Here is a 144,179-nt window from a genome sequence, read left to right on the forward strand (position 1 = left end):
TAATTGTCATTCTTCAAAACCTTGTTTCTGTGATTATAATTTATTATTATTTAAATTGTATTTTTTGAATTTTGAATGTATAAATAAATTTAATAAATTTATAGAACAATATAAATGTTTATTTAATTAAATAAATTTAAATAATTTTTTTAAATTTATTTTAATGAATGAATAAATTTATGGAATAATATGATTGTTTATCTAATTACGATTTTCTATTATTTAAATTGTATTTGTGAATGTATAAATGGATTTAACCGATTTAACACTGGAAAATTTCTTAAGTCTAGAACTACTATTTAGCCCACTATGGTAGCAATGTTATAATGTCAACATAAACATTTAAACTTGGTAAAAAAATAAAATAAGATTAATAAAGATATAAAACAAAAGTGTAAATCTCCTCATAATTAAAATTACTAAAATAGGAAATAAAATTAATAATTATAAATCTAAAATACCAACTTAGATCCATATTAGCTCCGCACTTATTTCTCCAGGCATTTAATAGATCCCAGGTTAAAATAAATAAAAGTGAGTAATTATAATTTGAAATATATATATATTAAGTGTGGCATTATTATATTAAGTTAAATATATGTGCCAAGATATGTAAAATTTAATATTTTGTAAATCAAATCAAATTTAAATAAATTTGAAATATATATTTTATGGAAATATTAAAAGACCAAATTTCATGTCAAATATAAATAATATAAATACAAGTGTAATATGCAACTTTGTTGTTTAATACCTGCCTCTTATGCAAAAAATAATTGAATGTTGGAACAAATTTATAAATCTAATAATGAAACATTAGCCCCAACATCATGTTTGCTACAAAACCTAAATTTTATTGAAATGTGTTTGTGCACATTTTATTCCATTTTTAGCTGATGGGAACCAATAAAGAGGATAAGGATAAAATTACAATGTCTAGTATTTTTATTTTGAATTATATATATATATATATATATATATATATATATATATATAATTAAAAAAAAAACTAATTATTATAACAAATAATTTATTTAACTTTAAATTTATTATAGTTTTAGCAAAGAAATAATCTACTGTAGAATCTCTATGTTGAAAAAATCAAATTGATATAAAGTATTTGAATTTATATGTAATAAAATATCTAATATAAAAAATTACAATGTCTAGTATATTAAAATAAAAAATTTGGTTATACAAAGAGTTAAGTGCGAGTGCAAAATATTACTAAATTATTTTATTATTTACAAAAAAAATCTTATTTATTGTAGTGTCTACTTAAATTTTATTTTTTATATTGCATTATGATTTAAAATTGAATTGTGAAAATATATAATATATGTAAGGTTTATTAAGGAAAATGATTGAACCACGTCCATTCAATAATAAAAAATAGCAAGGTAAAAATGTGAAGAAAATATGCAATTCCATGGTTAGTAAATGGAAATTGTTTTTTTCTAGAAAATAAAATATTAATTGTGGAAATATCTATAAATTTGGAAGGAAAAAATGGATAATTCATTTATGGGGACACTTATATTAGAGTTCGTTTTTTGTTTTTTGTTTTTTTTTTGTTTTTCCTCAAATTTGATTTTAAACCACTCATCCACAAATCAAAAAATAGATATTCTAATTTTAAAAATTCAAAAAATAATTTTTCAATTTCTAAAAAATAAGTTTTTAATTTTATCAAAACTTTAATAAAGTTTGGAAATAGTTTTAAAAATTTATAACTTAATTAAGAGTCAAAGCATTTTGACCCAGATTGATTACAATATACTCTCCATGTATAAAGTAAGATGATTATACTTTAATAAAATTTAATACATCAATTACACTTCATGTTCTATCTTTTTAACAACTTTTTCATGTAGATACCTCATCCATGCAGCTTGTGGTTTGTATGGCTTTCTTATGTGTGTGTGTGTATATATATATATATATTGATTATGTATATTTTGCTAGATGAGGAGGTTTGCTTTCCACAAGCCTCCTAGTCCAATCCCGGACACGATTATGTATGGCTGAAAGCTACTCCAAGGGTGATTTATTCAGTTAAAAAAAAACTATGGTTTATATAGTGGTTCTCTTGAGTGTATATATATTTTTTCAAATTTTTTATGGATAGTAAGTTAAAAGCAGATAAACCTGCTGAATCAAAAAATAAGAAACCTAACGACAAAAACAATGGTGGTCAACACTTGTTCCCAGTTTAAGCAAGGCTAGCATCAGGAGGTGCGATGTGTGATGAAGAAAATGAAGGCTTCAGGAAAGAGCAACGGTAAGGGTAAACAATAGCGGCACCAAAAAACCGGGAGTGTGTTGCGAGTTAGAAAAATTCATCCTTCAATTTTCCAGCTTTCAATTAAAATGAAAAAAATGGACATTTAAAGGCTGTAGGAATTTCAAATCTCAAGCACTTGTTAAATTCGAGGGGTCGTGTATAAAGGGAAAATCACTCCATGCAATTTCCCTTCAAATTCCATCCCTAAGTATACCACTGCAAATCACTCCATGCAATTTCCTATCAATTTCCATCCCGAAGTATACCATAAATTCCATCCCTAAGTATATCACCAAATCTTGTTAGATCATTTTGTTTGAGCATTTACATGAGTTATTTCCACAAAACTAGTGGGATCAAAGATAATGTAACATCCCGTCCACATGGGGTAGCTCAAGCGGCAAGGGCCGTGGAAATGAAGTCTCACCGAACCGGAAGTCTTGGGTTCAAATCTTGGGCTACCCCTCCCCGTAGAGGGGTACATAATGGACATGTAAATCAGAGAGTCCCGCCCCAGCTTACAAAAAAAAAAAAAGATAATGTAACATCCCCCAAGTATTGTAAATATTCATAATTACTTTCACTGTGCAAACTTAGTGGATAATGTCTTAGAGGAAAATCTTAGTAGTTACGATTTTTTTTTGCATAAAACTTTTTATTTTTATTTTTGTTAAATAAAAATGACAAGTCCTGGAAATTCACGAGAAGAGACCTAAGATGAGATTGTCGGATGCCAGCCAATTAAGACAATTACTCTCTCTCCCTAGAGATAAAACATCTCAGAGAGAAAAGGATGCCAAGAAGGAAAGGAGAAAATTGGTTGGAGGCATTGGAAGAAAGAGAGAGATCAAAATATCAGGCACGACATTGTTGAAGGTACTCTTGAGCCGACTTGCAAACTAGTGGAGGCCTTGATCTGATTGGAAAAATTCTTGGTTGGACAGGAAGTCTTGATGCCAAGGACTTGGTCTTGGGGGGACACAATATAAGTATTGTTATGGAGAGTGAAGCTCAAGGGGAGAATCAGACGTAATTTCCATTCTCACGGCTTGGAGGAGTGGTCTCTCAGTGGAATTCCTTCACTGTGTAGACAACAAGATAACTACTTATCATGTGTAGATTTATTGTATAAGAAAAGTGTCAATTATGAATGGTTGAATGGAAATAAAAATTGTCTATATACATAGGTCTGAAGAAGTTGTTAAAGGTGTTAATGTGTCCCCCAAAAAAAATTATTAAGTGTATAATGTTCAGTGTTCCTTTCCTGTGTGAAGGTAGTAAGAAACTGTCAGGTAGTAAGAAACTGTCAACTCGGTCAGAGCGGTCATAGGAACCATTATGAGAAAATAGTAAGCCATTGAACCTAACTGTGTTAACTTGTTCGAGTGAGGGGAACCAAGACTGGTGCTCTCGGATTCCTGTGACAGAAAGGAGCACATGGCCGGAAGGTTACAAGATTTCATTGGATAGACCATAACCCTCAAATAAGGGACCTTTCCTAGCTATAACGACAAGGAGGGAAAGCATAATTTGGCAAGAACGATTTAACCATTCGAGGGTTTAGACTGCAAACAATCCTGATAAAAAATATTAATTCATGTTCTGAAGACTAACCAAAATTACCACAAGATATAGGGTTTGATCAAAAGTGTATTTATTACTTTAAAAGTTGGAAAGGTTAATGTAAAGAGTATGACCTATGGTAAGGAACTAGTTTAGTCCTAAGACAAGTCGGATAAGCCAACAACCCGGGTTTGTTCCAGTTTCCAACCTCTAAAGGAGGAAAAGTCCAATACTTTTGCATGTAGGGTTTCAACAAGAACAGAGTATTGAGCAAGAGAAAAAATATTAACACAATAATTTCATGGTCTGATAATAATATGAAAGGCATAATAATTTGCAAATGGAACAAGAAGTTGGTCATAATATATCAAAACCCATAATTTGTGCCATTAAATTTCAAAACAAATAATCCATAGCAACGGATGACGAAGAAAAGTCGGTTGTTGCTCCACCACAATTAAAATTCATAAAAATTAAGGTTAACAATAAACCCCAACAAGGGTTGAGAAGAGATAAACTTCTTGTAATTACATGACCTCTACGGGTATTAAAATAACTCAGAGTCAAAATTTGTGCAAGACAATTATAACCCTCGACTTCACAGTCGGGTTTGTAGCCATTAAATATCTGCGGACAACCTTAAAGAAAACATAGGAAGCAGTCAATAAAACATGGAAGCAAGGACCCAAGTAAATTAGGTGCCACCGGCAAGAAACTCCACAAACCATTTTATCAGTCTATGACATGGGAGGAACAAAGCCACACACCTACAACAACCACCAACAGAGTAGTAATAAAGAAAAATCTTTATTTATCCATTGTGGATCTGTAAAAGACTTAAAATGGAGATCATAGACCTGGACAAGTGATTACTTGAAAAGGACATTTCATAGTACTATAAGAGGAAAATGCAAATCCGTGCCAAGTAAATTGTGAGCAGATAAAAAATAAAAAGGAAAGCGAGTAAAGCTAAAAGTTAATACGCATAAATTCTTACAACTTGTCCAAACACCATAAGGTAGACAAAAATTACCGGAGTATGCTGACAGCTCCAAAAAAAGATTAAAAAAGAAACCCTCGCCTTGAAAAGAACTTCCTGTAAAAAAGAAACAGAGTAAATACTGGACCACTAAGACATGTAACAAAGCCAAAGATCTATGTATACCACCTGTGGCTTATGAAGAGTCGGATCATGCCATGAAAGGTACATAGCAAGGGCACATTTCTTCCCATAACCCGACCCTGTGTCAACCAAAGGGAAAAAACAGGACAATGGTGGAAGTATGGAGTCAAAGAGGAGTGAAGGTTGCGCTAAGATTAGCCACATACCTGGACCAAAAAAAAAAAAAAAAACTAGAGCAAAGCCTTCCGGTAAGCAGAGTCTTCTCGATCCAACAACGGCACAAGAATGATGGAAAACCGACGAGCAAAATTGGGTAGTTACCCAAATGCAACGGCTAAGTAGCTAGATAGTCGGATCCCAAACCCGAAGTGATCAAGGGCTAGAATGACACCAACTATCAACCCTTTAGTTCGAGATTATTCAGTGGTACAGGTGGCATCAAAAGAATAACTGTGATATTAATGTGAAACTGTAGCACTATCCGATTCATAAAACCCAATAGTTTAAAATCAATATCATGGCTAGCATTAATTGATGTGAATCATAGTTGATATGTGTACTTTGTACCCGACATACATAACATATGAAATCAATGGTAAAAATTCCTCATATTACCCAAAATGAAGGAAACAATTAAGGGTTAGTGTGTGTCTAGACATATTGTAGTATATTTTTATGAAATTGCGAATTATCACATATATGAATGACAATGTAAAATACCTAAGTGCAAGAGCATGTAACTTGAAGCATCATTTTGACATAAAGGTAAAGTAATTTTTTATTTTATTTTTACTGGTATTGTTAGATATTACAGGTCGTATTAGAGCACCATGGTTTCAACACTGTGGCTTGTTGGGGTGAATTGTGAATAAAAAATGTGTAATGTTGCACATATAGGAGACAAGATGAGGAGAGGAGCGAGATATACACAATTGACTGCGGGAGATGGAACTATATCTATGACTAAGGGAAACCTAAAAATGTGGGTTTAGCTAGGAGAGGAATCTCGTAATACTAATGCAATGTTGTTAGAAATTGTTCAACAGTGGCGAACAAATATGGAAATTTTGAGAGAAGATAATGAGAGACTAAGGTTTAAACAAGAAAGAATTTTGAAAAGCCTCTCAGATAGACATAATCCAAGGAATCTTGATCCTAGCCCTGACAATGAAAATAGAATAGGAGTACATCGATAAAGAGAGGAAAATCTTGAATCTGAGGGAGGTCGGAATATTTCTAAGAGTCTAATAACATTTTTGGCAGTAAGGGAACCAAAAGGAAAGAGGTTGAACTTCAAGGGGAATTTAAAAAAATCAAACCCCTGACCTTTGACAGGGAGGTGGATGAAAACACAAAAAGTTGTTTAATAAACATGAATAAATACTTCTAGATCTACGAATATGGAGATAACTTGAAGGTTAGCTTAGCCATTTATCAGTGGCAATGTAAGTCCACCTTATGGTGGGAAAAAATTAAGACGGTTCAGGGAATCAATGAGCAAGACGTAACATGGGATAGATTTCAAAAACATTTAAAAGATAAATACCCAACAGAGTGATTTTATGATGAAAAAGCTAAGGATTTTCATGATTTAAAGTTGAGACAACTGACCATGGACGAGTTCGTAACTAAATTTACCTCCTTACTGCAGTACGTTCCCTATATCAAGGAGGAGAAGGAAAAATTTCAGTGTTTTATTAGTAGTTTACCAGTGTTGATGAAGGAAAGGTTGGAATTCGACAATCCCAAAACTATGGATGAGGAAATTCATAAATCCAAAAATTTGTTATTAGTAGATGAAGCAGATGGGGGAAGGTGGAAAGAGTTGGTTGAATAAGAAGGGTCAGAAGAACTTTTAGAGTGCCAGAAATGAAAAAAATACCAGTACTAAAAATATGCATAAGGGACAGAAAAATAAGTAGAATGGAAAAAACCAACATAGGTTTAGGCTGCAAAATGAATCTAAGCAAGCTGAAGTTTCCAATAAACTGGAACCAAGTCAAACACAAAAGCCTCCCTTATAGTGCTGGGGTTTCGGAGAACCCAATTATTATAACAATTGTCTGCATTGCACCATACTAGAACCATCTGCAAACATACAAGAAGCTTCTACAATTGGAGAGGTGGCGAAGAATATACCAAGGATTAACGTTGCTTTGGAGGACCATCAGGCTGAGTACCAACCTACCATGATAGAACTTGAAGGTAAAATAACTAGTTGTACTGTTTCTATTTTGATAAACCTAGGGGGGCATTTTGAGCTATACCAATATAAAGGTAGTTGAAACCTACCAGTTACAAACCAAAAAATTTAAAAATCCATGGTTATTTCAATTGGCCACTGGATCCAAAAGAAGAGCGACCGCTAAGGTGGAGGATTGCTCCATTAAAATAGCAAAGCAATTAATTAGGGAGAATTTGAATGCATTGCCTTTAGGATCATATGATGTGCTAATCAGGATGGATTGGTTAGAAGGACACTGGTCCTTAATGAATTGTAAAGAAAATACTATAAGCTTCCTTACAAAGGAAGGTTGTAGGCAAGAGCTTCAGGGCATTAAAATACCTATTAAGTTATGGCCTATCTCAACTACCCAACCAGGAAAATGCTTGAGGAAAGGTTGCCAGATCTATGCAGTGCAGGTTGGGTACTCTAATACTAAGGATAAAATAATCACTTTAGAGAGCATACTAGTCATCTGAGATTTTGTGGATGTGTTCCTAGAAGAGATTCCGGGATTGCCACTAAAGTGAAATATTGATTTTACGATAGAATTAGTCCTAGGAGCAACCCCAATGTCCAAAACTCGTTACCACATGAGCATACCTGAGTTAACAGAGCTTAAAATGTAGTTGCAAGAATTATTGGACAATGGGTACATCCGCCCAAGTGTGTCACCATGGGGGGGCCTTGTGATGTTTGTGAGAAAGAAGGATGGAACTTTACAAGTATGCATTGATTATAGGTAACTAAATAAATTAACTATTAAAAATAAATACTCGTTGCCGAGAATCAACGATTTGTTTGATCAAGTTAAAGGTGTCACTGTGTTCTCTAAGATCAATTTGTGGTAAGGATACCCTTATATAAGAATCAAAGAGGAATATATCTACAAAACAACATTTAGGACTCGATACAAACATTATGAATTTGCGGTCCTTGTTGAAAATGCAAGAAGAAATTCCTAATTTAATTTTCCCTTGAAATAAATTAGGAGAAAATTGTAATTCCACATCACAAGACAACTTGAATGAGTTAACTAAGTTAGTATCACTTATTTAGCTTAGTTTATTTGATTTGAGGGCCTAACTTGAGTCGTGTATAGTGGTTCCTAAATTCTAGGAGCCTATTTTAGTTGTAACAATTTAATTCGGTTAAATTGAGTTAAAGTTGGTTAAATTAGTTCCAATTATTGGAGGAGCTAGTAGGAGGTATAACAATGGGGTGCAACTTTAGTGTTCAACCAGTTAACTAATAAATCAACCATAATTAACTCATGCATGCATGAAATTAAAGTTACCCAGTTGATATTGGAGTTCAAGGGCAGTGTACTATTAGTTGGATAATTATTCAAGTTGTATAGGTGGTGCATGTAGTTAGAGAAGGGCCTATAGGGATTATGAAGTTCTCGATGGGGATTTCCCTAATTAATAGGGGGATAATTCCTTGAGAAACAATGTAAGGAAATATGAGCTTGGAAGGTAGAAAAATTGGCTAAGTGTTCGATAGAGTCAGTCTGTGAGGCAGTGGGATAGATTATACTTGTGCAGAGGTTGCTCAAGCTTGAGCAAGCATTGTATTTATTCTCTATTTTGTGATTAATTCAATACAGATAGGAAGGGGTTTTAAGTAGTTGCTTTCCTCTATATATATCCTCATGTATGTGTATTGATTCATGTTGCATGTTTTTTGTAAATGCTCTTAATCATGAATTGCTTTCTGCAGATGAGTAGAGTAGATTTGAGTCTTATGTTTTAGAACATTACATGAGCAATATTGAATATACAATTAATTTCTACATGGTATCAGAGCTAGATTCAAAGTGGAGAAGAAAATTAAATGTTATTTCAGGAGGTTCAAATTTTGATATCAGTGTTGCAAGTTTTCTCCAGGACTAAGAAGATGACTTCCACCGAACTCAGGCTCAATTATGCTATGGAAGGAATCAAAAATTTCGTGGCATGGAAGATCCACATGGAGGTGGTATTAGATGACAATAGGTTACTAGATTAAATCAAGACAAATGTAATAAAACCCCCAACATATGATGCCCATGATCTCGCTCAGTGGAAGAAGGATGTGGCTAAAGCGAGGAGAATCGTATTGGAGAGAGTCTAAGATCATATTGTCTCAAAACTCCATGGGAAAGAAACTCCATTCGCAATGTGGAAATCACTAACAGACTTGTTTGAGAATAATAGTGACCACATGAAGCTGGCACTCAAGGACAATCTTCAAAGCATCAAAATGCAGAAGGTTGAATCAATTCCACAGTACCTAAGAAAGTTTACACAATGTCGTGATGAACTTGTTGGGGTCTGTGTGATGGCCACTGAAGAATATTTAGTATCTCTAGCTCTACTGGGCCTTCCCAAGAGCTGACATAATTATCAAGATTCTACGAATGGAAGAGACAAAATACCAAATTGGGAGTGGTTATGGTCCAATCTAGTATAGGAAGAAATAATATGGAGAAACAGAGATGGGACTTCATCCAGGGTTGAGGATGAGGAAAATCACACCTTGGATGGAAAGGAAAATAAAGAGAAAGGGAAGAAATCCCAGTCCAAAGAAGAATCTAGTAAGGAGGGCAAGAATAAAGACTTGTCAAAAATCAAGTACTTTCACTATCATGATCTAGGACACTATTACATGAAGTGTCTGCACAAGAAGGCCGGCAAGAAGCTCTCAGGAGGAGTGGAAAGTGAGGCTCTAGCTTCACAATTTGATTTGGATTTCACCTTCATTGCATGCATGGCGACATCGTTGATGGGCAGTGTGTGGTATCTGGATAGTGGAGCCTCATTAAATATGATAGGAAACAAATATTTTTCAGTGACTTAGAGGAGAAGGACCTCCAGATGCACATCGATATGCGAGATGATGGAAAGTATAGCGTGTCTGGTAGTGGTACAATTACGTTTTAGAGGGAGTATAGCTCCGCTCTCAAATTAAAATATGTCATGTATGTTTCGAGTCTGAAGAAGAATTTAGTTTTAGTTACTTTGTTGGAAGATCATGGCTATGATGTGATATTTAGAAAAGGGAAGGCTTTCCTCAGACACATCGCCACGGGACAATTGAAGAAGATTGGGGTTCGAGTGAAGAACCTCTACAAATTGGATGAAGAATATTTTGCAATATTGAGCACAAAATAAAAGAAGGTGCAGAGCCGAGACATCAGTGAATTATGCCATAAGAGACTTGGCCATTTGCACCATGGAGCCTTGAATATCATGCAATAAATTTCTATAAGACTTCCCAAAGGTGCACTAGAGCAACAAGATACATGCAAAGGGTGTACACTAGGGAAGTACGCCAAAGCCACCTTTCATGATCGGGACAGTAAAGCACAAGAGGTCCTTGAAAGAGTTCACTTAGATGTGTGTGGATCTTTCTCGACAGCCTCCATGACCAAGAACAAGTATTATGTTATGTTTTTAGATGATTTCTCACGTAAGTGATGGATTTTCTTCATGCAAAATAAAGACCAAACATTCTTCAAATTTGTTGAATTTAAATCTCTTGTTGAGAAAGAAACTAGCTGGAAAGTGAAGGCTCTCAAAAGCGATAATGGTGGTGAATATGTGTTGAAAGAGTTTAAGGACTTCTGTGACAAGGAAGGCATTCGACGGGATTTGACAACACCCCATAACCCACAATAGAATGGGGTGGCTGAGAAGAAGAACATGAGTAATGTGGGAGCTGCATGAGCGACATTGCATCAAGGCCTACCTCTACACTTGTGGGCTGAAGCATGCAACACAATGGCATATGTGCAGAACATGAGTCCTCTTCAGATTCTCAGGATGAGTACACCAGAAGAAGAATTTTTAGTGAGAAACCAGATGTGTCACACTTCAAGATATTTTGTTCATCAGTTTACTGTTATGCTTCCAAGGAATCAAGGAAAAAGTTAGAGTTGACAACAGATTTGGAAATTTTTGTGGGGTACACTGATACACCTCACAACTATCGGGTGTACCTTACATCTATCAAGATGAAAATTGTTCATAGACATTTGAAGTTCGATGAAGAGAAGGAAATGAGGTGTTACCTTGAGAGGGGGCTTCATTTGCCCACAGATGAGGAGCTTTTGGCTCCAAAGGAAGAACCTTAGGATGTTTTGGAGCAACCACAAGCAGAGGAGCTTAGAGTGGAGGCACTCACTCATGCAAAGACATCAAGATATGGAAGGAAGTGCACCAAGGAAGCTGACAAATTATTGCATGATGCTAGAGAGAATGTGGGAGCACCCACATCACAGCGCAAGCAGAGGAGGTCACCGTATTAGTACACTGGGTACATAGCTTTGATGAGTGAGCTAGTTGAGACAGAACCATCCTCATTCGAGGAATCAGTGCATAAGCTCGTATGGGTTGATGATATGGTAGAGGAAAATGATTCCATAGTCAGAAACAATGTTTGGGAAGTGGTCCTAAGACTAGAGAACAAGTCAGTGGTGGGTTCAAGTTGGATCTACAAATTGAAGCATGGAGTAGATGAGAGAATGGAGAAACACAAGGCCAAATTTGTGGCCAAGGGGTTCTCTCAGGTGGAGGGAATTGATTACGAGGAGACATTTTCTCCAGTAGCAAGGTACTTTTCTATCAGAACAATTTTAGCACTTGCAGCATAGATGATCCGGATCTTGGGAGGAGGCCCCCAAGATCTAAAAGATTGAAATGGATCTTGGGGAAAAGACCCCAAGATCTGAAAAAAATTGAAATGCCAGTAGAAGAAAAAAAAATGAGAATGCCCAATAAACAAAACCACAAAGAAAATTTTTATTAAAACCGATAATAACTGTAAAGGCTACATTGTGGCGGACAATCTGTCCTTTTACAAAATGTGACTTGTTACTTATAGTATTTTTCAGTTACAATACCACGGGTCAATTCCATGGGTGAATGAATACCATGGGTGGATTTTACAATACCACGGGCGGATGTCATTTACAATACCATGGGTAAATTCCATGGGTGAATGAATATCATGGGTGGATTTTACAATACCACGGGCGGATGCCATTTACAATACCATGGGTAAATTCCATGGGTCGATGAATAATATGGGTGGATGAGTACCATGGGTTGATGCCATTTTCCATTCGGATCATTCCTCCCTCCTTAAGAAGCAATGGTCCCCATTGCGTAAAGTTCCCTCCTGTGAAGCCTTTGTGGAATATGAAGAGCCACTGAAGATAACGGTTTTATGTGGTTAACCCAAAACCCTGATAAACGAAGATCCGAGGATAGAGATACCCTGTAATTCTTGTGACCAACTGTGATTCTGACAGTGTGCGGCCTAGCAAATGGACTTTGATGACAAAGATTTTATGCGGTTGACCCATAACCATGATGTTGGTTGTTGATGAAGTAGCAAGTGCCTACATATCCTGGGGTGGGAGGGCACGTCTCCAATGGAAACCCACTTCGAATGCTGCTCCAAAGTTAAAATGGACATAACTCGGCCAATATAACTCAGAATATATATTATAACCTATTTTTAGAAGCATAAGGATCATTTTGCATCTTCCCATGAGTTGGAAATCCTTATCTGGACACTCTGAGATCTCATATTCGCGCTGCAACAGTTCCGCCATCACAAAAATTCTGATAAAATAGCTGATTTTAAATCAGCGATATCTCCCACATCCAAACTCCGATTCGACCATTTTTTTTTTAGAAATTGGGTGATTTTTCGAGAGGAATCTAGATATGGTATTTGTTTTTGTAAATTTTGTACCAAATGTTTCATATCTGATCTGAAAAGTCGCTGCCCAAAAAAATTTCTGCAAAAAAATTGAGACTGAAATATGCATGAAACCCTCATTCCCATGGAATCTGTTAGCGCTTGAAATTTCACCTCAGGCTGAGAAAGGTAAACCTCAAGGCTACATCAAACCATTTAGCCTCGTAGCTAGCCCTACGGGGCAGGAGAAGGCTCTCTCCGGTCTATCTCGGTAAAATCTTCAATAGATGAGATGACCAACAAGGTAACACTGATTTTAGGCTAGTAAACTGATCAAAAGGTTGTTTTGGGATTTTTTTTGGGTTTTTGGTGGCAAATTGAGGAGAGGGCAATTTTGGGTGCGGGGTTTGGACACAGTTTCTGTAGGGGGTTCCTTGGGGCGAGGTAGGAGACAGTATTGATGCCTTTAATTGAGGTGGATGGTCAGGAATGAAAGATGAGGAGCTAAAGAGAGCAAACAATAACTTTGAATTATCTTTAGACAGTAGAAAACATTGAAATTAAAAAAATTTAAAAGCAGAGCATGGCAGGCATGAATTCTTACTTTAACACTTCATTTGTTTAATGTGAAGAAGGAAAAGAAAGGAAATGATACACATAACACACTTACAAGTACATTGAGAAAACACACCATCAACACATGAGTCCACAAGAATCCCAAAGAGGACTGCAAAACCCTGGTCTTCCTTAGCCAAAAATTGCAGAGATACAGTGAATAATACAATGATAGCTTCTCCCTCAAGAGTCCAACCATGAAAATGAGCAAGAAAGTACATAATATAGATGATCTAACCTCTTTCCCTGCCTCCATGGGTCGAGCTCACTATCCTAGGAGCTGTTTCAACCACTTCTAAACTAAGCACTACAATCTAGGCAGTCAAAACAACTTGCCTCTATAAGCTAGGAAACCAATCCATTCATTAAATATTTACCCTTTACATGAATGAATCTTCTAGAAGTGTTAAACAAGAGTAAAAGTGTCATAGAGTTACAATAATTACATCAAAGATAATCATATTCCACCCCAAAAAGTCAAACTGGGTCAAAACTGCGTTTTCTGGGCTGTACAATGCAATCTGGCAAAAACTGCCTGACGGGTCGCGCGCCCTGCCTGACGGGTCGTGCGCCTTTGGAGTGATGTTTGAGGCACTTGCAGGTGTCAAAATTGAGCAAAAGTGGGCTTGTTGGAAAGGTCTGTGAGTCTACTTTCCAACCCAACTAGAATTTTTGAATTTGGAGGTCATTTGCCCTGTCAAAACTTAATTCTCCCAAGACTAGTTTCTGCAACTCAAAAAAGGGCCAGAAAGTCATTTTTTGGTAGTATTTTGACCTTTTGGAGGCCCAAAACTTCATAAAAACTCAAGTCCATTCACAGGCATGTGTAACTTTGCATGAAAAATCTAGAAATGCTGAGTTTTTGCCAAACTGAGTTGCCATGATGTAGGGTCGCGCGGGGGATGAGACCTGTTAATGGGAAAAACCTGCAAATTGCCAAAAATTGCCAAAATTCACAAAATTTTTTGGGATTTGTGCTGTGGTTGGGCTAATTAGTGCCTTGATCTTTGAGGGAAGCCTCAGCCAAGATATGGAGTGGATTGGTCTTCTTTTTCCGTTTTAGGGCCTCAAACAACTGCCTTTGAAACATTTTCATCTTTGCCTTGCACACATGCATTCTTGCCCAGTAATGGTTTTTCATGTTCCTCAGCAACTTTTTATCTTGGTTGGCCTTAGCCAACAGCCTCTCTAAGTTTGAATTCTCCTGGATGAGCATGGACTCTCGGTCAGCGGGCAATGGATCACCGGGTCTTCTTCGGTTCAAGATTCGGTCTCTGCTGAACTCTATGCTGTTTCAAGGGGACAATGACATGATGGAAATGTTAGGGAAGGGACATTTTTGAAAGGAAAATGGGAATACATGTATATAACAAGGAATTTAGGGAAAACATTGCAAAAAATCATTGCATATGCATCATCAAGTTCATGTGTTTACATGGGCATATGGAGAGGTAGGGTTAGGGTTTGAGTTTTAGTGTTTAGGGAGAGGGGTAGGGTTTGTATTTCTTTTACAAATTAGCAGGGGAAATTACATGGAAATACAAGGAAAGTGAAAAGGGGAAAGAGGAAAATAATTACAAGGGAAAAACCATGAAACAACAATAAACCCTAGCACACTTTTACAATGTAACATACAGCCATATGGAGGTCTTGCTCTTGCACAATTTGATCTTCAAAAACAAATGCATAATGTCCCTCTAATATAATCAACAACCATTTCAAAGTTTGGAGAACCTACCTCAAGCAAATTGATGATTTGGAGGGTGCTTGAGCGAAGTTGCAATTAGTTTGAAAGGGAGGTCGCTGACGGGTCGCGCGCACTGCCCAACGGGTCGCGCCTGTGTAATTTTTACACTGCTGGAGGTGCCCTGACGGGTCGCGCGCCCTCAACAGGTCGCGTTTTGCAGGAGGCTTTTGGAGGCCTTCCCGATGTCGGAATCGGGTGCAGGATAGCTCGTTGGAAAGGTCGTTGAGTCTACTTTCCAACCCAACTAGAATTTTTCAATTTGGAGTTCATTTGACCTGTCAATTTACAAGCAGAAACAGCAGTACATGTTGTCCACTCTGCTCCTTAAACAATGTCAGAAACCGAAACATATGAGCAGAGTGATGACCAAGCATCCGTTTCCGAGATTGAGGTACAGAGGAGGCCACATAAGGGTGGAAAAGGTGGCCATCACAGCAGTATAGGAGCCTTTTCCATTATGGTTTGATTCAGCTTGTAGTATTACATCAGTTGGCTCAGCAGGGCATCTCATGGGAGGAGTTCATCTCTCGTGAGTTTTTCACAGTACCACCCCCGCCACATCCTGAGGTTGTTCACTAGGAGGGAGGACCATCTCAGCAGCATGACATCCCTATCACTAAACATGTCAGCTCCTCACCTTTGATCACTTATCAGAGAGGCCAGAGGGTCTTATTTGCAGCAGCTCGGCGAGTACTTTCTCCACATCAGGTGGAAGGGGTCTCGCCTTCATCATCAGCTCAGCGAGTGCTATCTCCACATCAGGTGGAAGGGGCCTCGTTTTCTTCACCAGCACAGGCAGAACAGAGGGGCAAGCAGCCCATGGTCGAGGAGGAGATGACTGGTGACCCCGACATCGACATTATTGATCTTGATACCCGCTCTCCTACCTCAGAGCTTCAGGAGGCTATTCAGCAGAAAGAGGCGGAGAACCGCTTGTTGCAGCTGAAGCTAGACTTGGCTCAGTGGACCATAAATTATCTTGAGCAGCGCAACAAGCAGTTGGAGGATGAGAAAGTCCTTGATGAGCTATGGAGGATTCGAGGAGACTGAATCTTGAACTGAAGAAGACCCGGTGATCCATTGCCCGCTGACCGAGAGTCCATGCTCATCCAGGAGAATTCACACTTAGAGAGGCTATTGGCTAAGGCCAACCAAGATAAAAAGTTGCTGAGGAACATGAAAAACCATTACTGGGCAAGAATGCATGTGTGCAAGGCAAAGATGAAAATGTTTCAAAGGCAGTTGTCCGAGGCCCTAAAACGGAAAAAGAATACCAATCCACTCTGTATCTTGGCTGAGGCTTCCCTCAAAGATCAAGGCACTAATTAGCCTAACCACAACACAAATCCCAAAATTTTTTGTGAATTTTGGGTGAATTTTGGCAATTTTTGGCAATTTGCAGGTTTTTCCCATTAACGGGTCTCACCCCCCGCGCGACCCTACATCATGGCAACTCAGTTTGGAAAAAACTCAGCATTTCTAGATTTTTCATGCAAAGTTACACATGCCTGTGAATGGACTTGAGTTTTTATGAAGTTTTGGGCCTCCAAAAGGTCAAAATACTACCAAAAAATGACTTTCTGGCCCTTTTTTGAGTTGCAGAAACCAGTCTTGGGAGAATTAAGTTTTGACAGGGAAAATGACCTCCAAATTCAAAAATTCTAGTTGGGTTGGAAAGTAGACTCATAGACCTTTCCAACAAGCCCACTTTTGCTCAATTTGGACACCTAAAAGTGCCTCAAACATCGCTCCAAAGGCGCGTGACCCGTCAGGCAGGGGCGCGCGACCCGTCAGGCAGTTTTTGCCAGATTGCATTGTACAGCCCAGAAAACGCAGTTTTGACCCAGTTTGACTTTTTGGGGTGGAAGATGATTATCTCTGATGTAATTATTGTAACTCTAGGACACTTTTACTCTTGTTTAACACTTCTAGAAGATTCATTCATGTAAAGGGTAAATATTTAATGAATGGATTGGTTTCCTAGCTTATAGAGGCAAGTTGTTTTGACTGCCTAGATTGTAGTGCTTAGTTTAGAAGTGGTTGAAAAAGCTCCTAGGATAGTGAGCTCGACCCATGGAGGCAGGGAAAGAGGTTATATCATCTATATTATGTACTTTCTTGCTCATTTTCATGGTTGGACTCTTGAGGGAGAAGCTATCATTGTATTATTCACTGTATCTCTGCAATTTTTGGCTAAGGAAGACTAGGGTTTTGCAGTCCTCTTTGGGATTCTTGTGGACTCATGTGTTGATGGTGTGTTTTCTCAATGTACTTGTAAGTGTGTTATGTGTATCATTTCCTTTCTTTTCCTTCTGCACATTAAACAAATGAAGTGTTAAAGTAAGAATTCATGCCTGCCATGCTCTGCTTTTAAATTTGTTTAATTTCAATGTTTTCTACTATCTAAAGAGAATTCAAAGTTATTGTTTGCTCTCTTTAGCTCCTCATCTTTCATTCCTGACCATACACCTCAATTAAAGGCATCAATACTGTCTCCTACCTCGCCCCAAGGAACCCCCTGCAGAAACTGTGTCCAAACCCCGCACCCAAAATTGCCCTCTCCTCAATTTGCCACCAAAAACCCAAAAAAAATCCCAAAACAACCTTTTGATCCGTTTACTAGCCTAAAATCAGTGTTACCTTGTTGGTCATCTCATCTATTGAAGATTTTACCGAGATAGACCGGAGAGAGCCTTCTCCTGCCCCGTGGGGCTAGCTACGAGGCTAAATGGTTTGATGTAGCCTTGAGGTTTACCTTTCTCAGCCTGAGGTGAAATTTCAAGGGTTAACAGAATCATAACCTGATCTGATACCACTGATCCAGATCTTGGGAGGAGGCCCCATAGATCTAAAAGATTGAAATGGATCTTGGGGGAAGGACCCCAAGATCTGAAAAAAATTGAAATGCCAGAAGAAGAAAAAAAAAAGAGAATGCCGAATAAACAAAACCACAAAGAAACTTTTTATTAAAACTGATAATAACTGTACAGGCTACATTGTGGCGGACAGTATGTCCTTTTACAAAATGTGACTTGTTAATTATAGTATTTTTTAGTTACAATACCACGGGTCAATTCCATGGGTGAATGAATACCATGGGTGGATTTTACAATACCACGGGCATATGCCATTTACAATACCATGGGTAAATTCCATGGGTGAATGAATATCATGGGTGGATTTTACAATACCACGGGCAGATGCCATTTACAATACCATGGGTAAATTCCATGGGTCGATGAATAATATGGGTGGATGAGTACCATCAGTGGATTTTACAATACCACGGGCGGATGCCATTTACAATACCATGGGTAAATTCCATGGGTCGATGAATAATATGGGTGGATGAGTACCATGGGTTGATGCCATTTTCCATTCAAATCAATAGATGGGATGGAATCCACCAGATGGATGTGAGGACAACATTCCTCAATGGAGTGATTGAGGAGGAGGTGTACATTGAAAAACTAGAAGGATTTGAGACCTTCGACAGAGAGTTGCATGTGTGCAAACTCTAGCGAGCATTGTATGGATTGAAACAAGAACCCCATGCTTGGTACACCAGGATCAAAAATTATTTCACTAGGTTGATCTTCACCAAAAGTGAAGCAGATGCAAACCTTTACCATGTTTTTTTTTAAGGTAAATTGTTGATTATAGTATTATATGTCGATGATTTGATTTTGACTGATGATGAGAAGTTGATAAAATCTTGCAAAGAGGATATTGCAAGAGATTTCGAGATGAAGAACATGGGACTCATGCATTATTTCCTTGGTTTGGAAGTATGGCAAGGAGATGGGGAAATGTTTTTTCTATGAAGGAAAGTATGCCAACAAGATACTAAGAAGTTCCACATTGAGATTAGCAAACCCATGGACACTCCTATAACATGCAATTGGAGGAAAGAGGATGCCGCTTCAGGTTTGGAGGTGGAGGCCACTATTTACATGCAACTTGTGGGTTCACTTATGTACTTGGTGAACACATGACCACATGTGTTATGCATCTAACCATCTTAGTCAAGCAATGGTTAAGCCAACCAAATTGTATTGGAAGGTAGTCAAACATGTGTTGAGATACCTCAAAGGAACTACTCAGTATGGTCTTTGGTACAAATAGACAGAGGGAGTGAAGCCTTGAGGCTTCATAGATACATATTGGGTGGGTAGTCCATCAGATCAGAAGATCACTTCAGGAGGAATTTTCAAGATTGGGTCAACAACAATTTCTTGGTAAAGCAGGAAGCAGATATCTGTTACACTTAGTTCAACAGAAGTAGAGTACATGGATTCTAATCAATCATCTTGTGAGGCCATCTAGATGAGGAAGATTCTTGTTGGGTTATTTATTTAGATGATGGATCCTACTATTATTTACTATGATAATAAAGTTTGTATCAAACTCTCTGAAAATCCAATTTTTCATGATTGATCCAAGTGTATTTACATCCGGTATCACCATCTACGAGATTGTGTTTAGAGGCGAATCATTTTGTTGGAATACATTCCTACAGAAGAACATGATGTAGATATTTTGACAAAGACTTTTTCAAATGGAAAATTCGAGTTCCATAGAGGCAAGATTGGGGTATCTGATAATCCCTTTCTTGTTGAGAGGGAGTGTTAAAAATGCAACAAGAAATTCCTAATTTAATTTTCCCTTGAATTAAATTAGGAGAAAATTATAGTTCCACATCAAAAGACAAATTGAATGAGTTAATTGAGTTAGTATCACTTAGTTAGCTTAGTTAATTCAAGTTGAGGGCCTAACTTGAGTTGAGAGGTATTCCACCTAAGATTTGGAATTGAATGCAGTAGTTCATGCCTTAAAAATGCGGCGACACTATCTTCTAGGTAATAAATTCATTCTAATGACATATCACAACAACCTAACTAGTTTCTTCAAGCATCCCAATATTAATGCACATCAATCTAGGTGGACTAATTTCTTAAGTGATTTCAACTTCGATATAAAGCACCTAAAAGGGAAAGAGAACTGAGTAGTTGATGCTTTAAGTAGGAAAGTACATTGTGTATATGAAGTCTCCTATAGTCAAGATGAAATTAGTTTCTCTAATCAGATTAAAGAGGTTGCTTTAAAGGACCCTGAGTATGAATTTTTATGGAAGCAAGCAAGGTTGGCAATCAGATCTAGAAATCAACCCGATTATGAAGTAAATAAAGAAAATTTATTAACCTTTAAAGGGAGAGTGTATGTTCCTAACCAAATGGCTTTCAAACAATTAATCTTGGATGAATTTCATAGAAGTACATATACTTCCGATCCCGGCTATCAAAAACTATTCTCTATAATGAAGAAACATTACTTTTGGCATGGACTGAAAAGAGATATTTCAGATTACTTGTCAAAGTGTTTGGAATGTCAATAGGTTAAAGTTGAACACCAACACCCAATAGGATTGCTCCATCCCTTACAGGTCTTAGAATGGAAATGGGATGTTTTCACATTTGATTTCATAACATAATTACGTAGATCTAAAATTCATAATGACTCCATCATGGTAGTAGTGGAAAAGCTAAGTAAAATAACCCATTTTATTCTTGTACAATCTACATATAAGACTGTACAAATTGTTGATATTTTTATGAAGAGGTATTTCGGTTGCATGGCATACATAAGGTGGTAATATAGATAGAGATGTGAATTTCACCTCAATGTTTTGGAAGGCTATTTTTGTGGGTTTAAGCGCTCAAATTCAATTTAGCACTGCCTACCATCCTCATACAGATGGGCAGACTAAAAGAGTGAACCAGGTGTTAGAATACATGTTAAGAATGTATGTTATGAAACAACCAACCAAATGGGAAGAGTACCTTCACCTGGTTGAATTCACATATAACAACATTTATCATTAATCATTAAGGATGAGCCCCTTCGAAGTGTTATATGGAAGGAGGTGAAAAATCCCTACCAATTGGAACAACCTTGAAGACAAACTAATTTAAGGACTTGACATGTTAGCAGAAATGGAGTAGACTATGAATAAAGTGTGTCAAAATTTAAAGGCTACTCAAGATATATAGAAAGATTATTATGATAAAAAAATGGCCTATCGAGAGTTTCGAGTTGGGGACCACGATTATGTGTGAGTTAAGCCTCAGAAAAGTACCTTAGGGTGGGGTGGTTGTGCAAAATTGGCGCCACATTATTATGGCACTTTCCAAATATTGGAAAGGATTGGACCTGTAGCATATCAATTTTCTCTACCTAGTCACATTTGAGTGCATAATGTATTTCACATCTCGTTACTAAAGAAGTATGTATATGACCGTAGACATATTATTAACTGGCGAGAGGTGCAAGTAAATTCAATGATTATTATTTTCAGTGTGTTAGTATTTGGATAAATATATACATATGCATGTACACATATACATATTTTCAATCCACAAAGAATGAAACTAATGAAAAAGTGTTTCTTTTGAACAGGTTGAACTAAATGGAGAAATTATTGTAGAGCCTCTGCATATTCTCGAGTAGAGAGAAACAATGTTATGAAGGCGATTTATCACCCAAGTTAAGGTGCAGTGGAGGCATTTCAACCCAAAGGAGGCCACTTGGAAAGATGTCACTCTCATGAAAAAAGAATATCCATACTTGTTCCAAGAGCAAGAAAAAAATTTGGGTACGATGTCCAACTTCAGGGGGGGGAATATGTAACACCCCCCAGGTATTGTAAGTATTAGTAATTACGTTTACTATGTAGACTTAGTGGATAATGGCTTAGAGGAAAATCATAGTGGTTATGGGAATTTTTTTTGCATAAAGCATTTTATTATTTTATTTTTTTAAAGAAAAATGATAAGTCTTGGAAATTCATGGCAAGAGACCCAAGATGAGATTTTCAGATACCAGATAGTTGAGACAACTAGTTACTCTCTCCCCTTGGATATAAAACATCTCATAGGGAAAAGGATGCCAAGGAAGGCAAGGAAGAAATTGGTTGGGGGAATCAGAAGAAAGAGAGAGAACAAAAGATCAGGAAGGACGTTGTTGAAGGTACTCTTGAGTTGGTTTGTGAACCAGTGGAGGCCTTGATCTGATTGGAAAAATTGTTGGTTGGATAAGAAGCCTTGATAGCAAGGAATTGGTCCTGGGGGGGGCACTGTCTAAGTACTGTTTTGGAGACTGAAGCTCGGGGGGAGAATAAGACATAATTTCCATTCTCATGGCTGGGAGGAGCAGTCTCTCAGTGGAATTCCTTGACTATCTAGACAACCAAATAAGTACTTTAAATTATGTGCTATGAAAAGATTTATTGTATACGAAAAGTGTTTGATTTAAATGGTTGAATGGATTTTTTTTTTTTGTATACATAGGTCTAAAAAATTTAAAGTTGTTAATGTGTTCTGGAAAAATAAATAATATTAAGTGTATAATGTTCAATGTTCCTTTCGTGTGTGAAGGAAGTAAGAAATTGTCATCTTGGGCAAAGTGGTCATAGGATACATTACGAGAAACTAGTAAGCCATTGAAACTAACAGTGTTAACTCTATTCGAGTGAGGGGAACCAAGATTGGTGCTCTCATATTCTTGTGACAGAAAGGAGCACATGTCCATAAGGTTACAAGATTATATAGGATAGGCCATGACCCTCGAATAAGGGACCTTACCTGGCTGTAACAACAAGGAGGGAGAGCATATTGTGGCTAGAACAATTTAACCATTCGAGTGTTTACACTGCAAGCAATCTTGATAAAAAAATAATTTATGTCCTAAAGACTAACCAGAATTACCACAATATATAGGGTTTCATCACTAGTGTATTTATTACTTTAAAAGTTGGAAAGGTTAATGTAAAGATTATGACCTTTGGTAAGGAACTAGTTTGGTCCCATGCTAAGTCGGATAAGCCAACAACCCGGGCCCGTTCTAATTTCCAACCTCCAAAGGAGGAAAATTTCAGTACTTTTGCATGTAGGATTTCAACAAGAACAAAGTACTGAGCAAGAGAAAAACATTTAACACAATAATTTCATAATCTGATAATAAGAAAAAAGGCATAATAATATGCAAATGGAACAAGAAGTAGATAATAATATATCAAAACCCAGAAATTGTGGCATTAAATTTCAATACAAATAAATCCATAGCAGCAGATGACAAAGAAAAGTCGATTGCTGCTCCACCACAACTAAAATTCATAAAAATTAAGGTTAACAGTAAACCCCGACTAGGGTTGAGAAGAGAAACTTTTTGTAATTACATGACCTCTACGTGTCTTAAAATAACTCAGAGTCAAACACTATGTAAGACAACTATAACCCTTGACTTAACAGTTGGGTTTGTAACCATTAAATCTCTGCAGGAAACCTTAAAGGAAGCATAGGAAGAAATCGAAAACACCTGGAAGCAAGGAACCAAGTAAATTAGGTGCCGCCGGTAAGAAACTCCACAGGCCTACGATCTGGGAGGAATGAAATCGTACACCTGCAACAACTATCAACATAGTAAGTAATAAGTAAAAATCATTATTTATCCGTTGTGGATCCGTAAAAGACTTAAAATGGAGATCACAGACACAGAAAAGTGATTACCTGAAAAGGACAGTTCAAAACACTACAAGAGGAAAATCCAAATCTGTGCCAAGTAACCTGTGAGCAACTAAAAAAAGGCAAGCGAGTAAGGCTAAAATTTAATTCTTACAACCTGTCTGAACACCATAAGGTGGATAGAAATTACTGGAGTACATTGACAACTCCAACAAAATATAAAAAAGAAACCCTCGCCTTGAAAAGAACTTCCTATAAAAAAAAAATAAACAGAGTAAATACCTGATCACTAAGATAAGTAACAAAGCCCAAGCTCTGTGTATACCACCTGTGGCTTATGAAGAGCCAAATTGTTTCATGAAGGGTACAGAGAAAGGGAACATTTCGTTTTACAACCCGACCATGTGTCAACCAGAGGGACAACTCAGGACAATGGTGGAAGTATGGAGTCGAAGAGGAGCGAAGGTTTTGCTAGGGTGAGCCACATACTTGAATAGAAAACTGGAACAAACCATTACGACAAGAAAAACCTTCTTGATCCAACAACGACGCAACAATGGCGACGAACAGACAAGCAAAACTGGTTAGTTACCCAAATGCAACTGATAATCAGCTAGACTATCAGATCCCAAACCCCAAGTGATCAAGGGTCGGATTGGCACTAGCGGTAAACGCTTGCTTGAGTTTGAGATTATCCAGTGGTATAGGTATAGGTGGGGCTGGAGCTAACTAGCCATATATTGGGTATTTAATGTCCTCAGAGCAGTACGCCACTTAGCCCAATAACACGGGTGCGGGCAAATATTATTTAATGCCGAATTTGCCCGTTCCTGTGTTATCGCGTTAAGTCGAGTGCTGCTCTGAGGGCATTAAATACCCAATATATGGCTGGTTAGCTCTCTTTAGCACTAAAAACATAACATTGATATTAATGTGAAACCATAGCACTATATTATTCATAAAATCCAATAGTTTAATATCAAGATCATGCCTAGCATTAACTGATGTGAGTCATAGTTGATATGTGTACTTTGTACCCAATAGACATCACATATGAAATCAATGGTAAGACCCCCTCATATGACCCAAAATGATGGAAACAATCAAGGGTTATTTTATGTTTATACATCCTATAGTATATTTTTATGAAGTTGTGAATTATCACATATAAGAATGACAATGTAAATTACCCAATGGAAAGAGCATGTAACTTGAAGCTTGGTTTTGACGTAAAGGTAAAGTAACTTGTAATTTTTTTTATCAGTATTGTTAGATGTTACAAATACATTTAATGAATTGAATTGTAAGTTGATTTGCAGGGCGAAGCCACTTAAATTTAACTTTCTGGTTTGGTGTTTACTAGTTTAGAACATAATGGTTATAGGCATGAGTTGGTTTCAGTGGGGTTTAATTCTTGGCAGGTCATAGCTTGAAGGGATTGAGGATGAAAGTCACTTTGAAGGAATTAAACTTCCCAAAAAATGTCCACGGTTGACTAAGCATCCCACTATGAGCAATCCATACATTTTCCATCCAATATAGAGTTTAAGCCCGACCCTAAACTCAACCTAAACATAAAATAATATTAATAATTTTATTAAAATTTTTAAAATTTAAATTTAAATAAAATACCCATTATATATAAAGTTGAATCTTATTGAGATTTGGATTGTAATTAGAGAGCTTGGTTTTGCCCTAAAATATTGGACTCCCCGCTTCAATCCAAGCATAGATTCATTCTCCATTACTCAAGTTTAGGTTTTGTTTGGTAATCATCCTCTTCATTTACAAAAATATGAATTTCTCAATGGCATTGGCAAATTTTAAAAAAGAAAAGAATTCTAGCGACATTACTATTTATCAAAACATAGATTCGTTTTCCACAACTTTGTTTAATTTTGGTTTTAGAATCATTATGTTTTTAATAAAAATAAAATAAAATAAATAAAAATTAAAATATATTTTAACTTTTAAATATTTTTTAATATAATTTTTTTAATAATTAATATAAGAATATACGTTACTTTCACCAATATGTAAGTTGGATTTTGAACATGTAACTTTTGTACTAAGAATATATTAACAAAATATCTATCACCAACTAGTTTACACTCTAAGGATTATTATTTATTATATAAAAGAAAATTTAAAAACAAAAGGGATTATAGAAATTATTTAGTGTACAAACAAAAATTGTAAAAACAAAAAGGATCATAGAAATTAACATGAGTATGAAGGTATCATTTTAATTGGCTTCCTGTCATGTTATTGAGAGCTTTGTTATCGTGAGAGATTTAAGTGATCTTAAATCTTTTGCATGCCATAACATTTTTTTTTATGTAAAATTGGAGATTGTGAAACATAAATATTTTTTTTCCTTTAACATCATTCTTATCTAGTAACACCTTTCCTCAAAATATTCATATATTGATATAATTCATTGTGTAAAGATTGATTTTATCAACCTTAGTGTACCTTATCTCAACTATTCAAACCTTATCTCAAGTATCTAAACAACCACCTTTATGGTCATGTCTCCATCCAAAAGACAACCTCTTTCACTAATAATCTCTTGTTCTACTTCATGGACTTTAGACTATATATCAAGCAAATTATGTTCACCGTAGTTCTGTGCAAAGGATTCTGCAAGATAGCGAGCTTGCAACGCTACTTTGACTTCACCACTATATTGCAGCCTTACTTTGACTTCATAATAGGCTACACCATGCCAATAACAGGCACACTAGCGTGTCATGCACACACCCGAGAATGGAATAAGACAAAGATTGAGGTTGGTTAACACAAAAGGCACTGAGTTCCATAGTGGGAAAACATTGAGAGAAAGCCGGTGAAATTGTTTACCACTAAAGAACACTAACAAACTAGAGACCCATGCATTATGACACTTTAAGTTTAAGTTGATTATAGATTTTTGGAATATTTCGAGATTTGATAAAGGTAATATTAATTATTTGACTTCATTTATATCTTTTGAATCCTGTATATATAAATTTTTGAAATATTTCAATATTTGATATAAATAATATTAATTATTTAACTTCACTTATATCTTTCGAATTCCAAATATTCTAAAAATCTACAATCAACATAAAATATCTCAATATAACATATAAATCAATAAATAAATACTAACCAACCAAACAAAACAAATAAAATGGTACATTAAATTAAAAAACCACATAACAATAGAAGAATCCTAGGGAACACCCAAAGAAAGCCATCCAACAAAACTATTTCATATTTAGAATGACAAGGTTAATTAAAATGTACAACCAACATATTCATACTAGAGCATTAAAATCGCATTGAGAGCCAAGCTTTCAAACTTCCAAGCACACAACGAGAGTTGGAGTGGCGCACTGAGGAGGTTGTGTAGCAATGACCATGACTAGATTAGTTGAAGATTTAAAAACTAATTTTAGGTGCCACGTCCCCATACTTATATTTATAAATATATTTTATTTTATATATTGTTTTTTTTTCAATAATGATTTGTATATTTTATTTCTTTATAAAATAACAATATATCATAATTTTTTTTACATGTTTTGCATTTTTATGTTACTAGTATAAGTATATAAATTAAATTGTATAAAAATTAATAATTTATATTGGTCAATGTTAAATTAATAGTGATTAATAGACAAATTTAATTCTATAGTCTTGTTTCTCCACAAACTAATAAATTGAGACGTGAAGTGGATAAATTAATTATTTGCATAAATTTTAGTGGGTAGTAACCACTAGTAAGTCTACACATTGACTATTTTACTCGTACATAAGTGTTGAGGGTAACATGAATAATGGTGGGAAGTAACTTTTGGTAAGTATATTTATTTATATTTCGTTCTCATCCATTTTTTATGCAAATACTTACTTAAATTATGGTGGGGAGTAATTGATGGTCAATATGTTATTTACCTGAATATGAGCTATTTTTAAGGATTTTATTTGTGGATGGTTTCCCTACAAAGCTTAAAAATAAAAATTCGCTACACAAATATCTAAAAATCATGCATGAATATTGCAACTATATCTATAAATTACAACCATATCCATAAATTATGACATAAAATATGAAATGTTTATCCACGTAGCATTATAGTGTGCAAAGGTTGGCATGAATATTGCAACTATATCTATAAATTGCAACCATATCCATAAATTATGACATAAAATATGAAATGGTTATCCACGTGGCATTATATTGTGCAAAGGTTGGCAGTGACTAATAAGCATCAAAACACTTACCGCATAATACATTTCACATTAGATATCAATTTTGGGGATTCAACTCCGTTAAGTAAGTCATTCACATATGACCATTTCCATTAGAGGTAGTCGCAAGCTAAGTGGGCTTGACTGTGGGGAGAAATCCACAGTTAAGCGTGCTTGATCTAGAGGCGATCTAGGAAGGGTGACCTCCTGGGAAGTCCTGGTTCTCGGGTGCAAACCCCGGAAGTGATGATTGACGCTATGTGATTAATTTCACTAGTTTCAATCCCACCTCTTCACCCCTATGAGCATCACCCGATGTAATGAGTGTTAAGCGAACTGTTCAAAAATCATGATAAAGTAGTCAGTTACGACTACCTCTCATGGAAATGGTCATACGTGAATGACTTACTTAACACAGTTGAATCCCAAAAATTGATATCTAATATAATGCACAACGAAAACCCCTTAATACTTAAATTCAAAAGAGTGAAGGGAACTCTACTGGAGTGGTTCATGAGGCACAATACTTGCTAAGGTTTTGCAAATGGGGTAGCAATCTAAGTGGGCTTGACTGTGGATAAAACTCCATAGTTAAGTGTGCTTGAGCCAGAGGCGATTTGGGATGGGTGACCTCCTGGGAAGTCTTGGTTACTGGGTGCAAGCCCAAGAAGTGATGATTGACGCTACGTGATTAATTTCACTAGTTTCAATCCCACTTCTTCACCCTTGTGAGCATCACCCGATGCAATGAGTGCTAAGCGGACTATTAAAAAATCATGAGAAAGTAGTCAGTTACAACTACCTCTCATGGAAATGGTCATACATGAATGACTTACTTAACGCAGTTGAATCTCAAAAATTGATATCTAATATAATGCATTGCGAAAACCCCTTAATACTTAAATTCAAAAGAGTGAAGGGAACTCTACTTGAATGGTTCATGAGGCACAATACTTGCTAAGGTTTTGCAAATGGGATAGCAAGCTAAATGGGCTTGACTGTGGGGAAAAATCCATAGTTAAGCACGCTTGAGCCAGAGGCGATCTAGGATGGGTGACCTCCCGGGAAGTCCTGGTTACCGGGTACAAGCCTCGGAAGTGATGATTGATGCTATGTGATTAATTTCACTACTTTCAATCCCAGTTCTTCACCTCTGTTAGCACCACCCGATGCAATGAGTGCTAAGTGGAATATTCAAAAAGCATGAGAAAGTAGTCAATTACGACCACCTCTCATGGAAATTGTCATACATGAATGACTTACTTAACGCAGTTGAATCTCGAAAATTGATATCTAACATTTCACATTCTTCACCATGGAGATTCATGCCCACTTTACCATGGAAAATTTTAAGTTGTAAATAGTTTTTTGTTATAATACCATGACTTATTAATAATGACATGTGTTGATATGACATTTTATTTAATTAATTAATTTGAGATAAATCAATTAAAATAACATAACTAATTTGGAGATAGATCTTAACCATTGATTTGTGAATACTACTATGAATATTCCAATATGTTTCATGAGGTTAAATCTCTAGCATCCACATAATGATCACTAATAATTAAATTAAAATTGTGGAGGGCCTATTATGATAGAGACACATCTATCTCACATTGTCCAGCTTACAAAAATCATAAAAATTAACTAAATTATAGCTTTATTTTAAATTATTAATTATTATTAATTATAAGAATAATTAATATAAGAGCTAAAAAATATGCTTACCTGACTTTATCATGAAAATTCATAACTTGTAAATTAATTTGACATAAATTATTAAAAGAACATAACTAACATGAAGATAAATATTAACCCTTAATTTGTGAATACTACTACGAATATTTGACATATTCTATGGAGGTTAAATCTCTACAATCAACCTACTAATAATTATTGATAATTGAATTAGAATTATGGAATGTCTATTCTAAAATCGACATAATTATTTCTATATTATTAATAAACATAATACAACACTATCCATCTTAACTTCAAATCTATGAGTTAGAGGGATGAGTACAAATTTGGAGCAAACCTCTTTTTGAATACAAAATTTGAGGAAAGGTCCATGGACCCAAAATTATTTGAGTTTTTATTATTAATAAAATTTTCAACATAAAAATGATAGTCAATTTATGGATATGAGCTGGTACATACATTTAAATAAGGATAAATTGTGATCTCATAGAAACTCAATAAGACAAAGAGATAGAAGATCAATCTTTGGCAAGTCAATGACCTAAAAATCTTATGCATCAAAAAAATCTTAGTTGTTATCCTTCATCTCTAGATTCTCCTAATAATATTTTCCCATCTCTTCCATTTTGGGATTTTCTCCATTAAAAACTGTCCCATTTTCTTTCAGCTACTCAAGGATTGTATATCGAAAAATTTTAAATTATTTGAGTTTTTGAATTATTATTATTATTTAAAAAAAAAAAACATTTTTTCAATATAAACATTGCAATGAACTTATGGATATAAGTTGGTAGTTACATTTAAATAATGATAAATTGTGGTATCATAAAACATCAAGTTCCACCAGTTCTAAGATGCTAACATCTTATGTTCGCAATGTCCCCCTTTTCTTGACAAGTTTATTATCATATTTATTAACCAATTTTCATACACTAACATATTCTTTATAATATTTTTTAGTTTGCTAGGTAATGTGAGTCTTGAGATGATTTACATGACTAACCTATGACTTGAGTAGCCGTGACTCAAGGGCATCTAAGCTGTCAAAATCACATAGGGTTTGCACTAGGCTTGGACCACATCAACCCTTAGCATGACTATATTTTTACCCATGGAATTTTGAACCAATGATCTTTACTCCACATAGAGCCTTAACATAACACCTTGTCACCATTTTCTTTATGCCCCATGGGTAATATATTCTTTATAATACATTATTTATAATATTATACTAATTAAAATAATCGTTTTTTATAAAACATATCTTATTGATAAAAAAAATAACCCTTAAAAAAATGGTTACCAATAAGATTTAGAGATTAAAATTTTACCAAATTATCGATTTATCTTTCTTTTGTCACATAAAGAGATATTATAATTGTGCCTTACCACTTGGAAGGTTATATGTAGTGCGCTCTTGACTACCAAATTGTTGGACACCTAATCTGCTAAGGGTTATGGTGTGGAATGTGAAAAGTCAATGGAGTCAAAGAGACCACTTGGAATATGAAAACAAAAGGCCATTGGACATTGTATAAAATGTATATATCTGTGCATAATATGTATCTAACACTTATCATTCAGAGTCCATTATTTTTTGTTTTTTTAACCTGGTATCAGAGCGGATGAATTCCTTTCTTGCTCATGTTTTAGCCATTAGTTTTGTGGCCTCTCTACGTGTATCAATTCTGTCATCAGTTGTGCCACCTTGAACTCTGCACCTGAGCACTCTACCATGATTTATGTTACTGTTGGTGCACTCTACCATGATTTATGTTACCGTTGCCTCATAAATTATTCTAACCTGTTAGTATTATTGTTTCTCTAATCAATTATGTGTAGTATCACAGAGCCTCTACTCACCACAATTGTAATTAGTTGGCCCTATGTGGTTATTTGATTATGGCCTCTGCTTCTCCTGTTACATCATTAAGGTGGTAACGTTCTCTGTACAAAAATGCTCTCTGCCATTGTAGAAGTGCATTTCTACCACTCTAGGAACTACTCTGCTATCCCACAAACATCTATGCCATTCGTAGTCAGTTACACCTACCTCCTTTCCAGTTTGATCTTAGCTTCCAAGCAATCTTGACTCCATCAAAATGTAATTTGACCAAGTCAAAATGTTTATGTTAACATTATTACATAACAATCAACTTTATTTTGGAATTTTGTCAATTGATAGTTGTCACTGTATATAAAAATTATTATTTAAATTATTTGAGTTTTTATAAAACAGAATTTATCATTATTCTATTTCAATGTTTTAAATTTTTTTGATGTAAAAAAATTCGAGACCATAGATCTACAAAACATTGGTGTTCTATTTCCTTATCTTATTTAAAATTTTATGAAATCACAATTTATCATGATTTAAATTATATGTTTAATGTACAAATAGATTAACATTTGAAAAACTTATCAGCCACTCAAATTCTGCAGACTCCTCGACACAAATATATAATGTCAATATGTTTTTGTGAGATTTCTAGTAAAACTAACGAAAAAATATATAAAAAACAAAAACTTAAAATAAAATAAATTCTCGTCGCAAAAAATAAATAAATTTATTAATAAATCCTCGTAACAAAAAATAAATAAATTTATTATTTTAGGATAGAAAATTACATTTAACATGTAATATGGATCTCTTGGATTTAGTATTCGAGTATATGTAGATCTCATGAATTTAATCACATAATTGTGTGTGAGTTATCATCAATAATACAATATAAGTTGTATTGTTGTCTATTGTTGAGTGTCTTGTTATATAGGAAGCATAAAGAAGTCTTTATATAAGAGAGTTTATATAAATATATTTAATGTCTATAAAGTTCATATAATATAATTATTGGTATATAAAATATTTAATAACGTTATTAATTTAACGAGAATTATATTGAGTTCTCGTTTTTTAGAAGTCGCAAAAATTCATGATTTTCATGTTGATTTTGAAAAGTATTGATGCAATGCCAACCTTGTTTTTGGGAACATATTTTTGACACTTTAAATTTTCTTATGTATTAAGTATGAACATTTTTTTTAAATGTTAATGATTTTAAAAAGTGTTGATGTAGCATCAACTCCTTTTTTTGGGGGCCTTATTTTTTACACTTTAAATTTTCTTATGTATTAAGTATGGCTATATTTTTTAAATGTTTGTGATTTTCATGTTGATTTTGAAAAACATTGACACAACATCAACCTTTTTTTTGGGGCATATTTTTGACACTTTAAATTTTCTTATGCTTTAACTGTGCACATTTATTTGAAGTTTTGGTTATTTAACCATTTTTCAAGTTGTCATTTTCTTTATTTTTTTCTTCATAAGGTGTTTTTTAAGGGTATTTCTAGTTTGTCTTTGTTATTTTTCTTTGCAAAGTTTTTTTATAATCAAATATTCAGGTTTTTTTTTGCAAAGTTAAAAAATATATAAATAAAATTTGAAATTAAGATTTCTTTTAGTATATTTATGCTATTTTAATTAATAATTCAATACAAATAAAATAATTATCACTGTAATAATAATAATTTTAAACACTTGAAAAGAAATACACAATTTGCATATAGATATAACTAAAAAATTACATCTCAGATTTTTTTCGCTAAAAATGACATGTCAAATAAATGATTGTTTTGAGAAAAACTGAACAAAAAATTGAATATACACTAATTTATTATTTTTTATGAAATTTATATTAAAAAATAATAACATTTGAAGTTTTTTTTGCCAATAATAATGATTCATATAAAATTTTAAATAAAAATGAAAATTTTAAAAATGATAACAAATAATTAAAAATAGTATTAACATAAAAATTAATAATAAAAACAAAAATTAAAACAAACAAACAAAAATCATTTAAGCCAAATTAAATGAAAATGAAAAGTAAAAAATAAAAAATAGTTAAAACATTATAAACTAGCTAATATTAATAATTATTAGAAAAAAGATATATATATATATATATATATATATATATATATATAGTAAAAAATTAAACAAAATGTTTCATCGAAAAAATATATAAAACAAAAATAAATAAGATTGTTGATGATGCATCAACACTTTTTGTCTTCGGGTGTTTTTCATGTTTATAGCACACCAATTTTGGTTTTTAATGTTGTTGTTAAAAAAGAAAATTGGAATTTTAACTAGGAAAAAAAAATGTTGATGCAACATCAACACTTTTTGTTTTTGGGGCATTTTTCATGTTTTTGTACAAGCACAGGGTTTTTTAGGCTAGAGTTCTCATTTTGAGGTTACAATTCTCATGAACTTAGTAACTTTGTTGTCCATCTAATCCGTTTTGATAAAGGGTTTGTCGTATTACTCAAAGAATATGTCAAATCAACCAAGTCCCACAAGCCATCTGTATGCCCTCCTTAGAGAGGTATTCTACCATGTCATTGAGTTCCATGTAGACATGAGAGGCAGATAAAGAATTTAATGTAAGTTTTAGACAAAAAATCTCTTCTACAAGGGGAAAGATTTGTTGATTGTAACATTGGTAAGAGCCATTAACCTAGTTATAACCAACTGTGAATCCCCAAATATTTAAAGAGAAGGAACTTATTTTTCAATAGCAAAACATGATAGTAGTTTTAGAGCCATAAGTTTTGCATAATTTTTCATGCCGTCACCTAAATGCATTTTGATCTAGAAAAAATGAGTTTTGTATAAAAACAGAGCTACACCTCCTTCATAGATTCTTGGTTCTGCCTGTGATGCACCATCAAGAAAGGCCCAAGGTATGAATTTGTCTATCTGAGCTTCCATAACAATTCTAGTGTTATGAGACAACTTGGATTTAGGTAAAAATTCCCATATGGCAAGAGATTTAATTATCTCAAGGGGCACATATTGGTCATTGAAAAATAACTTTGTTCCTTGCTAAACATATTCCCCAACATATGAGCAGAGGCAAAAATTGGGAGTCTCTAACTATTCTCATGGAACACCATCGATATCAGGTGTTGGCACAAAAATGACATCAGGGAAAGACCTTGGGTTCAGGCACAAGGGGCCAACAATGGCTCGGTGTAGTCTAGGACAATTTCGGAATTTTCACCTTACCCCGAGGGATAAGGAGTCTCACTCGAGGCATGCCGTGACCGAAACCAAGAAGGGTTTAGTATAATGTCATGGATATCTTGACCATTACTCTATATACAACCCAACGCATATATTAATCCTAACAACATATCACTATGATCATCATTCTAACATGAGAATAGGCTTGCAATATAGAAAACTTTTAGTGGGCCCATGAATCATAATCAAATACACATATAATACAAAGAAACCAGTCTGATTTGTCATTCATATTAATCCAACAGAAGGTTCAATACATTATACATATGGCATCAAGACGTGACAAAATACATGAAATACCATGGTTCTGAAGGGTCTAGATCTCAGTCTACTCCTTGTTCTGACCTTCCCGCGACTATCCCAATCCTTCGATTAGGTTCATTTGTATCCCGCACGTCCTTAGACACCAAAAATCAATATCAACAACCCGTTTCTCCTTGTGGTATTTCTCTTTTATCCTCTACTCCGCTGCTTGAATTACCAATTTCATATGGTTGTCTTTCCCCTCAGCTGCTTCTCATCCTCCTCTTTGTCTACTTGGCTGCTTCTGCTTTCTCCTGACACCTTGCTACAACTACCCCATGGCTACCTATTCTTGTCTCCTTTCCCTAGCTTTCCTTTCCACAACTTGATTGTTGCTCTTGCCCCCTGATTTTCCTTCTTTGTATCTTCAAAACTTTTAAAAATCAAAATGAAGGCCCCAACAAGCCCCGACCACAGTTCCTTGACTCATCCTTAGGTCAATCTATCTCTAGCGTTGCAGGTCATGTTGTTGTTTTTGCGGGTATTTTTGCTGATGGATGCTCCTATTCTTCCCTCTAATGGGCTACAACTTCAATTACTTCATCCATCATCTGTTGAGGGGCCACTGCTCCACTTGCTTTTCCTTCCATCTTTTGACCCTCCTTTCCAAATGAAGGCCCCAATTTAGGGACAGTTGCCATTGTTTCTTGCCTGAAACTATTGTAGTCGTTTAGTGTTGTTTTCCATGCCATTGCTAAGGTGTCATCTTGCCTAATAAAGTCGTCCGCTGTGCTTGATGTCAACTGGCTTGACCTGCTGCTTTTCAATTTGTTCCATTGCTCTTCGTTGGAGTTGTAGACTTCCTTTAGGGAAGAACATGTATGTGAACTAGAGGTCTGAGGCCTCTGGTTTTATTCTTAGTTCTTACTGATTTCTCCTCTATTTGATCAACTTGAGCCTAAATTTCTATGATTTCTTCATCAATCTTTTGTAGTCGAGTGTAGTGTGTGCATTCCATGCTCTCGTTGAGTAAGGCTTGTAGTTCTTCCCATAGAGGGTGCACTGGTTCATTCTTTATGGCAAGGCTTCTTGACCAGTCATGTACCTTATCCATGAGGGCATACCCGTCAGCAAGAGCTATGGAAATGGATTGTTTGATTACTACTATAGTGATAATCTTCTCATCTATCATCTGACCATATACCTCTACTGGATCTGGCAATGTGGTCTTGATTATCTCTAGCTTCTTCTTCATATCTTCATTTGTCATTGCCAAACTGGAGCATGCTGCCTGGATGTGATTGCAGCAAGTAGCCAAGGTATAATATGTAACGTCCTCGGGTGCTCCCGTAATAACCTCTGTTATTGTCAATAAAAGTGACCAAAATCTATTTGTAACCTGATCTACCTGTGCCTGTAGATTGTTGTTTGCTTGCTTCAGCTGGTCTCTTTCCTCTGTGGTCTCTGTTTCTGTTGTTCATGTTCACAGAGAAGGTCATCATGCAATTTTTCTGCTCTGTGTGCAGCTTGCTAGATGAATCTGAATAGATGCATGGATGACCAGTGCTGGAGTGTCTTTGGATGCATTGTATTTGGATATGGAAAACTAGCTTGAATGGGTAGGCTGTTGGCTATGGATTTGTATGATTGTGATGGTGGAGAGTTGGTTGGTTGTGAAGTAGGGGTGAACTGAGGCATAGGTGGAATAATTATTGGGTTAGGGATTAATGAAAATTTATAGAAAATGCAGGCTGGTCTTTCTTTGTTCCCATTGATTGAGGGTTGGATATTATTAGCTCATCCACTGGTAGCGGGCCCGACCCTTGAAGTAGGGACACCATCAAGGGTGTTTGAGCACCATTGTTGTGTGAAAGTTCACCATACTAGTGGGTAGAATCCACTTACATTTTGTCTGTTGCTACCCATGTACTAGTGGGGATGGCTTCAGATAGGGTCATGGAGATTGAGGCGGTATGTGGGGATGGATCCCTTGACCTTGGTGAGACTGTGGATGAGGTTTGAGGATTTTCCTCAACTATTGGTGATGTGGAGACTGCTTCACCGACCTTGCAAGTGAGGTCGAAAATCTGGATTACTGGAGTTATCTTGGGTTTCTTGGTAACGAGCTTTTTAATTCCCTTTTTCTGCTTTGGCTTCAGAACAATTAGCTTTGTTTAGACATGAGGGCCAACAGTTGGCATCACTACTGCTAGAGGAGTGGTGTTAATTGGAGTAACAGAGTAGAACCATGAAATGGTATGGATTTTTTTACCTCACCTGATGGTTCTGTGAAGTTTAGTTTCTGATAAGCTGAATTTCTGCTGCCGCATTTGAAATGTCTCTGGATGGACACATTTCAACCTAAAAAATGTGTTCCCATGGGTGACCCAAAACCATACATCTTGGGAAAATTCATCGAGAAGTTGTTTGGGTATCCTCTCTACTGAACTTATTGTTATTAGCATCAACTTATACCATTGAGCAAAGGCTTCCTCATATATTTCCTTGTTATTTGGGTCCCCTGACGTTCTCCACGGGTCATACCTGAGTGCTATGGGCTGGTCTTCTCTAATTTGTAGCATTTCTCTTCTGCTTGGTGGTTACCATTTCCACATCGCTAGAGTCATTACTATGTATCCAAATATGAAGTTTGTGCTCCTCTTGTAAATATCCTCATGAGCTTCAAAAATTTCATTTAAGACAAAAGCGGACCAGTTCAATACCTCCCCCTTGCAGCAATGTTCTACAACCGAGATTGCATCAAGGGTGTACTCATTTCTTGCAAAATTCCTCATCGTTTTCCCTTCTATTATGTAGCAGGAAAATCTTGTTTCATCTCAGTTCATAAGATCTATCCTCGCGCATTTCCCCCCACGTTCTATGTTGTATTTCTCATAGTAGTCCTTGTCTCCTTCTTTCTTTTCTCTTTTATTCCCTCCTTGGAACATTGTACCCACTACATTACCTCCTGTAGAAATCCATGTTAGAAGATGGATATCATCGACATGAATTGGATATTATTTATTCAGCGACAAGGATCCTCCATGTATTCTACTAGCTAGGAGTTTCGTGCACTGCATTGCAGGCAGTTGCATGTCGAAAAAAGGTAGTCTCCTTAGATTAATTAGCGTTTATCTCTATAGACCTCTGAAATATTCTTTGAATCTTGTCATCGTGGTTCGATCTTCCTTTGAAACTTCCTCTGTGTATACTTCCTTCTTTAGTGTTGGGAATTAGAAGCAATCCATGAGATCATTGTCCACTAAGGTGGATTTGTCATATTTTCCATATGGATTTTCCAATACTCGTTGCCATCACTTTCATCTCTAGTAGACAACTATTATCAGATGTATAAAGCCCTTGTGTCTCAACTACTAATGATTTTCAGAGATAATTTGAAGTTATTATGTCACCTGTGTTTGCAATTCTGTTACTCCCTGCATCACCATGCAAATTAAGTATTTAAAACTTGACACAACGTTTTCTAACTTGACTTGATAACTAATTACTATGACAACTTTCCCTATGCATCTTAATCGTGTTTTCTCAATGTCTACTGACCCGGGTCTACAATGATGGATAATTATTAGCTGATTTATTCCCCAATGGGAAAAGATTTTATGGAACTCTATCGTATAGGGGTATTATTTCCTACTTATTATAGAAAAGACCTATAGTACGACCAAAAAAGACTCGTGGAACGTGTGACTATTCCCCACCCCCCCAACCACAAGTGGGTTGCGGTGTCATGACATGGTTGCCATAACCAGAATGACATATGTTATTTAAGTTTAAAGACAAAACAAAAAAGGAAAAATATGCACTGTAATGAAATATGCTACTGACTCATGTGACTCACTATGCATTTATTTTAGACAAGCTATGTATTAATTACTAGGACCTACTTGCAAGCTCATTTCCGAGACCCCTTCAATTTGGTTGTGAAATAATGGATTTGTAGAAGGGTTTCAGGCATGCATCGTTCACCCATCCACATAGTAGTATCCCATCTAGTTGTGATAGCTTCACCACCCCAGAATCTTTAATCTCCACAACTATGAATGGCCCCAACCAATGCATTTGGATATTTCCAGGAAACTTTTGAAACTTACTGACATACATAAGAACATGATCCCCTATCTTGAAGGTTTTATTTTTGGTGTGTCTATCGTGCCAAGCATTTTGTCTCATTTTTTCAACTTATTAGTGGAACTCTGTTAGAAAGCTCGATCCATCCAACTCCATCAGTTGTTTCATTCTCTCTTTCAATGCTTCATCGTTTGTCATTTTGTTGGCCTGTGAGATAAAAATTCTTAACACAATGAATTATGCTGGTACCACTACCTCTCTACCATAAACTAGCTGCAATGGTGTTTTCTTGTGTGCCCTCTTTACTATTGTTCTCTAAGGCCATATTGTTGTTGGTACCCATTCGTCCCAATCATCCCAATTTGTTGACACAATTTTTGTCAGACCCCTCTCGAGTATTTTGTTAAAGGCTTCAAACATTCCATTGGCCTGTGGGTGATATGGGCTACTTTTGTGATGTTGGACCATGAAGTTATTCAGGAGAGAAGTGATTGTTTCATTAATAAAATGCGTCCCATGATCATTGGTTTAACTTTTTGGACATCTAAATCTAGATATAATAGATTCAAATATGAATCTTGTTGTAGTGTTAGTTGTACAATATTTGACTGGTGATGCCTTTTCCCACCGAGTAAGGTAATTTGTAGCTGTTATAATGTCTCTAGCATGCTAATGATGCGCTAGTGGTGTGATAGGGCCGATTAAATCCACTGCCCATTTGTCAAAGATTTGTACCGTGTGAAATGGATTTAGGGGTAGTTTATCCCAATGTGATGGATTCCTGACTCTCTGACATATATCACAACTCTTTGTGTATTCTTTAGTGGGCCACCACAACCTTGCCTACAATATCCTTCTTGTGGTAGCTTTGCCTCCAACATGGCCTCCTGTAACTCCGACATGACATTCCCATAACACTTCTAGCCTTTCATGTTGAAGCAAATAGTGTCATAGAATTTGATCGAGCGCCAACTTGTATAGATGTCCTGTGATTAATTGATAGCCTGTCATTCGTACTATTAGGTGATGCTTCTGCATCGATGTGTATCCTTCTGGGCAGTGTCTTGTTGTTAGTAAGGCAACAATTTCTCCAAGTAGTCTGGAATTGACTCTATTCTGAATAAGCTAGCATCTGGCAGTTGATCATCCAATGGTCCTCCATTCTCTCCTGACTCTAGCCTTGATAGGTGATCTGGCCCCACATTTAGCCTTCCTAGTTTTATGACCACCTCGAATGTGAATTCTTGGAATAGCAGTAACCACCGACAGATTCTGCCCTCTAACACTGGCTTGTTCACCAAGTATTTTAAAGCCGAGTGATCTGTGAAAAACTTGAATGGTGCTCCCAACAGATAGTGTCTGAATTTTTATAGGGAGTAAACCATAGCCAATGATTCTTTTTTTGTCGTTGTGTAGTTCTTCTCAGTTGTTGACAATTTTCTACTGGTGAAGTAAACTAGGTGATCCATATTCATTTCTCTGGGTTATGCCAATACTGCTCCAAATGCTATTCCTGAGGCATCAATATGTAGATGAAATTTATTATTCCAATTAGGGTATACAAGAATAGGGGAGCTTACCAGTTTTTCCTTCAATATGTTTAGTGTTGTTTGACATACTTCTGTCCACCTGAAGAGTTCTATTTTTCTCAGCAGTTTCTCCATAGGAGTTGTGATTGAAGCGTAATTCAGGATGAACTGACAGTAATATCCTGTGGGGCCCAGTATTGATCACAATTGTTTTACGTTACTCGCTGGCTCCATATTTATAATTGCACAACCTTTGCTAGATAAACACACACCCCATCTTTGCAAAAAATATGACCCAATAATGTTCTGAATGGAAGTGAAAAGATGCACTTTTTTAAATTTAAGGAGATCTGTAATTTCCTGCGCCTCTCAAACATGACGTGTAGTAGACTGGTGTGTTTTTTCAACAAATTGTATATTATCCAATCATCCATGTATACTTCTAGGAACCTGTGAATGTAGTCCCTAAAGGCAGCTATGACAATCCTTGAGAACACTACTGGTGCATTCTTGAGACCGAATGACATTACATGATAAGCATATCACCCCCATTTTGTCATAAAGGTCGTTTTCCTCTTGTCTTATTCTACTATGCGAACCTGATGATAGCCTGAAAATCCATCTGTGAAGGAGTATGCTTTATTCCCTGCAATGTTTTCCAATACTTCATCATTAAACGATGTTGGGAAGGGATCATGCACACATGCATTATTCAAACTCTGGTAATCTACACATACTCTGATCTCCATAGCATCTTTCTTATTCTGTATTACGATCGGGCTAATCCATTTCGCTTAATCCACTGGGAATATAAGTTTGGATTCTAGAATTTTGTCAATCTCCCTCTTGACCTTTTCTTTCACTCTTGGGTTTAGCCTGCATGGTCTATGCTTCACTCAATGGGCATCTAGTTTCAGAACAATATTCATTTCTCCTATGCCCCATTTTATCCCTTTTAGCTCAGCTACCAAGGATGGAAATAAGTCTTCATATTCAAGCAACATATCAAAGATCTTCGTTATTGTCTGCTCGTCCCAATAGTCTCCAATTGATGCCATCTTAGATTTATCATTTGAGCCAATATTATGCTTTCACAGTTTCATGAGGAGCAGATATGCAACATCTCCTGCGGGGATTTCTTGAATATCTCGTTCACCTTCTGTTTCTTTAAAGGTCAGGTGTCTTAATCCTTCTAGATCATCCTCATTTGGTTCTGCATCTACTTTTCCGCAAGACATATATTTTGGATACCATTCTTCATAAAAACACTGTAGAAATTTCTCGTCGACGCAACCTTCCCATAATTGTCTTGGAGTAAATAGGATCCTTTTAATGGCATATAAGGTTTCAGTGATACGTCGATCAACATACTTGAACGAGAATCTTTTGCTGAATTGGCTATCCATGATATCCCAATCCACTGTCTTTCTACGAATTTCCCCCTGTATATACCATGCTTGTGGGATTGTACCTAGGTGGTGTATGAATAAATGCACCCAAAGTTCCTTCGGTTTCTCTCTTTCCCATTTTTCTGTGCAGTCCTCTAAATGCTTTTTAGGATCTGAGTTTCCTCTATACTTCACCCTATCATGCAGCCAGTCCCCTTCTTAAGTAAATCTCTCTCTCATGGCTCACTTGTTAGTCTCCCATACACACAACGTGTTGTAGTGCACTCTCCACCACCTTGTTGGGGTGGCGAGTAGCGCGATATCTAATAGTGGGACTTTGTGATCTTCTCTTATGTTTTTGTCTACCTTGTTTAAGAAAGTGTTTATTGATTCAATAACATGAAATGTAGGATAGTTGCTTATCTCGGCCCTATCCAGTTTATCCAGCATATCTTCACGCAATGTCTGGTATCAAATTCATATCCCCCTTGCTACCATGCATCCCACGCGGCTTCTGAACCAGCTTCTGAGATTCAGATACTCCTTTAGCTAACCGATCCTCCTATTGTAGGATTCATGTAATCTTCTCTTTTTCATGCTATTAGCCGGTACAACTAGTCTAACATTCCTGGCTCGTCTCAGTCATCTGCAGGTTCTATGAACCTTGGTCCTTGATATGGATCTAGTGGTTGTATTCCCCACATCCCTTCTACTTCAAATATCATCAATTCTTTCTTCAGGTTGATGACAACATAGTTCTCGTATGCCCAGTCGATACTAAGAAGTGCTGGGTATGGGTCCTTATCACCCATTATATCAATTACTTCAAATTCAGTATAAGTCTTCACTCCCGCTACATCCACCTCTACATCTTCCAACCTTCCAATGGGCAATATGCAATATTGATTCTCCATCCACAATTGTATTGGTGAATATTTAAGTTGCGGCTTCCCCATCACTTCCCATGTCTTTCTGGGTAGAATGTTTACATCCGACCCCAGATCTAGCATTGTGTCCTTAATCTAGAATCCTGCAACTTGAGCATCAATATAGAATTCCCTTCCGGTTCTCTTTTTGTTCTGTCGTACTCTTCTCACATGCCTTTCAGGAAAGTTGGCAAATATTTTTTCTCCTTTCTCCTTGTCTTCTAGCAATACTACTTTCAAACTTCTGTAAAATTATTTTAATATCTACTCATTATCAACAATTTGCAGAAATAGCTTAAAGCATTCTTCTATCGGCCGAGGATTAACGAGTATCCATGTGTCCTGTTTCTCATTTTCATTTGTATCTGTCAATCCCTCAAATAATTTGGTTGCTTCTTGATAGTATTGTTTTTCTTGGGTGGGGTTGTATGATTTCTTCGTGGATGCTACCAAAACAACTAAAGGCAGGTCCTCCATACCTCGATCATCCCCTATATTCTTACCCTGTATGGTAACTATATTTATATTAGTTATGGGAAGTGATTCAATACTTCTTGGTTCTGCGTTGATGAAATTAGTCCCCCTTTGTCTTGTTCTCTCTTCCCATTTTGTAATCAACTTAGGAAAATCCTCTGTAGCATGTGCATTGACCCTGCATTGCGAGAACCATCTTCTGGGTAGCGTACAGACATGCCCCTCCTAGTCACAATTATAGCACCTTACAGGACCTCTCCCCCCTTCTCTTCCTCCTCCCATAGTTCCTCCTCATCCCCCACGGCCAGATTCATTGACTCTAAATGTATACCTATCTAGCCGCTCTGATAAGGAGTCTAATGCCCTGCACTAGTCAGTGTGATGTGTTGTGGATACAAAAAATTCACAATAGTTGTTATTCGATACGTTGGAGTACTTTTGTAGTGTTGCACATACCCGCGGTAAATGTTTGTAATTCCTACAGACTTCACACTATTTTTGTGTATTCTAGCCTAGGAAATCTCCTTGCACTCCCACTGCAGCAGCTCCTGCTGTTGGCGGGGCTCCTGATGATACTAAAATTCCCCCTAAATTATTGGTGCCTCTCAGCCTTGGGCATTCAGTCACAACATGTCCTTCCACTAGGCAATGAGTACACCATACATTAGGTCTAGTTGGTCAAATTGGCTATAGGTATTTCAATTTTTTCGTTAAATTAGTGATCTAATTTTGGAGGCCCATGATTGATGGGTCTTTCGATACCATCCACCCTCGATACTCATGTGGGTATCCTCCATGGCTTCTATATGCAACACTTATTCTAAAGCATCTTGGAGAGTCCCAATCTTTTATTGTGTCAGTAATGTTCTTGCAAGGGGTAGGAACGCTTTGATGAACTAGTCTCTTTGATTATTAGGATCTATGGTGTATCTTAGCTTGCCAATAGAATATTTATACCTCTGCACCAATTCCCAAGTAGTTTCACCTTCCTTCTACTTAATTTCCCATAATTCAGACAATCCTTCTTGGTCAGTTTGTGGTACCTTGAATTCTTGAACAAGCCTCCCTTAATATCATCTATTGTGGGATTCTTGTTATGTTCTGCCCATTTTATAAAACAACATAAAGATATTTCCCTTAAGGTGGTATGGAACTCAATTTATTTGAAATTATTTGCTGTTTGGCATGCTCTCCATATAGCTTCACAAAGGTACCAATGTTGTTCTATGTCTTCATTTCCTCTACTAGAAAACTTAGGATATCTAGTGAAGGATCTTGCCATGTTGACCCGAGTGTGTGCTAACAGCACAAATCCTTTGTTTCTAGGTTACTGAGATCCTTGTAATCCAAAATTACTAGCACTTCTAGTTCCACTACTATTTAATGGATTAAAACTTTCCTTATAATTTTCATGCACACTATGTACTCATATTTCTTTAACTAACTTAGCAACAAGTTTATCAAGGTTATTGTAAAGAACCAGGGGAAGGTCGGGATGGTTACTACCTATCCTCTGGGGATTCTGCCACTGAATTCTTGCAGAAGTTTCATCTTTGGTGAATAATATTCTCATGACATTGCACATTTCACCTTCCATTTCCTCTTCATAACTGCCGCAAACCTTTTCCTCCAACACCTTTCCTGCAACCTGTAAGGGAGAGTCCCTGTCATTATCTTGGCTTCTGTTCATCCAATCGACATTCCGGTCTTGTTCTACATCTTTCTCCATTCTCTTTCCTTCTTGAGAGCCTCACGACACCGCTCCTTCTTGGTGAGGTTCCATACATCTCTTTTTTAGCATTTGTACTTCTCTCAGCTAGTAGTGCTCTCCTTTGCGCTCTAATATCTCTTGCTCTCCACAATCCTTCTACGTCCATTCCTTCAGCAACATCTACATTCCCCAAATGGTAGCATCCTCCCCTTAGCCCCTTCCCCTAGTACTGGGTTTTATGCTACCATGGTTCTTCCACCTTGAACATCTTAATCCACAAAGCCACTTCGCCCACCAGCTTCCCTCTTAATCCTGACTTAAACACTACTTCTGCCCTTGAAAAGGACTGATAGTTCTGTGCTTAAAACTCAACTATGTATCCATCTACCGTAGTCTGTACCCAAAAATATACCGCCCTTTTCAAATCGATATCCAAGCATCGAAGTGATGCAAGGTCCGCGGGAACCCAATTGTGACAATCTGGTGTCATTCCTTCTAGGTAACTCTGCGCTTTTAGCCTCCTTAGCCAATTGTACAAGTCCTTTAGGAACTTACACCAGAAGGTCTCGTATTGGTCACTCATAGCCTCCGAGTACAAAATTTCTTTACTCACTTTAACTATAGGTCGGCCCCAATGAACAACCTGCTTTGATACAAACCGATATACTCTTTTATCCCACCAATCCTGAATCCTTTTCTTAAATATCCTCGACACCATATTCCAAATTGGTTCTTATAATTTCAGGTCCCGTCAATGGAACCATTTTTTGGCACAAAAATGACATTAGGGAAAGACCCTGGGTTCAGGCACAAGGGGCCATAAATCGCTCGTTATATTCTAGGACAACACTGAGATTTTAACCTTACCCCAAGGGATAAGGAGTCTCACAGGAGGCGTGCCGCGACTGATACTAAGAAGGGTTTCGTATAATTTCATGGATATTTTTACCATTACTCTATATACAACCCAACACATATATTAAGCCTAACAACATATTACTATGGTTATCATTCTAACATGAGAATAGACTCGTAATATAAAAAACTTTTAGTGGGCCCATGAATCATAACCAAATACACATATAATACCAAGCAACCAGTTGGATTTCTCATTCATATTAATCCAACAAAAGGTTCAATACATTATACATCTGGCATCAAGCCATGACAAAATACATGAAATACCATGGTTTTGAAGGACCTAGATCTCAGTATACTCCTTGTTCTGACCTTCCTACGACTGTCCCAATCCTCTGATCAGGTTCCTTTGTATACTGCACCTCCTTAGACACCAAAAATCAATATCAATAACTCGTTTCTCCTTGAGGTATTTCTCTTTTATCCTCTACTATGTTGCTTGAACTTCCAGTTTCATACGACTATCTTTCCCCTCAGTTGCTTCTCATCCTCCTCTTTTTTTGCCTGAATGCTTCTTCTTTCTCTTGACACCTTGCCACAATTTCCCCATGACTACCTGTTATTGTCTCCTTTACCTAGTTGTCCTTTATGCAACTTGAATGTTTCTCCTGCCACCTGCCTTTCCTTCTTTGTATCTTCAAAAAATTTCAAAAATAAAAACGAAGGCCCCAACACAAGGTTTCTAGAAGGTCCCCTCCTTCTCAATAGTAATCTGGTTCCAACTTGATGAGATAAATCTCCAAATATTGTGTTTAGGAACAAGAGATCAATAGATGATTAGTAAATTCCTCCTCTGATTTGCAAAGGTTACACCAACTAGGTCCTTCTTTTTTCCTTTTTCACTAACTATCCCAAGCTAGGGAGTTATTTTCAAGGGTATACCACACAAACAATCTAAATTTTGCAGGACACTTACGTTTCCATAATGGTTTCCACCATCCCACCCAATCCTTCGAAATTATGTCAAGAATGAGATGAGAGTATCCCATTTTTGGCATGAAAACACCATTTGGTGAATGAGACCAGACAATTTCATCTTATTATTCAGTTAATAAAATATGTGCATCCCCTAGAACCTTTTATGTAACTAGTCTAGCTATCTCAAAACTCTTGTGGAAGGCCCAATTGTTTGCCCAATAACCATTCCTAATCCCACAGGGGGGTTTGAACAAGGCCTGCAATTTGATTAAGAGTAAACATACCTATTTCATGAAGAAAATAAATCATGTCCATCGACAACCAATGATTGTTATTTCTTTCAAACCATGGATCTATCCTTTTCTGAGTCTAGAGCCATCATCAACCTTCCATGCCAATCCATATTTAATAACTAAGAAGTATGTGATAACAAATTTCCAAATGATGGAGACATTATGAATATTCTTGTTATGGATTTGGATCCAATCTTCAATTGATAAGGGTAAATGTATTTCTTATAAGTTTCTGTCGACCAAAGGCTTTGAGTATTGATCAAATGCCACCCTATTTTAGCTGTCATTTATTTTATAAAAAGAGGCATATTCTTCGATGCCAATCCTCCCTATTGTCACCCTCTGTATTATTATGTTTTTCTATCTAAAGGATGCAAAAGAGCAGGAAAGTTGTATTCATCCTACAAGCCATGAAATCACTCAAAGATAAATCATACCCCCCCCCCACACCCAATGGATAGTGCTAGAAGTTAGATGTCCAACGGTATATGGAAATCCTCAAATGGACTCCGAAATCAAAATTTAGAGCAGATTGAAAGTTACCCTTGAAAACTAGAAAACCAAGGAAAATGCTTAAGTGTAATCTCGGATCCCACAAATAAGAGTTTTCTAAAGCATCCGTAGGGGAGTTCAGAGAAAGCTAACGATCAGTGATCACCAATATCAGAAATCAGAGGTCAAAGGGTCAAGATACAGTATATATCAGAGATCGGGGGTCTTGCAGTATCAACAGGGTCACACGTTGGCGATCTCGCATATCATAGGTCCAAGGAATCAGAGAAAAAGGAGATTGACCATTACAATAAGCGATAAAATAGATGAAACCCTTTCAAATTTCTGATTGTGATTAATATTGTCAGGATTTGATCCTCTAGTGTTAAAGCATCAGGAAAGCCTTGAAATGTTTAACAAAGGAAATTAACGAAAAACCAAGGGCAGACAGGCCTTTTTCTCTCTCATTTAGAGGGCCATGTGGTGGAATACTGTTGGTCTTGATAAAGCCACATGGCGTCTGACGTCATCATGATGTGCTAGTACGGGTTGTGGCATGTAAATCTTGCATTTCCAGGGATCTTATGCGGGCATATATGGGTGACATGTCTCACCAATCAGGAAGTGCCACATGGTAGTGATAACATCACACATCGAATAATGGATATCAGCGGTGGCAGAGCGTTGTTCCTCAAAAGGAAATCACCGATTATGAACCTTTGATTGGGGGGCTCCGATATGGGGGCTGGTCTATGGTCGCAGGGAAAGCAGAAGAACCAAGAGATGAAAAACAAAAGGTGATTGACATTTGACAATCACAAATTCTAGAGGGTGGCCACCAAAGGCAGTGCCATGAAATCACCGATTGCGATATTCAAAAAGACCCATGCTCTCAAGAATGTGGTTCCATGTGTTAAACATGGGCACCATCAGTGATGGTGCATTCCAAAGAATCATCTCCCATCCCGACTATTCGCACACCCAACACAGTATAAAGTGGCATAATCCCGCGATCTTTAAAGTGTAAAGTACTGAAAGGGATCAAAGCCAAAGGGGCCTAAAGGGATCAAAATTCATTATATTGCAACATTTTTAACATAAATGGATTATACTGGAGAATCCTTGATATCACCTTATGATAGTATAAAAATGCATTTCATGGGCTCGATAATGTTCTACACGAAGGCTAGAGGGACAGATGAGTTGGCGGCAATGTTCAGGATATATCATGGCCATTATGCGAAACCTCTTCCAGGTTCTTGTAAGTAAATAATTGAAGTTTGTTTGAGACCGAAAGCAACCAGGAACCAACCTGGAGTGTGTGAGGCATGATGCGGTAAAAAACGTGGCTAGACCAAAGGCCATCCGAAGAAGTGGCAAGGAGATATTTTCACAAACCATCATTTCAGTTTCACATGTTTTGTTAGTCTATTTTATTTTAACGAAAAACATCTTGCTATTGTAATAATTGAAGGCGATAGAGCCTACACGCTAAGACAGCTAGTCATGCAGACAGCTAGATGCTCGGGCCTACGATATTTTTGTAACTAATTTCCTATTTCTCCCTCTCCTTATAAAGGGAAGGAAGAAACACTTAACAAAGGTTCATAATTTTGGGAAACATTGCTCTTCTATGGGACCTTTCTTCAATTCATAAAGGCCTTCTTGAAGCGTATTTTGTTTTCCTGAAGAGATTAATATAAAGTTTATGGTGATTCCAACTGGTTTGGATTTATGTATGTTCTTCTCTCTCTATCTTTCATATATGTTTTTCAATTCTTCATTGGTTTCATGTCACAGTAGTAGCTAGCTGTGTTTCCCTTTAGATACAGATTCATGTAAATCAAAACACTAGTGGATAATACCTATTTCAAGGTGGAAATCAAGTTTTAAAAAGCACTCCATGCATCTCAACAGTTCATAACATCCCCCCATATAGGATTCTTATGTATTAAGCCATATATGATGGATTCCTCTAGTGTTATCTCCCCCGATTACATATGTTTCAATAACTAAATCAGTACAAATTATGGGTTGTATTTGGCCACCTAAAGTCAAATATTATTTCCTAAGTACTCTTGTGTACAAACTGTTTTCTATTTGATATATTTATGAATGATTCTAGGTCAAACTCATTTATATTTCTGTGACAAACTGAAGTGTTGCAAGTATTTTCTACAAATCTATCCAACACCTCTAATATGTCTTAGGAATTCGTCTACAATCAACCCAGAGGTTCTCTCTAGGAAGATTTACATATCTCCTGAAGCCCTTGTGCTCTAGGTGCTAGAAAAAGTTACAACGTGCCAATACTAGGGATTTAATTGTGAAATACGTTTCCCTAGGTACAAAAAAACTTTACATTCTCCCTGTTAGGTGAGAAAGGGAAGTGTGAGTTGAAGATCCCTCACCTTGGTAACTCCACTATCTAAATGCTATTACAAATACCTTGGCAACTCCACTATCTGATAATTCTAGATAATCATTTTGGCTTATCAGAGACCCCATACTCGCTTAGATACCTCTCAACAAAGAATTCCATATGTATCTCCTAAAGAAGATAATATATAGAATATTTCGGAAAGAAAAGACACCACATACTGATGCCACTGTCTCTTCATTTCCTGAAACATCTGCATCCAGTTCACAGAAAGTTGTAATACATTGCTCCAAGCTCCCCCATAAAGTTCTGATATATTCTTCAGAAAGTGATCATCTGTTTAGTACTTCTTCCCTAGAGGTCAAAGAAGATGAAGAAATTAAAGATAAACTACAAAAAATCCCTACCCAGAGTGTGAAAAGCTTTTCATTCCATTGTCATTTAGTTGTCTTACCATTATTCATACCTCAAAATCCTCCTGTAATTCAAGCACCGCCAACTTTGATTCCAATGGTTGTCCCAGGTTTCCCGCTAAATAAATATGCTCTCTTAAACTTTCCCCAACCTGCAAATGATATGCACATAGGCACATAGAAACTTTATGTGCCTTTGCGGAGAATAAAAATGTTGAACATCAGGATGTAGTGTTGAGGCTTTTCATCCAATATTTGGATGGGGAAGTCAAGAAATGGTTTAAATCCTTGCTGAATTCTTTCATTAACACTTGGGAAGAAATGGAGAACTCCTTTTTGCAGAAATGGGGTGAGAAGAGAGACCATGGGTACATCCTCACTAAGTTTAATGCTATCAAGAAGAAATCTGGTGAGGATATCTTGGATTTTATTAAAATATTTAATAAGTTGTACAATAATCTGCCTGCTAAAATCAAACCTCCACAGGTCGCTGCCTGAGTAGAATTTTTTGGGGCCTTTGATTCATAATTCAGTTTTACTCTTAGAGAAATGAAGTCTCCTACCTTGGACCAGATCCAAACCGATGCCCTTGAAGTAGAGGAAAAATATAACTCCATAGGAAATTCAAGAAGCAGAACTAACTTCAGAGAGAAGAAAAATGTAAAAGAGGAGGTAGGTTCCACAAGTGGAAGAGAATTTCAAGAATAAAGGATAGAAGAAACGGATAGGTTGATAAAGAACTTATCTAGTAGACTGAAAAAAAATGAAGCTGGAGAATAAAGGCCTTCAGAGACAAAACCTCTAGCTGCCAATCGGGGTTACAATCCCCAATACAAAAGGCCTCCCCTATATTTAATTCAAAGGGAGAGGAAAGAGAAACGAGACCATATTAATCCTCCATTATATATAGAAGCTAATTCGGAGGAATAGTTACTAGAACCAAGCAATTTTCAGAGGAATATGTACTCCTCTTTCTCCAATGAGGAAGAAAGAACTCAGGACATATGAAGAGGAGGAGGAGCTTCATGCCACATTGGATGATGATGAGATCGATGACTACTGCAAATAGTTTGTTGACTTCATGCAAGCCCAACTACACAAGAAGTATGATCTACGATCATCTAGAAGGAGATCAAGAGCACCAGATCAAAATGAAGGTACTTCTTCCTAGGAGCCTCCTAAGTCCGTTGATAAGGGGAAGGGACCTATAGACATCATTATGTCAAGAAATAAAGAGCCCTCTGATCCAAAAAAATATTAGCCTGAAGTCATTAAAGAATGTAAGTAACCTCCTCCCACTAAGATTGTCCATGAAAAAGAAAAGGAGCCTGTAGAAACTAGCACTGGAGAAAAAGGCCATACACATTTTAATCTCCAGAAAGATCTTGAAAAAGTCAAGATCTCAGTCCCATTGTCTGAGCTCTTGAAACAACCCACTTACAAGGCCCAAGTCTCTCAATTTATGTTTCCTTCCACTTCAATCCAACCCATTAATAGTTTAAAACTATGGGAAGAAAGGCCTATGGTAGTATTTGGACCACATGTTGAGGAGCAAGATCCTTCCACCTCACTGTTTTACGTCACTCTGGTACTAGATGATCTCCTTCTTCACAATTGCATGTTATACTCCAGAGTTTCTCATAATTTGATGCCATTATCTGTACTGGAGGAGCTGTGTCTAGAGATAACCAGACCCTATAAGGATCTCTATTCTTTTGACTCTAAGAGGGTCAAATGCTTGGGGGTGATCAAGTGGTCAATTTGGCCCAGATCCCAGTGAAAAGTGTGGTAATGGATATCATAGTAGTTAGCATCCTAGCAAGGTTTGGTATGCTACTGTCTAGGTCCTAGGGATCTAATATTGGAGGGTCTATCAAGCTGAATCTGACTTATGCCACCATTCTTATCTTTGGTGGAGAGGAAAGGAGACTCTATAGAGAATCTGGATTCGTCAAAACAGTCACCATAGCTGATTTCTTTGACAATGCACTTGTGTATGGGACATAAATGGACATTTCTTGCTTTATGCTGGAAGAAGATGAATTCACTCTAGAAAAAACATAGATGTAGCCTACAGTCCAATCGGACTGACAACTCAAAGAATGTAGCAAGGTATGGAAGATTTATTTTGATGGGGCAAATTCAAAAGAAGGAATGGAGTAGGGGTATTATTGAAATCCCTGGAAGGTAACTTAATTCATCTTTGTTTCAAATTTGAGTTTGAGGCCACCAACAATGTGGTAGAATATGAAGCACTATTACTAGGTTTGCAAGCGACAAAGAATCTAAATATTGAATACTTGACCGTATTTGGAGATTCTGAATTGGTAGTCAAGTAGATCAAAGACCAATGCCAAACCAAACACCCTCAGCTGAGGGCCTAAAGAAATGAAGTTTGGGACTTGATTGAAAACTTATTCTTGGCATTTAATGTCCAATTCTTTCCAAGAGAAAGAAGGAAACATAATGGATGATTCTTTAGCTATAGCTGCCAACAACTTCAAGCCCAAAATTGTCTTCTCATATATGAAATTGAAGTAAGACATAGATCCTAAGTGCCCGACAATGTGAAACATTGGAAAGTGTTTGAGGACAATGATAAAATCAAGTGATTCATGGAGGTCATCGGGGATTTCTCAAACTCTGTGATTGATCAATAGGAGGAAGAAGTGACTGAAGAATATACCACTGCATGGGAGGAAAGTTTCGTTGGACACATAATTTTACAGCTAAATGGAAATGCTATCCCATGGACTAGTTCCTTTGGAGAGGATTTTCAAATCAAATGATGTGGTTGTTAAACCTATTGAACATGACATCGAGGAACTGGTGGAAGATTGCAACATAGACGTAGAGGATAAACCCCGGTTGATCAAGCTATCAACAAAGATCCCCCATCACTACAAACAAAGGTACTTAAATATCCTGAAAACCTATAAAGATGTTTTTTCTTGGTCTTATGATGATTTGAAAACTTTTGATGTAAATATTATGAAACATAAGATCCCTTTGAAGAATGATATGAAACCATGTAAGAAAAAGCTTAGACAGATTAACCCACTTCTAATTCCATCCATCGAGAAGGAATTGAAGACTTTGGTTCAAGCTAAGATCATTGTACCACTGAGATACTCAAAATGGGTTGCTAATCTAGTTACTGTTAGAAATAAGAATGGAGAAATCCAACTGTGTGTAGATTTCAAGAACTTGAACAAAGCTTCTTTGAAGGACAACTACCCATTTGCTAAAATGGACCACATTTTACGGAAGGTAGTTGGCTCTGCTAAGATGATAATGATGGATGGAATTTCAGGGTATAACCAAGTGGCTGTGCAACCTGAGGATAAAAATAAAACTTCATTCACCACTCCATGGGGGACTTTCATGTACACAAGGATGCCCTTCGGCTTAATAAACACAGGAGAAACATTCCATAGGGAAATGGACATAACATTTGTGGGGGAGCAAGACAAGTTTGTGGTGGTTTATCTGGATGACATCACTATTTTCTCCAAAACAAATGAGGAGCACATCAAACATCTAAAACTTACCTTTGAAAAGTGAAAAAAGTATGGACTGTCCCTGAATCCCAAGAAATCCCAGTTCACTTTGAGCGAAGGAAAGTTATTGGGGCACATCGTGGCATAGGAAGGGGTAAAGATAGATCCTAAGTGGGTGGAGGCTATCAATCAGATTTCCTTGCTAAGGAATAAGAAGGAGGTCCAAGTCTTCTTGGGGAAGATTAATTTCTTGAGAAGGTTTGTACCTAGCTACACTGAACTAGTTAAAGGTATTACCAAAATTTTAAAGAAAGAGAATGAAGTAAAGTGGGGCCCCAATTCCTGAGAATCCTTCTCTCAAATCAAAAGAGCTTTTGCAGAGGCTCCAGTGCTATCCAACCCAGACTATTCAAGGCCATTTTATATCTTTTCTTTTTCCTCCCCCCATACTGTAGCAGCAGTGTTACTTCAGAAAAATAAGGAATTCCATGAGTAGATTTCTTCAACCAGATGTCGAGGGATGCTGAACTGAAGTATAATATATTGGAAAAAGAGGCGTATGCTCTAGTAAGAGCTCTGAAGGCTTTCAGAGTTTATGTGTTACACTTTAGCATCGTGGCTTATGTCCCAACAACAACTGTGAAGGACATCTTGGTACAAGGAGAAAATGATGGTAAAAGGGGTAAGTGGATTGGAAAAATCTAGGAGTACGACTTGGAGGTAAGACCCACTAAGCTCATTAAAGGACAAAGATTGGACAAAATCCTATCAGAGTCAAATTGTTAGGGGCATTGGGGATCAATTTGTTAATAGAAGAAGGTGATGAGGGGACACAACTCGTGATAAAAAATGCATTCTAAAATATTCATATCAAATATGAAACTTCGGCTTGGTATCAAAATGTCACTCACTATTTTTTGTTTTTTAGATGCCCAACAAAGGTGGAAAAATCCACATATAGAGCGTTGAGGTCCCAAGCCTAGAAGTTCATTATATCTAATGTGCAACTGTGCTAGAAAGACCTGGTGGGGATTCTGTTATGTTTGGTGGAGAATGAAACTCAATGATTAATGGAGGAGTTCCATAGTAGCATTTGCGGGGGGCAATACAGTTGGAATACCACTGTGCATAGGATACTGAAAGTAGGGTTCTATTGGCCCATGTTATTTAGAGATGTACATTCTTATGTTAGGTCCTGTGAGTAGTGTCAAGTGTTCATTGAAAAGAAAAAATTGGCTCCACTCCCCTTGATCCCTGTTATTGTAGAAGATCCCTTCAGACAATGGGGACTAGACTTCATTAGAGAGATACATCCTCCTTCCAGTGGCCAACACAAGTGGATCCTCACAACCATAGACTATTTCACCAAGTCGGTAGAAGCAATTCCAACCAGGAATGCAATGGACATAGTGGCAATAAGATTTTTGGAGGAGAATATCTTGGCTTGGTATGGATGTCCTGCAAAGATGGTGATTGATAATTCCCAGGCATTTAAGTCTACAAAATTCTGCAATTTTTGTCAAAAATTCGACATCACAGTTGGTCACTCCACTACTTACTATCATCAAGACAATGAGTTGGTTGAGTCTTCAAACAAAAAAATGGTGAGAGTCTTGAAGAAGACCATTGCAGAAAGTCAGAGGAACTAGGATTCTCAACTAAAATTCACACTATGGACAAGCGGGGTCACTCCAAAAACATCCATAGGTAAATCCCCTTTCGACTTTGTTTATGGAAAAGTTGTGGTATTCCGTATTCATCTTGCTATACTAGTGCTAAGATTCTACAAGACATAGAAGAAGAAACAAACTCCCTAAATAGAAGGATGCATCAATTGGTGGACCTCTAGGAGACCCGAGAATGGGTAAATCACCAGTTGGACAACTACTAGCAAAAAATGAATTCCTTGTTTGATAAGAAAGCTAGGGACAACCCTCTTCAACTAGGAGATATAGCCCTAAGGTGGGATGTGAGGAGAGAAGACAAAGGGAAACATGGTAAATTTGATCCCTTACGGTTTTGACCCTTCAAGATTAATGAGGCTAAAGAAAACAATACTTTTATGCTAAAGAAATTGTAGGGTGACATGCTTGAGCTGCTCGTAAATGGGAAATTCCTAAAGATTTGTTTCCATCATTAAGAGGTTCAATTATCATCCATTGTTCATACTAGTGAGCTACTGTAAACTATCAGTAATGCTCTCAGTTCTTTATATTTTTGTTTTTATTTGTATATGCATGAATAAAATGATTCCATTCCCAATATATAGAAGGTTGCTAGTCTGCAGGTTCTCAGCACCTTGCAAGCAAGACATTGTCCCTAGGTAGAGCCAATTTTGTCACCCTTTGCATTATTTGTTTTTCATTGTCTAAAGGATGCAAAAGAGTAGGAAAGTTTCAGTCATCCTCCAAGCCACATAAGCACTCAAAGATAAATCGGACCCCCTCTAATGGATAATGCTCAAAATTAAATTTCCAATGGTATATGGAACTCCTCAAATGGACATTGAAATCAAAAGTTAGAGTAGATTGAATATTACCCTTGAAAACTAGAAAACCAAGGAAAATGCTTAAGTATAATCCTGGATCCTGTAAATCGGAGTTTTATAAATCAGTCGTAGGGGAGGTCAAAGCAAACCAACAATCAACAATTGTCGATATTGACAATTGGATATTAGAGGTCCAAGACACAATATATATCGACAATTAGGGGTCCTACAATATCAGCAAGGTCACATGTTGGCGATCCTGCATATCAGAGGTCAAAGGAGTCAGAGCAAAAGGAGATCGACATATTGCAATTGGTGATAAAATAGGTGACACCCTTTCAAAGTTCTGATTGCGATTAAGATTTCCAGGATTTGAGCCTCTAGTATTAAAGCACCAAGAAAGCCTTTAAATGTTTTTGAAAGAAAATCAACAAAAACCAAGCGTGGTGGGCCTTTTTCTCTCTCATGTAGAGGGCCACGTGGCAGAATACTATTGGTCTATATAAAGCCACGTGGCATCTGACGTCATCATAACTTGGCAGTACAAAGGACACATGACATGTAGATCTAGCATTTTCAGGGGTCCTATGGGAGCATATATGGGTGACATGTGTCACCAATTAGGAAGTGCCATGTGGAAGTTATGACATCACACATAATAGATCAGATATTAGTGGTGGCAGAGTGTTGTGACTCAAAAGGATATTGCTGATTGCGAACCTCCAATTGGGGGGCTTCGATATGGGGGTTGGCCTATAGTCACGAGAAAAGAAGAAGAACCATGAGTTGAACAATAAAAGGTGATCGATGTTCGGCGATCACCAATAATAGAGGGTGGCCACCAAAGGTAGTGTCATGATATCGTTGATTGCGACATTATAGAATCCCCAGGTGCCCAAGCATGTGGTCACATGTGTTAGACATGGGGACCATCAGTGATGGTGTATTCCAAAGAATCTGCTCCTGTCCGGATTATTCGCACACCCCACACAATATAAAGTGGCATAAGTCCATGGTTGTTGAAGCGTTAAGTACTGAAAGGGCTCAAAGCCAAAGGGGCCTAAAGGGATTAGAATTCATTGTATTGCAACATTTTTAGTATAAAGGGCTTATACTGGAGAATCCTCGATATCACCTTATGATAGTATAAAAATGCATTTCATGGCCCCGATAGTGTTCTACTTGAAGGCTAGAGGAACATATGAGTTGGAAAAAATGTTTAGGATATATCATGGCCACTATGCGGAACCGCTTCCAGGTTCCTATAAGTAAAGAATTGAAGTTTGTTTGAGATCGAAAGGGACAGGGAACCGACCTAGAGCATGTGAGGCATGATGTGGAAAAAAATGTGGCTAGACTAGAGGCCATCCGAGGAAGTGGCAAGGAGATATTTTCACAAACCATCATTTCAGTTTCACATGTTTTGTTATTTAGGTGTTTTATTAATCTGTTTTATTTTAACAAACATCTTTCTATTATAATAATTGAAGGTGATAGAACCTGCATGATGAGACAACTAGTCATGCAGACAGCTGGATGCTCAGACCTAAGATATTTTTGTAACTACTTTCCTATTTATCCCTCTCCTTATAAAAGGAAGGAGGAAACACTTAACAAAGGTTCAAAATTTTGGGAAAGTCTTCTGTTCTACGAGACCTTTCCTATTTTCATAAAATAATTCTTGAGGCTTGTTGTATTCTGGTTTTCTTGAAGAGATTAATACAAAGTTTCTGGTGCTTCCAACTGATTTGGATTGTAGTATGTTCTTCTCCCTCTGTAGTATGTTTTTTAATTCTTCACAGATTTCATGTCATAGTAGCAGCTAGCTATGTTTCCATTTAGATACAGATTCATTTAAATCAAAACGTTGGTGGATACTACCCATTTTAAGGTGGAAATCAAGTCTATAAAGAGCGCTCCATGCATCTCAGTGGTTCATAGCATCCCCCCTCTCTCGTTTCTCTCTAAGTCTTGATATATAATATTCTCATGTCTTAAGCCCTATATGATGGATTCCTCCTCTATTATCTCCCCCATTAAATATTTTTCAATAACTAAGTTGCTGCAAATTTTGGGTCTTACTTGGCCACCTTAAGTCAAAGATTATTTCCTAAGTACTCTTGTGTACAAACTGCTTTCTATTCGGTATCTTTATGAATGATTCTGGATCAAACTCATTTATATTTCTATGACAAACTGAAGTGTTGCAAGTCTTTTCTACAAATATGACTAGCAGTCTTTAAGATGTTGTCAAAACTAGTCTACAATCAACCTAGAGGCTGTCTCTAGGAAGATTTCCATATCTCCTAAAGACCTTGTCCTCTAGGTTCTAGAAAAAGTGATAACGCTTTACATGACTTTGGAATAATGACTCTATCCCATTTGACCCATGGATAGAAAAATTTCTCAAATGTGTTTGCCCAAAGAAATTTGTAGCAGAGTTTCTGCATTTCCCTCAATATGCCCCCTCTGATCCAAGAAAGCGACATCCAATAAACTATAATGGATTTCAATACTTATTTGATGAGAACTAACCTTCCATAGATAACCATTGCATACTCCGCACTTTCATTCACTTTTCCATCTTAGCTAATATCTAATACAAGTCAGTTGTTTTATAAGAGTTTGGCTTAAGTTGAAAACCCCTATATTTGAGTCCATTCTCCATACAGGTCAAAGCATAAGGAAAGAGGTAAAAAAGCATCCACAACTCATCATTTCTCATCACGAAAGGAGATAAACTAGATTTATGAAGATTGATAATTGTACCTATTGCAGATCTAAAAAGGGTGATAACATCATTTATGGCCAAAGCATCTCTTCTCGAGCCATCACAAAATATGAGGATATCATCAATGAATAAAAGATTGGTGATGAGGAGAGTAGGATCAATTCTAATTCCTTGTAAATCCCCTCTTCTCTTGGCCTCCCCAAATATCTGCTTAGTCCTTCAACCACTAGAAGTAAAATAAGGGAGGAAAGAGGGCATCGTTGCATGCGTCCTTTTTTATCATGAAAGAAAGGAGATGTAGAGGATAGGAAAAGAGACTAAGGAGATGCAACTCATAACCGAATTAAAAAATTCCAACCTAAAGCCTAGACGAGTAAGAATGAGCCTAATGTAAATCCAACTTACCTGATCATAGGATTTAGAAAGATAAATTTTAATTTTTTTACCTTTCAATCTTCATTGCTTTAGACCATGCAAACCTTCTTGGGCCACTCCAATAACTTCCTGAATCTATCTTCCTTCTAGGAAAGCAAATTGTTCCTTTGGAATTGTTTTGGAAAGAATGCGCTAAGCCTAAATTCAATGATTTTTGCAATAACCTTGTAGATGTTGTTGTCTTTCCCGAAATTCATCAAAAGAAGATGGATTTTCTACCTTAATAATCATAGATATAAAAGTAGAGTTAAAATATACTAGAACTTTCCCTGCTATCCTTTATTCCCCAACAACTCCAAGGAGATCTTCTTCATTGACCTTAAAGAACCCTAGAAAAATTTTAGTAGACCATCTATCCATCCCAGGACTCTTATCCTTCTGAAAACTTTCCAAGACTTCCTTCAACTCATATATTGTCAAAACCTCCATCAAATGTGCATTATCCTCTTCAATGGTGAACCTTGGGAATAACAGAGATAGTTTTTGAGCCCTGAAACTACCTCTCTTCTACATACTTTCCTAGAACTTTTTCCCCTCACCAGTGCCTCATAAGATATCAAAGATCATTACATATTGATTCTAAGAGTGTATTTAAGTGGTTTTCTAACTATATTTTTATATTTTCTATTTGACTTAGATTTTTCTCATCAGCTGCGGAATGCAACCACTTTCCGCAGCTGACTCCTGATTTCGTAGCTATTTTTATTGATCTCTAGGTTACAGGTGTCGGCAAGTAAAACGAGGCACGTGGGCAGTTCAGGAATGATCTGGACATGGACCAGGTCCTATTGGTTTAGCCAAATTCGTAAAGGAAAGCCTTGGTCAAATGATGGTCAAACGAGGAGTTCTACAGCAAATAGGTCTCTGTTTTCAACACATGAAAGGTCCAAGACCATTCCTAGATCGTGGATCCATTTTGACAGTTGTAGACTGCCTCCATGACACAAATCCAACATCCACCTTTTGGTAGATTGAATGATCATGGCAACCAAGACGCTAAGCTCACGAGTTCTATATTTTTACGTGTCCTCTGCTGAAGGTGTTTCATAGGAAAAACAGTTATGTAATTTCCTCTATAAATAACGCATTTGCAAACGCATGTAGCTAGTTTTTGATATAGTCTTGCCGTTAGTTTATGTACTGTTGCTATAACATTGGTCCTGCTGTTGTAACGAGAGGATCCTTCCTCTATTTTGCAATATAAAAAGACTCTGTTTCTTATTACTGTCACATGAGATTGGCCTCTCTGCTAAACTTATTTTTTTAGCTTTTCAATTTCAGTTATGCTTTGATTTCAGTCTTATTATTTGTTGTTGTTAGTTAGTTTAGATATAAAATTCTTCATGACATTTGACGTTATCTCCAGAGCCATGGCTTAACCCCGAAAAGCTACTTGACGAGCTATCAGATTATGAGTGAAGTGATTTGATTTTACTTTCATTTCTGCAATTAGATATCATGTTCTTCATGACATTTGATGTTATCTTCAGAGCCATGGCTTAACCCCGAAAAGCTACTTGGTGATCTATCAGATTATGAGTGAAGTGATTTGATTTTACTTTCATTTTTGCAATTAGATATCAGGTTCTTCATGTTATTGACGTTATCTCCAAAGCCATGGCTTAACCCCGAAAAGCTACTTGGCAAGCTATCGGACTATAAGTGAAGTGACTTGATTTTACTTTCATTTGCAAGTAGGTAATTTAGATATCAATTCTTCATGTTATTGACGTTATCTCCAGAGCCATGGCTTAACCCCGAAAAGCTACTTGGTGAGCTATCGAACTATAAGTGAAGTGAATTGATCTTACTTTCATTAGTTTGCAATTTTTGGTTTGTTTGAGTGCAATAGTTTAACTTTTATTTCTGTATTTAGATGAGCAGCAGAGACAGTGATTTCATGATCAGTAGTTCATCATTTGTTTAATTTGAATAGCTGCACATTTACATTCTTGTTCAAGTACTAATCTTATCACTAGTATGTTTTGAGATCCTTTGAAGTGTTAAGCTCTAGAAGTTATCATAAGGGACATAATTGTCTAAAAACTATATCCATACTTGCCTTCTAAAGTATTCTTAAAACTTAGGAATAGGATTTCCATCCGCATTAGGAGATAAACAAAGACAAAAATCCCAAAACAAAATAAAATTGAAAACAATAAAAAGTAACAAAGAGGTTGTCTTGCACATATAGTGCACCACACTTCATCAGTTTACGACTCCCGGATTGATAATTAATGTAGCAATTTAGGACATACTAAATTGACTAAAAATTTTGGTGCCATTTTCGGGGAAGTGTAACTAGGTAGCCGATCTCTTACATAAAAAAAAAGAGGGAAAAATTGATAACTTCTTGAAATATTCTCTCCTCTTGCACCTAGTGTGATCTGGAGGATTAGAAAAGAGAGTTATTAGCTCAATAATTTCTTGATTTTTCTCTCTTCTTACACCTAGTGTGACCTGGAAGATCAGAAAGAGAATTATTAGCCCGACTTAAAAAATAAAAATAAAATAAAAAAATGACATGCATAGAGCAAGAGATTCTAGGGGAAGGTTTATAGCTAGGGCCAAAAGTTCAATTTTCACAACTCCAGCTACTTCAAGGCATAGACAAGATACACCTCCATCCCCGACTCACACTCCCAGCCTTAGGATTCCTGGAATTCAAGGGGCAACAGCTGAATTAGAAGATTCTCCCACACTATCTACTAAATTTGATCTAGGAAAAGAACCTTTCTTTACTTCTACAGGGGAACATATTGTAATCAAAGAAGTAGAATCACCTGAAGAAGAAGGAAAGGGAGAAACTCTCTCTCGTCCACCATTAATAGAAGAACTAGAAGACTTTGAGGAAACTATCATGACAGAGGAAGTAGTAGATGGATTTGGAGGAGGGGGTATAGGTAGAGGAAGAGGAAATAATGGAGGTAACAATGGAGGAGGTAGAGGTAATAATGGGGGAAATAGGGAAGCAGATAACTCATTTGGATTCCCTATAGCCAATGAGGAAACTCATACAACAATGAAAAAAATTTCACCATCTTTCCTCCCAAAATTTTATGGGTTGCGAAGTGAGGATCTTGAAACATTTATATTTGAGTTTAAAGTCTTGTGCCGAACCTATGACTATATAGAAGACTCTCAAAAACTCAAAATGTTTCCCTCAACATTGAAAGGAGCTACTTTGAAATGGTTCATGGGATTAGTCACTCAATCTATTAGGACTTGGAATGATATGAAACAAAATTTTTTGGATAGATACTTGGACTATTGTATGCCCACCAATCTTAAGGATGAGGTATTCAAAATGATGCAAAAAGAAGATGAGAACTTGGAGGATTTACTTGATTGATTTCAATACAACTTAAAGAGAGTGAAGATGAGTAATCTAGATGAGGAAACCTTGAAAGTCCTTCTGTTGAAAGTCATTAGAGATGAATGGATAGATATTTTAAACATAATGGGGATGGGAGATATCTCTCAACTTCCACTTCGTGACATAGCAGAACTATGTGTCCATCTCTCAAGGGGAAAATCTAAAACTGGAAAAGGGCCTAGAGATCCTTCTCTTATTAGAGAAAACAAATCTGCAACTGGATTAGTAAGTAGGGCACAGATTGGTAATATGCTTGATGAGTTCAAAATTGATATTCTAGGGAGCTTTAGCGAACAACTAGACACCCTTAAAATTCAAAACAAGCAAAAAGCAGAAGCTGATGCCTTGGCCATATTTTGCGCAAAATGTAGAAAGAAACATTCTCTAAGGGAATGCCCCTTGGATTCAAAAGTTGTAGAAACATGTATGATTTTATCAGAAAGTCATGAGACCAAGGATTGTCCTTCAATTCCTGGGCTCAAAGCTGTCTTTCAGGAAGATCCAAATTTAGTAGTGTCCCTTTGTTTTGTTTCAATAAGACCTTGGCAAGGGCAACAAAATCAAGGATTTAACAATCCTATGAATTTTCAGCTCCTGCCAAATTGGAATTCTTGGCAACAACCTTGGCCCCAACCTCAAAATCCATACCAATCATGGGCACAAGGGATGCAAAATCCTTATGAGAGATTTGCTCAATTTTATCAATATCCTCCATCTTTTCAAAATCAACAAAATCCACAACTTCCAAATCAAAACCCACAACCTTCATTGCCATTTCCACAACAACAACCTTCTCAACGAAATCCAAAATCTCAACTCTTGCTTCCATTTCAACAGAAGAAAAATCAACTACCAGCCTAGCCATTACCAAATCCCAACAACAAAAATCCTCAGAATGCTTAGATGTTATAAGGACAACAATTTCCTACCTATATGATTGTTCCCCTTAATGATGTTCAACTCAGATCTGGTAGAGTTTTAGAAAAACCTTCTATAGATGTTCAAGAACAAGATACCTATGAGGAGGATTCTCTTAAAGTCAATAAAGGTTCTGAGGAAGCACTTCTTCAAAACCTAATCATTCAAAAAGAAAAAGAAAAAGAGTTAACCCCCATAACTCCTATAGTTGAGCAACTTGCATCTTCATCCACGCCTCCTTTCCCTGAAAGATTACAAATTGACAAAGGGGTGGAAAAACAAATCTTGTTGCCTGACTATGATTTTCTAGATGAATTAAAGAATGTCTGTATCAAGATTCCCTTGCTACAAGCCATTAGAGAAATTCCTATTCTAGCAAAAACAATAAAGGAGTTGAGTCTCAAAAGACCAGGTAGGAAACCAAGAGATACGAAAAGAATCCACTTGGTAGGAAAAATTGCAGATATCATGTTGGGAAAAATTACCATGCAGAAATATGTGGATCCAGGTAGTCCAATTTTCAAGACACATATAAATGGGATAGAAATTCCAAATACTTTGATTGACTTAGAGGTTGCTATAAACATTATGAGTAGACAGACTATGGAACAACTTAAACTTCCTAATCTTCTTTTTACACCCACCTTACTGCAACTTGCAGATAGATTAATAATCAAACCAGATGGTGTACTAGAAGATATTTCAGACTCCTTATATTCTTGGGAATATCCAGTAGACTTCATGATTTTGACTCCCAAGAGTAATTTAGGAGTGCACCCACTCATTTTAGGAAGACGTTGGCTAGCCGCAGCGGATGCTTTTATTAGTTGTAGATATGGGGATATGTACATTTCTTATGGTAGTTCGATAAAGAAATTCAATTTGTATCTTCCAACAAAAGCAATTACAGAAGTAAGAGACAATGAATGGGTCAATGATGAAGATATTATACAACTTGTCTTTACTATCTCTAAAATTAGTGAAGATAGTCAAATTTTGAACACATTAGAAAATTTTGAAACATCTTCAGAATATGACCACACACAATTTCAGTTAGATTCTGATATTGAATATTTATCATCAAGACAAATGTCTCTTTACTCTATGGAAGATTTTGGTAGTTCTACCATTGAAATTTTTCCGGGTAAAACATTGAATATCAGCAAAAATTTGGAAAAATCACAACAGGAAGAGCTAACCAAAATCTCGCAAAAACACTCTGCTACATTTGCATGAGAGTATAATGATATGAAAGGTATTGACCCTAAGACTTGCATTCATCATATCTATATTGAGGAAAACAATAGACCAATAAGACAACCTCAGAGAAGGATGAATCCAAATATTAAGGAGATAGTGAAAGAAGAGCTCCAAAAACTACTCAATGTAAACTTCATTTACCTAATTTCAGATAGCCGATGGGTTTCTCCTTTGGTTATAGTACCCAAAAATAATGGTAAATGGAGAGTATGCATTGATTACAGGGAATTGAATAAAGCAACTTTGAAGGATCACTTTCCTTTGCCCTTTATCGATCAAGTATTAGATACATTAGCAGACAAAAATTACTTTTCATTTCTGGATGGTTTTAGTGGTTATAATCAAATTCAAGTAGCACCTGAGGATCAGGATAAGACCACATTTACCTGTCCATGGGGAAATTTTGCTTATCGAGTGCTTCCTTTTGGATTATGTAATGCACCCGCAACATTCCAAAGAGCAGTACTAGGAATTTTTTCTGATCTAATCCATGATTGTGTAGAGGTATATATGGATGATTTTACATTTTATGGTGATTCGTTTGAAGAGGCATTAGAAAATTTGGAAAAAGTCCTTATAAGATGTAAAGAAACAAACCTTTCATTAAGCCATGAAAAATGCTTTATGATGTTTACTGAAGGTATTGTTTTAGGACATCATATTTCAGGGGATGGGATTAAAGTTGATAAATCAAAAGTTGAAGTCATCTCCAAGTTACCTATTCCAAATTGTCAAAGAGATGTTAGAATTTTTCTGGGATTTAATGGATATTATAGAAGATTTATAGAAAACTTCACCAAAATAGCATCTCCACTCTTTAAACTGCTTACAAAAGACTGTGAATTCAAATGGGGTCCTGATTGCCAATCAACATTTGAAACTTTGAAAACAAGAATATCTGAAGCACCTATCTTGAGAGGACCAAATTGGAAACTTCCTTTCCATATTTTTACAGATGCTTCAGATACATCTCTAGGGGCTGTGTTGGGACAAAAATATTTAGTCCCTTATGCCATTTACTATACCAGTAAAAATTTAACTCCCACTAAGTTGAATTATACTGTGACTGAAAAAGAGTTCTTAGTTGTTGTTCATGCAATCAACAAGTTCAGACATTATATAACAGGCTATGAAACTTTTATTCACATTGATCATTCTACAATTAGATATCTAATGAACAAACCCATTACTAATCGCAGAGTTACAAGGTGGCTCCTACTTTTACAGGAATTCAATATTACTGTGTTAGATAGACCAGGGAAACAAAATACAATAGCTGATTTCTTGTCTAGGATTCAGAATACTAAAGAAGATTCTCCTGTAGAGGACAAGTTTCCTGATGAATATTTATTTGCAGTAACTACTAAGATTCCTTGATATGCAGATATAGCTAACTATTTGGTTACATGGAAACTACCTCCACATTTATTTCCAAATGAAAGAAGATATATTATTCAGGAGAGTTCAAAATATTCATGGATTTCTAATGAATTGTTTAAAACAGGGCCAGATTTTGTGATCAGAAGATGTGTTAGGGAAGATGAAATTCCTGATATTCTCAAAGCATGTCATGATGAACCATGTGACAGACACTTTGCTGACAAAATGACAGCCTATAAAATCCTTTCTTTAGGATATTATTGGCCATCCCTCTTCAAAGATGCAAAACAATATGTCAAAAGATGTGACAACTGCCAAAGAGTAGGGAAACCTACCCTTTCAAATGATATGCCATTACAACCACACGCACTCATTGAACCCTTTGAAAAATGGGCTTTAGACTTCATTGGACCTATTAATCCACCATCTAAACAGAGGAAGTATATATTGGTATGTACTGATTATGTCACTAAATGGGTAGAAGCCAAAGCATTATTTTCTGCTACTGAGCACTTAGTTGTTAGTTTTATTTATGAGGATAGTTTTACTCGCTTTGGTGTTCCAAGAGAAATTGTGACAGATTAGGGAGGTCAATTCACATCCAAACTAGTGGAGAAGCTAATGGAAGAGTACAAGGTCAAGCATAGAAAATCTACTCCTTACCATCCGCAAGCAAATGGTCAAGTGGAGTCCACAAACAAAGTTATTGAAGGCATCATTACCAAGAATGTTCATCTACATAGAAGAGATTGGGTAGAAAGGCTTCCTGAAGCCTTATGGGCCTGCAGAACTACATGGAGGAATACAACAGGACATTCTCCCTATGAACTTGTTTATGGGAAAGAAATTATGCTCCCCATTGAGTTCCAAGTTAGAACCTTCAAGATGGCAGTTCAATTGGGAATGGATCTATCAGAAGCCCAAAAGTATAGAATGGAGTAGTTGAATGAACTAGATGAGATCAAACAAGAAGCAATCCTAAGAACTGATCTAGCTCAATATCAAAGAGCTAAGTAGCATGACAAATACATCAAGGAGAAAAAGTTTCAAGAAGGAGATTGGGCATTGCTATTTGATTCCAAGTTCAAAGATTTAAAAGGTAAATTTCAGACTCATTGGCTTGAGCCATATGAGATTGACAAAGTCTTTAGCAATGGAGCGGTAAGAATCAAAACCATTGATTAGTATCAAACTCCTCTTATTGTGAATGGTCACAGATTAAAGATCTATCATAAGCCACTCTCAAAGGAGGAATTTGTCAAAATATTTCAAGATAATTCTACAATAAGGCTGGTGAAGAAGAATCCTTCTTCTCCACCAGCCTAGTCTTTGTTCTTTTCAGTGTTTCTGAAAAAAAATAAAAATTGTATAAGCCTGAAAGCCAATCACTAATTGGAAATCTTATATAGAAAATACAGGGTGAAAATCAGAAACTTCTGATGCCCTATATTTTCCAAAAAAAATCCCTCTCATTTCATTCATAGTTATTCCATTTCATGTCATTTCACTTCATTTCGCTTCACTTCACTTCATTTCATTCCATTTCATCATCACATTTCACCAATAAAATCCCTTTCATGACCAGTTTTCATATATCATTCACTCAGTCATCATTCATTTCCATCCATCTCCATTTAGTCATATGTTCACTGTGTCAGTTTCCGCAGCTAAAAACTGATTCCGTAGCTAACACTCTATTACTCAGAACTGACAGTCAGATGTTAGCCAAATAATGATGAGAACCAAATGTAGGCATGGCAAAGGAAAATATTTTGAAGATATAAATCACCTAAAGCACCAATAGGAAGCAGCCAATCAAAGGTCAGTGGACGGAAGTGGTAAGATTCTAAGGTATGAGCAAAATTCATTTCAATTAGAATTTTAAAGCACATTCTATATAGTTGTGAAACCACCGGCTCCATTATGTGTAATGATTCACATTGATAGCTTTCATAACTTCTCCATGACCTTTGCATAATTCCACCACGAACTTTGCATTAATTTTTAATGGCCTCATGATCCGCCTCCGAATTTAACTCGTGTTTAATTGTATGTTGGCATTCCACCTGTTGAACCGGGTAATTATGAGGACGTAATCTATTTGACCACGGCTCTTTCCTGTCGCACAAATCTGTAGTCATTTTGTGAGCATGCTAATGTCTATTCTGTAGCCTTTTAATTCAAAGTTCTACCAGACTCACTCTATTTCCATACTATCCCATTGAAGTTGCGTTTGTTATTACTGGCCTGTTTACATAAGCCTCCGCTCCGTGAACTCATTTTCACTACATGTTCTCTGTTCTTCCATTTACAACTACTAGTTTTTCTCCACAATCCTTCTCCATCTTCCGCTCACACAACCGTTTCACCTCCGTCAATCCATTACTTACAGTCCATCACTCACAGACGTATTTTTAAGGCAGGAGGAAGGAATGGGCCTTCTGGTAAGAACAGATCCAGATGGGCCTAAATTCATGGAGGGTTATCCACAATTGAAAAGCATATTAAGGAAGGCACGGTGGCTGCAGTTCATCCAGAAATTCAGAGGTCACAATAAAGAAGTCACGAAGACATTTGCAAGGTCTTTTAATGGTGTGGAAGTTGAGATTGGAGATCTTAAATTCTCAGTCACAGAGGCATCCATTGCAGCAGCAACGAAGCTCCCACAGGAGGGGGAACGATGGTTCAAAAACAGAGACTTTGATGAGAGGTCCTGGAGGATTATTTTGCGTAACCCAGGTATGTATATAACCGTTTTCAAATGTGGAATCCCTGTTTCTTCTCTAGAGGAAAAGTGGACTAGTTTATTATTGATAATCCAGAGGTTTATTACATGTGAAGGACGGTTTGGGTCCATGTACATGTACCGCATCAAGTTACTAATGAATTTTCTAAAAATTCAAACCATCAATTTTCCTTATTTTCTGTTGAGTAGCCTAAAAAAGATGTCCATAGCTGTACAAAAGAATCTGGATGAGGTAGAGCCCCACCTTTACCATCATGGCCTTGTTAAAATTTTGATTGAGAAATAGTTGAAGGAAAGAAAGGATACTTGGGAACAGTTCTTGATTAGAAACTTCTTTCAGGACCCACCTGAAACACCTGAAAGTAGCTCAAATAGGAAAAGTAGGAGAAGGAAAACAAGTGTGAACATTCAGGATACTCCTACTAACATAGCTAAAGAAACTGGTAAGGAAGAGAAACTGTCTGAAAGTAGGAAAGAAAGAACCGAGGTTAGGAAGCAAGGGAGACTAAAGGGGAAAAGAAATATTGAAGCTGCCTATCAAACCCAAAAACCTTCCTCAGAAGAGGATCAAATACTTTCTGAAAGATTAATCTACCTTAAGGAACAATCAGCTACAACAAGGGGAAAAGGAAAAGAAAAACATAGTGTAGAGAAAGGAGACATCAGCTCACAAAATCGAAGGAGGAGCTCCAGACTTAAAGGTAAACTGAAGAAAGTACAAACTAAAGGGGCCCACTTCATAGACTTAGGATGAGAAACACTGGAACAGTCTCCAGCAATCCCTCCTGGCCATAGCCCAAAACATTCTCCTTTTTCTCAACCAGATATTGAGATCAGTCATTCTCAACCAGATTTTTGGGTTAGCCCAAGAAAGGCTACACCTGAGATAGATCCAACCCAACAAGAAATGTATGATTTTATTGAATCATTGGAGAAGATAGCAATAGATCAAGGTACTTCATCTACCCAGCCTAATACAACCCAGGAAGCTTTAATCCAATCACTAAAACAGGAAGTTTTTGAATTGGAAGTCCTGAATAGACACATCAAAAGAGAAAATGAAACATTGAAAGAGCAAATCAGGTTGGATAAAATTATCCACGACAACACCATGTTTCATCTTGGGCTGTGGCAGAAGAAAAATAGGAAATTGAAGAAAAAGAGCAGGAGGTTGAGCAGAGCTCTTATCAACCTCAAATACAGGTGCCTAATGAGGAAGCCTAGGATGATAGTGGTACCAAGGAAGAAGAAAAGAAGGCTGGATGTATTAGCAGAGGTCTCAAAACACATGAACTGAAGGGAGGATGGTCACAGTTTTGGTTGCATGAGGACATGCAACACCTTCACAGTGGGGGTATGTTGAGCCCTGAAACTACCTCTCTTCTACATACTTTCCTAGACCTTTTTCCCCTCACCAGTGCCTCATAAGCTATCAAAGATCATTACATATTGATTCTAAGAGTGCATTTAAGTGGTTTTCTAACTATATTTTTGTGTTTGCTATTTGACTTAGATTTTTCTCATCAGCTACGGAATGCAACCACTTTCCGCAGTTGACTCGTGATTCCGCAGCTATTTTTATGGATCTGTAGGTTACAGGTGTCGGCAAGTAAAACGAGGCACGTGGGAAATTTATGAATGATCTGGACATGGACCAGGTCCTATTGGTTCAGCCAAATTCGTAAAGGAAAGCCTTGGTCAAACGATGGTCAAATGAGGAGTTCTACAGCAAACAGGTCTCTATTTTCAACACGTGAAAGGTCTGAGACCGTTCCTAGATCCGTGGATCCATTTTGACAGCTGTAGACTGCCTCCACAATGCAAATCCAACATCCACCTTTTGGTAGATTGAATGATCATGGCAACCAAGACGCTAAGCTCATGGGTTCTGTCTTTTTACGTGTCCTCTGCTGAAGGTGTTTCATAGGAAAAACAGTTATGTAATTTCCTCTATAAATAACGCGTTTGCAAACGCATGTAGCTAGTTTTTGATATAGTCTTGTCATTAGTTTATGTACTGTTGCTATAACATTGGTCCTGCTATTGTAACGATATGATCCTTCCTCTATTTTGCAATATAAAAAGACTCTGTTTCTTATGACTGTGTGAGCGTAATTTCGGATTGACAGTGTGTTAACCAAGGCTGTGCAGAGGGCCCCTGCTGGCTGAGGTTTTGTTTCTTTATTTCTGTAAAGTTTTCATGTATTGTTTTCTTATTTTCATTGTAGATATTTCATAGCTTGTTCACCTGTGTATATTTCATAATTCAGTTATGGTGTTAGTGTTTCATTCCTGTACATGATTTTCCAGCATTGTATATTTTTGCTAACACTGATCAGTGTGTTTCAGGATAGGCTATGCTAAAGCGTTTTCATATAATTTTTGAAATAAATAGTGACATGAGATTGGCCTCTCTACTGAATTTTTTTTTTTAGCTTTTCAATTTCAGTTATGTTTTGATTTCAGTCTTATGTATTTGCTGTTGTTATTTAGTTTAGATATCAAATTCTTCATGACATTTGACGTTATCTCCAGAGCCATGGCTTAACCTCGAAAAGCTACTTGGCGAGCTATTGGATTATGAGTGAAGTGATTTGATTTTACTTTCATTTCTACAATTAGATATCAGGTTCTTCATGACATTTGACGTTATCTCCAGAGCCATGGCTTAACCTCGAAAAGCTACTTGGCGAGCTATCGGATTATGAGTGAAGTGATTTGATTTTAATTTCATTTTTGCAATTAGATATCAGGTTCTTCATGTTATTGATGTTATCTCCAGAGCCATGGCTCAGCCTTGAAAAGCTACTTGGCGAGCTATCAGACTATAAGTGAAGTGACTTGATTTTACTTTCATTTGCAAGTAGGTAATTTAGATATCAATTCTTCATGTTATTGACATTATCTCTAGAGCCATGGCTTAACCCCAAAAAGCTACTTGGCGAGCTATCGGACTATAAGTGAAGTGAATTGATCTTACTTTCATTAGTCTGCAATTTTTGGTTTGTTTGAGTGCAATAGTTTAACTTTTATTTCTGTATTTAGATGAGCAACAGAGACAGTGATTTCATGATCAGTAGTTCATCATTTGTTTAATTTAAATAGCTGCACATTTACATTCTTGTTCAAGTACTAATCTTATCACTAGTATGTTTTGAGATCCTTTGAAGTGTTAAGCTCTGGAAGTTATCATAAGGGACATAATTGTCTAAAAACTATATCCATACTTGCCTTCTAAAGTATTCTTAAAACTTAGGAATAGGATTTCCATTCGCATTAGGAGATAAACAAAGACAAAACCCCAAAACAAAATAAAATTGAAAACAATAAAAAGTAAGAAAGAGGTTGTCTTGCACATATAGTGCACCACACTTCATCAGTTTACGACTCCCGGATTGATAATTAATGTAGCAATTTAGGACATACTAAATTGACTAAACAATAGTCAAAATACTTTAGCTATGTTTTCCCTTGGGGGTTCTTTGAACATGTTACCAAAATGTTTTTTCCTTAGATATTCCAAATATTCAAAAGACGATAGATTGTTCCCTTATTTATCATTTAATTTCCAAATTTTATTACACATCTTCCTCCCTTTGGTGTAATTTTGGAAGAATTTATTGTTCTTATCACTAGCCTCTAATTGAATTGCATGAATTTTTAATCTCTAGGTGGCCTTGATATCAACTAGAAACCTTCTTTTTATTTCCTCCAAACATACCAACTTTTATTTTGATTCCTTCGTGGCAAATTCTTCTAAGTCATCCTTTGAAATAATTACAAGTTGATCTTCCACTTCATGGAGTGCTTGAGATTCTCTTTGATTTTTTGACACATACCATTTGATGGTAGCCTCTTTTATAGATTCGAGATTCAGAAAAAATGGGTCACCTCTGACTTGCCTAAGTGGTGATTTTGTTATTTCCAGTTAGTCCTAACCAAACCATGAAACTCTTCATCATTGAGCCAAACTGCATTTAATTTAAAATAACTTGGATGTTTCCATCCATGATTTTATTTTTCTAGATATATAGGGGAACGATTTGATCCTCCTCATTCTCCAATCCATTATCTAATTAAAGGCATCTCCTCCACTAAGTGCTCTACCTACAAAAACTGATCTAACCTCTTTGCCATCCAATCCTCACCAATCCTTTTATTCATCTAGGTTGGTTTAAGTTTCACTGTCTCAATGTCAATAAGATTGTGCTCCATCAATAATATATCGACTTAGGTCATATGAGGATTGACCTGTTCGAAAGGAAAAAGTTAGATCACCCACGACTATTAAATAGACTTAGAAAGAAAAAGAAGCTTGGCCTGATGAGGGTGATAGACATTAAGAATCAAAAAATCCTTGTTTAATTCAATGACTAAAACTGAATACCTAAAATCGACTACAAACTCCAAGTATTGAGAGCCATTATATAGCATGGATTTCATCCTATTGCTAACCCACCTTATCTTCCATGAACATATGAATAAAAAAAATCCCATCCAACTAACATATTCCCTAAAAGCTTCTTAACCTCATAACCCTTTCCCATATTTTCTTGAAGGAGGAGAATACAAACCTGATTTACTTCTACTAACCTACAAATGGTCAATTATATAGATGGACTTGCCAATCCCATATAGTTAATTGAGCATAATCACAGGGAAACCCCTTTAAGGCCTTTTGCTTCTCTAAGTGTCCCATCAATTAATAGTTGTTTCCCAAAATCCATATCCCCTTAGGCCTTCTCCTGGACCAAGGCCAAATTTGATTTTCTATCCTTTCCTTTCCCTCTACACATGGAAGGGTTAGGTCCCAAACTTCCATGTATATCAATTTATATCATAGAGGATGTCCTCAAACATAAATTGAATCTGGGTTCATTATCACTAGCCTCTAATTGAATTGCATGAATTTTTAATCTCTAGGTGGCCTTGATATCAACTAGAAACCTTCTTTTTATTTCCTCCAAACATACCAACTTTTATTTTGATTCCTTCGTGGCAAATTCTTCTAAGTCATCCTTTGAAATAATTACAAGTTGATCTTCCACTTCATGGAGTGCTTGAGATTCTCTTTGATTTTTTGACACATACCATTTGATGGTAGCCTCTTTTATAGATTCGAGATTCAGAAAAAATGGGTCACCTCTGACTTGCCTAAGTGGTGATTTTGTTATTTCCAGTTAGTCCTAACCAAACCATGAAACTCTTCATCATTGAGCCAAACTGCATTTAATTTAAAATAACTTGGATGTTTCCATCCATGATTTTATTTTTCTAGATATATAGGGGAACGATTTGATCCTCCTCATTCTCCAATCCATTATCTAATTAAAGGCATCTCCTCCACTAAGTGCTCTACCTACAAAAACTGATCTAACCTCTTTGCCATCCAATCCTCACCAATCCTTTTATTCATCTAGGTTGGTTTAAGTTTCACTGTCTCAATGTCAATAAGATTGTGCTCCATCAATAATATATCGACTTAGGTCATATGAGGATTGACCTGTTCGAAAGGAAAAAGTTAGATCACCCACGACTATTAAATAGACTTAGAAAGAAAAAGAAGCTTGGCCTGATGAGGGTGATAGACATTAAGAATCAAAAAATCCTTGTTTAATTCAATGACTAAAACTGAATACCTAAAATCGACTACAAACTCCAAGTATTGAGAGCCATTATATAGCATGGATTTCATCCTATTGCTAACCCACCTTATCTTCCATGAACATATGAATAAAAAAAATCCCATCCAACTAACATATTCCCTAAAAGCTTCTTAACCTCATAACCCTTTCCCATATTTTCTTGAAGGAGGAGAATACAAACCTGATTTACTTCTACTAACCTACAAATGGTCAATTATATAGATGGACTTGCCAATCCCATATAGTTAATTGAGCATAATCACAGGGAAACCCCTTTAAGGCCTTTTGCTTCTCTAAGTGTCCCATCAATTAATAGTTGTTTCCCAAAATCCATATCCCCTTAGGCCTTCTCCTGGACCAAGGCCAAATTTGATTTTCTATCCTTTCCTTTCCCTCTACACATGGAAGGGTTAGGTCCCAAACTTCCATGTATATCAATTTATATCATAGAGGATGTCCTCAAACATAAATTGAATCTGGGTTCATTATCACATGAATTTGAAGATGGATCTTGAAAGAAAAAAAACTCTCGAGGGACGATTGAAGTTTCCAATATTGAGACAATAAATACAATTGGAAATGCTTTCAATTGAGATAAGGATAACCTTTCTGATGTCACAATTGAATATTTCCCTGAAATATTCCAATCCTTCCCCAATATAGAAATTTTTTGACCATAATAGAAATGGAAAGGGAAAGAAGAGTACCCATTATAGGAGTAGAAGTGAAGCTATTAATAATCCATTAACCAGTAACATTTTTGCTCAAGTGTGGTCACCATGATCATGTCTAAAGTCAAATTCATTTTAGTATGAGGTAGTGGAAGTGATGTATGTAATAGCCCTCGTTGGGAAAAGATATCCTAGTGGGTATCACTGGATGTGTGTTTTGGCTAAGGAAAATTAGCAAAGGCTAAGGCAAAGGCATTAAAAGGAAAAAATGCATTTTTGGCACATTTATTTATGAAAATAAAGGAAATTAGGTGAAAAGTAAGGTGAAATGTCACTAGTTACATGTGAGGAGGAAAATGAAGGAAAATAATGAAAAATGAAGAAAATAGAGGCCTCACTCATAAAAAGGATTTTGAGGATTAGTTGGTAACCTTTTGTTAGTTCAAGTTTAGAGCTCTCTCATTATTCTCTCTCTCTCTTTCACTCTTGGTCACTTAGAATTTTCTTGGAGTACTATAGTTTTTTATCAAGGAAGGAAAAGCATGCAAAGGGAAAGGAAGGAAAGCAAGGATCAAGGAACGAAAAACACGATCAAGAAGATTTTAATAGGAATACTTGCAGGTAACCTTTTTGCATGTGTGATTTCCTAGCTAGCTTGGACATGCATGGATTTGCATGTTGGTGTACGGTTCTCTTGCTGTTAGTGGCATGGTTTTTCCAGGTTATGACAGTGGTTTTCAGCCTAGATTTGCCTTTTTACACATGACATGGTGTTGGGATGTTTATTTCTATTTTTGAGCTTTGGTTTGTTGGATGAATTTTAGAATCTGGGGCAGAGGTGGTCTCAAGTTTCATTCCCAAAGGCATAGGAATCCCTTGATTGATTTTGGCGGGATACACGGTAAAGGCTGAGGGAGGAGTCTCGGTTTAGGGCCTAGTGATCTAGGCTTGGATTGTTGTAAATTTTGAGAGACTGGTCTCGGATTAGGGCCTAGTGATCCGAGATTGGATTGTTGTAAACCCTGAGAGATAGGGAGACATAAAATTCCTCAAGGATAGTGATGGATTCTGGATGGCATTCCAAGTTTGGTTCAGTTGTGATCAGAGCACCAGTTTTGGTGTGATCAAAGTTTGATGAGGGTGGAGGTGGCTTAACATTTGGATTCCCTTGTGATCCGAAGTTAAACAAGAACGCAATAAAGGATAGAAATAACCATAAACATAGAGATGCAGGGGAAATAATATATCTATATATATATATATATATATATATATATATATATATATATATATATTTCCACGTGGTTCACAGACACCCGTGGTCAGTGGGTGTTGGCTACGTCCACGTAAGAACTGAGCTGATCTCTAGGATCCTGCCCCTCGGCCGTCGCAGACCTGACCCCAAGGGCTTCAAGGAGAATTGACCCAGTGACCTCATGAACGACGAAGCACTAACTTGACCAGTTGGGCTAACCCTTGGTGCTTACTTCATTTCATTAATGTAAAATATTGAAATATGCTTATAAATAGAAATGGAAATAAACTAGCTAGGGTGATGGTAGCTTATCTATGAGAAGAGATGTGGCAGCTACAAGCCTTTGAATTGTGTTACAATGAGGCTTGAAGGCCTATTTATTATTGAGAAATAAGGAAAACCCTAAACATCCAAAAACCTAACCCTAGGAGATGAAATTCCAAACTGTGGGCCTCATTTTGGGTAAATTGGTACATCAACTTCCCGTGGTCATAACTTTGGGATACAATCTCCGTTTGGCACGCACAATAGCTCATTAGAAATATCTATCTGAGGAATACAACTTTGGGAAGAGAAAAATTAGTCCATGGACCCATGTTTCTCCAAGATTTCCCAAAAAATGTCGTTTAGGGCCTCAAAACAGCTCCGGAAGTTCAGGACCCGAAAAACTGCTAAAAATAGTAAATTGTGCTACAATTAAGGAAACTGATAAGCTAAAAGAGATAGTTGTGGGGGTCCAAGTGGGATACGTGGGTGGCCACCAACATCCACCTAGATCATTCCTCCATTTGCTGAACTTGGTCCTTGGTGAGCTATTCTATAATCTTTAATGTGTCTAGTAATGGTGGGAAGCATGGTAGAGGGCGGTCCATATTGAACACTCGGTGCAAGCGAAGGAATGGGGGAATGTTGTGCTCCAAAGAATTATTCCCCATAGCCTTGGTACTAGTGTAAGGACCATGTCGCTTCTTGTACTTGTCATTTTTCAGAATGGAGCGGTGATATATCGGCCTGTTGGGTAGAGGTGCTCTGGGAGTTAGATCGAATGAATGCTTGACCTGACAGTCCAACGGTACCCCTGTGGCTGAGGAGAAGATGTTCCTATGTTCTTTCATGACCGTTTCCATCCGCTATTGTTGCTGCATCGATGAACCCTTCGTAGGGGTCATGGATGTGGTGAAGATCTTCCCCTTACTTTGAGAGAGAACTAAACAAAAAATAAATTTCCTAGTCTGGGAGATGATCTTACTGTATTTCTTAGCAGAGATCCAGGAGGTGGTGGTAGATTGGGCTACTTCTGATATCCTGTATAATGAATTACCAAAAGTAATAATAACAGTGCGAGGCCTTGACTCATACGCAACATGTCACCTCCATAAGTATGGTTTGGCTAATAGTACATCACAAACATCAAGAGGTGCAGCATCACATAATACCTCATTTGTAAAGGGCTTGATGTTGTAGGGAAGGCGACAATGCTCGCGGACTCGGAGATCTCATCCTTGGTGAAGCCACTTGATACTGTACGACTGCGGGTGTGGTGTAGACAATAGGTCCAACCACTTCATGACCTTTGCTGAAATGAGGTTCTTTTGGCTCCCGCTGTCAACAATGAATTGCAACGGCGAACCCTTCAGCCACATCTATGAGTGGAAAAGATGATCCCCCTCCTCTGGATCTTCGATCTCATTCTTCTGGATGTTGGCGGTGGAAACAATGGTGCTGGGCTCTGCATTAATGATTTGATTCACTTTTCCATTCCCCTTGTCGGGTTCTAACTCAGAGTCAGAAAATGCATATGATTCTGAAGCCTTCAACTCAGCCACTAGCGACTGCTTGGTCTGACACTCACTTGTGTTGCGAGTGGGCTCTTATGGAACTCACACCACTTTCCTGTGTCCTTCTTTGACTTCGTGGTGTTTTTCTTTTCTTGTGGCTTCGACGGGTTGTCTTGGGTTGCCCCATCTTAGCTTTGTCCTTGGGGAAGCCCTTTCCTTGCTTCAGATTCGCAGATCCAAAGTCTCGCTTCTTATTTTTAAACTTCTGCTCGAGTTTGACAGCGTATGAATACGCCGTGCCAAGCGAGGAGATGTTCAGGAACTCCATCGCTTCCTGGATGTACCTGTGTAGGAAGCCACAGTATTTGAGTACCAAATGAAACTCAGAATCCTTGATACCCAACTATGTGCAAAGGGTATGAAAAATGTTTGTCAATGCTGGCACATCTTGGTCCCTTCCCTGCTGCAGTGTGGTCCACTTGATGTATTTGTCCTCATACCTTTTGAAAGGGTAGTATTTCTCCTTGATGACATCTCAGAAAGAATTCCAAGTGGTTGTGGCTGAAAATAGTGAGCCCGTACTTTCATCCTTCTGATCACAGTAGGTTTCCCACCAGTCCTTGACGTGGGGGATGCTTTGAGAAGAGCGAAAATAATCTTTTCCCGATTGGAAAAATCATGAACAAAAAAAATACCCTTCTAGCAAATTTAACCATTTATCTACAGTATCTGCATCTATATGAACCTCGAATATGGGGATTTCAAAAATAACTTGTACCTTAACGGGTGTGGCATTTCCAGAGTAGCTGTTGGAAGCCGACGCGTCGCCCCTGGGTAGCCGCTAAAAGATCTGGGAAAAGTTTTCCATCATCGCGATCCTTTGTCACTCGAGGGCCTCTTCGCACAAGATTTTGATAGGATCTCCTGCCCCTTGTCTTTATTTTCATCTGCCATGGGAGGTCATTGGGATCTGCAAGCCTGGTCTTGCAAAGGTTCGACAAGTTCAAGCCCTAACTCCTTATATCCCGACCTCGTTGGGGACATGCAAAGAAAGACAGAGAAAGAGCAAACTGCTCTGACACCACTGATCTAAATTTAAATAGGAATGTAATAAAGTATAGAAATAACCATAAACATAGATATGCAGTGGCAATAATACTTCATTTCATTAATGTAAAATATTGAAATATGCTTATAAACAAAAATGGAAATAAACTAGCTAGGGTGATGGTAGCTTATCTCTAAGAAGAGATGTGGCGGCTACATGCCTCTGAACTATGTTACAATGAGGCTCGAAGGCCTATTTATTGTTGAGAAACAATGGAAAATCCTAAACATCCAAAAACCTAACCCTAGGAGATGAAACGCCAAACTGTGGGCCTCGTTTCAGGTAAATTGATACATCAACTTCCCAGGGTCATAACTTTGGCATATGATCTATGTTTTACGTGCACACTAGCTCGTTAGAAATATCTATTAGAGAATACAATGTTGGGAAGAGAAACAACTCCAGAATTTTAGGACCCGAAAAGCTGCTAAAAATAGTAAATTGCGCTACAACTAAGGAAACAAAAAACTGAAAGAGACAGTTTTAGGGGTCCAAGTGCGATAGGTGGGTGGCCACCAACATCCACCTGGATCATTCCTCCCCTCTTATGAAGAAATGGTCTCCATTGTGTTGAGTTCCTCCATCTGCTGAACTTGGTCCCTAGTGAGCTGTTCTGTAATCTCTGATGTGTCCAGTAATGGTGGGAAGCATGGTAGAGGGAGGTCCACATTGAATACTCGGTGAAAGCGAAGGAATGGGGGAATGCTGTGCTCCAAAAAATTATTCCCCAAAACCTTGATACTAGTGTAAGGACCATGTCATTTCTTGTACTTGTCATTTTTCATAATGGAGCGGTGATAGAATGCTTGACCTGACAATGCATCAGTACCCCTATGGGTGAGGAGAAGATGTTCTTGTGTTCTTTCATGAACGTATCCATCTGTTGCTACTGTTGCATGGAGGAACCCTTCGTGGGGGTCATGGATGTGGCGGCGATCTTCCCCTTAATTTAAGAGGAAGGCCATGAGTAGCCTTCTTCAACCAGGTGTTGAGGGATGCTGAACTAAAGTATAATATATTGGAAAAATAGGCATATACTCTAGTAAAATCTCTGAAGGCTTTAAGAGTTTATGTGTTACACTTGAGCATTGTGACTTATGTCCCAATAGTAGTGGTGAAGGAAATCTTGGTACAAGGAGAAAACGATGGTAAAAGGGGTAAGTGGATTGAAAAAATCTAGGAGTACGACATGGAGGTAAGACCCACTAAGCTCATTAAAGGACAAGGATTGGCCAAAATCCTATCAGAGTCAAATTGTTAGGCATTGGGGATCAATTTGTTAATAGAAGAAGGTGAAGAGGGGACACAACCCGTGATAAAAAATGCATTCTAAAATATTCATATCAAATATTAAACTTTGCCCTGGTATCAAAATGTCACTCACTATTTTTTTTTGTGAGATGCCCAACAAAGGTGGAAAAATCCACAAATAGAGCGTTGAGGTCCCAAGCCTAGGAGTTCGTTATATCTAATGTGAAACTATACTAGAAAGACCTAGTGGGGATTTTATTATGTTTGGTGGAGACTGAAACTCAAATAGTAATGGAGGAGTTCCATAGCGGCATTTGCGGGGGACACTACAGTTGGAATACCAATATGCATAACATACTAAAAGCAAGGTTCTATTGGCCCACGCTATTTGGAGATGTTCATTCTTATGTTAGGTCCTGTCAGTAGTGTCAAGTGTTCGTTGAAAAGAAAAAATTGGCTCCACTCCCCTTGATCCCTGTTATTGTAGAAGAACCCTTCAGACAATGGGGACTAGACTTCATTAGAGAGATACATCCTCCTTCCAGTGGCCAACACAAGTGGATCCTCACAACCATAGACTATTTCACCAAGTGGGTAGAAGCAATCCTAGCTAGGAATGCAATGGACACAGTGGTAATAAAATTTTTGGAGGAGAATATCTTGGCTTGGTTTGGATGTCCTGCAAAGATTATGATTGATAATTCCCAGGAATTTAAGTATAAAAAATTCTGCACTTTTTGTCAAAAATTCAACATCACAGTTGGTCACTCCACTACTTACTATCCTCTTTGCAATGGGTTGGTTGAGTCTTCAAACAAAAAAATGGTGAGAATCTTGAAGAAGACAATTGCAGAAAGTTAGAGGAACTAGGATTCTCAACTAAAATTCACACTATGGGCAAACAGGGTCACTCCAAAAAGATCCATAGGTAAATCCCCTTTCGAGTTGGTTTATGTAAAAGTTGTGGTATTCCCTATTCATCTTGCTACACCAGTGCTAATATGCTACAAGACATAGAAGAAGAACCAAACTCCCTAAATAGAAGGATGCATCAATTGGTGGAGCTCTAGGAGACCCGAGAACGGGTAAATCACCAGTTGGACAACTACCAGCAAAAAATGAATTCCTTGTTTGATAAGAAAGCTAGGGACAAGCCTCTTGAACTAGGAGATCTAGTCCTAAGGTGGGATGTGAGGAGAGAAGACAAAGGGAAACATGGTAAATTTGAACCATTATGGTTTGGACCCTTCAAGATTAATGAGGTTGAAGAAAACAATACTTTTATGCTAGAGAAATTAGAGGGTGACATGCTTGAGCTAATCGTAAATTGGCAATTCCTCAAGATTTATTTCCTGCATTAAGAGGTTTAATTCTCATCCATTGTTCATACCAGTGAGCTATTGTAAACTATCAGTAATGCTCTTAGTTCTTTATATTTTTGTTTTTATTTGTATATGCATGAATAAAATGACTTAATTCCCAATAGATAGAAGGCTGCTAGTCTGCAGGTTCTCAACACCTTGCAAGTAAGACATTGTCCCCAGGTAGAGCCAATGTTGTCACCCTTTGCATTATTTGTTTTTTTTGTTTGTACGATGCAAAAGAGCCGGAAAGTTTTAGTCATCCTCCAAGCCACATAAGCACTCAAAGATAAATCAGATCCCCTGCAATGGATAATGCTTGAAATTAAATTTCCAATGGTATATGGAAATCCTCAAATGGACATAGAAATCAAAAGTTAGAGTAGATTGAAAATTACCCTTGAAAACCAGAAAACCAAGGAAAATGCTTAAGTATAATCTTGGATACTGCAAATCAGAGTCTTCTAAAGCAGCAGCATGGGAGGTCAGAGCAAACCAATGATAAAAAATTGTCGATATTGACAATTGGAGATCAGAGGTCCAAGACACAGTATATATCGACGAATAGGGGTCCTGTAGTATTGGTAGGGTCACACGTCAGTGATCCTGCATATCAAAGATTGAAGGCATCAGAGCAAAAGGAGATCGACACATCGCAATTTGTGATAAAAGAGGTGACACCCTTTCAAAATTCTGATTGCGATCAAGATTTCCAGGATTTGAGCCTCTAGTATTAAAGCACCGAGAAAGCCTTGAAATGTTTAAGAAAGAAAATCAACAAAAAGCCAAGCGTGGTGGGAATTTTTCTCTCTCCTATACAGGGCCACGTGGTAGAATACTATTGGTCTAGATAAAGCGACGTGGCATCTGACGTCATCATGACCTCTCTGTACAAAGGACACATGACATGTAGATCTGGAATTTCCAGGGGTCCTATGGGAACATATATGGGTGACACGTGTCACCAATCAGGAAGTTCCATGTGGAATTTATGACATCACACATAATAGATTGGAAATCAGTAGTGGCAGGGTGTTGTGCCTCAAAATGGTATCACCGATTGCGAACCTCCAATTGGGGATATGGGGGTTGGCCTATAGTCGCGAGAAAAGAAGAACCACGAGCTAAAAACCATAAGGTGATCGATGTTCGATGATCACAAATTATAGAGGGTTGCCACCAAAGGTAGTGTCATCACATCGTTGATTTTGTTATTACAAAATCCCCAGGTGCTCAAGCATGTGGTCCCATGTGTTAGACATGGGGACCATCAGTGATGATGTATTCCAAAGAATCAGCCCCGTCCTAATTATTCGCATACCCCACAAAATATAAAGTGGCATAAGACCGCGGTTGTTAAAGTGTGAAGTACTGAAAGGGCTAAAAACCAAAGGGGCCTAAAGGAATTAGAATTCGTTGTATTGCAACATTTTTAGTATAAAGGGCTAATACTAGAGAATCCCTGATATCACCTTATGACATTATAAAAATGCATTTGATGGCCCCGGTAATGTTCTACATGAAAGCTAGAGGGACATATGAGTTGGAAAAAATGTTCAGGATATATCATGGCCACTATGCAGAACTGCTTCTGGTTTCCTGTAAGTAAAGAATTGAAGTTTGTTTGAGATAGAAAGGGAGAGGGAACCAAACTGGAGCATGTGAGGCATGATGTGGAAAAAACGTGGCTAGACTAGAGGCCATTCAAGGAAGTGGCAAGGAGATATTTTCACAAACCATCATTTCGGTTTCACATGTTTTGTTATTTAGGTGTTTTGTTATTCTGTTTTATTTTAACAAACATCTTTCTATTCTAATAATTGAAGGCGATAGAGCCTGCACGCCGAGACAACTAGTCATGCAGATAGCTGGATGCTCAGACCTAAGATATTTTTGTAACTAATTTCCTATTTATCCCTCTCCTTATAAAAGGAAGGAATAAAAACTTAACAAAGGTTCAAAATTTTGGGAAAGACTACTCTTCTACGAGACCTTTCCTATTTTCATAAAGGCATTCTGGAGGCTTGTTGTATTCTGGTTTTCTTGAAGAGATTAATACAAAGTTTCTGGTGCTTGCAACTAATTTGGATTGTAGTATGTTCTTCTCCCTCTGTAGTATGTTTTTTAATTCTTCACAGATTGCATGTCATAGTAGGATCTAACTATGTTTCCATTTAGATACAGATTCATTTAAATCAAAACATTGGTGGATACTGCCCGTTTTAACGTGGAAATCAAGTCTATAAAAGGCGCTCCATGCATCTCAGTAGTTCATAGCATCCCCCCTCTCTCATTTCTCTTTGAGTCTTGATATATAGGATTCTTATGTCTTAAGCCCTATATGATGGATTCCTCCTCTATTATCTCCCCCATTACATATGTTTAAATAACTAAATCGCTGCAAATTCTGGGTCTTATTTGGCCACCTTAAGTCAAAGATTATTTCCTAAGTACTCTTGTGTACAAATTGCTTTCTATTTAGTATCTTTATGAATGATTTTGGATCATACTCATTTATATTTATATGAAAAACTGAAGTGTTGCAAGTCTTTTCTACAAATCTGACTAGCAGTCTTTAAGATGTCGTAGGAATTGGTCTATAATCAACCCAGAGGCTGTCTCTAGGAAGCTTTCCATATCTCCTAAAGACCTTGTCCTCCAGGTTCTAGAGAAAGTGATAACACTCTGCATGCCTTTGCAATAACGACTCTATCCCATTTGACCCATGGATAGAAAAATTTCTCAAATGTTTTGGCCCAAAGAAATTTGTAGCAGAGTTTCCGCATTTCCCACAATATGCCCCTCTTGATCCAAGAAAGTGAAATCCAATAAACTATAATGGATTTCAAGACTTATTTGATGAGAACCGACCTTCCATAGATAACCATTGCATACTTCACACTTTCATTCACTTTTCCATCTTAGCTAATATATAATACAAGTGAGTTGTTTTATAAGAGTTTGGCTTAAGTTGAAAACCCCTATACTTGAGCCCATCCTCCATACAGGTCAAAGCATAAGAAAAGAGGTAGAAAAGCATCCACAAATCATCATTTCTGATACCGAAATGAGATAAATTGGATTTATGAAGATTGATAATCGTCCCTATTGCAGATCTAAAAAGGGTGATAACATCATTTTTAAGGCCAAAGAATCTCTTCTCGAGCCATCACAAAATATGAGGATATCATCAATGAATAAAAGATTGGTGATGAGGAGAGTAGGATCAATTATACTTCCTTGTAAATCCCCACTTCTCTTGGCCTCCCCAAATATTTTCTTAGTCCTTCGACCACTAGAAGGAAAACAAGGGAGGAAAGAGGGCATCGTTGCATGCGTCCTTTTTTATCATGAAAGAAAGGAGATGTAGAGGACAGGAAAAGAGACTAAGGAGATGCAACTCATAACCCAATTAAAAAATTCCAACCTAAAGCCTAGACGAGTAAGAATGAGCCTAATGTAAATCCAACTTACCTGATCGTAGGCTTTAGAAAGGTAAATTTTAATTTTCTTTTCTTTCAATCTTCATTGCTTTAGACCATGCAAACCTTCTTGGGCCACTCCAATAACTTCTTGAATCTATCTTCCTTCTAGGAAAGCAAATTTTTCCTTTGGAATTGTTTTGGAAAGAATGGGATAAGCCTAAATGCAATGATTTTTGCAATAAACTTGTAGATGTCGTTGTCTTTCCTGAAATTCATCAAAAGAAGATGGATTTTCCACCTTAGGAATCATAGAGATAAAAGTAGAGTTAAAAGATGCTAGAACTTTCCCTGTTATCCTTTATTCCTCAATAACTCCAAGGAGATCTTCTCCGTTGACCTTAAAGAACTTAGAAAAATTTCAATAGACCATCTATCCATCCTAGGACTCTTATCCTTCTGAAAACTTTCCAAGACTTCCTTCAACTCATATATTGTCACAACCTCCATCAAATGTGCATTATCCTCTTCAATGGTGAACCTTGGGAAAAACAGAGTTAGTCAAAAAACTTTAACTATGTTTTCCCCCATGGGTTCTTCAAACATGTTACCAAAATATTTTTTCCTTATATATTCCAAATATTCAAAAGACGATAGATTGTTCCCTTATTTATCATTCAATTTCCAAATTGTATTACACATCTTCCTCCCTTTGGTGTAATTTTGGAAGAATTTAGTGTTCTCATCACTAGCCTCTAATTGAATCACATGAATTTCTAATATCTAGGTGGCCTTGATATCAACTAGAAACCTTCTTTTTAGTTCCTCCAAACATACCAACTTTTATTTTGATTCCTTCGTGGCAAATTCCTCTAAGTCATCCTTCGAAATAATTACGAGTTGATCTTCCACTTCATGAAGTGCTTGAGATTCTCTTTGATTTTTTGACACATACCATTTGATGGTAGCCTCTTTTATAGATTCGAGATTCACAAAAAAATGGGCCACCTCTGACTTGCCTAAGTGGTGATTTTGTTATTTCGAATTAGTCATAACCAAACCATGAAACTCTTCATCATTGAGCCAAATTGCATTTAATTTAAAATAACTTGGATGTTTCCATCCATGATTTTTTATTTCTAGATATATAGGGGAATTATTTGATCCTCCTCATTCTCCAATCCATTATCTAATTAAAGGCATCTCCTCCACTAAGTGCTCTACCAAAAAAAACCGATCTAACCTCTTGGCCATGCCAATCCTCACCAATCCTTTTATTCTGCCAGGTTGGTTTAAGTTTCACTATCTCAATGTCAATAAGATTGTGCTCCATCAATAATATATTGGTTTAGGTCATATGAGGATTGACCTGTTCGAAATGAAAAATTTATATCACCCTCGACTATTAAATAGACATAGAAAAAAAATTAGCTTGTCCTGATGAGGGCGATAGACATTGAGAATCAAAAAATCCTTGTTTAATTCAATGACTAAAACTGAATATCTAAAATTGACTACAAACTCCAATCATTGAGAGCCATTATATAACATGGATTTCATCCTATCGCTAACCCACCCTATCTTCCATGAACATATGAATAAACAAAATCCCATCTAGCTAACATCTTCCCTAAAATCTTCTTAACCTCATCCCCCTTTCTCATATTTTCTTGAAGGAGGAGGATACAAACCTAATTTACTTCTACTAACCTACGAATGGCCAATTATTTAGATGGACTTGCCAATCCCCTATAGTTAATTGAGATCATAATCATGGGGAAACCCCTTTAAGGCCTTTTGCTTTTGTTTCCCAAAATCCATATCCCTTAGGCCTTCTCTTGGACTAAGGCTAGATTTGATTTCTACCCTTTCCTTTCCCTCCTTTTACACTTGGAAGGGTTAGGTCCCAACTTCCATGTATATCAAATTATATCATAGAGGATTTCCTCAAACATAAATTGAATCTAGGTTCATTATCACATGAATTTGAAGACGGATCTTGAAAGAAAAAAAACTCTCGAGGGACGGTTGAAGTTTCCAATATTGAGACAATAAATACAATTGGAAATGGTTCCAATTAAGATAAGGATAACCTTTCTTATGTCACAATTGAATCTTTCCCCAAAAAATTCCAGTCCTTCCCCAATATAGAAAAAATGTTGACCATAATAGAAATGGAAAGGGAAACAGGAGTACCCATTATAGGAGGAAGCTATTAATAATCCATTAACCAGTAACATTTTTTTCTCAAGTGTGGTCACCATGATCATGTCTGAAGTCAAATTCATCTTGGTATGAGGTAGTGGAAGTGATGTATGTAATAGCCTTGGTGAAAATTTCATGTAATTTTTTTTAATAAAGGCAATGATAAGACCATGGTTAAGGAACACTTATTCCAAGATGAATGTTGGGCAAATATATCCTAGTGGGAATCACTGGACATGTTTTTTGGCAAAGGAAAATTGGAAAAGGCTAAGGCAAAGGCATTAAAAGGAAAAAAGGCATTTTTGGCACATTTATTTATGAAAATAAAGGAAATTAGGTGAAAATTAAGGTGAAATGTCACCAGTTACAAATGAGGAGGAAAATGAAGGAAAATGAAGAAAATAGAGGCCTCACTCATAAAAAGGATTTTGAGTATCAGTTGGTAAACTTTTTTCAGTTCAATTTTAGAGCTCTGTCATTATTCTCTCTCTCTCTCACTCTTGGTCAATTAGAATTTTCTTGGAGCACTCTAGTTTTTGATCAAGGAAGGAAAAGCAAGCAAAGGGAAAGGAAGGAAAGCAAGGATCAAGGAACGAAAAACAGGATCAAGAAGCTTCATTAGGAATACTTACAGGTAACCTTTTGCATGTGTGATTTACTAGCTAGCTTGGACATGCATGGATTTGCATGTTGGTGTATGGTTCTCTCGCTGTTAGTGGCATGGTTTTTCCAGGTTATGACAGTGGTTTTCAGCCTAGCTTTGCCTTTTTACACTTGCCATGGTGTTGGGATGTTTATTTCTATTTTTGAGCTTTGGTTTGCTGGATGAATTTTAGAATCCAGGGCAAAGATGGTCTCAAGTTTCATTCCCAAAGGCCTAGGAATCCCTTGATTGATTTTGGCGGGATACAAGGTAAAGGCTGAGGGAGGAGTCTCGGTTTAGGGCCAAGTGATACGGACCTGGATTGTTGTAAATCTTGAGAGATTGGTCTCGGATTAGGACTTAGTGATTCGAGATTGGATTGCGGTAAACCCTGAGAGATAGGGAGACAAAAAATTCCTCAAGGATAGTGATGGATTCCGGATGGCATTCCAAGTTCGGTTTGGTTGTGATCAGAGCACCGATTTTGGCGTGATCATGGTTTGATGAGGGTGGAGGTGGTTTAACCTTTGGATTTCCTTGTGATTCGGATTTAAACAGGAATGCAATAAAGTACAAAAATAACCATAAACATTGAGATGCAATGGAAATAATACTTCATTTCGTTAATGTGAAATATTGAAATATGATTATGAAAAGAAATGGAAATAAACTAGCTAGGGCGATGTAGCTTATCTATGAGAAGAGACGTGGCAGTTACATGCCTTTGAAGTATGGTTGGCCTAATAGTACATCACAAACATCAAGAGGTGCAACATCACAAAATACCTCATCTATAAAGGGCTTGATGTTGTAGGGAAGGCGACACTACTGGCGGACTCGAAGATCTCGTCCTTGGTGAAGCCACCCAATACTGTACGACTGCAGGTGTGGTGTAGTCGATAGGCCCAACCACTTCATGACCTATGCTAAAATGAGGTTCTTTTGGCTCCCATTACCAACAATGAATTGCAGCGGCGAACCCTTCACCCACATCTGTGAGTGGAAAAGATGCTCACCCTCCTCTGGATCTTCAGGCTCATTCTTATTGATCTTGGCGGTGGCAATAGTGACACTAGGCTCCGCGTCAATGATCTGCTTCCCTTTTCCATTCCCCTTGTCAGGTTCTGACTCAGGGTCAGAACATGCATTTGATTTTGAAGCCTTCAACTTGGCCACCAACGACTGCTTGGTTCGACACTCACTTGTGTTGTGAGTGGGGCTCTTATGGAACTCACACCACTTTCCTATGTCCTTCTTTGACTTCGTGGTGTTGTTATTTTCTTGCGGCTTCGATGGGTTGTCTTGGGTTTCCCCGTCTTGGCTTTGTCCTTGGTTCTGCAATTTTGGGGAAGCCTTTTCCTTGTGTTGGATTCGCAGATCCAAAGTCTCGCTTCTTCTGTTTAAACTTCTACTCGATTTTGACACTGTATCGATATGCCCTGCTGAGTGAGGAGATGTTCAGGAACTCCATCTCTTCTTTGATGTACATGTGTAGGTAGCTGTGGTATTTGAGTACCAAATAAATATCAGAATCCTTGATACCCAATTGTGTGTGAAGGGTATGAAAAATGTTTGTGAACTCTGGCACATCAGTTCCTTCCCTGCCGCAACGTGGTCCACTTGATGTATTTGTCCTTAGAGCTTTTGATAGGGTAGTACTACTCCTTGATGGCATCCCAGAAGGAATTCCAAGTGGGTGCGGCTAAAAATAGTGAGCCCGTACTTTCATCCTTCTACTCACAGTAGGTTTCCCACTAGTCGTTGACGTGTGGGGATGCTCTGAGAAGATAGAAAATAATCTTTTCCTAACTGGAAAAATCATGAACAGAAAAATACCCTTCTAGCAGATTTAACCATTTATCTATAGTATCTGTGTCTATTTGACCCTCGAATATGGGGATTTCAAAATTAACTTGTACCTTAAAGGGCGTGGCATTTCTAGAGTAGTTGTTGGAAGTCAATGTGTCGCCCCTGGGTAGCTGCTGAAGGATCTAGGCAAAGTTATCCATCATCGCGTTCCTTTGTCGCTCGAGGGCCTCTTCGAGCAATATTTTGATAGGATCTCCTACCTCCTTGTCTTTATTTTCATCCGCCATGGGAGGCCATCAGGATTTGCAAGGCTGGTCTTGCAAAGGTTCGACAAGTTCAAGCCCTAACTCCTTATATCTCGACCTCGTTGGGGACATGCAATGAAAGACAAAGAAAGAACAAACCGCTCTGATACCAATGATCCAGATTTAAACAGGAACACAATAAAGTATAGAAATAACCATAAACATAGAGATGCAGTGGAATAATACTTCATTTCATTAATGTAAAATATTGAAATATGCTTATAAATAGAAATGGAAATAAAGTAGCTAGGGTGATGGTAGCTTATCTCTGAGAAGAGATGTGGCAGCTACATGCCTCTAAACTATGTTACAATGAGGCTCAAAGGCCTATTTATTGTTGAGAAACAATGGAAAACCGTAAATATCCAAAAACCTAACCCTAGGAGATGAAACGCCAAACTGTGGGCCTCGTTTTAGGTAAATCGGTACATCAACTTCTAGGGGTCGTAACTTTGGCATACGATCTCCGTTTGACGTGCACAATAACTTGTTATAAAGATATATTCGAGAATAATACTTTGGGAAGAGAAATATCGGTTCATACACCTATGATACTCCCATATTTCCCAAAATATGTCTTCAGGGCCTCAAAATGGCTCCGGAAGTTTAGGACCCAAAAAGCTGCTAAAAATAGTAAATTGTGCTACAATTAAGGAAAATGAAAAACTTAAAGAGACAGTTTTGGGGGTCCAAGTGGGATAGGTGGGTGGACACCAACATCCAACTAGATCATTCCTCCCCTCTTAGGAAGCAATGGTCCCCATTGTGTTGAGTTCCTCAATCTGCTGAACTTGGTCCCTGGTGAGTTGTTCTGTAATCTCTGATATTTCCAATAATGGTGGGAAGCATGGTAGAGGGCGGTCCACATTGAACACTTGGTGAAAGCGGAGGAATGGGGGAATGTTGTGCTCCAAAACATTATTCCCCACAGCCTTAGTACTGGTGTAAGGACCATGTCGCTTCTTGTACTTGTCATTTTTCATAATGGAGCAGTGATATATCGACGTGTTGGGTAGAGGTACTCTAGGAGTCAAATCGAATGAATGCTTGACCTAACAGCGCATTGATACCCTTGTGGGTGAGGAGAATATGTTATTGTGTTCTTTCATCACTGTATCCATCTGCTGCTGTTGCTGCATGGAGGAACCCTTCGCGAGGGTCATGGATGTGGCGACGATCTTCCCCTTAATTTGAGAGGAAGTCCATGAGCAGCTTTCTTCAATCAGGTGTTGAGGGATGTTGAACTGAAGTATAATATATTGGAAAAACAAGCATATGATCTAGTAAAAGCTCTGAAGGCTTTCAGAGTTTATTTGTTACACTTGAGCATTGTGGCTTATGTCCCAACAACAGCGGTGAAGGACATCTTGGTACAAGGAGAAAACAATGGTAAAAGGGGTAAGTGGATTGAAAAATCTAGGAGTACGACATGGAGGTAAGACCCACTAAGCTCATTAAAGGACAAAGATTGGCCAAAATCCTATAAGAGTCAAATTTTTAGGCATTGGGGATACATTTTTTAATAGAAGAAGGTGAAGAGGGGACACAACCCATGATAAAAATGCATTCTAAAATATTCATATCAAATATGAAACTTCGGCCTAGTATCAAAATGTCACTCACTATTTTTTGTTTTTGAGATGCCTAATAAAGGTGGAAAAATCCACGTATAGAGTGTTGGGGTACCAAGCCTAGAAGTTCGTTATATCTAATGTGCAATCGTACTAGAAATACCTGGTGGGGATTTTGTTGTTTTTGTGGAGACTAAAACTCAAAGATTAATGGAGGAGTTCTATAACGACATTTGCGGGGGGCACTACAGTTGGAAGACCAATGCGAATAAGATACTGAAAGCAAGGTTCTATTGGCCCACGCTATTTGGAGATGTTCATTCTTATGTTAGGTCCTGTCAGTAGTGTCAAGTGTTCATTGAAAAGAAAAAATTGGCTCCACTCCCCTTGATCCTTGTTATTGTAAAAGATCCCTTCAGACAATGGGGACTAGACTTCATTAGAGAGATAGATCCTCCTTCCAATGGCCAACACAAGTGGATCCTCACAGCCATAGACTATTTCACCAAGTGGGTAGAAGCAATACCAGCCAGGAATGTAATGGACATAGTGATAATAAAATTTTTGTAGGAGAATACATTGGCTCAGTTTGGATGTCCTGCAAATATTGTGATTGATAATTCCCAGGCATTGAAGTCTACAAAATTCGGCACTTTTTATCAAAAATTCAACATCACAATTGGTCACTCCACTACTTACTATCCTTAAGGCAATGAGTTGGTTGAGTCTTCAAACAAAAAAATGGTGAGAATATTGAAGAATACCATTGCAGAAAGTCAGAGGAACCAGGATTCTCAACTAAAATTCACACTATGGGAAAAGACGGTCACTCCAAAAAGATTCATAGGTAAATCCCCTTTCGATTTGGTTTATGTAAAAGTTGTGGTATTCCCTATTCATCTTGTTATGCTAGTGCTAAGATGCTAGAAGACATAGAAGAAGAACCAAACTCCCTAAATAGAAGGATGCATCAATTGGTGGAGCTGTAGGAGACCTGATAACGGGTAAATCACCGGTTGGACAACTACCAGAAAAAAATGAATTCCTTGTTTGATAAGAAAGCTAGGGACAAGCCTCTTCAACTAGGAGATCTAGTCCTTAGGTGAGATGTGAGGAGAGAAGACAAAGGGAAACATGGTAAATTTAATCCCTTATGTTTTGACCCTTCAAGATTAATGAGGCTAAAGAAAACAATACTTTTATGCTGGAGAAATTGGAGGGTGACATGCTTGAGCTACTCGTAAAGGGGCAATTCCTAAAGCTTTATTTCTAGCATTAAGAGGTTCAATTCTCATCCATTGTTCATAATATTGAGCTATTTTTGTTTCTTTTTGTATATGCATGAATAAAATGACTCCATTCCCAATAGATAGAAGGCTGCTAGTCTACAGGTTCTCAGCACCTTGCAAGCAAGACATTGTCCCCAGGTAGAGCAATGTTGTCACCCTTTGCATTATTTGTTTTTTGTTGTCTAAAGGATGCAAAAGAGTAGGAATGTTTCAGTCATCCTCCAAGCCACATAAGCACTCAAATATAAATTGGACCCCTCCAATAGATAATGCTCGAAATTAAATTTCCAATGGTATATGGAACTCCTCAAATGGACATTGAAATCAAAAGTTAGAGTAGATTGAAAATCACCCTTGAAAACCAGAAAACCAAGGAAAATGCTTAAGTATAATCCTGGATACTGCAAATCATAGTTTTCTAAAGAAGTCGCAGGGGAGAACAGAGCAAACCAACGATCAACAATTGTCGATATTGACAATTGGAGATCAGAGGTCCAAGACACAGTATATATCGACGATCAAGGGTCCTACAGTATCGGCAGGGTCACACGTCGGTGATCCTGCATATCAAAGGTCAAAGGCATCAGAGAAAAAGGAGATCAACACATCTCAATTGGCGATAAAATAGGTGACACCCTTTCAAAGTTCTGATCGCAATTAAGATTTCCAGGATTTGAGCCTCTAGTATTAAAGCACCGAGGAAACCTTGAAATGTTTAAGAAAGAAAATCAACAAAAAACCAAACGTGGCGGTCCTCTAGAGGGACACATGGTGGATTACTATTGGTCTAGATAAAGCCACATGGCATCTAATGTCATCATGAACTGGTGGTACAAAGGACACATGACATGTAGATCTGACATTTTCAGGGGTCCTATGGGACCATATATGGGTGACATGTGTCACCAATCAGGAAGTGCCATGTGAAAGTTATGAAATCACACATAATAGATCAGAGATCAGTGGTGGCAGAGTGTTGTGCCTCAAAAGGATATCACCGATTGCAAAACTCCGATTTGGGGGCTTCGATATGGGGGTTGGCCTATAGTCGCAAGAAAAGAAGAAGAACCACGAGCTGAACAACAAAAGGTGATCGATGTTCGGCGATCGCAAATTATAGAGGGTGGCCACCAAGGGTAGTGTCATGATATCGCTAATTGTGATATTACAAAATCCCCAGGTGCTCAAGCATGTGGTCCCATGTGTTAGCCATGGGGACCATTAGTGATGATGTATTCCAAAGAATCGGCCCCCGTCCTGATTATTCGCATACCCCACACAATATAAAGTGGCATAAGCCTGTGGTTGTTAAAGCATAAAGTACTGAAAGAGCTCAAAGTCAAAGGGGCCTAAAGGGATCAGAATTTTCTGTATTGTAACATTTTTATTATAAAGGGCTAATACTGGAGAATCCTTGATATCACCTTATGACAGTATAAATATACATTTCATGGCCTCGATAGTGTTCTACATGAAGGCTAGAGGGACATATGAGTTGGCAAAAATGTTTAGGATATATCATGGCCACTATGCGGAACTGCTTCCGAGTTCTTGTAAGTAAATAATTGAAGTTTGTTTGAGACCGAAAGCGACAGGGAACCGACTTGGAGCATGTGAGGCATGATGTGGAAAAAACGTGGCTAGACCAGAGGCCATTCGAGGAAGTGGCAAGGAGATATTTTCACAAACCATCATTTTAGTTTCACATGTTTTGTTATTTAGTTGTTTTGTTATTCTGTTTTATTTTAACAAACATATTTCTATTCTAATAATTGAAGGCGATAGAGCCTGCACGCCGAGACAACTAGTCATGCAGACAGCTGGATGCTCAGGCCTAAGATATTTTTGTAACTAATTTCCTATTTCTCCCTCTCCTTATAAAAGGAAGGAAGAAACACTTAACAAAGGTTCAAAATTTTGGGAAAGACTGCTCTTCTATAGGACCTTTCCTATTTTCATAAAGGCCTTCTTGAAGCTTGTTGTATTCTGGTTTTCTTGAAGAGATTAATACAAAGTTTATGGTGCTTCCAACTGATTTGGATTGTAGTATGTTCTTCTTCCTCTGTAGTATGTTTTTTAATTCTTCACATATTGCATGTCATAGTAGCAGCTAGATACGTTTCCATTTAGATACAGATTCATTTAAATCAAAACGTTTGTGGACACTGGTTGTTTTAAGGTGGAAATCAAGTCTATAAAAAGCGCTCAATGCATCTCAGCAGTTCATAGCATCCCCCCTCTCTCATTTCTCTACCTGTGTAGGAAGCCACAGTATTTGAGTACCAAATGTAGCTCAGAATCCTTGATACCCAACTGTGTGCGAAGGGTATGAAAAATGTTTGTGAACTCTAGCACATCTTGGTCCCTTCCCTACCGCAGCGTGGTCCACTTGATGTATTTGTCCTCATAGCTTTTGACAGGGTAGTACTGCTCCTTGATGGCATCCTAGAAGGAATTCCAAGTGGTTGTGGCTGAAAATAGTGAGCCCGTACTTTCATCCTTATGATCACAGTAGGTTTCCCACCAGTACTTGACGTGGGGGGATGCTTTAAGAAGAGCAAAAATAATCTTTTCCTGACTGGAAAAATCATGAACAGAAAAAATACCCTTCTAGCAGATTTAACCATTTATCTACGGTATCTACGTCTATATGACCCTCGAATATGGGGATTTCAAAATTGAATTGTACCTTAAAGGGTATGGCATTTCCAGAGTATATGTTGGAAGCTGATGTGTCACCCCTGGGTAGCCACTGAAGGATCTAGGAAAAGTTGTCCATCATCGCGTTCCTTTGTTGCTCGAGGTCCTCTTCGAGCAAGATTTTGATAGGATCTCCTGCCCCCTCATATTTTCATAAGCCACAAGAGGCCACCAGGATTTGCGAGGCTGGTATTTTAAAGGTTCGACCAGTTCAAGCCCTAACTCCTTATATCCTGACCTTGTTGGCGACATGCAAAGAAAGACAGAGAAAGAGAAAACTGCTCTAATACCACTAATCTAGATTTAAACAGGAACACAATAAAGTACATAAATAACCATAAACATAGAGATGCAGTGGAAATAATACTTCATTTCATTAATGTAAAATATTGAAATATGCTTATAAACAAAAATGGAAATAAACTAGCTAGGGCGATGGTAGCTTATCTCTGAGAAGAGATGTGACGGCTACATACCTCTGAACTGTGTTACAATGATGCTCGAAGGCCTATTTATTGTTGAGAAACAATGGAAATCCCTAAACATCCAAAAACCTAACCCTAGGAGATGGAACGCCAAACTGTGGGCCCCGTTTAGGGTAAATTGGTACATCAACTTCCCGGGGTGTAACTTTGGCATACGATCTTCGTTTGACGCGCACAATAGCACGTTAGAAAGGTCCTTCCGAGAATACAACTTTGGGAAGAGAAACATGGGTCCATATACCCATGATGCTCCTAGATTTCCCAAAAAACATCGTTTAGGGCCTCAAAATGGCTCCGGAAGTTTAGGACCTGAAAAATTGCTAAAAATAGTAAATTGTGCTACAATTAAGGAAACTGAAAAACTGAAAGAGATAGTTTTGGCGGTCCAAGTGGGATAGGTGGGTGGCCACCAAAATCCACATGGATCATTCCTCCCCTCTTAGGAAGCAATGGTCCCCATTTCATTGAGTTCCTCCATCTACTGAACTTGGTCCCAGGTGAGTTGTTCTGTAATCTCTAATGTGCTAGTAATGGTGGGAAGCATGGTAGAGGGCAGTCCACATTGAACACTCGGTGAAAGCGAAGGAATGGGGGAATGTTTTACTCGAAAACATTATTTCCCACAGTCTTGGTACTGATGTAAGGACCATGTCGCTTCTTGTACTTATCATTTTTCATAATCGAGCAGTGATATATTGACCTGTTGGGTAGAGGTGCTCTGGGAGTCAAATCGAATGAATGCTTGACCTGATAGTGAATTGGCACCCCTATGGGTGAGGAGAAGATGTTTCTATGTTCTTTCATGACCATATCCATCTTCTGCTGCTTCTACGTGGAGTAATCCTTCACAAGGGTCATGATGTGGCGACGATCTTCCACTTAATTTGAGAGTGAACTAGACAAAAAAATAAATTTCCTAGTCTGGGAGATGATCTTACTACCTTTCTTAGCAGAGATCAAAAAGGTGGTCATAGATGGGGCTACCTTTGGTATCCTGTATTCAGAATTACCCAAAGTAATAATAACAACGCGAGGCCTTGACTCATACACAACATGTCGCCTCCATAGGTATGGTTCGCCTAATAGTACATCATAAACATCAAGAGGTGCAACATCACACAATACCTCATCTGTAAATGGCTTGATGATGTAGGGAAGGTGACACTGTTGGCAGACTCGAAGATCTCGTCCTTGGTGAAGCCACCTAATATTGTATGACTACGGGCTTGGTGTAGTCAGTAGGCCCAACCGCTTCATGACCTCTGCTGAAATGGGGTTCTTTTGGCTCCCACTGTCAACAATGAATTACAACGATGAACCCTTCACCCACATTTGTTAGTGGAAAATACGCCCCCCCTCCTTTGGATCTTCAGGCTCATTCTTCTGGATCTTGGCGGTGGCAACAGTGGCGCTGGGATCCGCATTAATGATCTACTTCCCTTTTCCTTTCCCACTGTTGAGTTCATACTCAGGGTCGAACCATGCATCTGATTCTGAAGCCTTCAACTCAGCCACCAGTGACTACTTGGTCTAACACTCACTTGTGTTGTGAGTGGGAATCTTATGGAACTCACACCACTTTCCTATGTCCTTCTTTGACTTCGTGGTATTGTTCTTTTCTTGTAGCTTCAACGAATTGTCTTGGGTTGCCCCATGTTGGATTTGTCCTTGGTTCTGCGATTTGGGAATTGCTTTTCCTTGCTTTGGATTCCCAAATCCAAAGTCTCGCTTCTTTTGTTTAAACTTCTGCTCGATTTTGACAGCGTATCAGTACACCGCGCTAAGCAAGGAGATGTTCAGGAACTCCATCTCTTCCTGGATGTACATGTGTAGGCAATCACGGTATTTGAGTACAAAATGCATCTCAGAATCCTTAATACCCAACTGTGTGTGAAGGGTATGAAAATTTTTTGTGAACTCTGGCACATCTTGGTCCCTTCCCTGCCGCAGTGTGGTCCACTTAATGTATATGTCCTCATAGCTTTTGACAGGGTAGTACTGCTCCTTGATGGCATCTCAGAAGGAATTCCAAGTGGGTGTGGCTAAAAATATTGAACCCATACTTTCATCCTTCTACTCATAGTAGGTTTCCCACCAGTCCTTGACATGGGGGGTTGCTTTGAGAAGAGTGAAAATAATCTTTTCCCGACTGGAAAAATCATGAATAGAAAAATACGCTTCTAGCAGATTTAACGATTTATCTACGGCATTTGTATCTATCTGACCCTCAAATATGGGGATTTCAAAATTAACTTGTACCTTAAAGGGTGTGGAGTTTCTAGAGTAGCTGTTGGAAGCCGATGCATCGCCCCTGGGTAGCCGTTGAAGGATCTGGGAAAAGTTGTCCATCATCACATTCCTTTGTCGCTCGAGGGCCTCTTTGAGCAAGATTTTGATAGGATCTCCTGCCCCTCATCTTTCTTTTCATCCGCCATGGGAGGTTGTCGGGATTTGCGAGGTTGGTCTTGCAAAGGTTTGACTAGTTCAAGCCCTAACTCCTTATATCTCGACCTCATTTGGGACATGCAAAGAAAGACAGAGGAAGAGAAAACCGCTTTGATACCACTGATCCAGATTTAACAGAAACACAATAAAGTACAGAAATAACCATAAACATGGAGATGCGGCGGAAATAATACTTCATTTTATTAATGTAAAATATTGAAATATGCTTATAAACAGAAATGGAAATAAACTAGCTAGGGTGATGGTAGCTTATATACAAGAAGAGATGTGGCGTCTACATGCCTCTGAACTGTGCTACTATGAGGCTCGAAGGCCTATTTATTGTTGAGAAACAATGGAAAACCCTGAACATCCAAAAACCTAACCCATGGAGATGAAACGCTAAATTGTGGGCCCCATTTCAGGTAAATTGGTGCATCAACTTCCCGGGGTCATAACTTTGGCATACGATCTCCGTTTGACATGCACAATAGCTCGTTAGAAAGTTCTATCCGAGGAATAGAACTTTGGGAAGAGAAATATTGGTACATGGACCCATGTTGCTCCCATATTTCCCAAAAAGCATCGTTTAGGGACTCAAAATGACTCCGGAAGTCCAGGACCCAAAAAACTGCTTAAAATAGTAAATTGTGCTACAAATAAGGAAACTGAAAAAATGAAAGAGACAGTTGTAGGGGTCCAAGTGGGAGAGGTGGGTGGCCACCAACATCCACCTGGATCACCTTGATTGTTCTTGGATTGGTTCTATGAGATCCAACATTCATGCTTGGAATATGGCATGAGGGTGACTAGATGAGAGAAAGATTTGGTTCAGCCATATCTATGGCCAGACGGTACGTGGAAGTCCCAAACCTGTCAGATTTTCCTATGATTAACGAAAGAAAATATCTCTTAATTTTTCAATTGTTTATATGTGAATTTATTTGTTGTCATATCTATTTATATACAGGGTTTAATGATGGTTATAAGTATGGTTATATGACTAGTTCATGTCATGGTTATCTCATGTAATTACTTATAATTGTTAAAATGATGTATGTAAGACCTAATTGATGTTATAACAGTTCGACGGAGAAGGTGGTGATCCTTCTAGTATGTTTCATATGTTTTTCCAGTCATTCATGCTCTGTCTTATATCCTAGATCTGTAGGTTGCATTGATGCCAAGTGTTTGACATAATTTCAGTCCCGGTTGGAGATGCTTAGGCCTAATCCTGAGGTTGATTTTGATTTATTAGTATTGTCATCACATGTATTTTATGGATTCTAGAGGTTTTAACAAATTATAGGTAGAGGCCAAGATTCTGTGCTAGAAAAGTGGCTCAAATCCCAGGGACGCTGGCACAGGTCTGCTGAGAAGTGTCCATGGACATTGGCACATAGGTTAGTGAGAGAGACTATGGGTTTCTCGACATTGTCATGCCTATAGCATGAGAGATACTAGGGATTAAAAGGCTTAAAACATCAGTGGGACCTAGGGGCAGGATGTCTGAGAGGATGACATGTATCCAGAGGGTGTTGTTGCTGATGTGGATGGGTTTGATTGATGTGTTCCATCGATTCCATTTCCTTAAGGTCACCAAGGAGGTTGAATCACTTATAGTGGCCTCTCAGATTGAATCAATTTACTCTCAGATTGTGCATTGATTAAAGCAACTGTACAAGGTAATGATCAAGAACATGTACGGATTATCGAGGATTGATGAATTGTTTGATCAGTTGAAGGGAGAAACAATGCTCTCTAAGTTTGACTTGAGATCGAGATACCATCAGGTATGCATCAAGGAAGAGGATATCTTGAAGACTGCGTTCAGGACCAGGTATGGACATTATGATTTTGTTCTTGTTCCATTCGGTTTGATTAATGCTCTAGCTACATTCATGTGTTTGATGAATAGTGTGTTGCATCCTTATCTGGACAAGTTTTTTATTGTATTCATTGATGACATATTGGTATATTCTAAGAATGAGGAAGAACATGCCGAGCATTTAGCAGCAGTGTTGACATTTCTAAGAGAGCATTAGTTTTATGCTAAACTTAGAAAGTGCAACTTCTTTTAGACCGATGTACGTTACTTGGGGCATATTGTCTCCAAGGACAACATAGTAGTAGATCCAGAAAATATAAGGGCTATCATGGAGTGGGAAGCTGCTAAGAATGTGGATGAGTTGAGATCATTTATGGGATTGGTAGGTTACTATAGGAGGTTTAGCAGCAACTTCTCATGCATTTCATATCCTATCACATCATTGTAGCGAAAAGGTAAGAAGTTCGAATGGACAAAAGAATGTGAGGCTAGTTTTGAGCAACTTAAGCAGTTGTTGACACATGCACCAATGTTAAATATTGTAAATCCAGAAAAGGAGTTGGTAGTATGTACAAATGTTTTCAATAGAGGACTTGGTGGAGTTCTCATGCAAGAAGGAAACGTAGTGTGATATGAATCACGAAAACTAAATGAGCATGAGAAGAACGATCTGATGCATGATCTTTTGAGCTAGAAACGATCATACATGTATTGAAGATGTGGAGACACTAGCTTTTGGCCATGAGTTTTACATTGATGAGAGATCATAGTGGGTTGAGGTATTTGTTTTACCAACCGAATCTAAATTTCAGACAAGCTATATGGTTGGCTACCCTTCGTGAGTTTGACTTCAAGATCAGATACATAAAAGGGAAGGAGAAGGGGTTGCGGATGCTCTTAGCAGGAAGGTACATGTAAATCATATAGCAGCTATGAGCTATTATGGGATAGAGTTACACGATAATATCTTGTAGGAAAGACAATGGATGACAAATACATGGAGATCATGAACAGGTTATAACAGAGTACAGGTATAGGTACAGACATAGGTTTAGGTATAGGTACAAGTGACCAGGATGCAGATTATCATCTCACAGCAGATGGTTTGATGAGATTTAGGGACAGGACCTATGTGATGAATTGAAAGGAGCTAAAGAATCTTATCTTGAGGGAGTTTCATGCCAAGGCATACTCGAGTCATCCAGGATATCAAAAGACATTGACGAAGGTAAACAAGTTCTAATATTGGTTGAATTTGAAGAAGGAAGTGGTAGATTTTGTGGCTATATGTTTATATTGTCAGCAGGTGAAGGTGGAACGTAAGCATCCAGGTGGTTTACTACAACCTATAGCGATTCCATAATGGAAATGGGAGGTCATTTCCATGTATTTTATTACAGGTCTTCTCAGGAAAGCGGGGTATCATGACTCTATTATGTCATGGTTTACAGGTTGAGAAAGGTAGCTCACTTCATTCCAATAAAGACTACATATTCAACCATTGAGGTAGCATAGGTGTTGTTATGAAACCAGCTCACAAAAAGATAGAAAAGAGAGATCCATGCCTTAGAATTCAGCCTCTTCGAGGGGGCAACCTCCTTTACATTACATAAATGAACAATTCTTGGATGATTCAAGTGACAAAACCTCCTTTCTATATATAGGAGTCTAAGGAGTCACAATATAATCCAACCGACCTAACAATAATAATATAAAGCCACAAAAATAATAATAGAGGGATTCTATGGGGCACAGAAATAACAATAAGGGGGTAATAGGGGCACAACAATCTAAATAAGGGGTATAACTATAATAGTAATGGGGTAATCACTAGTATTATAGGGACCCAACATGCCCCTCTCCTTAAAAAAAGTGTTGTCCTCAACGCTTGAGTAATTCTGGATACTTCTGCATAAAATTCTCATCCTCCCATGTGGAATCTTCAGCGGATAAGTTCTTCCACTTGATAAGATACTCTGAAATTGATCGATTTCGTAGCTATCGAGTTCTTGTTTCTGTGACTGCTTCCGGTTCCAATATAATTTTTCCTTCCTCGTCAAGTTCTGGCAATATTGTTTGAATTGGGAGCCTGTCGCCTATAACCTTCTTTAAACATGAAACATGGAAAACTGGGTGCAATCGAGAAGCTGTAGGAAGCTCCAATTTGTATGCCATAGTACCAATCTTTTGCAACACCTTGTATGGACCATAATACTTTGGTGATAGTTTATTATCCTTCTTAACTTGCTTTAGGGACATTTGCTTATATGGTTGTAGCTATAGGAATACCCAATCACCTACATCAAAACTTCTTTCACTGCGATGTTGATCTGCCTGTTGTTTCATTCTATTTTTTTCCAACACGAGGTTATCCTTTAAGAGTTGGAGGACTTGTTGTTGATGTTCGATGTGATGTTACACTGCCTGAACCTTAGAATTTTCTCTTAAATATGATGTGATGGATGGTGGTTGATACCCATAAAGTGCCATAAATGGGGTCATTTTTGTTGCTGTATGGAAGGAAGTGTTATACCACCATTCAGCCAGAGGCAACCATTTGACCCATTGTGTCTGTTTATCAGATACAAAGCAACGAAGATAGCCTTCCAAACATTTGTTTACTATATCAGTTTGCCCATCAGATTGAGGATGATAAGATGAGCTATGAGCTAACTGAGTACCAAGACAATAAAATAATTTTGTCCAAAAATTTCCAGTGAAAATGGGATCTCTGTCACTTACAATAATCTTTGGGTTTCCATGTAGCTTTTGAACTATTTCCATAAATGCAGTAGAAACTGTACTGGCTTTAAATGGGTGTGATAATGCACAAAAGTGTGCATACTTGGTAAGTCTGTCAACTACCACCATGATGACACTCTTTCCCTCAGACTTGGGTAAACCTGTGATAAAATCCATTGAAACCTCCTCCCAACGTTGGCTTGGAATGGATAAAGGTTGTAATAGACCCGATGTCTTAATTGTTTCAACTTTATTTTGTTGGCAAACCAAACATTCCGCCACAAACTTTTGAATATTTGATTTAAGGCCATCCCAAAAAAATTCCTTCTTAACCCTGTGGTAAGCTTTTAAAAATCCTGAGCGCCCTCCTAAGGGAGAAGTGTGCAATTCCATAAGAATCTTTTGTTTTAGCTGGGAATTCTTACAGAGGTATAAGCAATCTTTGTACCATAACGAATCATTTTGCCAGCTAAATGTATCATAAGTACTGGAATCTTGTTGTAGCTTTTGAATAAGTGCCCACACTTCTTCGTCATTCTTCCATTCCTCCCTTGCTTCGTTTATCCAATCTGGTTGGATAATAGAAATGGCACACAACAATGCTTCCACATCCTCATCCTTTCTTGAGAGTGCATCTGCCACCACATTTTGCTTCCCTTTTTTGTAGATGATTTCAAAGTCACAACCCAACATCTTTGTGACCCACTTTTGTTGCTCTTCAGAGGATAATCTTTGTTCTAAAAAGTATTTAAGGCTATCATGATCCGTTTTTACCTTGAAGTGTCTTCCCATTAGGTAGGTGTTGCGGGGAAAAGTATCCGACTCGAAATGACTCTATCCCTACTCTAAGGGTGATAGTTCCTTAGCAACAACTGAAAGTAAAGCTTTGATATTTTCCTTTATGAAAGTACAGAGAAAGAAGAAAAGATTGACCAACCGATATCTTTCGCTTTTGTCGATCCTGTCTTCTCTCGTTGCCTCTTGTTCCCAGCTCCTTGCTCCCTTTGTCGGCCCAGCTACACAAAGATCCTGCAAAAACAAGAGAGGGAAACTACAAGAAACATGTACTCATAACTGATGCATGGATTAGAGTGAATCAGATATACAAGTAAATACAATACATCAATGCAATACAAGTATATAGGAGAACATTCAAAGCTTTATTGATAGAAGTAAAAGGTTCTGAGAAGGTTACAACCATAAATGGCTCCAATCCAGCAGCACCTCCCCAGCAGCAAGAAATCTCCTCTTCCCCTCTATAAAAGCAATCACCCAATAGCTCTAACTGTAAACCAACAACACTTCCTTGCTTTGCCCAAAATTCCAGCCTCCTGAGCTCATAGGAGAGAGCTCAATATATAGATGAATTGAGAAAGGATGAGTCAGCTTGCAACTGATGTGTAGCTGCCTTGTGTCCTCTCTCTCTTCAGTTAATCTTTAGTTGATCTTCAGTTCTTGAGTCCACTTGGTGAACCTTGCTTCCACTTGGAGAAACAAAGCCTCTAACTCATCACAAGGCGAAATACCTGATCCAAGTGTCATTGTTGGAAGTTTCCAAGGTAATGACTCACTGTGCCACATGTCCAATCTCGCCCAGCGCAGGTAGCCTTCATTGGTTTTGACTTTCAGCGCAGGTACAAGGAGGAGCAGTTGACTTCCAGCGCAGATGCTCAGTGGAGCAGCTGACATGATCCAAAAATAGCCTGTTTTTGAGTGTTTTCAGGTGGAGAACTGATCAGGAGTGCTGTGGTTTGCTGACCTTGTTCCTCTAGGGGTAGGAACAACATGTTTAGGGACTGAGGATCCCTGTAATTATTGACATTTCGTGCTCCATGCTGCGAGGCACAAAAATGTCTATAACAGTTGCCCCCTAAAGTATGAGGTCGTTTATCGGGTGAAATGCTTTATCCAGAGGGTCCGAAGTTCATTCAAGTGCTGAGAGGTGCCCTGTAATACAATACAATACAATACATTATTTTTCATTCTGCTTTCATGATCTAGCTGAGGTGGGCATTCCCATGCTCAGCTTTATAAATACATTTTGGTACATAGAACAGACGATCGTCTGATGGTAGACTGATAATTCTCTGCTGAAATTATCATCCTTTGAATAGGATGATCATCTGCTGCAATGATGTACATGACAAATGCTTTTATATTTCCTGAATATATATCGCAGCCCGGATGGATGAAACTAGATCCGGGGTCTTCAAACTCGTTCGATCTTCACTCTAAGTACAAGTCGATCCATGTGAGAATTTCGCTGAAGTCGAACATGGAAAGACATCGCTTGATTACCGGTCAATGATGAAAACCGTTAACAAGCGCGAGAGGAATCACCGATAATGATAATGACCCTCAAGGTACTCCAGTACAATTCACGTGGCGTGAATAAAGGACTTGGCGTCGAACGCCACGCAAAATCTTCTGGTCGAAGGTCATTGATGTATACCTGTCGCCGGAAGTGAGAAACTTGCCATTGAGGCATGCAAGCTTCAAAGTACTGATGGGGTTGTTCCTAGATCAACTTCTTGGATAATGAGCTGAAGTCGACAAGAAGCGATCCGTCAAAGGAGGGCCTTAATGAATCCCACATCAATGACACGGAACGGAGCTAATGATTTTAGTGGAGGTGAAAACAAACTGTGACATATGATTCAGGGTGGCGATCATGAATGGATGAAGGATAATGTATGGCAGTGGATGGGACACGGTTGACACTTTCAGAATGACCTCTCTTGAACATGTAACGACACTGATGCGATGGATCGGTAGCATTACCCCAAAATGCGGATGGTTTGGCGAAGACCATGGTGATGAGACTGGTGAATGAAATAACCCAACCCGATGTGGTACAGAAGAAAAGTGTCATGTTCAAGAGCGACTTGCTACCATTAGGCTTTGATGTTCTCCCAATTTTTCCCCAGTCATTTCTGACCAATACCTCTTTATTTTTGTCAAGCTTGAGGAGGATAACATATGCTTGTTCTATAACCTGCCCTTCGGGCAAGCGCATCGCTATGATTTAACGAGCTTAGCGATAGGGAAACTCGTTCTCGTCTAAAGACAAGTTTGTCGCTATTTAATCATTTTAACGAGTCTAACGACAAGGAAAACTCGGTCCTTTTCATTTTTAGAGAGTCTGAAAAGGTACAGAAAGTTAACTCCATAATTCCTTTTTCGTCATCTAATCCCTTAAGTCCGAAAAAGTATAAAACAATACAGAAGGGATGGGTGTTCGGTACTTTTAACGAGCTGAACAAAACAAGCACTCGATCTTTTTGTGCAATAATCCCTCAGGTCCAAAAAGATTAAAATCTAGAGGAGGGATAGCTCTTCCGGTCGTTTAACGAGCTGGAAGGCCAAAACTCGGCAAACTTTTCATATTTTACGAGTCAGGAGAAAAGAGCTCAAAGAAGACTCGTCTTTCGAGGAACGAGTGATAAACAGGGATAGTAGCAGATTCCAGGTACAGGTTGGAATTTTCCAATCACGGCAGTGTCACAAGGATGGCTAGGTGAAATCACTCTTCGCAGCTGTTTCTCAAAAGAGGTAAACACACAAATGGAAGTGAATGATCGGCCAAATGGCGGTGGCGGTGACGAATGAAAACATGACCAAGGCTTTTAAGGCTGATAAGGTTACATACACAATGGTTATTTACCGGGATGGGTTCATTTTTTAATGAGCTTGAATGCGCCAAAACACTGCTCAATGCTTATGTTTATTTTTTAACGAGCATGAATTCCGCGTTAAAACTGCTCGGATCTTGCGTTTATTTTTTAACGAGCATGAACTATGTGCTAAAACTGCTCAATATACCAGTCATAAAATAAGAATGCCTCCTGTGAGATAGCTATTTTTTAAGGAGCTTTATCTCACGAAGCTATGCTCCAAATTTGGCAAGTTTTTCTTTTGCCCCACAGACTTTCTTCATGCAAGGTCGGAATCGGCTAATCCTACGAGTTTAAAGGGTTAGACCTACAGGTTTAAAGGGAGGACCTAAAAATTTAAAAAATAAATAGTCGTCCCTCGCTCACATTCCAAAAGTTTGCATGCCCCCAGGTATAGGATAGAATTTCGAGGCTGCCCCTCCTCAGGGAGGCTTGCCTCTTTCTTATTATCCAAAGACGGTTCTATTTGCTGCCGCAAATCAATCTCTTTCTTTGGCGATGTCTATCATTAGGTTACTCAAAGATGGTTACCCTATGTCACAACAATAGAATCTCTTTCTTTGGAGGCTGCCCCTACTTATCCTTCAAAACATTTGTTTTAATGGGTGAGGCTTGCTTTCCCCAAAGATGGTTACTGCTTGTCGCAATAAGGGAATTCCTACTTGGGCATTGCCCACTTATTTAGACAAAGGTGAATGACTAGCCGCCAAACACATAACTTTAACAAAAGAATACTATTCCAGAACAACCCCTCTTCCATCCACGGACGGGGTACGGACTAGTCATATTCTTTTGCGGAAATTCTACCTTATACCCAGGGTTTCTTCTGCCCGAAGCAGACCAGGGTGCATGCCCCCTGGGTTCCAGTCTTTCTTTCCGAATCACTCGCACTCATCGGGAAGGATGACTGGGGGTGGAGGCAAATCTTGAGTGAACAGACCATTTAGGATTGGTATTTGACTATTTGCTATGCGAGATCCCGGAAATGAAAGTTGGTCTACGAGCTTGACCATCCTTCCTTTGTGTGGAAAACACATTACTCTAAAGAGTGAGGAGACTATCGCTCCCATGCAATAAATATAGTCACGTCCAAGGAGTAAGTTATAATCCAAGGGTCCTTGGATGACCATCACGTTCAAATTAACGGTCTTCCCTTTCAATGTAACAGGCACATTGGGGAGGATTCCTAATGGTCGACTGGTTCCTTTATCAAAACCTGAGAGATTTCTTAACTCAGGTAAAAGCGTCGGGGAACCCAGTGCTTTCCAAGCAACAGAGGAAAGGATACTCACAGACGCCCCTTCATCAATGATAGTACCAGCCATAATCATTCTATAGATCTGGACAATGATTCTGAATGGTATACTGGCTGGTAACCGGGGTCTGCCTAGTTGATTCCAATCAAAGGATACAACCAGGTTGCTTGGTGGTGGGACCGAATATATGGCCGGGTATGACCCTGATGATGTTCCTTCCTGCGATAAAGGAATGGGCGCATTGCCCTGACGCTCATCAGAGTCGGTGCTGATGAAAAGAACCTGGATGGTGTCATCCTTATTCTCTTCAGTGAGGGTGTCGCTTGAAGATGACTCTTCGGCGACGGTGTCATTCGAAGATGAAACTTCTGAAGGTAGAACCGGGTCAACTGCCGTATTGACCTTTGGACTTTCGTCCGGTCTGGATTCAGTAGGTTCATTCTCAATGACCGACACTTCAGCTGACCACTTGAGCGGGTCAACTGGATTTTCAACTATCGAGGGATTAGGCGCGAGTTTTTGGTATCCAGGAGGAAGTCGCAATGGTGAAACCGGGCGATCTTCCAAAACTCTCTTTGCCTCATCTAAGAATGGACATCGGTGGATGGCATGCTCGCCTTCACACAACATACAGGGTGATCTTGGTCTCCCTCTTCATCCTTCACTCTCGCTAGTTGACGGACTGCAATCAACATGACTACCAGAGGTTGATGCTACCGGATTGTGCAACCTTGGGGACCAGTCCCTTAGTATCCGGGGAATACAAGGACAATCACGATGGAAGTGGGTCCCTTTGCAAATGACACATGGCGATTTAGGCCCGGTCGGTGCAGTGTGTGGGTTTTTGTCAGCTATCTTTTGCTTGCCCCCAGTCGCCTTTGCCATAGGCTCCTTCTTCTTCTTTTCTTTCTTCTCCATGGGAGGCTGACTTTTGCCGGCTCTACCTCGTGAAGATGAAGGATGAGAGGAAGAATTGTAAGAAGTGGAAGGCTGGTGGGTAACTCTAGATTGGTCTGACTGTTGATTCGACTGCTCAGGATTAGTGGCGATCTGGACTACATTAGTTGAAAAGAGCCATACAGGTAGGCCAATTGTCAATCCTGGAAGTGACAATGTTGCCATATGAGGCGCACCAACATCTCCCCAAGAGGAGAAGGGATTTGGACTTCCTCCAAGGTTGCCTCCTTGGTTGGTGGGCTCCATACTTTTCAACTGAAAGATCAACGTGGGAATAACAGGTGATTTTGTTCCGCTTAAAATAAATTTTATTAACGACGCTTTTAGACACAAACTTGCTTTTTCATGTTTTAAGAGTCGAGAAAAAGCTAAAGATGACTCTAGTCGCCTTCGATGTATTAACGAGCCCGAAGTGACAAATGCTCGGTTGGACTTTTTCAGTTATAGAGTTTGAAAAAGGCCAAAAGAAACTGCTCTGGAGATCTAGGCAGAGGGTGTGCCAAACCTTTCGCGAAACCACAGAATACGTTTTACGGTACGGGTGGTCGATCTTCGTGAATGCTGTGTTCACTGCATCGCGATCAGTAGGGCGGCCGACACGGCTTCCTAAGGATAAAGGATAAATTCCTATAGGGGTCTCCCAATATACACGACGGTACGCGGGAGCACAAGTCCGTATTAGTGTTATCGTCCCTCAGGAGGAATCACCCACCTTCGTAGAGATCGACAGCCACTACGTTTAACGACGCCGGAACACGTCTCTACCTAGACCTCTAGATGTTTGCATTATGTTACAAAGCGTTGTTATGTAAATTGGGTTTATTTTAATGTTGATCTTGCTTAACAGTTTGCCTTTAAGGATCACCACGAGATGTATATATACAACTTCCTAAATGCAATCTAAGATGAGAAGCAAAACTTTTCAATCTTTCAACTTTGAAAACCTTAATCTTCTGAGGGAAAAGAAAGACATCAACTTTTCACACAGATCATAGAACACACACTAAAATGCAAATTTTTCCTAAATCGTCAAGCACACAGTCAAATGCAAAATGCACAATGCATGTATTTTCTTTTCTTTTTCCTTAATGTTGATGTAAGACAAAAAGGAAACTGTTGTATAACTTCGAATCTAATTTCAAGCGAAAGTAAACAAGCTTGTCCAAAATCAAAAGACACCTTAAGATCGACTTGTTTCGACACTGGAAATGTATAGATTCAAACCATAAAATGAAAAACAAACTAACTCAAACAGCCATGAACAGTAATAAAACTAGCTCTTAAGATCGCAAAGACACTTTTACAGTTCAAGATCTAAGAGGCCACAGCTATACTGGTTTGCTTTTCACAATGGGAAACTGTAACTGAAGCAAGAAATACTGAAAGAACAATCACAGTTTCATCACACAACTGAGGCGGAATAATGTCAAGGAAAGTTGGCTTACAGCAAGTACAAATGACAAGCAATCAGCAGCAAAATAACAGTGAAAACAGGGCCAAGACTCAGTGGGAAACCTCAGGAAGACGTAGCCTAACTGGTTCAGCGCAGGCTCTGGTCTGTCAAACTGACTCTCAGCGCAGTTCCCGAAGGGAGTACCTGCACTGAAATGCAGACTGCCTGTGGACAGCCTGCACTGAGACACGAGAGTTGCGTTTACAAGGATTTCCGGGTCATAAAAAGCTCAAAAATTCACTGTTTTTGCTGAAATAAAAATCTATAGGTCAAGTACAAGCTAAGGGATGATCAAGAGGATGAAAAGCTATCACAAAGAGCACAAAAGGATCTTTGTAGATCAGCTCTTCAAATCATGAACTTGCTCAGAAATGAGCCAGAGTAGCTGCCCCTCTACTTCGCTTTTGATATAGTCAAAAGCTTTTCGATTCGGTACTCTTTGGTTCAGGAAATGAATAGCAAAGATACTACAAACACAATCAAATGGATACGCTCCCCAGTGGAGTCACCAGTTTGTTGCGGGGAAAAGTATCCGACTCGAAATGACTCTATCCCTACTCTAAGGGTGATAGTTCCTTAGCAACAACTGAAAGTAAAGCTTTGATATTTTCCTTTATGAAAGTACAGAGAAAGAAGAAAAGATTGACCAACCGATATCTTTCTCTTTTTTCGATCCTGTCTTCTCTCGTTGCCTCTTGTTCCCAGCTCCTTGCTCCCTTTGTCGGCCCAGCTACACAAAGATCCTGCAAAAACAAGAGAGGGAAACTACAAGAAACATGTACTCATAACTGATGCATGGATTAGAGTGAATCAGATATACAAGTAAATACAATACATCAATGCAATACAAGTATATAGGAGAACATTCAAAGCTTTATTGATAGAAGTAAAAGGTTCTGAGAAGGTTACAACCATAAATGGCTCCAATCCAGCAGCACCTCCCCAGCAGCAAGAAATCTCCTCTTCCCCTCTATAAAAGCAATCACCCAATAGCTCTAACTGTAAACCAACAGCACTTCCTTGCTTTGCCCAAAATTCCAGCCTCCTGAGCTCATAGGAGAGAGCTCAATATATAGATGAATTGAGAAAGGATGAGTCAGCTTGCAACTGATGTGTAGCTGCCTTGTGTCCTCTCTCTCTTCAGTTAATCTTTAGTTGATCTTCAGTTCTTGAGTCCACTTGGTGAACCTTGCTTCCACTTGGAGAAACAAAGCCTCTGACTCATCACAAGGCGAAATACCTGATCCAAGTGTCATTTTTGGAAGTTTCCAAGGTAATGACTCACTGTGCCACATGTCCAATCTCGCCCAGCGCAGGTAGCCTTCATTGGTTTTGACTTTCAGCGCAGGTACAAGGAGGAGCAGTTGACTTCCAGCGCAGATGCTCAGTGGAGCAGCTGACATGATCCAAAAATAGCCTGTTTTTGAGTGTTTTCAGGTGGAGAACTGATCAGGAGTGCTGTGGTTTGCTGACCTTGTTCCTCTAGGGGTAGGAACAACATGTTTAGGGACTGAGGATCCCTGTAATTATTGACATTTCATGCTCCATGCTGCGAGGCACAAAAATGTCTATAACAGTAGGGTCGCCATTTCTTAAGTGCATGGAGTATTGCCAATATTTCCTTCTCATAAATAGCTTTGCTTAAAAACTTTCCCTTGATTGGACGACTTTCAAAAGCAATGGGTCTTTCATCTTGCATTAGAACAGCACCAACTCCATTTCCTGAAGCATCGCATTCCACAATAAAGGTTTTTGTGAAGTCCGGTGTAGCTAAGGCCGGTGCTTGGCACATTGCCTCTTTAAGATGTTCAAAGGCCTTTTTTGCTTCCGGAGTCCATGAAAATGAATCTTTCTTCAATAATGTTGTTAGAGGTGCTGCTATTCTCCCATAATTCTTAACAAACTTGCGATAATACCCTGTCAACCCAAGAAATCCTCGCAGATGCTTTATGGATGTGGGGATTTTCCATTCCTTAATGGCTTTAATTTTGCTAGGGTCTACCTTAACTCCTTCATGAGATACAATATGACCCAAATATTCCACCTCCTGGACTCCAAAGAAACATTTGGATCTTTTTGCATATAATTGTTTCTCCTCCAATAGTTGTAGCACCCTGTCAACATGTTCAACATGATCCTTCCAAGACTTGCTGTAGATTAGTATATCATCAAAAAATACTAACACAAATTTTCTAAGGAATGGTTTGAAAATTGAATTCATCAAACCTTGAAATGTTGAAGGTGCATTGGTAAGGCCAAAAGGCATGACCAAAAATTCATAATGACCCTCATGAGTTCTAAATGCCGTTTTCGGAATGTCTTCAATCTTCATTCTGATTTGATGATATCCCGAACGAAGATCCAACTTGGTGAAGTAAATTGATCCATGCAATTCATCCAGTAATTCATCAATGACAGGAATGGGGAACTTATCTTTAATAGTGAGCTTGTTGAGCTCCCTATAATCCGGACACATGCGCCATGATCCATCCTTCTTGTGCACCAATACTACTGGAGCTGAGAAAGAACTTTGACTTGGTTGAATTATACCAGCCTCTAGCATTTCTGCAACCATACGTTCAATTTCACTTTTTTGGACATAGGGATATCTGTACGGCCTGATGTTTGGAGGAACACTTCCTGGAATCAGATGAATAGCATGATCATGATCACGCATAGGTGGGAGACCTTTGGGAGTCTCAAATACCTTGGAATGATTGTCCAGGACTTTTTGGAGATCTGGAGAAATAGATGATTCCAATGTGGAAACATCTAGCGAACATAATTGTGCAATTACACCTCTTTGCTCCTTTTTTAGAAGCTTTGTCATGCCATTAGAGCTGATTATCTTTCCTGGTTTCCCTGCAATACCCCTTAATTCAACTTCCTTTCCTTCCACAAAAAATTTCATGAAAAGTTCTTGAAAATTAAAAGCTATTGTACCCAAGGATTGTAGCCATTGGACTCCTAGTACAACATCGACACCTCCCATTGGAATGGAAAGCATTGGGCTAGTCAATACATATTCTCCCATGGATAGCTTGATATTATGGCACTTTCCAGAGCAATTTATTGTTCCTCCATTTGCAATCATCACTTGACACTCTGGTGCTGGATATAGGAAGCAATTCAATTCTTTTGCTACCCTACAATGAATAAAATTGTGGGTGCTTCCTGAATCAATCAACACTATTACCTTTTTCTTCTTGATTTGTCCTTCTATCTTGATGGTTTGAGGAGTGGTAATTCCCGCCAATGCATTACAAGATATGGTCGGATTTATTTGTTCTTCATCTAGGCTTTGTTCCTGGAATATATCCTCTTCTTTTGACCTTTCTTGCTCCTTTTCTTCTTCCTCTTCACAATCTATGTAGAATAATTTCTTCTCAGCACACTTATGACCTTTTGTGTATTTGCTATCACAATTGTAACAAAGCCCTTTTGCTCTTTTTTCTTCCAATTGTTGTGGTGTCAACCTTGTAGGTTGTGGAAGACTAGGGGCAACAACACTTCTGTCTTTATAGTTGTGAGTGGTATGCTTCCTAGTTGCCATAATTTTGCTTTCCATTTTTCTTGCTAACCTGAATGCCTTCTCTAATGAATCAGGTTCCCAAAGGCGAACATCATGTTGGATATTATCCTTTAAAGACCCTATGAACACATCAATCCTATGCTCCTCTGGAATATCTTTTACCCTTATGTTCAATTTTTGGAACTCCTCAATGTGCTCCATTATTGAACCCTTTTGTTTGAGACTTATCAATTGGCTAAAAAAAGTGTTGCTTTTTGTGTCCTCATAATGTGCTATCAATTCTTCCGTAAAAATTGCCCAAGTGATAAATTGTTTACGAGAACAAAGCCATTGATACCATACAAACTGATTTGGTTCCAAATATACAGTTGCCATACGTACCTTTTGTGCATTTTGCACATTATTGAGATCGAAGAATTGCTCCATCTGTAATATCCATGTGGCGGGATCCTTGCCATCAAACTTCCTCATATCGATTTTTGGAATATGGTGATTCTTCGATCCAACATTAGCGTCTATGGAATCATGATTAACATTTCTTTTGTTCTCATCATGAGTTCCCTTTACTACCTTTTCACCATTAGTAAGTATTTCTTGTAGAAAATTTGTCAAATCTGTCTTCAAATCTGCCATGCCTGTCTTCAAATTAGTGTTCAAATCTATCTTCAAATTGTCCATCTTAGCTTCCACACCATTTATCTTAGCTTCCACACCATTTATCTTAGCATCTGTTAACTTTTGTGAGCGTGACATTTGTTGCACTTGTTCTTGTAATTTTGATATATCATGTAGCATTTCTTCCTCTTCTTCATGAGTCATGCTAGAGCTTTCAGGTTCCTTACTAGGTGTTTGCATTTTCTTTCCTCGGGGCATCAGTTACCGATAATAATGCTCTACTATGCCCTTTGAATTCCTTCAAAATAAATTTTCAAACCAAGCTTAAGCAAAAATTAAAAAAATCTACACACCTTTTTTCACTTTGAAGGAGCTCGATATTGCCTCTGATGTATCTATGTACTTTCCAATCATCTAGTTCTGAATTTGTGATCTGTAGTAGCTCTCTATGTCCTCTTTCCAATGCCACCAGTCTGATCCAAATTGGATTCTTCAAGAAAGAGTTATGCACAATCTCCCAAGATGACCTAATTATAGACCTTTCCAGAAGAGCGAAGTTGTATGAAGTGCTACGTGTCACTGTTTCAACCTTTGACTCTGAAAAATATATAAACAAAAACTACAGTCTGTTCTCTTTCTGTACCTTCTTACGAAATTTCAATCCGATGCTCAGAAAGAAAGTTATGACGATTTTCCCCATGTCACCTGTTTTGAGTGTAATTCAGGAGTCTGCAAAAAGACCAACTTCCTCAGATCATATCTCCAAAAATATTGCGCGAAAAGCTCTGAAATTTGGACCCAAGGTTCAGCGTGAATTATTATCAAATGGGTTTTCTTTGCGACTTCTGAAACGTCACAGAAAAAAAGTTATAGCTAAAATTCCACGATGACCTGTTTGGAGCAGCGAAACCCTAGAATCCAAAGCTCTGATACCAAATGTTATGAAACCAGCTCACAAAAAGATAGAAAAGAGAGATCCACGCCTTAGAATTCAGCCTCTTCGAGGGGGCAACCTCCTTTACATTACATAAATGAACAATTCTTGGATGATTCAAGTGACAAAACCTCCTTTCTATATATAGGAGTCTAAGGAGTCACAATATAATCCAGCCGACCTAACAATAATAATATAAAGCCACAAAAATAATAATAGAGGGATTCTATGGGGCACAGAAATAACAATAAGGGGGTAATAGGGGCACAACAATCTAAATAAGGGGTATAACTATAATAGTAATGGGGTAATCACTAGTATTATAGGGACCCAACAGGTGTTCTTCAAAGAGATAGTGAGACTACATGGTGTTCCAAAGAAGATTGTGTCGGGTAGGGATGTAAATTTCACTTCCAAGTTTTGGAAGGAGTTATTTTCAGTATTAGGAACAAATTTGGCCTTTAGTACAACTTATCATTCGCAGACAGATGGACATATAGAGAGGGCCAACAAGATCTTGGAGGATATTTTGAGGATGTATGTGATGCACCAATAGAGGAAGTGGGAGGAGTACCTTCCATTGGTTGATTTCGTATACAACAATGGTTATCAGGATTCATTAAGGATGAGTCCTTTTGAGGCATTGTGTGGACAAAGTTATAACACTCCCATTAGCTGGAGTGATTTGGTGAACACGGTACTAATTGGACCAGATGTGTTGGTGGACATGGAGAAGGAACTACAGGTTGTAAAGATGAATATCAAGGAAACACAGGATAAACATAAGAATTATACAGATCAACATAGGGTATTCAAGGAGTTTTAGGTTGGGGAGAATGTATATTTGTGCATCAAGCCCAAGAAAATCTCTTTTAGGATTGGTTCATGTGCCAAGTTGGCATCACAGTATTGCAGACCTTTCGAGATCCTTGAGAGTATTGAACCAATGGAATATCGACTTGCACTTCCTCCAACAATGAAAGTCCATGATGTTTTCCATATTTCATTGCTTAAGAAGTATATAAAGGACGTTGATCACGTTATTTATTGGTTTGTATTGTAGGTGGAGCAAGAAGGAGAGTTCCAACCAGAGCCTTAGTGCATATTGCAGCGGAAGCATCTCATTGTTAGGAATAGAGCCATGGAGAAAGTTAAAGTGCAATGGAAGCACTTTGGGCTTGAAGAAGCTACGCAGGAGATGACAGATCCAATGTAGGCCCTGTATCCTTCATTATTTTCTAGTTGAGGCAAAGCAATTTTGGTTGTGGTTGGTATATGTTTCGTATATGTTTTGCTGATGTTTTGTTATACAAACATGTATGTATATGTATGTAAAATACCGCCATGAGAAAAGTTTTAAAGCTCCAATAAGAGGTATGGATGTTATCTTGTCATGTTGTCACGATGTTTTGGTTTTGATCAGTTCTTTCATTGTAAATACTACAATGAGATAAGTTATAAAGCTCCATGGGAAGTATGTTTTCTTTTCAGTGGTTTTATTGAGGTCATGGTGTGGTTTAACACCAAGGATGGTGTTCCCCAAGGGGGAGGGTTTTGTAACAACCCTAGTGAAAAGTTCATGTAAAAAAAGTTAATAAAGGAAAAATAAGACCATGGTTAAGGGATACTTATTCCAAGTTAAATATTGGGAAAAGATATCCTTGTGGGCATCAATGGATGTGTGTTTTGGCTAAGGAAAATTGGAAAAGGCTAAGGCTAAGGCATGAAAAGGAAAAAAGTCATTTTTGGCACATTTATTTATGAAAATAAGGTAAATTAGGTGAAAAGTAAGGTGAAAGGTCATAGGTTGCATGCCAGGAGGAAAATGAAGGAAAATAATAGAAAATGAAGAAAATAGAGGCCTCACTCATAAAAAGGCTTATGAGGATCAATTGGTAATCTTTTGTCAATTCAAGTTTGGATCTATCTCATTATTCTCTCTCTCTCTCTCTCTCTCTCTCTCTCTCTCTCACTCTTGGTCACATAGAGTTTTCTTGGAGCACTCTAGTTTTGGATCAAGGAAGGAAAAGAAAGCAAAAGGAAAATAAGGAAAGAAAGGATTAAGGAAGGAAAAGTATGATCAAGCAGCTTCAGTAAGAATACTTGTAGGTAACCTTTTTCATGTGTGATTTCCTAGATGGTTTGGACATGCATGGTTTTGCATGTTTGTGTATGGTTCTCTTACTTTCAGTGGCATGGTTTTTCAATGTTATGACAATGGTTTTTGGGCTAGCCTTGCCTTTTTCCAGATGCCATGGTGTTGGGATGTTTATTTTAGTTTTTGAGCTTTGGTTTTCAGGATGGAGTTCAAAATCTGGGGTGGAGTGGGTCTCTAGTTTCATTCCCAAAGTGCTAGGAATCCCATGACCGGTTTTGGCAGGATACACGATAAAGCCTGAGGGAGGAGTCTCGGTTTAGGGCATAGTGATTTGGGCTTGGATTATAGTAAAGCCTGAGAGATTAGTCTCGGTCTAGGGCCTAGTGATATGGGACTGGATTGTGGTAAACCCTGGGTGACAAAGAGACGAATAATTCCTCAAGGTTAGTGATGGATTCGGGATGCCATTCCAAGTTTGGTTCAGTTGTGATCGAAGCACTGGTTTTGGTGTGATCACGGTTTGATGAGGGTGGAGGTGGTTTAACCTCTAGATTCCCTTGATTGTTCTTGGATTGGTTGTTCTATGAGATCCCATATTCATGATTGGAATATGGCATGGGGGTGACTGGCTGAAAGAAAGATTTGGTTTAGTAGTGTTTATGGTCGGGTGGTACGTGGACATCCCAAACCTAGTCGAATTTTCCAATGATTAATGAAAGCTAATTTCTCTTACTTTTTCACTTTTTTATATGTGGATTTTATGGCTCTCATATCACTGATATTTATTGGGTTTAATGATGGTTATAAACATGATATATGACTAGTTCATGTCATTTTTATCTCATGTAATTACTTATAATTGTTGAAATGATGGATGCAAGACTTAATTGTTATAACAGTTCCATGGAGAAGGTGGTGACCCTTCTGGTTATGTTTCATAAGTTTTTTTAGTCATTCATCCTCTGTCTTGTATCCTAGACCTGTAGGTTGCATTGATGCTAAGTGCCTGACAGAATGTCAGTCCCGATTGGGGATTCTCAGGCCTAATCCTAAGGTTTATTTTGATTTATTAGTATTTTCATCATGTCTTTGATGGGTTATGGAGGTTAGGCCGAGATTCTGGGAAGAGGTTGGGATTCTGGGCTAGAAAAGTGGCTCAAATACTGGGGACGTTGGGACAGGTTTGCTGAGAAGAGTCCATGGGCACTGTAACATAGGTATGTGAGAGTGAATCTATGTTTTTGGATGTTGTCATGCCTATAGCATGAGAGAGACCAGCGGTTAAAAGGCTTAAAACATCAGTGGGACCCAGGGGTAGGATGTCTAAGTGGTTGACATGTCTCCTGAGGGTGTTGTTGTTGATGTGGATGGGTTTGATTGATGTTTTCCGTCTATTCCATTTCCTTAAGGTCACCAAGGACGTTGAATCCCTTATAGTGGCCTCTTGTCACATGTTTACCCTAATTGGCTAGTTGCTTGGGTAGAATTGGGAGGAGTGGGTGTTATAATGTCGCAACTAGCTTATCTATAGGCAATACCATTCCTGAACTGAATTCAAAGCCTCCACTTATTTTCCCTTATTAGAGGATTCCAATCCTCTCTTTTATGAAGGAGACTCAAGGCCTTACCCACTCTTTCCCTGAAATGGAAACCAACATTGATTTGTAATATGGTCGTGTTTGTGGCACATTTAACACTTGAAAGGAATACCATCATAAGCTAGATATTGAATATAGGTAATTCCTTTATGCTTTATCTTTGTTTCCCCCCAAAATTCTTGACAAATATCCAAGTTCACTAGAACCCATGCAACCTTCAGTTCATTTTTTTTTTAAAAGTGACATATCTACTTCCAAAAACTCTCCTAGATGGTTTCCAATGGCCAGAAGAGCATCTTATGACCAAAATTTAATTGGAAGTCCTGGGAGTTGAACCCAAGTGGGTGATTTTTTTATTTGTTCTCTATTGGGGTGGAAAAGAGGGGACCAAATTTTAATCAAAACTAGAGAGAAATATTTACTCCAATTCTTCTGAAGCACTTAGGCCATTACTTCTGGTGAAGAGAAATTCAAGGAAAACTAACCTCTAAACAATGAGTGAACTATTGGTAAAGGATTAATTTGTTCTCCTCACTTCTTCTTTACCCATTCTTGAAGGGTTTTTAAATTGAACCATCCACCTCGTGCATGACCAACAAGAGATAGGTCAGCCATCTAGACCACTTGATGGATCTCAATGTCATCACCAATAACCATAACAACTCTCCCCTTGTTCTCCTTTATGTAGGAATTATTGCACCTATTGGATCCTTTGTCTGACTGCTTAACCTCAAAAGGTCGTTGTGTAATCCTATCATGAGGTTTTTTTCTTGGGCCATCTTCTAAAACCCACATTGTAACATTGAATCCTTGTGAAAGGGGGCCAACATTAGCCAATGTCTCACTTCTAGGGCATGTCATGAGATAAACCTTTGATCCCCAAATAGGGTATTTTTTCCAACATAGGATAAAAGCATATGAGAATCTAAGGGCCCCGAAAATTGATCTCCAATCGAAACCGTTTGAGCCCAATATGAGGATAAATAACTAGATTTCACCTGAACCCCACCTTCTTGAACAAACACTAAGTATGTGAGACCTCTAGATACATTTCTATAATGAAGATTTCCTAAAGGAGCATCTAGAAATTGAGATACCTAGATAGAGAAAGGAACCCTCGAACCTTCGAGCAACATCCATTCTTCCTATCCTTGAATAGGGTCAGCTCTAGCCAAGTTAACCATTGAAGCGACATGGGGGCACCTCAGTTAGAAAACTTGTCGACCTCCAATGATATCCATCCACATCATAACTACTAGAAAAAAATGGGTACCGAATTAAATTTGAAACTCTTGAGGCACTATTCATTGCACCGTTAATCAAGGGCTTGACAACTAACATAGAAAAAATGTTTACACTTTCATAGGGGTCCTCAGAATAGTCAACCAAAATTTCTTCCCATTACAAGAAACTTAAAATATTCAAATTATACTTTAAATTAATATTTTAATAATTAAATCAACTATTTTTTTAATTCTTAGATTTAATTAAATTAATAACTTATCATATAAGAATATGTTCTTTGTTATATTATTAATTGCATTTTTAAATGCATAAATATATTCAACCTCTCCAAAACCCTTAAAACTTGTAAACTATTTAGCGGTGGAAATTTATAATTTCAACAAATTCAAATAAAATTAATTAAAAAATATAACAAAGGACAAAAATCATAAATTTTTAATCTTTATCAATATCATATTTATTATTCACGTTTCATACAATAATGTATTCTTTATAATATTTTATTGTATAATTATAAAAAAAAATTATTAATCAAATAAAAAAATTATATCATTTATCATCATGGCTGTTATTTTGACTCAATTTTCCCTATATTAGTAGTATCAAAGTAGATATGAATGGTACAAATAATAACAAAGTAAACTTAAAGGGACAAAAAACACAACTAGAGAGGAGAATCACCCAAATTGGGCTAACCTTCATGGTGACATTTCTTTTTTGAAACCTTAACCCAACCTTTTGAAGGTTGTTTGATCAAAGTAGTTTGCAAATTATCATTAGGCATTGAAAGAGATTCCTTGTGAGAGTCTAAAGAAGTTGAATCATGGGATAAATATATCTGGAGAAGCATTATTATTCAATGTCTCTCTTCTTGCTGAAGGAACATGGTCCACACCAAGAATTACAGGAGATGTTTGAGGCCTTGAGTCTTGGATCTTTTCCTCCAAATAGATTTCATCATCCTTTTCTGACATAAAAGTCTTTCCCTCCATACAAAGGGTTACAAAATTTCCAACTTTTAAATCTAAAATTGTGAATATTAATATATTTGACTTATATGACTGTTTGACTTATACGAATCTTTGACTTCATTCGTAGGTCTCTTGGACTTCCACATTACATTACATTGATTACATAGTTATGAACCAAAGTAGTGACGTGGACGAGGCGAGTCATGATACAACTCGACATGACGCTGCAGGTATGCACATGCTAGCTGTGTTGTTCATGTCGAGTTGTTGTGTTACTAAGTGATGCATGTGCCCATGGTATACCATAACTTCACCTCCACATGGCAGAGTGCACAAAGTCTTCAATGGTCTTGGTGTTCGCTTGATATTTCATGCATACGCATATGTCTCCTTCTCTTGATACTTGGTATGCTTCATGTGTTTTTCCAACTACGAGCAAGTCTTATAGCATACGCTCATGTTTCATCCCGTTCGTTGTCGCGCCATGTCCCATCCATGTACCTATTTTTCAATCACTCATGACGAGACGACATCAAATCCAGAAATCCCCTAGTCTACCATGATGCATTGTGTTTCGGTTCTGGGTGCAGGTGACCGCAAGAGAGGACAAAGCTTTGAAACAACTTAAAGCACATGTCAGGATGGGATACGAGGCTCCAGGGAACTGTTAAGAAAAAATGCATAAAGGTCAGTGGGAGGCTGAGATGAGAAGTCTGGAACAACAGTCACAATCTGCAAGATCTAGCTTGGTTGGGAGGTAGAATTGTGCAATTTTTTCGAGAAGGCAGTGCGGCCAGCAAAGGACACTGACCGTGAAAATTGCGTAGATTTTTAGGGGAGGCTGGGAGTAGGCTATAGGAGATTTCTAGCCAAAACTGCGCATAATTTGGAGGAATTCATGCAGGACGTGTTTGCGTAGTTTTCGGGTTGAGTGGGGTGTCGGGAAACTGGTGGATAGTCCAAGAAAAATGCACAATTTTCAGGAGGAGCAGCAGGCCAATTGATAGGGGGACTGACTGACAGAACTGCGTAGTTTTTAGAGACAATGTAGTGACAGGCAGAGCGTGTCTGTCCCTCTTGTCATCACAATTTCTTCAGTCAGTAGAGGTAGGCATGCTGATATCTTCTACAAAATGTTTGGGAGGAGTGAAGCCCAGGGTCACTACCTAGTCAAACTCTCTGGTTGACCAATGGGAGAATTGATAGATTGGCTTGTGGGCAATGTAGATTGAGTTGTGTTCTTGGGAAACTTTTGTGTTGTTCTGGGCGACAGTCAGCCAGGTCAATCCCATGATTGCACAGTGCAGACTGCCTGGGAGGCAGCCTCAAGTTCTACTCAATTCTCTGCACTAATACTTGGTCATTGAGGGTTGAGACTACATAGTGCAGCTCAGGGGAGGTCCGACTGATGGAGGGTGGTTCGGTAGACAGATCTTTGACAAAATGGTTAAGTGTGTCAGCGAGTGAACTCGTGTATGCATGACCTTGTGAACACACACTCAACATGACTTGACGACAAGACATATCGAACCAACAAGACAACATATGCTCAATGTGACTAACTACGGGATTGTCTAATGATGAAAGCGACAAGCGCGACACTTCGAATAGACCTTCTGATGACCGTGACGACACTTGCACAACAGTGATTAAAACATCGTGTGTAAGTGCAATAGATGTTTACATAGCGAACACAACTCAAACACAAACCTTCAACATCACTAGAACAAGGTCGCAAGCATGACACAACAATCAATATGCCGAAGATGACAATTGGCCAAACAAGCGAAAAGGAAGCAATACATGTAGAGGAAACATATGAAATGAACCTTTTGTGTTGATGCGCATGCATGTTACTAAGGAAATGATGATATGATAATGACAAGAAGTCTTGCAAACTTGACTAAGAGGTGTATTTCAAAAGGATTTCTTTACTTACCATACTTACCCTCGAGATGATCATGCATTTGACGAAGATTACATATGGTATAGATCTTTTCCACTACTTGGTCTCTTGGTCCTTCTCCTCAACTCCTTGGGAGTGATATTAGCATGTCAACTTTTCCTATTGTCATTGAGTGATAGGTCAGTGTTGTTTCAAAGGGCAGTGACTACTGCCAGAATGAGGCCCTGGGAATCCCATCTGCGTAGTTTCTGCATGAAAGACAAGCAAGGAAGCTTGGAAAACACTATGCAGTTTTGAGGCATAAGACACTACTGCGAGGTGGGGGTCCTAGGAGGACACATATGCAAAATTTATGAGAACAATGTTGGCTGCCTAACTGCACTGCACATTTCTGGAGAGCAGTGTTGCCTGGCGTCTGTGCTGGCTGCGAAGTTTCAGAAGGCAAGGGAGGAAGCTTGATGGTTGTAGACACAAAGTGAAAATTTTCGGGAAGCTGAATGAGGCTAGGTTTCTTGGGAAATGGCTAAGTGTGAGATCACTGACACAAATGTAAACAACGATAGGATTCTACTATGATCACACATGGGCACTTAGTGACACAATGTAGACCATCCATAATGCATAAGACATACTTTTCTTGATGCGAACACCTTCGTGACAAGACTGCATGAAGTGAGTGTGAAACAAGCCTCTGTGATGACAACCACTCATACACACACAATTCCCTTGAAGCAAAACAACATTCCCTTTGCATGACAAACAAAAACCCTTGTGCCCAAAGATGACACATGTTGCATAAACATGAGAATGCGGATGACTCTTAAGATCAAGGAGGGGAGCTTGAAATCATCATCTTACCAACAAGTGACCAAGTATGATCAATCGAAGGATCTAAGGTAGGCTCCAAAATTTGCATGTGAGCCAAAATTTTGGAGGGTGGTTGTAGCCGCTAAACCAGAATATTACCCTGAATGCAATACAATTTTGTGGGTGATATATAGTGGAATTACAACATTATTGCAGGAAAATAGTTTGTTTCTTGTTTTATCTCGGATGCCATTGTGTTTTAGTTATCAAACAATATTTCTCTATAAAAGTTGCGGCAAGAAACTGAACTACTACGCTGGAAATTAAACTAACGACATATAATAAATGCACGCCAGAGTAAATAACACATCAAACTAATAATTTTGCACAAAATATTTGAAGTGGAGAGAAAATCTAGATGGAAAAAGGTTTACATTAAAACATGAATACACAAATAGATTCTGTAATGAGATATGCACCCATGCAAGATATTCAAACTGTTTTGGCATCCATGCATGAGCTAGATTTGGAAGATATGATACTACAATACCACTCTTCTTGCTAATTCTTGTTTAAACATTTGATATTTGGTAGCGAAGGATATCATTGTGAAAATTTTTCAATTCATTTTGAGTTGTTGTATCAATTTGGGACAAAACTGGAGAAAAGAAACCACCTCTGTTGACAATATATTCAAGGAATATCAGACTTTTTGTATGGAAATTGAGGTTTTGGATATTAATTTATCTTCCTATCAACTTTATTTGCTATAATATGGGTTATTTGGTTGCCTTGATCGATGTAATTTTTAAGGACTCTTTATATTATTTTCAGTTTTCACTTTAAATGTTGCTTGACAAGGTATAAATCAAACTAGGAAAATCAATATTTTGTTTTCAATATTACTTGTTTCTAAGATGGTTGGTAATATAGGGGGCGGAGGCACTTAATTTCCCAGGACTTCGTGAATCTCATAAAGGGATATTAATGTATTCTTTGGATGGTCCTCATTTTATCGCTCAAAGTGTGGTACTTAGTGAAGCAAAGAAGTTGCTTGGGGGGGAGAAAACCACATGACAAACTAGTTGTGATGCTTTTAGCTGAAGAAAAATTTGATTCAGTCTTCCATAACCATCATCAAAATTTCACCACAATGAAAACATCAGTTTTTTATTCATTTTTTTTTTTTTATCACAGTTTTGTTAAACATTGTGCTCAAAGGCATCTACTTTCCATTGTACTCACTCTTTTTTGGTGCCTTTCTTGAAAGTGTGTGGCGTTATATTACAAGGAAAGTTTGGATTCATTGGTTGTGTTTTTGTTAAGTTATGGTATGTTCTATGCTTATAACAGTTTACTTATTTTTCTTATTATATTCCACCGATTAGCAATCACATGTACATAAAGTAAAGTGCAGATAGAACATTAAACGATCGACAAAAAAGAAGCCAAGACAAGAGACACAAGATGTGGCGGCTAGCCAGGGACAAACCCCACAATGTGTGGGGAAACCCTTTGATCAAATCTTCTTTTATCTTCAATAATTCAGCAGAGAGAAATAGTACAATAAATATGATTCATATCAGCAGTAGCAAACCCTAGATTAGTAGCATCAACATTAGCAGCTTCATTATCAAACTAGGGCAGACCATATCTCACAAACCGACAGTCGGATTGACTTCATTCCACCACCAAAACTTTCAGCTTCCAGAGGAGGTTCAAATGAACCTATAGCGCAGTCCAGATGAGGAAATCTTCTAGGCCACAAAAGTAAATCTTTACTTCTGCAATTGCAGCTTCAGTTTCAGTAGTTTCCGGCTTCAAACTAGGGCAGTCGATATCTTGCAAACCATTCGTCGGATTGACTTCATTCCACCACCAAAAGTTGCGGCTTTCAAAGGAGGTTCAGATGAACCTACAACACAGTTCCAAAGAGGAGATCTTCTAGGCCACGCAAGTCAATCTTTACTTCTGCAGTTGCAGTTTCAAATTCAACAGCTTCCGGCTTCACATGTGTGAGAGAGAGAGACCCATTTCAGCGCAGTAGAGAAGAGACTCATATCTGCGCAGTAGAGAGAGAGAGATGTGATGAGATGAGTGAGTCCAAATGAGGAAAAGTCATCTTGTATTTATACACAACGTTGGTGGGTGAATAGATGTGACTGTTGGGCTTCTGAGCCTACATGAGTTGTAGGTCGGCTTGATAATAATTCCATAATCAAAATAAATTCATATCTCCATGAATACTTATCGGAATTGGATGATCTTTATATCAATCCTACACCTCTCGACGAGAGGAATCTAATAAAAATATTATTAGCCATGAATAAGATGACCCACATGAAGTTTTTCCCTGGCTGCCAAATTTAACACTCCCTCTCAACCATGGAGAACTTCATCTGCAATCTGTCTATCGGTCGTTACTATTCATCCATCAAATGCACTGCCTTGTACAGCCTGACCCTTGCCTTGCTCTGCTCTATTTTGCCTGTTCTGCTTTGTCTTGTTCTGCCCTGCACTGATCTGTACTGTTTTGTTCTGTTCTGCTCTGCTCTTGCATTGTTCTGTTCTACTCTGCTTTTGTCTGAATTATGAAGAAGAAGAAATGATTGAGGATGTATCATACTGACTCAAAGTCAGTCTCAGAGTATGTACCACTGGTCCCAGACCAGTCTCAACCAACCCAAAGTCAGCGTCATAGTGAGTACAACTCCAATGGTCCCAGACCAATATCATCCTCCACTGACTCAAAGTCAGTCTTAGAGTATGTACCACTGATCCCAGACCAGTCTCAACCGACCCGAAGTTAGCGTCATAGTATGGTACAACTCCTACCACTGGTCCCAGACCAGTATCATTGATCCCAGATCAATGGAGGTCATCCTAGCGTAGGGAGTACGGTAGTTACAACGATGCATACATCGGTACTACTATGGTCCCTAACTTCATTTCCCTGCTCATTGATCAGATGAGAGGTACTTCCCATGAGTACCAGACTGCATGGGTAGGATGCCTCGACAGGAGAACTAATCAATCCTGTCCTCACAGGAGAACACATCAATCCAGGCCTCACAGGAGAACACATCAATCCTACTACAATTGCCATGGAGAACACATCAATCCAGGCTGCCATGGAGAACACATCAATCTAGGCCTCACAGGAGAACACATCAATCCTACTACAATGTCGCCATGGTGTGTACATGTATACCACAAGGGGATAGTGAATAATCCTGTGGTCATATGCTGCTCCAAGAAGCACCCCGCACCCCCCTGGAGCTCTCAGAGCTCAATGCATCATACATGACCCTCATTGGAGGGTCTTTGAACAACTCCAAGTTGTTCACGGAAAGTCAGAAATTTTACTTTCCCAAGGGGTTTTGTCAGAATGTCGGCGACCTGTTCATCTGTACCGATATGATGGAGCCTTATAGCTCCCCGTTGCACCATATCTCGAATATAATGGTATCTGATATCAATATGCTTGGAGCGATCATGAAATACGAGATTCTCTGACAAACGAATCCCACTTTGGTTGTCACAAAGGATCACAGTGGTATCCAATGTGAATCCAAACAACTCACTGAAGAGCTTTCGCAACCAAACTGCTTCACAAGAAGCCATGCTAGCAGCAATATACTCTGCTTCGGCGGTGCTCAAAGCCACCGAATTTTGTTTCCTGATCATCCAGGATATCGAAGCAGATCCCAAGGAGAAAAAACACCCGGAAGTGCTCTTACGGTCCTCCACATTGCCTGCCTAGTCAGCATCTGTGTATCCAAATAGTCTCACATCTTTGGCAATGTATCTTAACCCATAAGTGATAGTGCCACGAAGATATCTCAGCAGATTCTTGGCACCAATACAGTGTATGTGGTGGGGTTCAACCATATGCTGGCTCAACGTGTTGACTGCAAATCATATATTTGGACGGGAGTTCACTAAGAACATTAATGCTTTGACGAGTTGCCAATACTCGGTAGTATTTCGTAAAACAGGTCCAGTAGCACTACCGCTTAACTTCTTGAAGTCAAGCTCCATCGGAGTAGTTACAGGCTTGCAGTCCACCATTCTGAATCTTTCCAATATCTTCACCACATATTTTCCTTGAGATAGGAAAATTTCTCCTGGCTTTTGCCACACTTCAAGTCCTAGGAAGTAGTGCATCAGTCCTAGGTCTTTCATTTCAAATTCAGAGGCCAGCTCCCTCTTACATTTGTGAATGAGAGGGTCTACACCTGTTAGAAAGAGGTCATCCACATACAACACCAGTATGAGAGGCTTGTCATCTTCAACCATAAAGTAAAGGTTAGGATCGGCTTCACTCCTAGTGAATCCCAGCTTCAAGTAGCTATCGATCCTCTCATACCATGCTCAGGGTGCTTGCTTCAGCCCATAGAGAACTTTCTTCAACCTGCATGCATGAGATTTTCGATCATAAATCTCAAATCCTTCGGGTTGCTCCACGTAGACCTCTTCTTTGATTGAGCCATGCAAGAACGCAGTCTTGACATCCATCTGATGTAGGTTCCATCCTTGTGAAGCGGCAAGGGATATGATCGAGCGGATGGTCATATATCTGGTAACAGGTGAAAATATCTCATAATAGTCTATACCTTCCTTTTGGGAGAAACCTCGAGCAACAAAACGAGCCTTATACTTTTCCGTGCTTCCATCTGCTGCATGCTTTATCTTGTAAAGCCAATTGGAAGTAACAACAGTCTTGTCCTGGGGTCTGGGAACTACTTCCCAAACATCATTCTTTATGATAGACTCATATTCTTCGGTCATAGCATCCTTCCATACTTGATGCTTGACGACATCTGAGAATGACGAAGGCTCATTTTGTATGATCGTGCTCATGATGGTCAGGTATCCTTGATACCTATTAGGTTTATTATTTTCACGAAAGGTTCCTCGGGGTGCAGCATGTCCTTCAGCATCATCAAGTAACCCCTTAAGCCATGAAGGCCTCTTCCTAGAAGAGGAAGGCTCATATGGAGGAGGATCAATCGTATCCATGGGTTCTTCTAAATCAGGCATTGATTCATCATCCTTTTCTTTCGGTTCCCTAGTGTCGGCTTCTTGAGAGCTCCTCAAAGTCGAAAGATTGATCACCTTGCTGAGAGCCATATCTTCGTCAAAGGTGACATCATGACTAATTATGACTTCCCTTTGACCGGCTACATAGATTCTATAGCCTTTAGTATTTTCACCATAGCCCACGAAAATTCCCTTCTTTCCAGATGCTCCCAATTTATTTCTTTTCTCTTTCGGCACATGAAAGTATACAGGGCTTCCAAAAATTTTAAAATGAGAAACATCAGGTTTCTTACCGGTGAATTTTTCTTCAGGAGTCTTGGAACCCAATGCTTGATGAGGGCATCGATTTTGTACATATACGGCAGTGTTTGCAGCTTTAGCCCATAGAAACTTAGGAAGACTTTGATCATGTAGCATGGCCTGGACAGCTTCCATAATTGTGCGGTTCTTCCTTTCTGCCACACCATTTTGTTCAGGAGTATGTGGTGTAGTAGTCTCCCTCTTGATGCCAGCCTCTTTACAAAAATCATGGAACTCATTAGATTCATATTCAGTCCCATTGTCAGTTTTTAAGATCTTGATCTTATTTTCGGTTTGATTCTCGTTTAGGGCTTTGAAGTGTCGGAACCAAGGGAACACTTCATCCTTATTTTACAAGAAGTATATCCAGGTCTTTCGAGAATGGTCATCTGTAAAAGTGAGATAATATGAGTATCCTCCCAAGGAGTTCACAGGCATCATACCTGATATGTCTGAGTGAACTAGTTGTAATATATTGGAGGTCTTGCTTTGACTTGAAGGGAATGGTCCCCTTTTGAGCTTTCCTTTGGCACATCTCGTACATACACCTTATTTCTCTACTTGAAATTCATGAATCCCTGTTACCATCTGTCTTACATCAGGTAGAGCTTTGTAATGAAGGTGGGCAAACCTCCGATGCCAAAGTTCGGACTGAAGCGTTGTGTCACAAGACATGACACCTAGCGGACTTCCACCGACTTGATATAAAGAATCAACTCGAAACCCAAGAGTGAAAGCATCTTTAACATTATTTTTCCATATGCATACCTTACCATCGTTGAAGGTTACCTTATAGCCTTTGTCTTCCATTGCCAAGATGGATACCAGGTTATTTTTGAGATCAGGTACATATAATACATCTTGTAAGTGAATCGTATTACCTTGATTCAGTTTAAGAGAAACATTGCCTACACCTTTCACTGGGTATTTCATGTCATCTCCAAGGACAATTTCCAGGTTAGTTTCTTTCTCTACCAGATTATAGAGTACTTCTTTGTAACCAGTGAAGTGTATTGAGGCACCACTATCAATGAGCCAAATTCCCATTGAGTCCGAAGGAGCGGAGGTAGATAGAGCAGCTGGTAGATAATATTCAGCCTGCTTATCATCAACAGTGTTAGATTCATACCTGGAATTTCTAGCCTTCTTGAATGGTTGCCCTCTTCCTTGATTTCCCGCATTCCTTTTTCCTTTGTTGTTGAATTTTCCATTCCTTCGATTACCATGAGAGGGATTTTGATCATCGTCACAGTGAGAGTCCTTTCTTGATCCAGGTGGATGTTGGTGGCCACCCACCTATCCCATTTGGACCCCCACAACTGTCTCTTTCATCATTTTCAGTTTCCTTAATTATAGCACAACTTACTATTTTCAGCAGTTTTTCGGGTCCTGAACTTCCGGAGCCGTTTTGAGGCCCTAAATGACGTTTTTTGGGGAATCCGGGGGCAAGATGGGTCCATGGAATGGACCGATGTTGCCCATTCCAACAATGGTAGTGCTCGGATAGATATTTCTAACAAGCTATTGTATGCGTCAAACGAAGATCGTATGCCAAAGTTACGACCCCGGGAAATTGATGTACCAATTTACCCCAAACGGGGCCCATAGTTTGGCGTTTCATCTTCTAGGGTTAGGTTTTGGAATGTGAAGGGTTTTCCATTGTTTCTCAACAATAAATAGGCCTTCGAGCCTCATTGTAACTCAGTTAGGAATAGTTCAGAGGCATGTAGCCGCCACATCTCTTCTCAGAGATAAGCTACCATCGCCCTTTCTGGTTTTCTTTCCATTTCGGTTTGTAAGCACATTTCAGTATTTTACAGTAATGAAATGAAGTATTATTTCTGCTGCATCTTAGTATTTATGGTTATCTCATCTCTGTATTTATGGTTATCTCTGTAATTTGTTGCGTTCCTGTTTAAATCCGGATCAGTGGTATCAGAGCGGTCTGCTTTTTCTCTGTTTTTCTTTGCATGTCCCCAACGAGGTCGGGATATAAGGAGTTAGGGCTTGAACTGGTCGAACCTTTGCAAGACCAACCTCGCAAATCCCGACGGCCTCCCATGGCGGATGAGAAGAAAGACGAGGGGGCAGGAGATCCTATCAAAATCTTGCTCGAAGAAGCGCTCGAGTGGCAAAGGAACGCGATGATGGATAGCTTTGCGCAGATCCTTCAGCGGCTACCCAGAGGCGACGCATCGGCTTCCAACAGCGACTCTGGAAATGCCTCACCATTTAAGGTACAAGTTAATTTTCAAATCTCCATCTTCGAGGGTCAAATAGACGCAGATGCCGTAGACAAATGGTTAAATCTGCTAGATGGGTATTTTTTTGTTCACGAATTTTCAAGTCGGGAAAAGATTGCTTTCGCTCTTCTCAAAGCAGCCCCCCATGTCAAGGACTGGTGGGAAACCTACTGCGAGGAGAAGGATGAAAGTACAGGCTCACTATTTTCAGCCACACCCACTTGGAATGACTTCCGGGATGCCATCAAGGAGCAGTACTACCCTGTCGGAAGCTATGAGGACAAATACATCAAATGGACCACACTGCGGCAGGGACGAGACCAAGATGTACCAGAGTTCACAAACATTTTTCATACCCTTCGCACACAGTTGGGTATCAAAGATTCTGAGCTGCATCTGGTACTCAAGTACCGCAGCTGCCTACAAAAATACATCCAGGAAGAGATGGGGTTCTTGAACATCCCCTCACTCGGCACAGCATACCGATACACTGTCAAAGTCGAGCAAAAGTTCAAACAGAAGAAGCGAGACTTTGGATCTGCAAATCTGAAGCCCAAAGGACAAAGCCAAGGCGGGGTGACCCAAGACAACCCCTCGAAGCCGCAAGAAAAGAACAACACCACGAAGCCAAAGAAGGACACAGGGAAGTGGTGTGAGTTCCACAAGAGTCCCACTCATAACACAAGTGAGTGTCGAACCAAGCAGTCGCTGGTGGCCGAATTGAAGGCTTCCGAATCAGGTGCATGTTCTGACCCTGAGCTAGAACCTGACAAGGGGAATGGAAAAGGGAAGCAGATCATTGATGCAGATCCCAGTGCCACTGTTGCCACCGCCAAGATCAAGAAAAATGAGCCCGAAGATCCAGAGGAGGGGGAGCGTCTTTTCCACTCACAGATGTGGGTGAAGGGTTCACCGCTGCGATTCATTGTCGACAGTGGTAGCCAAAAGAACCTGGTTTCAGCAGAGGTCGTGAAGCGGTTGGGCCTACCGACTACACCACACCTGCCGCCATACAGTATCGGGTGGCTTCATGAAGGACGAGATCTCAAAGTTCGCCAGCAGTGCCGCCTTCCCTACAACATCAAGCCCTTCACCGACGAGGTATTATGTGATGTTACACCTCTGGATGTTTGTGATGTATTATTAGGCCAGCCATACATGTGGAGGCGACATGCTGTGTATGAGTCCAGGCCTCGTGCTGTCATTATTTCTTTGAATAATTCATTATACAGGATACCGGAGGTAGCCCCACCTACCGCCACATCTTTGATTACTACCAAGAAAGGCAGCAAGCTCATATCACAGACCAGGAAATTCATTTGTCTGGTTCACTCCTAAAGTAAGGGGAAGATCGTTGCTACATCCATGACCCCTGCAGAGGGTTCCTCCACGCAGCAGCAGCAAAGGGATACGGTCATGACAGAACACAGGAACAACTTCTCCTCACCCACAAGGGTACCACACAAGTTTCAGGTGGGCGGCACAGTTTGGTTACATCTGCAGAGAGAACGCCTTACCAGAAACCATCAGAAACTCAGGAAACTCCGGCATGGTCCTTACACCAGTACAAAGGCTACGGGCAACAATTCTTTGAAGCACAACATTCATCCATTCCTTGGCTTGCACCGAGTGTTAAATGTGGATTGTCATCGACCATGCTTCCCACCATTTCTGGTCACATCAGAGAGTGCAGAACAGCTCACCAGAGACCCAGCTCAACAGAAGCTTCCTCATCTCAAAGAGGAACTCAACGCAATGGGGACCATTGCTTCCTAAGGGGGGAGGAATGATCCAGGTGGATGTTGGTGGCCACCCACCTATCCCATTTGTACCCCCACAACTATCTCTTTCAGCATTTTCAGTTTCCTTAATTATAGCACAACTTACTATTTTTAGCAATTTTTCGAGTCCTGAACTTCCAGAGCCGTTTTGAGGCCCTAAACGACGTTTTTTGGGGAATCCGGGGGCAACATGGGTCCATGGAATGGACCGATGTATCCCGTTCCAACAATGGTAGTGCTCAGATAGATCTTTCTAACAAGCTATTTTATGCGTCAAACGGAGATCGTATGCCAAAGTTACGACCCTGGGAAATTGATGTACCAATTTACCCCAAACGGGGCCCATAGTTTGGCGTTTCATCTTCTAGGGTTAGGTTTTGGAATGTGAAGGGTTTTCCATTGTTTCTCAACAATAAATAGGCCTTCGAGCCTCATTGTAACTCAGTTTGGAACAGTTCAGAGGCATGTAATCGCCACATCTATTCTCAGAGATAAGCTACCATCGCCCTAGCTGGTTTTCTTTCCATTTCTATTTGTAAGCACATTTCAGTATTTTACAGTAATGAAATGAAGTATTATTTCCGCTGCATCTCAGTATTTATGGTTATCTCATCTCTGTATTTATGGTTATCTCTGTAATTTGTTGCGTTCCTGTTTAAATCTGGATCATTTCTATCAAGGCATTCCCTTGCATAGCGACCTGCTTTATTGCAAATGAAACATCGTCCTTTTCTTCCACCCTTAAATCCAGCCTTTCTTTTCGATTTAGACCCAGAATTATTTCTTTTCTTAGCATGAGAAGAAAAAGCAGCAGGAGGACCTTTAGGCAAGGGCATTTCCTGCTCTTCTACCCTTGTTTGTTCTTGAATGCATCTAGCCATTAATTCCTCGAAACTAGGAATTACATTATTGTTCAGAAGAGTAGTCCTGAACACATACCATTCAGACGGTAATCCTCCGAGAGTTGTGAGTGCCATTTCTCTATCAGTAATGGTTTCCCCAATAGATAGGATATCGTTCTTGATCTCGGTGATTCTTAAGAAGTATGCTTGCATACTTTCATCTTTATCCTTCTTGATTTCCCTCAACTTATTTCTAAGAAACAAAACTTGATTTGCATCATTAACTTTAAATAAACTCACCAGTTTGTCGTAGATTTCCTTTGAGGTGTCTAGATCAGAGATGTAGGCCACTAAGCGCTTGTCGATAGAGTCCCGGATGATCTTCTTTGTTTTGACTTCTCCATTTATCCATTTGTTCCAGGCAGCAGCAGATGCATTTGATGAAGGCTCAACAATATTGCCTCTTACATGGTCCAACACTCCTTGATCTTCAAGGGTTAGATCGATAGACATCTTCCATCCATGATAGTCAGCTTTCTCACGGAGCTTGTCTTCGGCAAGAAAGAGTGTTGAGGACCCCATAGTTCTTTTAGGATAGCCTTGCCAATCTTCTCTTCAATGATTGCTCTTGCTCTTGCTCGGGCTTTTTCTTCACCTCAACTCTGATACCATGTTAAGTTATGGTATGTTCTATGCTTATAACAGTTTACTTATTTTTCTTATTATATTCCACCGATTAGCAATCACATGTACATAAAGTAAAGTGCAGATAGAACATTAAATGATCAACAAAAAACAAGCCAAGACAAGAGACACAAGATGTGGCGGCTAGCCAGGGACAAACCCCACAATGTGTGGGGAAACCCTTTGATCAAATCTTCTTTTATCTTCAATAATTCAGCAGAGAGAAATAGTACAATAAATCTGATTAATATCAGCAGTAGCAAACCCTAGATCAGTAGCATCAACATTAGCGGCTTCATTATCAAACTAGGGCAGACCATATCTCACAAACCGACAGTCGGATTGAATTCATTCCACCACCAAAACTTTCGGCTTCCAGAGGAGGTTCAGATGAACCTATAGCGCAGTTCAGATGAGGATATCTTCTAGGACACGCAAGTCAATCTTTACTTCTGCAGTTGCAGCTTCAGTTTCAGCAGTTTCCGGCTTCAAACTAGGGCAGTCGATATCTTGCAAACCGTTCGTCGGATTGACTTCATTCCACCACCAAAAGTTACGGCTTTCAAAGGAGGTTCAGATGAACCTACAACGCAGTTCCAAAGAGGAGATCTTCTAGGCCACGCAAGTCAATCTTTACTTCTGCAGTTGCAGTTTCAAATTCAACAGCTTCCGGCTTCACATGTGTGAGAGAGAGAGACCCATTTCAGCGCAGTAGAGAAGAGACTCATATCTGCGCAGTAGAGAGAGAGAGATGTGATGAGATGAGTGAGTCCAAATGAGGAAAAGTCCTCTTATATTTATACACAACGTTGGTGGGTGAATAGATGCAACTGTTGGGCTTCTAAGCCTACATGAGTTGTAGGTCGGCTTGATAATAATTCCATAATCAAAATAAATTCATATCTCCATGAATACTTATCGGAATTGGATGATCTTTATATCAATCCTACACCTCTCGACGAGAGGAATCTAATAAAAATATTATTAGCCATGAATAAGATGACCCACATGAAGTTTTTCCCTGGTTGCCAATTTTAACAGTTTTTCATGTAGAATCCAATCCTTAGGAGTGTTAGTTGGCAGCTGGTTCATTATTTTCATTATATAAGTTAATTATACCTTGAAATTTCTTAGACAAATGAATTTTTTATGATGGGCCTTGTTAGAATACAGAAAGATATATGAGAGAAGTGGTGCTTTATATAAGTGTAGTGCTTTATTTTTAAGGTCTTTTATATTGTATTATAAGTGGGGGGCGACAACTTTTCAAAGTTGATTTTTTCCTGATAGTGAGTTGGAAAAAATGTGAGAATTATTAATGATTTGATAGAGTTATTAAATAATATGATGATCTCATGTATTCATGATACAACCCAAATTAATAAGGACACCATGTATGACATCAGAATTATTTTGAAAAATGCACAAGAGATGGTTGAATTGCTCCAAATAAAGTCACAGTTACAAAAGGATGAACTACGAGAACTAAAGATGAATTGTAATTATGAACCTATTTTTGTTTAGCAAAACTTGTTTAAGCATGACTCGGAGATTGATCAACAGTTGGAAAATGATAATGGAGCAGTTTAGTCCACCAAAAAAGCAAGTTTATGTAAGGGTCGTTTGCATACAGATGTGAAACCAACAATTCCTGAGACATTCGTTAGACCTTGGGAAGAAATTATGCAAAAAAAAATAGAACTGTGGGGGATATAATAAGGGTGTTTCTTTTCATGTTCTTGATTTTTCAAAACCTATATAGTTTCATAGTGCTATATTTATGGATGATGTTGTATCACAACAAATTTTAAGATGCCAACATTGTGACAAACTTGGACATGAGAAAGATCATTGTTATGATCTTAATCCTTGTGAGCATTGTGGAAAGAAGAATCGTCATTCAAACAAATGTTGCAAGTATAAGACTACTGCAAGAGAGAAAATTAATTTTGGTTGGATTTCTTCTTGGGATTGGTATAAAACTGCCAAGCAGATTTACATGTTATACCATACGAGATGTTCTAGAGTATTGAACAATCTTGCTGTGAAGAGTACTTCATCTTCTCATCTTGTATCTGACAAGGGAGGAATTAATGGAATTGATGGTCTGCTACAGGTTCAAATACCTATTAATCGAGCCTAAGTCAAAGATAATCATATTTGTACTACTACAACCTATATTTGAAGTTCATAAATCAGATTCAGAGTTGTAGAATTTTTTTTTTGATTTATGCCCCATGAAATGTTATATTCTATGAGCATGATTGCATGGCTTTGGCATGCTGAGGTTTTTGAAGGATCACTTCCACTAGCAGAAGATGTAGATTATGAATTTTTCCAAAGTTGGTTTGTTTGAGGAACTACTACGATAGTTCTAGAGTTGATGGTCATCCTTAAATCATCACTGGTTGAGATCTTGAGTTGTCCCACATTTTTGTATCGTTTGTGGTTTTCTCTTAAAAACCACTAGGGAGATTATTCAACTCTTGGTTGTGATGCAATTTTGCATTTTTAACTCTCATTCTTGGACTTTGATGCATCCCTTCAGAGTAAGCGGGGAATGTTAGACACCTAACCCTCGGGATTATAGTTTGGGTTAGTGTGTGTTATTTTGATTAGTTATTAGAGTCCATGAAAAATTGGAAACTGAATTGATGATTTTATTGTTGGAAATAATACTGAGAGGGGGGGTGAATCAGTATTATCAAGTTATTTTAATAAATCTTCCTTATTTATTCTTTGAATTATTTTTGCATGTCAGTACCATAAAATAATGAGCATGAACAAAGAAAACAGATAGTCACACCAAAGAACACAAGATGTAAGGTGGAAACCCAATGTGGGTGAAAACCACCTGCCACAATATGTCTCTATCTTCTTTCAAATTAGAAACTACTTTTACAATGGTTTTGTACTGGTGCAGTCCTTTACCAGTACGCAGGCTGCAACCTGCAGAGAGCTACAACTCTCTCTCGTTTCCCAGTCTCTCCTGGAAGGGAGCTACAACCACCTACTTATTTTCTTTAAAGGACCACTTTTCATAAATTTTCAAACTGGACCCAAGAACATCAAAAACCCATCAACTTCTCTGATTTCACCAAAGCCAACCCGCATACAAATCTGCAAATATTTCCTTATAACTTTGCAGTTGTTACATCAGACATACCCAGATCATAACATGTGTAAAATAAAACATGCATCAATAATTCAGACCCAGATTATTAGATTTATAGATCAAGCGTATGCCACATATCACAGATCAAAATCATATAGAGATACCACTATTCCAGCCTTAAGATTTTGACCCATCAATAGAACTTATCCTTCTTCTTACGCTCAGGTTCCTTCTTCATTCAGATCCAGATCTGCACCAAAACCCAATCACAATATTCCAGATCTAGCACTTTATCAGATATTCGATAATTTAGAAGATGCTTTGCCAAATGATCTCCTTCCTCTTTTATAGTCTTAGGCCTTTCACAATACCACGGGCCAAAACCATAGGATCAAAAACTGTCGGACTAATACCATGAACCAACCATGAAATTGCGTGAGATCAACACTTTTGACGAGGTACCATGGTCCAAAACCATAGGTTCAAATACCAAGGACTAACTACCATGGACCAAAGGTAAGTTCTCCAACATATACGCGCTTTTCCTTGCATGAAAGTACGTACCATGGTCCAAAACCATAGGTTCAAATACCAAGGACTAACTACCATGGACCAAAGGTAAGTTCTCCAACATATACGCGCTTTTCCTCATAGGTTCAAATACCAAGGACTAACTACCATGGACCAAAGGTAAGTTCTCCAACATATACACACTTTTCCTCATAGGTTCAAATACCAAGGACTAACTACCATGGACCAAAGGTAAGTTCAACAACAAGATGATGCATCAACAACCCCCAGCTTTTTCCTGAGGTATTCAAAGGTCTCCCTAGGCAATGGTTTGGTGAGTATATCAGCAACCTGTTCCTTAGAAGGAACATACTCCAACTTGACCTTTTGTTCAAGCACTTGTTCCCGGAGAAAGTGATACTTGATTGGTATGTGCTTGGTTTTTGAATGCATGATTGGGTTCTTTGAAATGCTGATTGCACTTGTATTATCACATAAGATGGAGATGGGTGGTGTACAAGTGATTTGAAAATCCTACAAGGTCTGCATCATCCAAAGGAGTTGAGTGCAGCAAGATGCAACAGCAACATATTCTGCTTCAGCTGTAGACAAGGCAATCGAACTCTGTTTCTTGCTGAACCAAGATACTAATCTGGAACCCATAAAGAATGCACCACCACTTGTGCTTTTCCTGTCATCCACGCTTCCGGCCCAATCTACATCTGTATAAGCATGAAGTGTGAGATCTGTATCTCTAGGGTACCATAAGCCATATTTTTGAGTCCCTTGAAGATATTTGAAGATTCTCTTTACTGCCTGAAGATGAGTTTCCTTTGGATTTGCCTGAAATCTTCCAAATATTCCCACTGCATGCATGATGTCTGGTCGGGTACCTGTCAAATAAAGTAGACTTCCAATCATAGATCTATAAGTTGGTTGATGCACTGCTGCTGATTCATCATTTGCACTGAGGTTACATCCTGTGACCATGGGTGTACATACTGGTTTTGCTTCTTCCATACAATATTTCTTCAAAATTTGCTTGAGATACTTGGTTTGAGACAAGAAGATCCCTCCTTCATTTTGTTGGATTTTCAAACCAAGAAAATATGTCAGTTCTCCCAGCAAGGACATTTCGAATTCTTTCTGCATCACCAAGGCAAAGCTTTGACTCATAGCTTCTTCATTGCTGCCAAAGATAATGTCATCTACATACACAACAAGTATCAACAATTTGTCATTTTCGACTTTTATATAAAGATTGTTGTCCGCTGATCCTTTTGAAAAACCTTGTTATGAAGATATTTTTCCAAACGATAGTACCAAGCCCTTGGAGCTTGTTTGAGGCCATAGAGAGCCTTTTTAAATCTGCATACAAGATTTGGATCATTTCCAAGAATGAAACCATCTGGCTTCTCAATGTATACTTCTTCTTCCAAGTCTCCATTCAGAAAGGCTGATTTCACGTCCATTTGAAATACTTTGAAGTTTTGAAAGCTTGAGAGAGCAAGGAACATTCGGATGGCCTCAATTCTTGCAACAGGAGCAAAAGTTTCTTCAAAATCTATTCCTTCTTGCTGCGCATACCTTTTACAAACAAGTCTGCCCTTGTTTCTAATTACTTCTCCATTTTCATTCAATTTATTTTTGAAGACCCATTTTGTTCCTATAACATTCTTACCCTTTGGTCTAGGAACCAGCTCCCAAGTGTTGTTCTTTTCTATCTGCTCAAGTTCTTCATCCATTGCTTTGACCCAACATTCATCTTTGCATGCCTCTTTCACATTTTGTGGTTCAGTGGAAGAGAGTAATGCCAAATAGCTTGAAGCTTCTGCAATTGTTCTTCTTGTTTATACACCTGCTTCTTTCTGTCCCAAAATCTGAGATTCTGGATGATTCTTCTGAACATATCTGGATGGAGTCTTCTCTTCTATCCTTATCTGCTCCTCTGGTTATTCTTGAGGTTCTTCTTCTTCATCATTCTGTCTTTGAGGATGGCCTTCATCTTCTTCGATATCTTCATGATTTACTTGCCTAGGAATGTATCCCTTCTCATCAACCACTACATCAATGCTGTCAACAATTCTTCCAAGTCTTTTATTATAGCACTTGTATGCTTTGCTGTGTGGAGAATAACCAAGAAGGATGCCTTCATCTTCTCTAGGTTCAAGTTTGCCAAGTTGCTCATCAGTATTTTTAATATAGCATTTGCTCCCAAAGATTTTGAAGTGCTTTACCGAAGGAGTCTCACCATACCAGAGCTCATGAGGGGTTTGAGTGTTGTTCACTCGGACATTTTTTTTGTTGAGAATAATAACCGCAGCATGTGCTGCTTCACCCCAGAAAGTTGCGGGAGTTCCAGATTCATCAAGCATAGCACGAGCCATTTGTTGGACAGTTCTGTTCATTCTTTCCACCACTCCATTTTACTGAGGAGTTCTAGCTGTAGAGAATTCTCTTCTTATCCCATGTTCTTCACAGAAATCAAAAAATTCATTTGAGGTAAACTCCCCACCTCTGTCGGATCTAAGACACTTAATTTTGTATCCTGATTCATTTTCAACCAAGGCTTTAAAGGATTTGAATTTTTCGAATGCTTCATCTTTGTGCTTCATAAGTCCTAACCAGACAAACCTGGAGAAAACGTCAATGAATAATATCAAGTATTCTTCTCCTCGAGGTGTCCTTTTCCTGAATGGACCACATGTATCTGTATGTACTAGCTCAAGAGGCATGCTAGCTGATCCTTCCTTTTTCGGAAAGGTAGTTTTGATTTGCTTTCCAAACTGACATGATTTGCATATGGTGTTGTCTGGAACTTTGATAGCTGGAAGACCACGAACTGCCTGATATTTGCATGCTTTCCTTATTTGTGAAAAGCTTAGATGGCCCAACCTCCGGTGCCATAACCAGTGCTCATCATCCTTGCTCAGATAGCATTGTTGTTGTCCTTCTTCAAATATGTATAGATTATTTGGAGTTCTTTTACCTTTGATCACTGTTTTACCTGTATCAAGATCATGAACAAGACATCCATTTGATCTGAATATCACCTCGGTTCTTTGATCACACATCTAGCTGACACTGAGAAGATTATGTTTCAATCCATCAACATACAAAACATTTCCAGCTTTGACCTTTTCTTTTAACTGAGCAGTGCCTTTTCCTTTTATAGTTGTAGGAGTATCATTTCCAAAAGAAACTTTCTTTCCTTTTTCTAGAGCAGAATATGATTCAAGTTTTTCTTTATCACCTGTCATATGCTTCGCACATCCACTGTCAATGTACCATAGATTTTCCTGTCCCTTTGCATAAAATGCTATCCCACATATTTCTGTTTGTGGTTCCTTTATTCTCCATGTTTTGGTGCTTTAGGCTTGTTCCTTTGTCTGCTGAAACCTTCTCCTGCATTCAGAATCTTCATGACCAAAGTTATTGCAAATAGAACATTCAACTTCATTTTCAAGAACCGAAAAGTTGTTATAGGTCCTTTTTGTAATCCCGGTGATACTTCTTTGTTTTTGAGCTTCTCTAGTCATGATCATTTTATATGCAACACATTGAGCTGCTTTGTGACCAAAGTTATGGAAAGAAAAGCATTGTCCATTGAAGAAATTTCTGCGGTTATCAAATCTTCTGGCCAAACGATTTTCATTTCTATTGTCATTCATTCTTGAAGCAAATTGAGAGGATTTTACCTGTGGCTGGTTGTATCTTTTGTTCATCCTTAAGACAGATTTCCTGATAGTCTTTGTTTCTAATTTGTCCCTGCTTTACTTGGTGATCTCCATTGTGCTTTTGCTCATTTCTTCTTGCTGCATCAAGATAACTCTTTGAGGTGGATGCTTGAGAAGTTTCTCCATTATAGCCCAGACCTGTCTTGTTTAGAGGAGAGCGCTGTACATTGATGATCTCATCCAGAGTTTCAGATCCTTTGACAAACTTAAGATTAATAGCCTTTGTTTTCTCAATCTCTTTTCTAAGACCAACAATTTCGCCTTCTAACTTTTCAAGATATTTTTCTTTTTCATTAATTTGAAGTTGTAGAGTATCAATGATCCTATTCTTTTCTTCTATACATGTCTTGAGTCTAGAAATTTCTTCACAAAAGCTATCCACATCTATAGCATCCATGTAATCATCATCTTCAAATGCCATTAAGATTTTATAGTCATTACCTCGTTCATCTTCGTCACTATTTGATAGACCATCACTATCTTCATGAGTGTAGTAGCTTTTCTTATTTGCAATCTGTTTCTTGTTCCATCTAGAAGGTTCCTTTCCTTTATCCTTATGAGGACATTTTGCAGCATAATGACCTACTCTTCCACAAGCAAAGAATTTAAAAGGTAACTTACCTCTGAACCTTCCAGTTCCCCTTTGAAGATTTCTGACAAAATTTGATTCTTCTTCTTCTTCTTCTGGCACGTGACTTGCTTCATAATAGTCTCCTTTGCCTGAAGCCTTGAAAGCAGCTTCTCTTCTGTCTGATGGACCTCCCTTTCTCATTTCATAAACAGTTATAATTCCGTGTAACTGAGACATAATAAGAATTCGTAGATTTTTCTTTTCTTCTATTGCAGACACTTTAGATTCAAACTTGGGGGAAAATGATCTTAGAACTTTTTCAACCACAATAGCCTCTTTTATTTCTTCACCCAAGTTTTTCATGAAATTAAAAATCTCA

Source organism: Pinus tabuliformis, chromosome 1_1 (assembly GCF_031772625.1).
Source record: "Pinus tabuliformis cultivar Carrire ecotype Pingquan chromosome 1_1, CPIR1, whole genome shotgun sequence".
NCBI classification, from domain to species: Eukaryota; Viridiplantae; Streptophyta; class Pinopsida; order Pinales; family Pinaceae; genus Pinus; species Pinus tabuliformis.